The 144,179-nt window shown below is 42.7% G+C and overlaps 1 non-coding gene and 2 pseudogenes across 1 annotated transcript; all 3 read left to right on the forward strand.

Annotated features, from left to right (window-relative positions):
* Window positions 1-23,973: 23,973 nt before the first annotated feature.
* LOC115892780 lies at window positions 23,974-24,630 on the forward strand (annotated as a pseudogene).
* A 9,191-nt stretch (window positions 24,631-33,821) lies between these two features.
* On the forward strand, window positions 33,822-97,989 carry LOC104679849 (annotated as a pseudogene).
* Window positions 43,816-43,922, forward strand: LOC115893012. Its single transcript, XR_004052974.1, has one exon. It is a non-coding gene; the product is annotated as a U6 spliceosomal RNA (small nuclear RNA).
* Window positions 97,990-144,179: the final 46,190 nt, after the last annotated feature.

Consider the following 144,179-nt stretch of genomic DNA (forward strand, 5'->3'; position numbering starts at 1 on the left):
AAAAACTATACAAATATATGGAAATTCAAATACATGCTCATGAACAACTGATAAATGAAAAAATAAAAAGGAAATTAAATATTTATCGAAACAACAGAAACACAGCATAACAAATCCTGTGGGATTCAGCAAAGGCAGCTGTAAGAGGAAAAGTGCATACCTATAAACGCCTACACATCAGAAAAGTAGAAGGATCTCAAATAGCCAACCTGACTGTGCCGCTCCAGTAAAGAGCAAGCAAAATCAAATACTAGAATTAGTAGAAAAAATATCATACACATTAGAGAAGAAATTTTAAAAACTGAAACAAAAAAACCAAAAAGTCAACGAACAAATAGCTGGGGTGTTTTAGAAAACTCAAAATTGGCAAGCTTTAGCTATACTAAGGATAAGAAAAAAACAAAATCACAGATGAAAAAGAAGACATTACAAATGATAACAGAAATATGAAGGCTTACAAGAGATTACTAAAAACATCTATATACAAACAAATTAAAAAATCTAGAAGTGAATAAATTTCTAGACACATAATGAATTCCCAAGATAGAATAATAAAAAATACCTGAACAGACCAATAATGAGTAATGCAATTAAAGCAGTAATACAGAGTCTCCCAGCAAAGAAAAACGCAAGAATCATGGTGCAGGGACCATTGAAAACAATACACTAAGAATAGATAGGGCTCAAGGACAGTATCTTCAGTTGAACTTTTAATGAACTCCAGTAGGCGCCAAGAAGGCGGACAAATAAGGAGGAGCCTAGAGACAAGGAGCTAAGCAGAAGGTTACATCTGGGTAGAGAAAGTTTGTTTTGCATTGTGTTATTTCTGCTGATGTGAGGTTTATGGAGTATAAATAAAGTGAGGCGGAGGCTCTGGGCACGGCCGCCATGTTCTCTGTTTGTCTTTGTCTCTTGTGTCTGTTCATTCTCCACCACCCCCGGCGCGGACCCCAATAAGTGGCTCAGCGAGCAGGGTACGCACAGGTGAGTAGCAGGGAACAAGAAGGGAAACCCCCTAGGAGCGGGTAAAACCCGGAGATTGTTAAGGGGAAACTTCTTGAGCTTTCATTATGGGGAATTCCAGTTCCTTGGCCTCAGAATATTTGAGATTATTACAAGGGCTTTTACTTTTGATTGGGGTTGATACAAAAGAGAGAACTTTGCGGAAATTGTTTGCTCATGTGGAACATTTTTATTGGTTTCAATATCAAACTGAAGTGCAATTAAATAAATGAGAATGGCAACAGGTTGTTAAGACCCTTCGTCAAGTGCACCAGCGTGGTGATGTAATGTCGGCACCTTTGTGGGCCCTCTGTGCCTCTATTACTCAGGCCTTGGAGCTCTTAGAGACAGACTCTGAAAAAGGGGAAGCTGGGGATGAAGAGTTTTCAAAGTCTATAGCCATTTCCCCTCCTTTAGATAATCCTGTAACTGGTGGAGAAGGTCCTTTGTATAATGATGTGCCTCAGGAAAAGGAATCAAAAATTCAAAAGGAGCTTCAGCCGGTTGTTCAATTGCTACAACAAATTTTACAATTGCAGTTATCTCCCCCTCAACCTTCTCCTCCACCCACTCCTGTTTTTACTTTTCCCGTGGTTCATCCACCCCCATCAGCACCCAAGGCAGAAGAGGAGGATAGTTTTCCACCACCACCACCGCCGGTGGAAATGCTGCCTCGTTCAGGCACGGTTTTTGCTGTCCCCGCTTCTAAGGCTAAAGCTGTAATTGAGGTATTGGATTCTCAAGAGGATGAGGATCCTCTACAATTGTTCCCCATTACTAGGCAACCTTTTGGCCCTAATGATCAATTTCCTCAAGGAGGTATAAATGTGAAGTATAATGTCCTTCAATTTAAGTTCCTTAAAGAAATGAAGGCAGCTGTTGCTAATTATGGCCCTCAATCTTTTGTCATGGGGCTTCTAGATTCTTTTTCCTCTGAGAATTTGTTTTTGCCTCTTAATTGGGAGACTTTGGGGAAGGCTGTTTTGGACTGCTCTCAGTGGCTTCAGTTACGCAGTTGGTGGCTGGAAGATGCCAAAAAACAGGCCCACCGCAATGCCACTAGAAATCCTCCAGGACCAACAGAGGAGCAATTAACCGGTACTGGTCGGTTTGCTACCGTAGCGGCTCAATCTGGGCTCGATGACATGGCATTATCACAAGTTAAAGGACTTTTTTTAAAGGCTTGGTGTAAAGTAAAACCATGGGGAAAAACTGCCTTGTCTTTTGTTAAGGTTTTGCAGGGTGCCAATGAACCTTATCCTGATTTTGTTGCTCGGCTCCAAGATGCTGTAATAAAGACTGTGGGTAATGGGGCAACAGGCAAAATCCTGGTAACCACATTAGCTTTCAAGAATGCTAATCAGGAATGTCAGAGGTTGTTGCGTCCTCTAAAGGCTGCTGGAAACTTACAAATAGAAGATTTTATTAGAGCCTGTGCAGGAGTGGGAGGGGCTGCCTATAACACACAATTGTTTGCTGGAGCTCTATCTAAGGCCCTCATGGGAAAAAAGGGAGTTTGCTTTCAATGTGGAAAGACTGGTCATTTTAAAAAGGAGTGCCATAAGTTATCTAATAAGAATGACTCCTCCAAAGTAGGATCTAAAAGGCTTCCCACTGAGCCTTGTCGTCATTGCGGCAAAGGGCAACACTGGACTAATGAATGTCACTCTAAATTGGACAAAAACGGTAATCCTTTAACCTCTGGATCGGGAAACTTGCAGGGGGGCCCTTCAGCTTGGGGCCCCAGCAACAATACAAGCCCTCTTCATTTGCAATTTCCAGTCAGCTCAGGGGTCCACCATCAGCAGGCCAGTCAGTCAATGTTAACCCCCAATTTTCAGTAGCTCAACTTTTCTCTGCTACTTCTGGTAGCGCCGCTGCTGATGTGGCAATTTTGCAGGCCGTTGAACTCACCCCAAAAATGGGAGTTGTTAAATTGGCTACAGGTGTTTTTGGGCCATTACCTCCACATACTGTTGGATTGCTTATAGGATGCAGTAGCAGTATTTTACAGGGTTTACAAGTTCATTTGGGTGTTATAGATTCTGATTATAAAGGGGAAATTCAAATTATGGCACAGGCTCATAAACCCATATCCCTTAAAGAGGGGCAGCGGATTGCACAACTCCTTTTACTACCCTATTTTCAGTTTCCTTCACGGAAGCAAAAAAGAACTGGAGGTTTTGGAAGCACGGGTAAACATATTTTTTGGGAAACCTTAGTAACTCAACAAAAACCCTTATTTCCCCTTGAAGTAGAGGGACAAATTTTTCAGGGCTTGGTTGACACAGGAGCTGACGTTTCCATTATTGCCTCCAACCAATGGCCTTTACAGTGGCCTAAACAGCCTGTTGCTGTGTCTCTTACCAGATTAGGTTCCGCCTCTGAGGTGTATCAAAGTTCTCAATCCTTGAGTTGTCGAGGGCCAGACGGTCAAACGGCCCAAGTCCAGTTTTATATTGTTCCTATTGCCCTAAATTTATGGGGGCAAAATTTATTGCAACAATTTGAAGCTTTTGTTTCTATTCCTCATGTCTCTAATTCTGCCAAAAATATGATGTTCCGCATGGGCTACAATCCCCTTAAAAAGTCTTTAAACATGTAGCCACTGCTCAGCAGCCTCAAGCCCTTCCCTTGACATGGAAAACTAACATTCCTATATGGGTTGAACAGTGACCTTTAACACGTGAAAAGCTTGAGGCCTTGGAAAACTTAGTTCAGAAACAATTATCCTTAGGTCATATAGAACCTAGTACTTCTCCATGAAATTCCCCTGTTTTTGTGATAAAGAAAAGAAGCGGTAAATAGAGACTATTAACAGATCTTCATGCTATTAATGCATGTATTCAACCCATGGGATCCTTACAACCTGGCCTTCCTAATCCTTCTATGATTCCTCAAGATTGGTTGCTCGTGGTTATTGATTTAAAGGATTTCTTTTTTTCTATTCCTTTGGATCAAAAGGATTGTGAGCGTTTTGCCTTCTCTGTCCCTGTTTTTAATAATTCTCAGCCACTTTCTCGATATCAGTGGAAGGTTTTACCTCAAGATAAGTTAAAGCAGCCCTACCTTGTGTCAAGAATTTGTCCATCGGGCCCTGGATCCTGTTCGAAAGTGTCATCCTTCTATTCTTTTATATCATTATATGGATGACATTCTTCTTGCTGCACCCACCAAAGAAAAGCAGCAAGATGCTTTTGCATCGTTACAAACTCAGCTTTCTTTCTACTCACTTAATATTGCCCCAGACAAAATTCAAGTGAATTTTCCTATTCAATATTTAGGTTATACCTTGGGAGCACGAAATATTTGACCCCAAAAAATTCAAATTCGATGCGATCATTTAAAAGCATTAAATGACTTTCAAAAGCTTTTAAGAGACATTAATTGGATGCGTCCTGTTTTAGGAATACCAACATATCAATTACAACATCTTTTCTCTATTCTAGAAGGAGACAGTCACTTGGACAGCTCACGTCATTTAACTCCTTTGGCTTTACAAGAACTCCAGCTTGTAGAAGAACAACTTCAAAAGGCCCATTTACATTATATCCTTCCCGACGTTCCCCTTTCCTTTTGTTTATTTCATACTTTACATTCTCCCACAGGAATGATTCATCAAACCAATCGGCCATTAGAATGGATCTTTTTGTCCAATAAAACATCTAAACGCTTGACTACTTATATCGACCGTTTAGCTGAACTAATCATCAAAGGACGACATCACTGTCGACGACTCTGGGGAGGAAATCCTTCCTTAATTATCTCTCAATTCACTCATAATCAGATTACTTATCTTCTTACAACTTCTGATTCTTTGCAAGTTGCTTGCGCCTCGTTTGTTGGACAATTTTCTACCCAATATCCTAAGTCTCCAATCTTTTCATTTTTCAGACAGCATTCTGTGTTGCCTTTCTCACCAATATCTGTATTTCCTGTTCAAGGTCCTATCTTTTTTACTGATGCTAATAGCAATGGCAAAGCTAGATATTTGGAGTGTTCATCAATCTCGAGTTACAGTTTATCCTTATCCCTCAGACAACAGGAAAAATTGTTTGCTATTCTCATGGTCTTACTTGATTTCCCTACCACTAGCTGTAACATTGTTAGTGATTCTCAATACGCCATTTATGTTACTTCTTATATTTCTCAGGCCACTTTACCTCTTTGTGCTACTTCTTCTCTTCAAAAACTCTTTTCTTTGTTGTCCTCTACTTTGAGCCAATGTCGAGCTCCTTTATTCATCACTCATCTTTGTTCTCATTCTCAACTTCCTGGACCATTAGTTCATGATAATACTCAGATTGATTCACTTTTAATCGGCCTCCTACAGGCTGCAGAACAAGAACATGCTCTACATCACACTAATAGTTCTGGCCTTTAACGACGGTTTCATTTAACTGATAAACAAGCTCGTTCTCTTATTCGAGCTTGTCCTTCTTGTGCTCCTTTGAACATTCCATCTTTTCATCCTGGGGTTAATCCACGAGGTACTCAAGTTAATCAGATTTGACAAATGGATGTCACACATATCCCTTCTTTTGGATGATTAAAATATGTTCATCATACCATTGATACTTTTTCTCATTTTCAATGGGCAACTCCGTTGCCATCTGAAAAAGCTGATTCTGTTATCACTCATCTCTTAACTTGTTTCACCATCATGGGCATTCCTCTTATACTTAAAACTGATAATGCCCCTGCCTATGTCTCTTGTAAATTACAGGTTTTCTTACAACAATACAATATTCAACATATCACCGAGATCCCAGGCAACAGTAAAGGTCAAGCCATCATTGAGCGCGCAAATTTAACCTTAAAAACTCAGCTACAGAAACAAAAAGAGGAAAATGAGTCCCCCAGAAACCAGATTCTGAAGGTTCTTTTTACCTTAAATTTTTTGAATCAATGGAGACAATTGCAGGACTTCGCCGCCATAACCCATCTTTCCTCACCTCCCTCGGTGATAGTCCCCGCCGACAATTTAAGGGTTTGGTATCCTAATGAAGAAGGTAAGAATGCTCAAGGGCAAGTTCTAAAACAGGGACGGGGCTATGCTCTTGTCCTTACAGGGAGCGGACCTGAGTGGTTTCCTACAAGGCGATTGAAACCCTGTTGAAAAGAAAACTGGACTCAGCATGCATCGTTTCCTTTGTTGGATGTGCCTCGGCAGGGAACTTATTTCCCTTAGTGAGGCTTTGTATGAATATTGGACTTATATTCCCTTTCCACCCTTGTATCAGGGAGTCGCCTGGGGTGAGGCGTAAATTAAGGTTTTCACCAATGACACTACTTGGATGCCGTCCCCCTATATGGACAAGGACACCATAGAATGAGAAACGGGAATAATAAACAACACATACCAATTTGGAGTGGAAAGACTTTCAATTTGCATGCGAAATAGTCCTCATTGTCTCCGGAAATCGCATGAAGCTTGGGCTGTTCGCTATATTCATAGCCATGTGGCTGCTAATACTGTTATTATTGTAACTAGAAGCTTTCAGTATAATCATACTGTATATAGTAATGAGACTATTCCTAGTTCCTTACTTTTTTGTCCTATCCCAGAGGTTTCCCCTAATATTGAGGTGCTGGAGTGACAGCACTGTCAGGGAACTAAGCCCCGGATTTTATTAGAATACAATGGGATGCAAGTAACTGATTGGAGTGTGCACGGTGATTTTCGAACAAAATTTAGTCACATACCTTTAAAATGGCACTGGGTAAATAAAAGTATTGCCGCTGACGGTAATGAAACCTTAGTATGGCGTGAAGGAGGCCTGTCGCCACCTATGCCTCATCTTAGACACTCTTTACAAGTACAGAGTCATCTTTGGAAGTTATTAGCTGCAGGTGATGCCATTAATACTTTTGTGGGGAATATGTCCCTTAATCTTTCTAACCCGAATGATTCCTTTCATATTCAGTTACATCGGAATTCCTCCCGATATATTATTGCTTGTGTCCGTAAGCCTTACCTATTATTAGCAGGGAATTTGACATGGGATAATGATACAGGGATTGTTAATTGTACAGATACGTGTACATTTTTGTCTTGCCTCAATCATTCCTGGTGGCACTTTACTGGAGATATTTATATCCTCAGGGCTCATAAGGAAATTTGGCTACCTGTCAACCTTATGTGACCGTGGGGGGCATCACCTCTTGAGACTTATATTTGGACTTCCCTCCAGTGGACCCGCCATGCCCTTGGACTTGTCATTGCCTCACTGATGGGCCTTGTCGCCATCGCCTCCACTGCGGCCATAGCAGGGCTCGCTCTACATCAAAGCATACAAAATGATAAATTTGTACAGCAATGGCACGAGCAATCTCACTGGTTGTGGCTTCAACAACGAAACATTGACTCTCAACTTGCTGAAAGACTGGACAACATGGAATAAGCCTTAACGTGGCTTGGAGATCAGCTCACTGTCCTCAGTACTTGGATAACATTACAATGTGATGGGAACTCCACTCAATTTTGTGTAACGCCTGTGCCTTTTAATATCTCTCAGAAATGGACCAAAATCCGAAAATTATTAGTAGGCCATAAAAATATTAGTTTGGACATCCAAGAACTCACTCAAAACATTTCCAAAGCATTTTGACAACAATTACATGTATTGTCTGAAACCACTACCCTGCAAGAGCTGGGTCAACGCCTTGCTGCCCTTAAACCATGGACCCAGATGAAAACATGGATTTCTACAATCTCTGGAAGTATATTGCTTTGGGCACTCGGATTGGGTCTACTTCTCCTGGTGATCCAATGCTCCCTCTGTTGCCTTCAAAAACAAAGGAAAAAACAAGAACAAGTATGGGCTACCTTTCTAAGATTGAGGCAAAACAAAAAGGGGGAAATGCAGGGACCACTGAAAACAATATGCTAAGAATAGATAGGGCTCAAGGACAGTATCTTCAGTTGAACTTTTAATGAACTCCAGTAGGCACCAAGAAGGTGGACAAATAAGGAGAAGCCTAGAGACAAGGAGCTAAGCAGAAGGTTACATCTGGGTAGTAGAAAGTTTGTTTTGCATTGTGTTATTTCTGCTGACGTGAGGTTTATGGAGTACAAATAAAGTGAGGCGGAGGCTCTGGGCACGGCCGCCATGTTCTCTGTGTGTCTTTGTCTCTTGTGTCTGTTCATTCTCCACCACCCCCGGCGCGGTCCCCAATATCATGGTTTTACTTTTGAATTCTACCAAACATTTTTAAAAGAGCTAATACCAATTTTACTCAAAATATTCCCCATAAAATGAAGAGAAAAGAAGACTTTGAAACTTGTTCTATGTGGACAGCATGACCCTGGTACAAAACCCAGAGCAGGACACAACACAAAAAGAAAACCACTGACAAATTTCCCTATTGAACAATGATACAAAAAATCCTCAACAAAATACTTGAAAATTGCATTTGACAACACAATAAAAAGATGATCTGCCACAATCAAGTGGGATTCATCCCAGGAATATGAGGATGATTCCATAAACACAAATAAATAAATGTGTGACACCACATTCAGAAAATCAAGAACACAAACCATATAATCATTTAAGTAGATGCTGAAAAAAATCAACATGGCTTCATGATGAAAACTCAACAACATGGCCTGGAGCAATGGCTCACACCTGTAATCCTAGCACTTTGGGAGTCCAAGGCGGGCGGATCACGAGGTCAGGACATCAAGACAAACCTGGCTAACATGGTGAAACCCTGTCTCTACTAAAAATGAAAAAAAAAAAATTACCTGGGCGTGGTGGCGGGCGCCTGCAGTCCCAGCTACGTGGGAAGCTAGGGCAGGAGAATTGCGTGAAACCAGGAGGTGGAGGTTGCAGTGAGACAAGATCGAGCCACTGGACTCCAACCTGGGTGTCAGAGTGAGACTCTGTCTCAAAAAAACAAAACAAAACAAAAAACTCAACATGAGTACAAAAGTCATGTATCTCAGTGCAATAAAGGCCATATATGACAAACCCACAGCTAACATCATAATCAATGGGGAAAAGTTAAAAGCTCTTCTCCTAAGATCTGGAACAATTGTGGCTACTTTTACATCACTTTTATTCATCACAGTACTGGAAGTCCTAGCTAGAGCAATTGGACAGGAGAGTGCAATAAACGGCATCCAAATTGGAAAAAAGGAAGTCAAAATGTCTCTGTTTGCAGGTGACATGAACGTGCATATATATATAGAAAGAACGCTAAAGATTCCAGAAAACACCTACTAGAAACAATAGATTTAGTCAAATTGCAAGATACAATCATCAATACATAAAAATGAGTATCACACCCATGCACCAATAGTGAAATACCTAAGAAATCAATAAAGTTATTTCATTACAAAAAAAAAGATATCTAGAGATAAACTTAACCCAAAAGGGAAAAGATTCCACAATGAAAACTATAAAGCATAGATGAAAGATATTAAAGCAGACTCAAGTAAATGGTAAGGTATCCCATGTCTATGCACTAGAAGAATATTGTTAAAATAGCTATATCATCCAGATCTACAGAATGAATGCAATCCCTCTTAAACTACAAGAGACATTCTTCATAAAAATAGTAAGAACCATCTTAAAATTCACATGGAAATGCAAAATATCTCAGACAGCCAAAAGAATCTGGAATAAAAGGAAAAGCTGGAAACATCGCACTGCCTGATTTCAAAATATACTACAAATCTACAGTAAGTATGTTTCTATCAAAACAGCATGATACTGGCAATAAAAGGGGTGAGAGAGAGACAGAATAAAGACACAGACAAGTGAAACAAAACAGAAAAGTCACAAATAAATTTGTTAACAAATTTTTAACAAAGGCACCAAGAATACACATTTGGGAAGGACAATCTCTTCAATAAATTGTGCTAGGAAAACCCAAAACCCACTTGCACAGGAATCCATCTAGGCTGTTATCTTACCATACACAAACATCTACTGAAAATGAAGATTTAAATGCAGGACATGAAACTATGAAACTACTAGAAAGGAAAACATAGCATAAATGCTTCACGAAATTGGTTAGGACAAGGAATTTTCAAATAGACACCAAAAATACAAGCCACAAAAGCAAAGACGTAATTACATTAAACTTAAATGCTTCTGCAAAACAGAGGAAGCAATCAGAATAAAGAAACAGCCCACAGAATGGAAAAAAGTATCTGCAAACTACGCCATCAGGCAACGGGTTAATACACAAAATATATGAAGAATTCAAACCACTCAAAAGCAAAAATACAAATCCTTTTATCAAAAAAAAAAAAAAAAAACTAACCCAAACCTTTGCCCCCATCATTTCCCCACTTTCTTTTCCTGACCATCTTTTCCCCCCTCCCTCTCGCCACCCTTTTTCTTCCTCCGTCTACTCCTAAACTTTTTCACCACCATTTCCCCCCACCGTCGTTTCACAAAGCCTTCTCTACTCTCCCACTCATCACCCTTTTCCCCATGCAACTACCCACTTTCCCCACTGTCTTCTCCCACCATCTTTTCCCCTTCTCCCTGGCCACGCTTTTTCTCCTTCCCGCTCTCATCACCCTCCTTTCCCCCTTCATCTACCCAAAAACTGTTTTCCTCATCGTCTTTCCCCCCCGCTCCTCCTTGACATTCTCTTTCCCTTCTCCATCTACCCAAAAACATTTCCCCACCGTCTTTTCTCAAAGTCTTCTCCCCACTCCTGCTCACCTCCCTCTTTCCCTCTCCATCTACTCCCCAAAACTTTCCTCACCGTCCTTTCACAAAGTTTTCCCCACTTCCTAATCGTCCTTCTGTTATCCTGCTTGCCACCCTCCTTTTTGCCCTCCGTCTACCCCAAAACATTTTTCCTGTCTTTTTCCCAACCCTCTTTCCCTGCTCCCGCTCGCCGCCCTCTTTTCTCCTCCTCGTCACCCTCTTTCCCCCCTCCATCTACCCAAACACTTTTTACCTGCCATCTTTTCTTTCTTCACTGTCTTTCTTTTCTTCACTGTCTTTCTTTTCTGCCACTGTCTTTTCGCAAAACCTTGTCTTCCTCCTGCTGGCTACCCTATTTTTCCTTTGCCCACTTACTCTTTTGCTCCTCTACCCAAAAACTTTTCTCCCCACTGTATTTTCACAAAAGCTTCTCTCCCTACTGCTCATCCCTGTTTTCTCCCCCTCACCACCCTGTCTTTCCTCCTCCCACTTGCCACCCTCTTTTCCCCCTCCATCTACCCATAAACTTTTTACTCACCGTCTTTCTGCAAAATCTTCCCTCCCTCCTGCTCTCCACCCTGTTTTTCCACGTCTGTCTACCCACTTTTTTCCCCACCATCTTTCCCGCCGTTTTTGGCAGCGCCTTCTCCTTACTCGCTATCCTTTTCTCCTTTTGGCGCTAACAACCCTCCTTAATCCCCTCCATCTTTCCCAAAACTATTTTCCTCCTCCTACCGCTCCAGTTATGAAGCAATCTCCTTTGCCACCACCAACGGCAGCTAGGCGAGCGATGGTGCTGCGGTGCCGCGGCTCTAACCTTTAGCATACAGCCATTCCTGGTCCTCTAAGCCAGGCACCCAGCAGCTGAACACGAAGATACCAGAACTTGGAAAAGCATCATTTGCCTTCAGCATCTTCATACACTGAGTTTATGCAAATGAAGATTCCTGGACTACATGTTCTGATTGGATGAGAAAAAAGCCTCCAGGCTTACTCTGATTGGACTTTATTATCATGTTCTGATTGGATGAGAGCAAGTCTTAAAACAACCAATCACAGCATGAAAATAAAGTCCAATCAGAATAGGCCTAGAAGTTTTTCTCTTGTCCAATCAGAACATGTAGTCCAGAAACGGTATTTGCCTAACTTCAGTATATAAAGCATGCTGAGGGGGCTCAGCGTCATATTAGGCTCTTTTCTGTTCATTGGTGAGTTGTTCCCCTCCTGGTTTGGAGAACTAGAAGGGGCCGCCACTTGCTGCCCTCTGGAGGCTGCGGCCTGGCCCCCTGCTTGGTTGTGGTTGGTGGTGGTGACGGACAGGTAGGAGAGTGGCCAGCAGTGGGACCTTCTCCTGTCAGGCTTGAGGACGAGCAGAAGAGGCACCACCGCATTCTGGAGGCTGGATCCTGTGCCACCGCAGCTGGGCTCGCTGTGGTTGGTGGTGACATCGGAGACTGCAGCTCGGCCAGGGTGGTAGAAATGTGGTGGAGTAGGTGAGTTATTTGGGGCTGTACTGCCCACCTCTGGGGAAAGGGTTGGGTGTCCTGTTGGGGCTCACTGCCTGATGCTACACTGCCTGTGACAGTGGTGTGGTTTTGGGCACTCTCCAGGGTTGCATTGCTGGTGGTGGGATGGGTTGGTTGGCTATCAGGGGCTACATTGCCCATAGTGATGGGGGTGATGGGGGGGAAGGTAGGTTGTGTACATGAACGTGTACTGCTGGTGGTGGAGGGGACGGGTTAGGGGCACTATCTTCTGCTGCACTGCCTGCGGGAGGGGGCGTGTTGGGTGGAGTTTTCTGAGGCTACAATGCTGGCAGTTGGGGGTGACTTAGGGGTGTTGTCAGGTGCTTCACTGGACGTAACTGGGGGTGCGCTATCAGGAGCTGCACTGCCTGTGGTGGGTTTGGGGTGCTATCTAGTGCAGCAATACTTGTGGCTGGGTCAGGTTGTGGGCATTATCGGGTGCTACACTGCCCGCTGTGGGTGGAGGGGTGGCTTTGGGAGGGTTTTGGGGTTAGGGTTAGTACATTTCCTGCAGCTGCAGGGTGTGTTGGGACTGTACTGCCAGTGGCAGGGAGCAGGTTAGAGGTGTTATCGGTGGCTCCATTGCCAGTGGTGTTGGCAGGCTGCAGAGGTGGCAGTGGCAGGAACAACAGTGGCCCCCTTCCTTGCTGGTGGCTTCCAAGAAAGGGACTATTTTCTTCCAGGACTCTAGACTCTAGAGGGAGATTTCTTCTTCCTCGTGTGATCTTGAGCATGGCAGGGCCCCCACAACCACCGTGGTTTCCTGGTGCAAGCCCTCACACTGTGTTGCAGTAACCACCCGGGACTACCAGGCAGAGAGTAGTGGGCACCACGGTGGTGGAGGGGGGACAGGGCATTTTGTGGGTGGAGGCATCAGGAATAGGAACCAGCACTTGGGTTGGGAGGGCTGACTGGATCTGTGTTTTTCCTTCTTGGGCTCCCCAGGGAGTGCAGTCCCAGTGGGCCCAGGAATTCCTGGCCAGCTGGACTTGGCCAAGGGCCAGGTTTCAGTGAAGGCACTCACACCCACCCCAGGCCCCAGTTCCTGGCCAGCTTTTGCCAGAAGGAGAGGCTGGACTTCGGAGGGTGGGTGTGAGTGCCTTCAATGAAACTGGTCCTTGCCACCCAGTGGCCAGCATAACAAAGTGAGGCTCTAACGCTTCCACTCCCTGCATCCTGTTCTGGGCTTTTCTGGCTTGACTTGTCCAGCTGCTCCAAGCCAGGCTGGAAGAGGAGAAGGGTCACTTGTGATATACTGGAGCCTGCAGATGGCCTGGCTCTGCAGTGTGCCTCACGTGGTTGGTGGTGGCGGCAGAGACTGCAGCTCAACCAGAGTGGTAGGGTGCAGAGGGCACCCACAGGGGCCAGGTGATGATAGGAGCCTTGTAGAGTGGGTTGGTGCATTGAGGGCAACAGCGGTTGTATTAGCATCAACACTAGTGGTGATAGCAGCAGCAACTCTGGGGGCCAGGAAGGGGAAGTGAGGAGTAGGAGCGCTGCAGGGCCCATCCCATCCTGGGGTGGAGAGGAACCTGCAGGTGCTGTAACGTCGGCCTTGGTGGCAGTGGTGGAGGTGCACCTAGGGCAAGGCAGAGTCCTTCCTCTTCTCCTGCAATCTTTGGAGGGTGCCCTCCTGCTGGTGCCTGAGCCAGGTGTGAGTGGCATCATTGTTTCATTCTTAACAAAATTTAGGGGGTGACTATTTGTAAATCTTTTTGCTTGTTTTTTTTTTGTGATACTCTTGGACTTACTCAAATTTCATAAATTGAGGAAGGGTAAAAGGTATCCTAATAGGCCTTCTAATTCCCACACCATTCTTTTTCCTTTATTCCAGTCTGTATTTTCTTCTTCCCATCTTCTTGTTCCTCTTCATTTTCTTTTGCTGCTGCTTCTATTTCATGTTTCTATTCTTGTTTCTCTTCCTCTTTTTGTTTATGCCAAGCAATGGCCTTATCAAACAACAAACCAAAACTGAGTGAAAAATAAACTGCTTGTCACTGTGTTGTATTTGTAAAATAACTGGTCCCTTAACTATGTTTTAGAGATGAGGGAAAAAAATCAGTTGTATAATTAGTTACTTGAATAGTTATGCTTTAATTATTGTGTTAACCTACTTATGTCTGGTGTTCCATTATTGGAATACTAAGCATATAGGAGTTACTTATATCCTACTTCTCAAGGTCACAGACAAGGTAAACCCCATAAGGATAATAAAATTGATAACATTATGGATATTAGTCATGTTTGTTTCAGGTGCAGGTGCTTGAATTCAGGTTGAGTGCTAGGAATGCAGCGGTTGTTAGGATAAAATAAATAATTAGGTTAAAGATGGTAATGTCTGATAGTAGGATGATGGCTAGGGTAACTTCATATGAAACTGTTGGGTGACGGCTCGTAATGTGCCAATTAGTGCATAGTTTGGATTTGATGCTCACCCTGATCATAAAATAGAGTAGACGGCCAGGCTCTATGTGGCCAGAATACATAGGAGGACTAAATTTAAATTAATTAAGGGGTTTGGTATGTGGAGTGGAATTCATAAAAGAAGGGCAATACAAAGGGCTAGGGTTGGAGCAGTAATGTAAAGGGTAACAGTAGACATTGAGGGTTTTAGGGGCTCTTTGGTGAAAAGTTGTATTGCATCAGCAAATGGTTTCAATAGTCCATAGGGGCCTACAATATTGGGTCTTTTGTGTAGTTGTATGTAACCTAGAATTTTTCATTCAATAAGCATAAGGAATGCTATAACGACTAGAGTAGGTGTGATAAGTAGTAGCTTGATTATAGGCATGTTGTTAAGAAGAGGAATTGAACTTCTGATTATAAAGTTTTAAGTTTTATGCAATTACTGGGCTCTGCCACCTTAACAAACCCTATTCTTGGGTAAGATATGAGGTGATGGTCAGATTAAGATAGTGTTATATATAGGGTGAGGGCACTCTATGAAGTGGGCCCTGTTTCTCTTGTTCTTTCATAAGGGGAGAAAAAATAAAATAGAAACCGACCTGGATTACTCCAGTCTGAACTCAGATCTCGTAGGTCTTTAATTGTTGAACAAATGAACCCTTGATAGCGGATACATCATTAGGATGTCCTGATCCAACATCAAGTTCATAAACCCTGTTGTCGATATGGACTCTAGAATAGGATTGTGCTGTTATCTCTAGGGTAACTTATTCCGTTCATCAAATTATTGGGTAAATATATGTATAGTAATTCGCTTAAACTGGTTTAGTCTTAGCATAGATTGCTTGAAGGTTAGATTGTGCTCCAAGGTCACCGCAACCAAAATTTTTAATGCAGAGACAGTAGTCTAAGGCCTATGGGCTTATTTGAGTTCTGTTTGCATTAATAAATTAAAGCTCCATAGGGTCTTGCCTTATTTGTTCATGTTCGCCTCTTCACAGGTAGGTCTATTTCACTGGTTAGATGTAGGAGACAGCTGAACCCTCAGGGGGCCATTCATACAAGTCCATTCATAGAAGTTATTTAAGGAACAAGTGATTATGCTACCTTTGCACAGTCAGGTATTGAACATACTGTTGATATGATATTGAACATATCACGACCATTGAACATACGTCACTGGGGAGGTGGTGCCCCTAATGCTAATAATGCTAGAGGTGATGCTTTTGGTAAACAGGCCGGGTAAAATTTGCCAAGTTCCTTTTACTTTTTTAAACTTTCCTTAGAGCATGCCTGTGTTGGAATAACAGTATAAGTAGTAAATTTGTTGGGCTGTTCATTAACTGTCAGTGGGTTATTCCGGTCTGATGTAGGCTTATGCAAGCGGGAATGTTTTCATGTTACTTAAACTAACATTATTGCTTCTATAAAATAATAGATTAGTCCAATGTGATATTAGGAGTTTGGTGGTGTGATTAGAATTTGGGATGGCTGAATGTTGCAAAGGCAAAGTAAAAATACAGCACTACAATCTTGTGGGACCACCGTCATGTATGTGGTCTGACATTGATTGAAACACTGTTGTATGGTACATGACTATATTCTGGGCAATAAATTTACTAATTTTTTTATTATATAAATCTCAAAAAATGTTTTAAAGTTTGTGTGTATTTCTAGGTTTTATACAAAACAAGCAAAACAGGAGGTAACTTTACTCCAAGGCTCAGGAATGAGTGGGTTTGTGTCCCAGCAGAACTCACACCAGGAGACACACTGTGGTTTCATCATTAAGGCTAATCACATATTAAGTTCACTTTACTTCTGTCTGTAGCACATTGTTTGGAAATGCTTCATTGTCTTTAGTAGGTTCATGGAACTAAAACTAAGGAGGCTCTCCCAGCACAAGAAGTAACAGGTAGCAGAACTTCTTGTTTTCTGACAGATGCAATTGGATATATTATTTGATTTCTTTTGTAGACCTTGATTTCTTCACCTGTAAAAATGGAATAATAGTGTGATTCCTGTCTCATTATTGTCATGCTTAAATCATACCATTTTATGTAAGTGCCCAGTAATGTGTTTAGCAGATCAATAATACTTAAACAGTGAGTTCTTCACATATTTTGTGACTGTTATAGGTGGTTTTAAGCTCCCAAGTGTAAGTTTGTCTAAAAAGAGAGTCAAAATAAATAGCAGTGTCTCAGAGTATCATCTGAACAAGAAAGGAAGGTGTTCTCCATCCCTTGAAATGGTCTCAGTCCTCTTTTATTGTTTAGCTCTCACGTGAGTCCTCACAGATAACTTCAAGAATTGCTACAACACAAATTGAGAATTAATTCTCATTGAGTTTCAGCTCAGTAGATTCTGGGTCCTAAACTTTACTGATTTGCTTGCTTTTAAAAATTTTCCCATTTAGAAATATTCAATTTAAATCTTCCTTCAGTAAGTAGTTAACTATTAACCATAATACTATAATAAAGTCATAAATAACATTTATTACTTTGATTTTCCACTCATATTGCTTGTGGTCCCCAAGCATACAGCATTTTGGTCTTTCCAAATATCTGAAGGTAAGATAATAAAAATCAAACAAAGAATCCTACTCTGAAGCCATATCTCCCTAAATAGATTGTATATTTATTGAGGGTAATGAGTATATTTTCCTCTCCAGAAGAACAAAACAAATGCAAGGTTGGGCCAAATTGAATTCAGTGGGGGATGGAGAGGGGAAGGAGTCAAGGTTCTTCATCCTTTTCCGTGCTTTGATAACTTTATCTGTGGGATTCTAGTTAAAAGAAAATAACTAGCTAAAGTAAGTGCGTGAAAGGTCCACTGTATTAGGAGACTAGGAATCGTTAGCTTGAAAAGACATAAATGGAAAGAAAACATAATACAAAGAGACAAAATACATGAAATTTGTATTATGGTACACATGTGCTTTGTGATCATGTTTCTCTGTCTTAAAAAAAAAAATTCTGTAAAGCTTTACCATCCCTCATGAAGGGGGAGCTGCCTAATGCCTGAACTGTGTGCCCAACACCAGGGGAGCTGCCCAGTGCCCAAGCTGGGTGCCCAGGGGAGCTGCCCAATGTGCTCTCTGACCTCCATCCTTGCTTTGAACAAGGGTCTGGCCTTCTTCCATAGGCCATAGCACCTGCTCCCCGGCTCCATTCTTCATGGCTGTCAGAGAAACCAAGGCTCTCAATTCCAACCCAGACTGGGCCTGCCCCCCAGGTGCCGGGCAGCGCCTCAGCTCTCTGAGTCTAGGTGTGTGCAGGGGTTGCTGATCCCAACACTGTCCCTGGGACCCTGCATGAAGACCCTGGGCAGCAAGAGGGTTTGGGGAAATGGAGGATGTCAGGTGTTGGGATGTAAGGGGAGGAAATCATGGTGTGGAAAGAAGGAAGCCGGGTGATGACACAGGGAAGGTAAACAGCTTCTCAGTCTCCACATGTCTTGAGCGACACTGCCCTCCTGCCTCCCAACACTCCCCCGTGCCATCCAGACCCTGCACTTACCTTTCTGAGTGCTTAGGGAGTCATTGGCGTGGTACCCTGCATTGACGAGGCCATGGTTGGCACCCACGGCCATCATAGCCCAGTGCACAGTCACACAGGACACCTTTGGAATGTGCAGCTCCCAGCCCAGCTCCCCAACGAAGGACAGCTACATGGTCCAGATCTGGGGGACAAAGTCATGGCTTAGATGTGGCCAGGTAGGATGGCTGAGGTCCAGGCCCAGTCCACCACTTCCTGGTGGACAACTCCTACTGTCATCATGACTACCAGCTGGCCCTGGGTCCCAGCCAGACTGCCACCAAGAAATGGGGTCTTCCAAGGAGAACTCCCTCCAGCTGCTCTGGAAATCTTTGGGGAGAAGTAGGGGGTCACCTTTGGGAGGGGGAGATGACAGGTTTGCCATTTGCAGACCTCAGGTCTTCTACAGGACTGGGTTAGTTTCCTGTCTGTCATAACAAATGACCACAACTGGTGTCTTAAAACAATAGCAGCAAACTCTCTCAGTTCCGGAGGCTCAAAATCCAAAATCACTGTGCGGGCAAGCCATGCTCCCTCTGCAGGTTCTGGAGAGGACCCTTCCACTCTCCAGGGAGAATCCTGAGCACCTCCAGACACCCCTTGGCTTGTGGCTGAATCACTGCAATCTCTGCCTCAGCCCTCACAGCCTCCCTTCTGTGTCTCTGTCTTCCAAGGACACTTGTCACTGGATTTAGGACTTTCCCTAGCCCTAGATAATATCATCTGGAGACGCTGATGTTAATTACACCTGCAAAGATCCTATTTCCAAGTGAAGGCACATTCACAGGTTCTGGCAAGTTAGGATGTGTAGACATATGCTTTCGGGGTCATCGTCCACAGCAGTGATCTGGGGCAAGCTTCTCACCCTTCCTTGTCTGTAATATGGGGTTGTGAGCCGGCTTTATCTGTTTCAGAAGCTCTGAGACATGTCTGCAAAGGGCAGGGGGAAGGTGGAAGCATGGCTCAGGGGACACCACCCTGGCTGTGCTTGGTGGGGACAGAGGCATCAGGGAAGAGGACAGCCAGGTGCCAAGCCTGTTGTACGAGGAGCCCATCACCTACCATTCTGGTCAGCCTCAGCCCAGCACAGGGCTCTGAAGACAGCCATAGCCTCTGCCCTTCAGGGCTTGGTTCGGCCGTAAGCACAACCATGTTCTGGGTAGGGAAGGGGCTGGAAAGCAAGGCCCCTGCCTGGGGTGCCAGACCAGGCTGGCAGGCAGAGCAGAAGATTGCCATCGCAGAGGGGCTATACAGGTGAGGGTGCAAAGGCCCAGCACTGGGCAGTGGATGTGGTGGGAGGCAAGAGAGAAAGGCCTGTGGGGCTGTGGATACCTGACTGTGAAAGACACAATGGCCCCAAGCCCAGCGTAAATGACAGTGCTGATTATCATGTGCTCATGGTATAAGCTTCATCTCATCCCCCCATGGCCCATGCAATGGTGGGAACACTGTCAATAATGTCCCTGGGCTGAGGCAGACACAGGCTGGGCAGACCCAGCTCTGGGAGGATAGCAGGTGTCTTTGGGAGGGTGTGTCCCACACACCTGCACACCAGGCTAGTACTCAGCGCATGGAGGCCACAGGCAGCCTGGGGGGCTACTTGCGCTGGAGGCATGATTTTCCTTGCACACTTGGTTCAGGTGCGTGCTGTGTCCACACCCAGAAACTGGAGTCTGTGTCCTCACCTTCAGGCAAGCCCTTGAACCCACTGACTCCCATAGGAAGGCCTGAGTGCTCAGCCCTGGGACCACAGAGCTCACTAAAAGAATGCAGAGAGCTGGGTGGATTGCAGGATCCCAGACAGCAGAGGAGCTGATTCCACCGCTGCTCTGAGTGGAAAGGCCTGCCCAGTACAGCTCCCGCTGGGATATGCCTGTGGGAAGAAGGGCGGAGCCCGCTCTCCCGTCCACAGGAGCAGCTCCTTACAAACCTGACAGTTTAATCATATGACCACTGAGGGGCTGGATTCTAAAAGCTTTGGAAACAGTGCAAATTTGCTGTAAGTTGCCATTTGCCCACGCCTCTTAAAAAACGCAGAACTGACACAGAAAGTGTACTGTTGACATTTCCCTGCTTTAGGTCCCTGACAAAGATGGCCTTGTCAACGGGATTCTAATTTTAGACAGCCTATGGAGGAGCTTGGGGCTCAAAACCAATCTCATTTTGAAACAGGAAAAATAATTTTTAAAGTGCACCTGTTCATGGTCTTCCAATTGTGGATCTCTTATTCAGACAAAGACCCATCACCCAGCTCAGTGAGAGGGTAAGGGTTCACGGGTGGAAGGGAGGGAGTGGTCCCATCCTTCCTGGCTCCAGCAGCTCAACGAAGATGGGGTCAACTGGGTCTGGGTCTCCATTGTACTCCATGCACAGCCTGGCCCAAGAAAGAGTCCCTGAATGAAGGAGGAAAATGGGCCACACCTGCTTTCCGGCAAAGTGAGGGAGTCTGGGGAAATCCAGGGGCCTCTCTAAGTTCAGAATCACTGGTTGTTGAGGTATCTTGCATTTTTTTCCACCAAAGTAGTGAAGTGGGATCAGTCCCCAGTTCTTCCAAGTGGGGACCCACAAGTAGAGGGACAGGCCGATCAAGGACATCTGGAACATGGTCTCCCTTTCAGCCAGGCTTGGGTGGGAACAGCATCTCCCAGCACCCATGGGGGTCAGCCCACTCAGCCTCAGTGCCCTCCTCTGACCTGTCAACCAGGGATGGTGTGTGTGTACCAAGCACGTGGTCCTGGCATGTGGTCCTTGGCCACCCTGGTTCAGGTGGGCTCTGAAAGCCCCAAATTGCAAGATGGAACTCCTGGCCATGGATGGAGTCACAGAATTGTGGAAGATCAGCAGGAAGGGCCTAAAGGTTTTGTTTAAATCCTTTCCACATCCTGAAAACTCCACGCAAAAACACTGCTTGAAACTATTAAACAAAGTCAGCAAAGTTGCAGAAAGCAAAGTAAAATGAACTCTCACATATGTGGTCACGTGATCTCGACAAGGACGCTGAAGCCACTCATGGGGAAAGAGTCTCCAACGAGTGGTGCTGGGAGGATCCGATAGCCACGTGCAGAAGTGAGAAGCTGGTCACTTAACTTACATCATGTCCAAAAATTAACTAGACATGGAACAAAGACATAAAGGTAAGATCTGTAGCTGTACAACCTCTGGGAAGAAAGTATGGGGAGTTGGAAATGGCAAGAGTTTCCTGGAGAGGACACCAAAAGCGCAAGTCACAAAAGCAAAGGTCAGATGAAAGGACATTCATCACAAGCGCATTTGTGCATCAAAGGACAGTAATAGTGAAAAGGCAACCCACGGGATGGGAGAGAGTATTTGCAAATCTTATGTATGATAAGGGCCTTCTACCCGGACAGAAAAAAGAACTTTTAATGACTTAATAAAAAGTCAAATACTTCCATTAAAAATGGGCAAAGGGTGTGGTGGCTCACACCTGTAATCCCAACACTTTGGGAGACCAAGGCAGGCAGACCATCTGAGGTCAAGAGTTTGAGACCATCCTGGTCAACATAAGGAAACCCTGTTTCCACTAAAAATACAAAAAAAAAAAAAGTTGGGCATTGTGGTGCGTGCCTGTAGTCCCAGCTATTCAGGAGGCTGAGATGAGAAAATCACTTGAATCCAGGAGGCGGAGGCTGCAGTGAGCTGAGATTGCACCACTTCACTCCAGCCTGAGTGACAGGGCAAGACTATCTCAAAAAAAAAAAAAAAAAAAAAAAGGAATGAAGTGCGGACACACGCTACAACATGGATGTGCCTTGAGAATATCACACTTAGCAGAAGAAGTTGATCACAAAAAGAACACATATTTTATGATTCTACTTATGTGAAACGTCTGAACTAGATACATCTACAGAGAGAGAAAGTAGAGTAGGGTTGCCCTGGGCTGGGGATAGGGCAGGGTATGGGGTATCTTTTGCTGGGAGATGAAAATGTTCTAAAACTAGATCATGGTGATGGTTGCACAACCCTGTGAACTCACTAAAAATATTGATTTTTGCCCTTTAAATGAATAAATCATATAGTATGTGAATTAGATCTCAATACAGTAGTTTAAAACACACACACACACACACACACACACACACACACACACAACTCCCTATTTCCTTCCCCAGGTTTACAGATGCCTGGGTGAGGTTTTCAGAGTCTTCTCTTCTTCACTGGATGTTCTACTTGGTCTTTCCTTCAGGGCTCAACATGCCTCCCGCTGCTGAGCAGATGTGCCCACCTCATTGTTACTATGGGAAAAAAAATAATCATGACAGCAACAACCACAGCTTCCTGAACAACTACCGTGTGTCAAGAAGCTCTTTCATCTCCTTCCAAACTGCCTTTGAGTTTCCACGAGGGAACTCATATTACCCGTCATGTACTCAGGGAGGCCAGGGATGGTGGCACAGCTGGGCAGTGGCAGAGCTACGGTCCAGCCAGGCTGTGCAGGGGTGCACTGACCCTGAGAACTGGTCATGCAGATCCCTACCTCGCTCCATATTCAGTGATGCCTCATTGGCAGACTGGATTGAAATCAGCCATGGAGAAAGTATTTACATCAGGGAAAAATTGGCCAATGCTGCAGAGCCAGCTTCCTGCCCTCCATCCCATAGAGCTGGTTGTTAAGCTGTTACCAGCACACCACTGGGACTATCCGCTTCCTGAGTCCTCCGTGGCTTCTACAGCCCTGCCACGCATCATTGTCCTTCACACAGGGCTCCCCTTTGTCAGTTTCCACTGTACCTTTGTTGATGCTACCAGGGCTGCTGACCAAAACCCTCAGCAGCCTCTGGCACTGGGCTCCTCTAGAGGCTGGAGAAGCTGCCAGCGCTGAGAACAAGCACATGTTTCCTGCTTTACGATGGCTTCAGGCATGTTTGCGGAGGTCAGAAGAAGCCACAAAGCCAAGTTGGCATCTCCCATGAGCTCCCACATCCTTGATGGACAGAGTCCCACAGGCTTTAGAGGCTGTGGGTGTGGAGGTGCCAGAGGGAGCCCCGAGCACTCACCGGGAGGCAGTGACGAGGGACTCAGGCACTGAGCCGGCCCTGCTGCTCAGGTGCTTCATGACACACACACCTCCTTCCTGCAGGAGCTCCCTCTTCCAACACCTTGAACAGATGTTCTGTCACTAGAGCAAGCTTTGGGGGAGATGGTGGGAATGAATGCTTTCTTCCCTTCAGGACTGGCTACAGAACCCAGTGCGGGACCCAGCGGGGCACTTGTCCAAAGACCATGAAGAGTTTCAAGGCACTGACAGCAGAGCATGAACCCAAGCTGGGCCCTTCAGGGCATGGGGTCCCGGGCAACCGCAGGGTCAGACCCCAGTGAAGCTGGGCTTGCACCTGTCCCAGAGGCCCCAGGAAGAAATCCCCTCATGGATGCCTCCTAAGCTGTCCCTGGGTTCTGAGACTCTGGGCTCAGGCCTTGGCTTTGCTCCTATATCAGATTAGCAGTGAGACATCATGCGTCTCCCTGGGATGGAGCTGAACAACAGGTGTGCTCTACCTGTGAGTGCTTTACAACACGGCTGGGCAGGCCAGGGCAGAGGCTGGCCTTGCTCCTTCTGGGACAGCTGTTGGGGAGAATGCCCCTGTGTGGTGCAGGCTGCTGCAGGGGAGGAGGCCCCTCAAGACTCCTCACCTTCACCCCCACATGTGGGAGCCAGGTCCCTGGGCAGGGGTGATGGGCTGCCAGGTGCCCCATGTGACCAGCCTTGCCTGCCCACTTTGGAGCAAGAGGAACAGCAAGCAGGCTTCAGGCCATGGCCCTCCCAGCTCTGGTTCCCTCTGCTTGTCCCTTGAAGGGGCCCATAGGGGCCTGATGCTCAAGAGCCTCTGGGTACCTTGTCTTGGATCTGCTTTGTGCTGGCTTCCAGGAAGGAGGAGCCCCTTCCCCCACCACATCTCATGCCAGCCTTGGAGCAGCTCCAGATTGCTGAGCTGGAGGGGGAGGCTCAGAACAGTGCGGCCCCACCAGGCCCCAGCCCATCACCTTAGCCCCCACCTCACCCCGTCCCCAGCAGCACCACTTCAGCTCAGGCCTGTCTGCTGGCAAAATCTCCATACAGAGGGAGGAGGGGGAGAGGAAAATTCATGATTCCTCCTCAAAATGGAGTCCGCCAGAAACAGCATGAATGCAGAGCCTGAAGAGACTCCTGGGGGAGGGGAGCCTCTGCGGGGCCAGCCAAGGGCTGGCCCAATGGGGAGGCTCATCTGAGGGATGAGCAGAGGGATGGACCACCGCGGTGGACCCCAGCTATGCACCGCATTGTGGTGGGGTGGGAAGTGAAAAGTGTACTCATCCCCCAGCAGCCTAAGGTAGGCGTAGTTCTAGTCCTAGTAGTCCTAGTGCACTGGCTCCCATAAGCCTGGTAGTAGTCATACTCCAGGACCTGGGAAGAAAACACGTGGTCCTCGGCCTCCCTTCCTTGTCCCTTCCCACTTCCCTCCCCAGAGCAGGGTCTCACTGAGGCTATGATGGAGTCAGGCCTGGCCCTGCCCTCGAGGAGCCCCTGCAGTGAGTGCAAGTGTGTTGTGGACACGGGCAGGGGGCTCCCATGAGGTCCAGGCAAAACAGCAGTATAAAGGAGGCAGAAGCCTCACCTCGTGGGTCTGAGAGCCCAGCCGGGGCCCAGGAGGCTGGAGAAGCTGGATGCTTCCCCAAGGTGGGAAACGACAGGGAAAGACAGTTACACAGGACCTCAGCCAGGGCTACTCCCCAGAGCCACGGCAATTCCAGGCCTAGCTCCTGCTCTGGGCCAGGACCTGCCGAAAGTGCCTTACGCTCCTACCAGGCATGCCCCTTTCTACAGATGAAGAAACTGAGGTGCAGAGAAGTGACATCTCACCCAAGGGCACAGACAAGTCCAGGACTGGGCAGTGGTACGAAGCCAGGCAGGTGCGTGGGCTCCAGAGTCCAGCTTCTCTGCCACTGCCTTGGCATCAGTGGTATCTATCCCCCTCTCAGACATCCCACGGCCCCATGGCCCTCCTCGGCCTCTGCTCCTGCAGACAACCCCCCACCTGCCCTCCTAACTACTGGCATGGCACAGCTGTGAATGCAGGTGCAGGCAATTCTTTGCCTCTGAGGGCTGCCAGTCCTGTCTGCCGGCCCCAGCCTCACCTCCTCTTCACACACAGGTGGGAGCCAATGTGAGGTTGTAATGGAGTCAGGCTTTGCTGGCATCTCTGCGTGGAGTCCCCTCCTTCCCCAGCAGGGACATCCCACCTGCTGTATCCCTGCCAAGGTATCCTGGACATGCAGTTTGGCTCCTGGGTGGGGGTGCAAAATCTGCCCATCTTGGGACCTGGGGTGTGTTCCTGACTCTTGCTTTCCTCTCCTCTCTTCTCCTATCCTCACCCAGGGACAGGAAAGAGGGGCTTCCAAGGCCAGATCTGACTGGAAGACAGTGGGCTGGGCTTCAAGGCAGGGTCTGCCCAGACCCCCTCCTCCCCGCAGGGTTTGTGAGGACTGCATGTCCCTAGGGGCAGCAGGAGAAAAGACAATGATCAGCGAGGCTCTGAGGACACTGATCCCAGAGCTGAGGCCCTGTTAGCCAGCTCTGGTTCCCATCTCCCCTCCCGATACCCTGGAGCTCTGGAGCCTGTCCTGGGCTGCAGGTTGCCATGGGGATGGAAGATGGGTGCACCAGAAGGGACTGGTGAGACACAGGCCCGGGAAGGGGATTTTGATTTCCCTAAATCTGGATCAAATGCTACCCCTCAGCTGGCCGTAAGGTCTTGCGTTGGCTGCTCCCGAGGGCCTAGGTCCCAGGTTTCACTGCAGGACTGCCTTTGTTCCTCTTTCTGAGGATCCAGGTCCCTGGGAGGCCCCAGAGAATGCCCAGAGTCCAGGCCACTGTGAAACCGAGCACCCTGGGTGCATCAACTCTCCCACTGGCTGCTCTCCTGACATAAACCAACAGTGGCCAAAAGCAGATGCACAGAATTAGGAGAAGTTGCTCCATTCCTCCTGCAACCTGGGGGAGTCTTCTTGCTATCTCCCCACTGCGGGACATAACCTTCCGCTGTGCCCACAGCCCTTCCCACTTGGGCCATGGAAGGCCTGGCCGGGGCGGACAGGGAGTGGTGACTGTGTGAATGGCACAAAGAATGCACTGAGCCTTGGGGGCAGGTCAGTGGGGCTCGGCTTCCTGTGTGCAGAATAACTGATCACGACAGTGGAGCCACCTGGGGAAGTGGGGTACACAGAGAGGCAAGGGGGTTGACAGGGCAGGGCCTCCCAGTGGCACAACCCAGCAGACGCTACTCACCAGAGCTGGGCCTCGGGGATGAAACCATCCCAGTCGTTCCCAGCCGTACTGCTCCTGGAACACGCAGCCTTGTCCAAGGAGTTTCTGAGCAGGAGTGGGGAACAGGCACTCATCACACACGGCCTGATACCCCTGCACAGGGCAAAGTGCCACATTTGCCACATTTGCCACTTTACAGCCAAGGGTGCAGAGAGCAAGGAGGCCGTGACTCTTGGAATCAGACCCCCAGCCCAGTGTGTGCAGTCACCCTCACTGCCTCACCCTGAGAACCCCATGCATAGAATTACCATCTGCCTAGTCTGCCCTCGCCCCAAGAACCCCATCTACAGAATTACCACCTGCTTCATCTGCCCTCATCCTGAGAACCCTATCCTATAGAATTACCACCTGCCCTGATCTACCTTTGCCCAAAAACCCCATCTATAGAATTACCACCTGCCCTGAGCTCCCCTTGCCTCAGGAATCCCATCTATAGAATTACCACCTGCCCTGAGCTGCCCTTGCCCCTAGAACTCCCATCTATAGAATTACCATCTGCCCTGAGCTGCCCTTGCCCCAGGAATCCCATCTGTAGACTTAACCACCTGCCCCATCTGCCCTCACCCTGAGAACCCCCATCTGTAGAATTAATCACCTTCTCTTATCTGTCCTCCTCCTGAGAATCCCCATCTATAGAATTACACCTGCGCCATCTGCCCTGACCCTCATAACCCTCATCTGTAGAATTACCACTTGCCCTGATCTGCCCTTGCCCTGAGAACCCCTATTTCTGGAATTAACATCTGCTATGGACTGAATCACATCCCCTGCTAAATTCATATGTCAAAGCCCTAACACCAATGTGACTGTATTTGGAGATGGGCTCTTTAGGTTAAGTGATGTCATCAAGGTGGGTCCTAATCCCATACAGCTGAAGCTCTTATAGGAGGAGGAATCAATGCCAGGGCGCTCTCTCCGCTGCATGAGGACAGTGAGAAGGTGGCTACCAGCCAAGAGAGCCCTCTCCAGGAACCCATGGGCCGACACCTTGATCTTGGACCTCCAAGTCTCCAGAAATGTAAGAGAAAAAAGTCTGTTGATGCCTCCCCACCTGCGGCATTTTGCTGTGGCTACCTTAGCAGAAAGAGGCACCATATGACTCGGCAATTCCACTCCCAAGTATGCATAAGAGAACCGAGAGTAGGGTTGCAAACAAATTCTGTTCACACATATTCATTGAGCTCTGTGCACAACCACCAAACAGGGGAGAGGACTCACGTGGTCCTCAGCTGATGAGTGAATCAAGAAAGCATGGTCTGCATACACCATGGAATATTATTCAGCCATAAAAAACCATGAAATTTGGACACATTTTATGACATGGATGAACCTTGAAAAGATGTTACAGGAATGAAGCCAGACACAAAAGGTCATGTGAGAATGTTGTGGAACTGGGTATTGGGAATGGTTGCACAGCATTGCTAATGCACTTAATGTCACTGAATTGTACATTTTTGAGCAGTTAAAATCACTCATTTTAAGATCTGCCTACTTAATCACAACAACAAATGTAATGAACACACTAGAGAAACAGAGTGGGAGATTTCTTTAAAAATACATTTGGTTTAGGAAAAAAAGAATCCCTACTCTCGGGTCTGGAAGGGCCTGGGCCCTACCCAGGGGCCACCCCATCTGACTGGAATAAGGCCCCGAGACCAGGCCTGAGAGAGCCTCAGGGGCTGCATCTGGTTCTGGATGGGTATGTTTTTCTTATTTAAAAAAATACATATGCTCTCAAAAAGCATTTTTTACTATAGCTGTTTCAAAAGCACAGAATTGGGTGAGCTTATTATAAAGAATAGTGATGAGAGTTTATTCTCCTAAAATAGTAGTCTCACATTTATTCTAGTATCTCCTCTTTTTGGCATTTTGTACGTATGGTTAGAATTCTTGAATCCACCATTCGATTTGCCTGTTAGGATATAGATTGTTAGGAATGATAGTCTTGTGTGACCCTTTAGTTTATAATTCTATCAAAGAGAACAAAGAAAACTCATATTGAGCTAACTTCAAAATGCTTAGCTCAATGGGAATCAGCTCTCACAGACACATCCACTGTCCATAGGTTTGTTATGCATGCTGATAATATCATACTAGACTTATGTGCATTAGTGGACATAAAGATTCACCCTGGTGAATCATTTCCAGTCATCACTGGTAGAGGTTAATAGAACTAAAATCAAAGTACCCAATAAAATAATTATGGTTTTAGATAACCTACATTTTGTATGTCCAATATTTTCTATCAATTTCTCAGTACCTGTCTTAAAAATGGCAGTTACTTTTTTTTTCTTTTCTTTCTTTCTTTTTTTTTTTTTTTTTTTTTTTGAGATGGAGTCTTGCCTTGTTGTCAGTCTAGGTTCACTACAATCTAGGTTGTGCAATCTAGGTTCACAACAAGCTCCACCTCCTGGTTCAAGTGATTCTTCTACCTCAGCCTCCCGAGTGTAGCTGGCATTATAGGTGCCTGCCATCATGCCTGGTTAATTTTTGTATTTTTAGCAGGGACAGGGTTTCACCATGTTGGCCAGTCTGGTCTTGAACTCCTGACCTCTGGTGATCTGCCTGCCTGGGCCTCCCAAAGTTCTGGGATTACAGGCATGAGCCACTGTACCTGGCTCTACTTACTTCTGCTGTCTGCAAGAATGAGAAAAACAAATTACTCATTTGTTTCTAATAGTTTCCACAGTGACTAAGGTAGCCCTGATGCTAGAATGTCCTTCACATTCACAGTGTTCAAGAGCATATACTGTATACTCTGTTCCATTTTGAGTGAGAATGTATATGCCCTGCCTTAGGTGAAATGCAGTTCTGTAGTATGTAAAAAGTGTCATGTAATAAATAAGTGATTTGGAGAATGTTACATATATTAGAGTACAGTAGAATCATATGGTATTAATTCTTATTCAAATTTTTCTTATTATATTTGCTATGAGAAAAAGGGAGAATTCCATGTAAATTAAGTAGGCCATGCTGCCATTTAACTCAATGAGCGTATTGTATGGTTATGAGATGGGAATATTCATGTAGACGTTTTATTCAATAATCAACTTCCTCTGTAGAAGACAGATTTCCAAACTAAATATAAACCTGAAAATGAAAACATACTGTAGGTTTCCTTGGCAAAACACAGCCAATGTACTTCTGCTATTTGGCAAAATAAATAGTCTTCCATTTCTTATTCTATGTTGGTTTACTAGTACTGTTGGGCAGGAGGGAAATGGCTTTTGGAAATGAAGTTCTGACTTTGATATGACCTCAGTGCATTCTCTTCTTGGTATTTCAAAATGTGCATTAAAGTATTAAAGACTGAAAAATTCTGCATTGCGGAGATCTGGGAAAGGAAATATCTTAGCTGACATGGAGCTGGTTTGTATTACATCTGACTTTCTCAGGAATCTTATTTCATTGATTATTTGTGCTTTCTCAGTCTTAAGTTTCTTAGTTCTTACCACTTTTAATGTGCCCCATATTGTAAAGCAAACAAGCATGAAGCACACACACGCATAAAAGTGCACGTGCGAGTTAATGAAATATCACACTCCAGCTGCTTTTATGTCTCATTTAAAAATAAGTCTCTTTATTCACTCACATTACATCATTTCCCATTCATATCTGTACATCAAGAACTGAAATTTAACTCAGCACTCCAGTAAACCTTTCCATGGCAAGGTTTCAAGAGTCACTAAATAAAATAGAACATTTTTAATCCTTACCTTGCATATATTTTAAGAATAATTTAACACTGTTAACTTCTCTCTTATTTTAGAACACACACTTTGCTTAGGTTTTATGTTTCCATGGTCTACTTATTTTAAAATTCCATCTCTCAATTAACTGTGCAGATTCTTCTTGCTATATCTGATCCCTAAGTTTTCACAGTTGTTTGTTCTGTTTTTCCCAAATTTTTATCATTCAACACACTTTCCCTCAGTAAACTCAGGCACTCCAATGGTTTCAAGTTAAATTTCTAACTCTGTCCTTTTTTTCCTACTCTAGAACTATCTTTAAAACAATCAAACATATAGTTAGTTATATATATTTACACATAAGACATTCCAACTTTTATCATTACAGCAGCAGTAGGGCTAGTTGGGGGTGCTATTGGGTGCTACACTGCCTGCCGCAGGGGGTGGGTTGGGGCTGCTATTGTGGTTGCACTGCCGGCGGCGTGGGGGTGGGGGGACTAATCAGGGCGCTGACTGGTCCAGCTTCATTGCCGACAGTGGGGTGAGGGTGCTATCCGGGGCTGCACTGCCCACCGCAGGGGATAGGTTAGGGGCAGTATCTGGTGCTACACTGCCGGTTGGGGGGGTGGGAAAGGGGGGGTGTGCAGGGAGGTTCTTCGAGGGGGTGGTTTCGGGCGCTATCGGGTGCCAGACTGCCCATGATAGAGGGCGAGTTGGGTGCGCCATTGGGGGTTACACTGCCCGCGCAAGGGGCAGTTTGGTGGCGATACCGCCCACCAGTGGCAGGCAGGGTGGTGGGGTGGGTTGTGGGCACAGTTCGGGGGCTGCACTGCGGTCAGTGGAGGGTGAGTTAGGGGCTCTATCAGCTGCTGCACTGTTTGTGGTAGGGACCCGGTTTGGTGCGCTATCGGGACCCTATCTCGGAAGCAGCATACGGGTTAGGGGTGCTGTGGGGGGACACACTGCCCACCGCGCGGGGGGGGGTGCAGGTGGAGTACGCTATTCAGGTCATCATTCCCTGTGGCTGGGGGATAGCTGGGGGTGCCATCTGCTATGTGGGGCTGCATAGCCCCTTGTGGGGAGCAGGTTGGGGGCCTTAAGGATCTGTGACTGCACTATTCAACGCGGGGAGCAGGTTGCAGCGCTTTCTGGGACGTCACTGCCCAGCGCGGGGGAGGGGGGTTGGGGTCCCATCAGTGACTGCTTGGCCCACTGTAGGGGGCAGTTTGGGGGAGTTATCTGGTGCTGCAACGTCCGACGCGGGTACGGGTTGGGGGGCTACTGGGTTCTACACTGCAGCCATGAGGGGAGGGTGTTAGGGGCGCTGTCCTGGGACCAACAGCAGGCGGCGGGTTAGGGGCACTATCAGGGGGGTGCCCTGCCGGTGGTGGCAGAGGTTGCAGCAACAGCAGTGGTCTCCAGGGAAGGAGCCTTCCTCCTCTCCCTGGACCTCCAGAGTCTAGAGTGTGACCTGACCTCCTCCTGCTCCTGTTCCTGGAGCGCAGCGAGTGCACAACGTTTCCGCAGGAATCCTGGCCATGGCAAGGCCCTCATATACCCGCGTTGGATTCCCGGGCCCGTGCTCTCTCGCTCTGTGCTGCGGAGACCGCCTGGGACCCCTAGGCATGCCGGACATGGATTAGCAGACACCACGGTGGGCGCGGCTCTGTGGTGTGGGTGGAGGCATCAGGATCCGGAACCGGCACTTGGGTGGAAGGGCTAACTGGGTCTGAGTTTCTGCCCAGGTGCCGCCGCCATCTGAATATATTTCAAAGACAGTGCTGGTCTGGCAACCGGTGATGCCCCACGCCCACCCCGACCCTCACTTCTACCCAAGTAGAGGCAACCCCAGAGACAGATGCCTGGGCGGCAGCGGCGAAGTCTGGCAGTTGGCCGGGCGGCCAAAGCACGGGAACTGGCCGCTCACCCCATCCCAGTTTCCACGAAGAAACAGCCACCATTGCCCCTGTGCTGTTGGCTCAGGCTGAAGAGGAACAGACCCTCAGTTGGGCAGGCGGTGCACTTGGCGACCCTGAGATCATCAAGTGCCAGCCCTGCCAATCCCCATAGGTGCCCAAGCTGCAGCTGCCACCTGCACGTGGGCAGCAACTGTCTGGCCACCCCCAGCTCACGACCTCAGCATGTGGATCCTTGGGCCAGATGCCTCAGTGGTAAAGCCAGATGGCCCACTCTGCAACCAATCAGTCAGCCCTATCCGCACCCAGGCAGAGTGCTCAGCATTTGGGTCAGGCTTCAGACCACGTGGAAAAGGAGCGGACCCTCAGGCCTGCTGGGCTGTGCTCTGTGTCCCAATCTTGACGCCATCCAGGGGAGTTCTGCTTTCCCGCGCCAGTGCCTCAGCTGTTGCAGAAAACTGCAGAACTGCAAATTGCACACAAGCAGAGATGACAGAGCAACCCCTGACGTTCCGCACCACCCACCCTACCCGCACACCTGCCACGCGGACCCTGGGCCAGTGCCTGGGCGCCCAAGTCAGGCAGTCTGCACAGCAGCGGCACCAGGTGGGAATCTGTTGGTTAATATCATCCCAGTTACCACGAAGAGACTGCCTTGGCAGCCCCTGCGTTCTTGGAGGAGGCCAAGTCAGAGCACACCAGCGATGAACATGACCCTGAGGACATCAGGTACCAGGCCTGCCAGCCCCCACTGGCATCCAAGCCGCAGCTGTAGCCTAGACGTGGTGCACTAGCAGCAAGTGACTGGACACTCCAGGCCAGGCCTGCCCCCCAGTAGCGTGAATCCTGAGGCCAGACACTCAGGCGGCAAAGTCAGGCCATTGGCCCCACCAGCTGTCGCTGTTTCATTGGTGTGGATACAAGAGTGCCCAGAGCCAGGGCCCAGGATCCGGAGAGATGTCCAAGAGGAGCTCAACTCGAGGCCAGGTAGGCTGTGCACTGGGCGACCCTGACGCCATCTAGTGGAAGCTCTGCCATCTCGTGCCAGTGCCAGATCTACAGCTGCAAACCATTCCTGGGGCACTGGCAGCGGTGAGGGCGGGTGGGGGAAGGAGCAGTTCCTGACTCTCCATGCCTTTCCCGCTACCTGACACTAGCCACACAGACTCCAGGACCAGAGCCTCAACGTGAAGCCAGTCAATCCACGAAGCCACTCAGGTGGCCGGGAGTACCCTTGCCAGCACCCTATCTCCCTTCCGAGGAGAAGCCGGGTGGGCTGCAAGGCCAGACAGGTCCTCCTCCTCAGGCGGGGCTGCCCGGCTGCACGCGTGCGATCCTGGGGCCGCGCAGGAGAGCCCAGGAGAATCCTCGAGCCTAGTGGCGCCTGTGGAGAGCTGCAGCCCCACCTGCTCGCGCGCACCACCTGTGAGCGGCTTCCAGGAGCTGGCGGCCACCGCGGTACAGGCGCACGCCCAATGGCTTTGCCAAGCTCACTCCGTCTGAGAGGTCGGAGGCTGGGAGTGTCCCTGCTGAAGGCTGTGGTGGACCGGGCTGGATCGCGGATTTTGGAGTTCATCATAGATTTGTGATCGCAGACTGGGGGTTGGATCCCGGATTTGGAGTTGGATCCGTACTTGGGGTTGGATAGGGGATTTGGGGCTGGGTCGGCGGGGTCGGGGGGCATGGTGAAAAGGTGACAGGAAGCTGCCACCGCTCAAGAGCCGGTGGTTGGGGGTCTGAGAAGTCACCACCATGAAGCTGTTCGGCTTCGGGAGCCACAGGCACCAGACAGTCCTGGGCTCCATAGACCACACCACTACATGGGTTCAGGGTCCGAATCCGGGAGGCTGAACTGCAGAAGATCCACAGGGTGGCTGTCAAGGCCGACGCAGGGGAGGTGGAGCGCTGCCTGGAGAGCAGGAGCGGAGACCTGGACGCCCTGGACAAGCAGCACAGGTAGCAGGGGCTCAGCCCTGGGTGGGAGGGGGGCCCCAGGCCCAGCTTCCTCGCAGGCCCTGGGACTGGGCCTTGGAGGGCGCGGGGCACTCTACCAGTGGCGGAGCCAAACAGGCTCTCAGCTGTTTTCCATCCCTCATAATTCCCTGGCTGGAGTAGGTGGAGAATTTGAGTGATTTAACTCACAAAGTTAAGCATATACGGTGTTGTTATTTTTAACGAACACCTTTAAAACATGGTTTATGTACATTATAGGAGGCGCCTAATGAGAAAACTCATTCCCCTATCAAAAATACCGTGAGTTATTTTCAGTAGGTGAAAAGTTTTCAGATAAAACTGACCGTTTTACATCCGTATCCACCTGTGTAGGTAGGTTCCTTATTGTAGGTTCTTAGAGAGAAACTTGGAAGTAAGAGGTGGGTTCTGTGTTCTTGAATGGGAAGGCACGTTTTTCTCAAAATGTGAGCCCTTTCTGTGTTTATCAATTTTACATAGACCCAATGAAAATATCAAGTTTTTAACATTTTTGTATGACACCTGCTGTCTTTCACTATTGTGATGACATTTTTTAAAAATCTCATAATGGAGTGAAAAAACACTTCTCCTCTAGATAGCAAAATGTGCTATAATTTCGACAATAAATTGTTTACTGACAGCTGAAAAGACAAACGCATGGAACAGAGTAGGAAACCCAGAAACACTGAAATTATGTAAGATAGAAGTAAGGATTGATGAGTAGGAAAGGATGAATAATTAATGAAAAAATGCCTGCTGTTTGAAGAAAACTAATGAAATTTTATGTCACAAACATGAGTTCCTGATGGAATACAGATTGAATTTTTTACATATGCAAATTAGTAAAGTACCAGAAAACACAAATGCTTATTTTACAGGAACATTTTATGTTGACAAAGGCCTTCCTGAGAATGACCTCTTAAGCAGACATTCTGAAGGTTGATTTAGCAAAGTAAAAATTAAAGCTGCCTCTGTTTCAGAAGACAAATTAACAAAATGAAAGAGAGCTTATGTGGAAAAATATTGACTTTATTATATATATATTCAGATGAAAAGTATGTTTTCATTTTATAGGGAATTCATTATATTCCCTTTTTTTTTTTTTTTTTTTTTTTTGAGTCAGAATCTCTCTTCTTTGCCCAGGCTGGTGTCCAATGGCACAGTCTTGGTTCACTGCAACCTCTGTCTCCTGGGTTCAAGCAATTCTTCTCCCTCAGCCTCCCAAGTAGCTGGCATTACAGGCAGGTGCCAGTATGCCCGGCTAATTTTTGCATTTTCAGTAGAGAGGGGGTTTCACCATGTTGACCAGGCTGGTCTCGAACTCCTGACCTCAAGTGATCTGCCCACCTTGGCCTCCCAAAGTGCTGCAATTACAGGCATGAGCCACTGTGCACGGCCTGTATTATTATATATTATATGATATATATTACTGATAATTACATCATATGTATTATAGATGTTATATATGTCAGTTATATATACACATTAGATGAAAAGTTATATGTATATATATAGATGAAAAGTACATTTTCATTTTACAGGAAATTCTTTCAAATCCAATCATCAAAAACTCTAAAATTGGGCAAAGTACATTTCTCCAGATCTACAAGTTGCATTTCTGGTTTAAGAATTTAAATAAAAAAGGAATGAAACAGTTTTCTATCCACAATATTTGTGAGGATGTTTTATACTCCTGCGTAAAGTTTAAGTTGCTGATTACTTTTCAAATAGATAATTTGGTGGTAAGTACATTTAAAAAATGTGTATGCCTTTTACTCATCAATTCCATTACACTAAAATACTCTTAGGAAATAAAGATACATGCACTTTATTTTTTAACAGCACTTACTTTAAAAAGAACCCAGAGAATAGATCCTATAAATAAATTTCAGTTGCATCCATTGGATGAAATATGTGACCATTGAAGGTGGCAATAGATACAGAAGTATGTTGATGTGTGAAGATGTATTTTTTTATAGCTAGTGAGGAGAAAAATCAGTTAAATTATACATCTGCACAAACATACTATGGTCTTGTTTTAGCAAAAAAATATGTGCAAAATAAAAATTTGTAATTTCTTACATTTGTATTTTAAGTAAAGTATTTTGAGCATTTGTATTTTAAGTAAAGTTTTTTTCCTTTTTCTTATCTGTGATTGCTGCAGTGAGCATGTACAAAACTTGTAGTAAAAGTTTATTATTAATGGAATAATCCTTGGGAAGAGAGGAATATGAATCTTGCATTGATAAAAATAATTTCTCACTTTCTATTTTTTATCATTATTGTGTGTATTGTTCTTTGAACTTTTAGCCTTTTCAGAAGTAAAATGGGAATGTTTTTATCTGTTTCCAGATTTTATCTATATATTTTATTATGTACATTTTTCTTATACATTCATTCCATTTATGCAAACAATGATAGATTAATCATTTCATTTTAATTGTATTCTTTAAAAATAAAAATACATATAAATAATTACTGTTGCAAAATTATTGCTTTATAGGAGTTTATTTAAAAATATTGAACTCCCCAACTGTATTTATCCATTCTTTCATTTGATATATTCATGAAACATAACCTGAGTACCTGTTATGTAGCAGACATATTCTACTATCTTTCAGGACCCTTCTATCCTTAAAAACTTCGTGTTTACCTGCCCTGCCTGCACAAGCTGAGAGATTTAAAATAGGACTATTGGGACTGAATCTCCTTGAAACTTTATCTCCCACCTTTCAAACAAAAGCATTTCTGAAGTTAGAAAATAGTAGAAGATAACCTTTAACTGCCCTTTCAAAAGTTTGTCAGTCTTAAATACTAATATTAATCCTCGGAAAGCCTTATTTGCACATATTCTGTAAGTGTAAGTATTGAATAAAATGAGCCATACATGTATTCATTTGAATCATGAGTTTCCTTTGGCTTCAAGTTGTTTGAAAATCAAATAATTAATTTGTTTAAAAAAATGCATGATTATTTCAGTGCTCTTTTCCCATAGTCCCTTTAAGAACTAAAATGTATTTAAGTTTCAGTTGCATGCCTGGAACTGCCCTAGACCTGAGTTACCATATTCTACTTAATGTAAGCTCTCATGGATTGTGTGATGCCCCATTATTTTACGTATCAATAAGATAATTTTTAAAATGCTACCAATTATATTTATAATAAATCATGGATTATAAGTGGCATTCCAATGTCAGAGGTGTTAAAATGTGACCTACTCTTTAAACCATCCTGCAAAGTAGGTATAATTGTATCATTTTACCTAATTAAAATGTTTTTGTTAAGTAGTAGTAGTAGTAATAATATCTGGCTGGGTGCAGAGGCTAACGCCTGTAATCCCAGAACTTTGGGAGGCTGAGGTGAGAGGATTGTTTGATGCCAGGAGTTTGAGACCAACCTGGGCAACAAAGTGAGATTCTTACTCTACAAAATTTTTCAAATAGCTGGGCATGCTGGTGTACATCTGTAGTCCCAGCTACTCAGGAGGCTGGGGATGGAGGATCACTTGAGCCCGGAGGTTCCAGGTTATGGTCAGGTATAGTTACATCATTGCACTCCAGCCTGGGAAAAAGAGTGAGACTTTGTCTCAATAAACATAAATGTTTCAATTATTAAGCTATTGTAGGAACTATTCTAAATACTTTACATAGATTCTCATTTAAGCTTCAAGATGGTGTCCTATGAGATAGCTACTATTGTTATCTTTATTAATGAGGAAGTTGAGGCACAGAAAGGCTAAGCAATAGTTGGTAAGTGACAAAGTTTAAAGTAGGACTCAAGCCCTAGTTGAACTGAATCCAAAGCCTGAGCTCTTTCTACTCAAATAGGCTGCTGTTTTCATTAAGGCAGTGAGCAATAAGAGCTAGTAAGTATTGTACTTTCTTCAAAAAATATCATTTGTTTTGAAGGCAGAGGAAAAACATGCTATTCAATTTCTACAATGACATGGATGATGGTAGGTTTTGAGATGTTGCACTACAGTTTCCTAAAAACTCCTCTTACTCTTGTGGAACTGCTCTACATTTGGCCTGTGCCAGTGGCCATGTGAAAGTGGTCACTCTCCTGGTTAACAGAAAATGCCAGATTGATATCTGTGACAAAGAAAACAGAACACCTTTGATACAGATATATTAGAGCCAACTCTTTCAACATGACATGGATTTGATTTACACAGGTAGAATTAAAATAATAAATTGATCTCATTTAAATATACCTAGTTGGTGAAACCTGTGAAATGTGTATTTTGAATTCTTAGAATTTACAATCTATTTCTTGGTCTAATATGGACAGGCAGTCCATTGCCAGGAAGAGGCTTGTGCCGTTACTCTGCTGGAACATGGCGCCAATCCAAACCTTAAGGATATCTAAGGCAACACTGCTCTCCATTATGCTGTGTGTAGTGAGAGCACCTCACTGGCAGAAAAACTGCTTTCCCATGGTGCATATATTGAAGCACTGGACAACGTATAGTTCAATAAACTTTCTTTCCAAAATATTTGTTTTAACATTGACATAGGTAAGGGTCAATTTCTTATATTTGGAAGCTCAACCATTCCCTGAAAGCAAATGCAAATTAAGTTATTTTGAAATAACTTAATTGTCTAAGATTTTATTTTAAATATTGATCCTTTTAAAGAAACATTAAAGGGCACAGCTTTATAAAATGCACTTTGGAAAACATTTGTGAATTTGTTAAAGGTAAAACCTTTTCAACTTTTTTCTACACAGGGTTATTCTTTTCTTTCTTTTTTTTTTTTCCTAATTAGTGTAAAACAACACAGGAAAGAAAATATGCCCTGGCAGGTGATTATGTGCCAACAAATGTTCATCACAAGTTGGGCTTTCTCAGTTAGAATAGTAGCAAATCCTAAACTATTTCTTTTTGAAGTTGTATTATGAACTATCTCAGTATGTTTGTTAAGTGTACAGAGCTTTAGTATAACCAAAATGTCAGTTTTAAACACTTAAATCCATGAAGTTAATGAGAATACAGATAGGAATTCTTACAATAATTTAGTTTTAGCAGTCCTGTGAACCAATGATCTATTTGGCTAACAATCTGGGAAAATTATATACCAATATATTTTAAATGAAAAAATGTTGGAAAAATTCTTGAAGCAAGTATTATGAGTCTTTTTAACCATTTTTATTATATATGAGAGCCTGAATTTTTGGTAAAACATATGACACCAGAGAAAGAAAATATTTTACATGCAAATACCTGGATTATACACAACCATTTAGTAACACATTTATAGCAAATATAAAAACAGTAGGGCTATGTTCTAATGTGGTACACAGATTTGGTTGCCTCTATAAGTTGAATCAACATATAAAATTTAGAAGACTTGTGTAGAAATCTGGACTTCAGGCTTATCCTAAAAAGTCAAATCTGGTGTCCCCTGAGTTTTTAATCACTGTTTGGTCTGCTGTGCAGAGGTTGCCCCTTTGTAGAAGGCATGTATTCTCCAGTTTGCTACTGTGCCCACCTCAGTACTTCCCTTACTCAGGTGACCTTCCTTTGTCATTGCAAGTATTTGAGTTTACAACTCTTATGTTGTAGTATATTTTGATAAAGACTTCAAGGTTTTTAGGTCAGCATGTGCTTGTTTATAACATGTAGTCTATAGAGTTTATAAATCCCTCAGTTATGGAGTTGAATTTTAGAAGTTAGAGGTTTTTAAAACTCTTTTCTTTATATATACCACAAATAGTCACTTCCCATAAGAATGCCTAGAAGCCTTGTTAGGTTATTCCTGGTTATAGTTGGATAATTTATGAATGTTGCAGACATTACATCTTTCTCCTCAGCACTCTTCCTTAAAAATGCAAGTGACTTATTGGCTTTTATTATGCTAGAAATAATCCATATGGATCAGTATGGGAACTTTTATTGACAAGCACTTATGTTTTTATTTCTGATTTATATTTTCCCTAAAATAAAAAATAATTTTAAATAGCCATTTAAGTGGAAGCCAATAAGAATGGATTTAAAAAGTAGAGCTGCATTAGGGTCCCGGGATTACCATTGTAATTGAGAATAGTATTTCTTACTGAGCTTTGGTCTTTTAAGTATTTGTTTTTAAGTTTTCTAAACCTATCTCTCTTACACAGAACATACTGAACTTTCTAACAGTAAAGATAAAAATCTATTGCATTAGGAAAAAAATCTACAGACTATTTAATAATAAGGAAAATAAGTGCATTTGAAGCCAGTCCCTCTTAATTCAGAGCTCTATTTCAATAGTGACCATTTGGAGCAGGAGTGCCTGACATTGGCATCTGGGATCCTGACACCACCGACAGAAATGAATCAAGCAAGTTTGTACCACCCAGAGGAAACTTCCACGCATAATGGGAAGCTCTGGCAGCTGTTTCTCTGAAACTCTTAATTTCTCGAATGTTAATGTTTGCCACAAATAGTTTTATCAAATGGGGATTAGGTAAAATTCAAGAGATTTCTTGGTTATTGGACATAAAATACAGTTTCATAATATTTCTCAAATGCAGATGGTCATGGAGTCTTTCTCTTGGGGTATACTTCTCGGAAAGCAAATATTCTTTGGAATATAGTTTAAGAAACACTGCTTTAGAGAGAATAATTTAGATCATTAATTTATGTAAAAAAGCCAAAATATTTGCTACTATGTCTTAGGGTTTTGGGGCTATAGAGACAAAAGATACAGCCCTCCCCCTCAAGAAGCTCTTGGTTTTAGTGGGAAACAATGAAATGATTACAATGTACCATGCTAAGTGCTGTGATCAAAGCAAGGGTTCTTGGGACTGGTAAATGTTTAAAGTGAGTTTTGGTAATGACCACAGTTAATCCCGGGAGACAGGGGAGGGTTGTTTGCAAGGCAAAGAGCAGCGCATCAGAAAGTCCAGAGGAATGAGAAGGAAGGGACTGCTTTTCATTTACTTCCTTCCTATACTGTATGTTGAAGTTCAAAGCACCTTAGATAAGATTTTCAGTTCTGTTGAGAAATATGTAATTTTGTGAATTATTATCTTTTTCTGCTGTTTTATAGGACAATAATACTCCACTTTTATTCACTGTAATTTGCAAGAAAGAGAAAATGGTGGAATTTTTATTGAAAAACAAAGCAAATGTACATGTCATTGATAAGCTGAGATGGTACAGTAGTTCTTTTTTTTTTTTTTTTTAAATAAAAACCTGTGTATTCTAGAGTGGTAACAGTCAAGTCAGAAATATTAATAAGATTAATGTAATTATTGTCATATAGTGAAAAATATCACCATGAAGAATCAGGTAGACCAGCAAATATTTGAACTGAGTAACATAAAGAACAGTATATAGTAGAATTCATCTTTTCTTATAATATAGAGTGTTTGTTATTTATAATCTGATGTTTTTGCTACTGTAATCTTGTGTTAACTAAAGGGTTTTGTATTGGTTTTATTATTATTTTTTTTCTTTTTTTTGAGACGGAGTCTCACTCTGTTGCCAGGCTGGAGTGCAGTGGTGTGATCTTGGCTCACTGTAACCTCCACCTCCCAGGTTCGAGTGATTCTCCTGCCTCAGCCTCCCAAGTAGCTGAGACTACAGGTGCACACCACCATGCCCAGCTAATTTTTATATTTTTAGTAGAAATGGGATTTCACGATGTTGGCCAAGATGGTCTCAATCTCTTCACTTCATGATCTGCTCTCCTTGGCTTCCCAAGGTGCTGGGATTACAGGCGTAAACCACTGCACTTGGCCAGTTTTATTAATTTTTATTTTTTTGTTTTTTGTTTTTTTTTTTCTTTTTAGTTTTATTAATTTTTAAAGTGTAGACTTTTGGTTTATGACTACTAGCATTGTCATTATTATTGTTCTTTTTGTTGTTGTTGTTGTTTTCTGCCTGCAGATAACTCTTATCTGACCCCTAGCTGATTTGAATTATAATATGTCAGACTAGGAAAGCAATGGGGAAATCTTCATCTAAATCTTTGCCTACTTTAGATAAGTGATCCCAGCACAGTTTATTGGCCACCAGAGGACTATAAGTTAGCAAGTTGTATTATGTCATACCCCTGTGGGACAAGAGGATTCCTTGTTGTCCCTTCCTTTTAGCCTTGGTGATAACTTACAAAGATGAACGCTTGCGCACCCTAGCTGCTTATGGACCCAAGCTAGTACATGCAAACGGTTATTATGTCTACACTGACAGGCAGATATTAAAATAGTAAAGTGTATCAAACTAGCTGTTTAAAAAAGTCTTTATTAAAGTTCTTGAGTGGAGTTATTTCTTTGTTATTTTAGAACAACCCTCATGCTTGCTGTGCGCTATGACTCACCAGGTATTGTCAACATCCTTCTTAAGCAAAATATTAACGTCTTCACTCAAGACATGTGTGGACAAGAGGCAGAAGGTTATGCTCTTTCTCGTGGGTTGACAAAGTAAGTGCTTATGTTAAAAGACCAGTTAATACTAAATGGAAGTTTAAAATAATTGCAGTTATTCCATCTTATACATTAGGTGAGAGTTCATAGTTTGGTTCTGGTAGTTTGAAATAGCAGTGAGTTTTACCTTTTAGCCAGAAATCAAGCAGAAGTCTAGATTAGTTAGAAGTAGAGGGCAAGATTTTTTTCAGGATTTGTAAGACCTTTGTCCTTAGGGATCTCAATATTGTTCATTTTATTCTAAGTATAATCCCCATGCATGGGATAAAAGGAGCCACATCTTTGACCTCTTTTCTTTTGCTTTTCTTTTTATAGACACAAGGTCTCGCTCTGTTGCCCTGGCTGCTCTTGAACTCCTGAGCTCAAGTAATCCTCCTGCCTTGGCCTCTCAAAGTGCTAGCCACCATACCTGGCCTGACTTTTCTAATTAGTTGTTGGATCTTGAAATATCCAGTTGAGCAGAAAATCTTGTATTGTCCCCCGGGGCCATCCCCTGTGTCTTCCTTCTTTAAAATTTCCAAGAAGCTAAGGGCTTTCTTAAGTCTGAGGAAGGCAATCTTTCTTCACAAGTCAGAAGAAGGGGGGAAAGGCCATTCTAATCATTCTGTTGTCTCCAGAATGATTGGACTCACTTGCTGTATTGTTGCCGTTGTAACCGGTCCTACAATCTGATAATGATTGACCTTTGCCACCAGGATGCCATCACTGATTCAGACCCCTCAGTTTTCATGGTGATTCATACATAAGCTTCAAAGCTACAGTGTTTATTAGTTTATGTATTTATGCTCAATCATTGTCCCCAGCACCCTGCTCTGGCAGCTAGGCCTCCTAGCTTTACCCACACAAACATTGAGCAAGCTGATGCTTGCCCTACACTAAAAACCTTATTTGGAGCCCACCTCTTAACTAGACTTAGCCTAGGCCTTCATGGTATGTTATCCTTTGAGAGCCATGTTTGTCTTTTCTTTAACCAATATTAGTTGGACTTGTTCTCAATACTCAGGGATGTTCAAATAATGTTGCAGGAAAAGATCAGAGCTCCCTTTCCCTTTTGCTATCAGATCAGTACCTTGAGGCTTTTTTACATCCTGTGCAGCAGCTTAGGCTAGATAGCAGAAGGTTCCATGTTACCTTTCCAGCGAGTAGTGGGAACCAACTTGCAGTTGGCCCCTCAAGCAATGTGTCTTTATAATAATGAAAATCTCCTAGGCTAATCGCAACTCTTTCTCAAGTTTTAAATATATTTTAAAATTCTACCTCACAGGAAGCCATTCAATAAAATTCTCTGAATCTAAAGTGAGTGAGTTGGAGTTAATAGAGCTGAGCCTCATCCATGACTCATAAGTATCCATGTATCAAACAGGACCTTATACTTGTTTCCACAGTACATATTTTAAAATTAGATCAATACAGAGCAGATAAGCATGGCTGCTGCCTAGGGATGGCATACAAATTCAGAAAGCATTCCATATTTTGCATAGCCCCAGGAAGGTCATTTGACTGTTGAGTAGCTCCAAGGAAGTAGTGTGAGTGAAATCAAAACAGGAGACACCCAGTATTGAAATTGTGATTATCAGTATGAAACTATTGATGTACAGTGATCTCTGAAATGAGAACAGAGCTGAGTAGTAAGGGAATGTTACATGTTTTTAGTACATGGCTTGGGAATGAGAAAATGTCAACTTGCGTTTCCTTCATGGATCTGAAAAACAATCAAAGCAGGGTTTTGTCTTGTCTGTTAGTTGGAGAGGACCATGGAGATCCAGCATCCTAGCACAGATCTGCTGGCTCAGAGTTTGAGGAGGTAGAGAGGGAGTGGTAGTTGTCCAAGCCAGGTTTTGATACCTGTTAGTTTTCTGCCCTTGGTGTGATTGATGAATTCAGTGATAGGAGACAATTAATCTATTTTAATGAGATATTTTATATATATATATATATATATATATATATATATATATGTAATGTTATTAATTAGGTAAAATGCCCTGAATTGCAAGCCACAATAAATCCAACTAATAACCAAAATGAGCACTTAATAACATTTTCTGGAAACTGCAACATTTGAATATTAGGACTTATAGAAAAACACACACCGAGCTTTAGTTGGGATTCCAAAATGGTTTCAGCAATAACGTTCAAGAATAAATTATTCCATTGCTTTACTATTTCTCTGAACATTTAAACATGTAATCTCATTACATCTTCCTAACAACCCAGTAAGGTAAGGTAGCAAAATCCTTGCTTTTTAGAAGAAACCGTGGAGCCTAAGAGAAGCAACTTGTCTGTAAACAAAATACCTATTGGTTACAGAGCGAGGACTTATTCTGAGTGCAGGACACTTTGCATGAGGTCCTGCTAACTAGAGTTAATTTACTGAGCTGTGCTTCCTCCATTTATGAGTACTTCACTTTTTTTTTCTTTAATTATAAGCTTAATCAGCTTATAAGGTTAAAAAATTTAAATGTATGGGACATTAAAATTCTGATAATAGGTCTGATATTGCCTGAAATTGTTTTAGAATTTAATATGTTTGATAAATATTTTTTATTTCAGTATTAAAATAGCAATTTTATTTATTACTTTTGTATACATAGAATTAAACAACAAATTTCAGAACATAAAAAGAAGATACTTAAAAATGGCAATCCAGGTAAGACTTCTGATAGTGAATTTCTTATTTCTCTTGGTGATCCTACTCTTGATAAGAAAATGAAAAGTAAGATACTAGATTAAGGTAGTTAGTGTTAATTTAAAAAGGCCAGTTTAAAAATATGTATGAATTGCATGTGTATATGTATATTTACATAAGTAAATTAATTTTTTAAATTTAACTTATTTAGTTTGAAATTCAGATTTATTTAAGAAGGTAGTTGTAGCTAATTTATAATCTCAAACATTATTGTCTGAAAAAATTCATTTATTTAATCATCCCTACAATTATATATAATATTTTTGCATAAATAAGAAAAAAGATTTTTAAGTTAATATGTTGTAGGTTTCCTCTATACTCACATTATAACAAATTGAACTTGTTATACAAATGGATCTTTTATTTTATTTTTATAATAATTTTTTATATTTAGTAAATAAAGAATTACAGTTGACCCATGAATAATGTGGGGGTGAGGGACTCTGATCCCTGTGCAGTTGAAGATCTGAGTATAACTTTTGATTCCTTCACCTTAGCTACTAATATCCCACCATTGGCTGGAAGGCTTCCTGATAACATAAACAGTTGATGAACACCTGTTTTGTTTGTGCTGCATTATTATACACTGTGTTCATACAATAAAGTAAGCTGGAGAAATGAAGCTGTTAGAAAGAAAATCATCAGGAAAAGCATACTGACCTTTCATAAAGCATAAGTAGATCCTGACAAAGGTCTTCATCATCATCAGGTTGATTAGGCTGAGGAGGAGGAGGAGAGGTGGATCTTGCTGTCTCTGGGTTGCAGAGGCAGAAGAAAATCTGCATATAAGTGAATTCCTGCAGTTGAAACCCTTGCTGTTGAAGGGTGAACTATATTACATATTGATTTGTGTCACTAAGAAAGTAATTATCTTAGGAATGGGAACTCAGCAATCCCTTTCTGGTACCATAAATAAATGGCAATAAGAAATGTAAAACTGAACAGCAATGCATCCATACAAATAGGAGATTATTTTTTGAAGATAGCTACTGAGCACAGAAGACAGAAAAGCAATTCCTTATTGAGAAGCACAAGTTATATTACATATTCTTAAACAAGCAAAGTGGTTTTATCTGTCATACTTTACACATATACACATACACACATGCACATATACGCACACACAAAATTAAAAGTCCTGCTGATTCTTAGTGACCAAATCCAGCTGTTTGCAGGGAGCAGTGGATAACACATCCTATAGTTTGGATGCAATTCTTTGGACTTTTTGACTTGTTTTTTGATGAACTGCCTTTAATGGGTGAATCATGTTTTTAGTTGTATAAGAAACAAAGAGAAAGATTAGAAGCAGTAAACAGGAACTCTATTATCAGTAGTAGACTATTACAGTATATTCAATAGTCACATGTTTTTCTCCAGTTATGCAATTTACTTGAATGATGCACAATGAATCAATTATTATTATAAGAGATGGGGTCTCTCTATGTTGCCTAGGCTAGAATTACAGTGTCTATTCAGCAGTACAATCATAGCTCACTATAGCTTTGAACTCCTGGGCTCAAGCAGTCCTCCTACCTCATCCTCCTGAGTACCTAGGACCTACAGTCTTGTGCAGTTACATCTGGCCTGATACACAATTATTTATTTATTTATTTATTTATTTATTTATTTATTTTTGATACAGGGTCTCCTTCTGTTGCTGGTACTGGAGTGCAGTGGTGCCATCTTGACTCACTGCAACTTCTGCTTCCTGGCCTTAAATGAGCCTTTCATGTTTAACCTTAGCCTCCCACATAGCTGGGACTAAACAGGCATGCACCACCACACTTGGCTAATTTTCTTTTTAAGGGTTTTTTGTTTGTTTGTTTGTTTAATAGATGAGGTCTCACTATATTGCCCAGGCTGGTCTGGAACTTCTGGGTTCGAGTGAACCTCCTGCCTCAGCTTCCCAAAATGCTGAAATTTACAAGCATGAACCATTGCACATGGCCTGCACAATTATTATGTAAAGGAATGAAGCCCAGTTGAGTTGCAGAAAATTGACCACCTTTTCATTTTTTTTCTAGAAACATTCGTATTATAGGACATATTGTCAATCACCCAGATCCTTTATTTTTTATTTGGTTAAAATAGGATTGCTGCTTATTTCACATTACTTTGTGACATTATTGTTTCATTTATTCCTTTTATGGCTTTATTCAATTGGATAGATATGGAAATACAAGAATCTCCAAGTCAAATATCAAGGCAAAAAAAGAAAAACAGATTAGGGAAAGTTATTCTGTGAAATAGCCAGCCATCTGATTATAGTTACATGTATCATATCAACTTAATAAAAATCTTATACAATGCATATGTGTCAGGGTTTCCCAAGACCACCCCCAGGTTTGGTGGTTCACTAGAAGGACTCACAGGACTCAGCAAATAGTCATACTCAGATCTTTAACTGATTACAAGAAAGGGGACAAGTAAAATTAGTAGAGTAAAAAGGTGTGCATGTGGTCAAGTCTGGAGGAAACCAGGCACAAGCCTCCAGGACTTCTCTCCTGTGGAGTTCCCAGGTTCTGCTTAATTCTCCCAGGCTCACATTTTGACAACATATGTGCAGTGATGTCTGTCAGTACCAGAGTCTCATTAGAGACTTAAGTACCCGAGTTTTTATATGGAGGTTACTCTTCCTCAGGTGTATCCAAATTCCAGACTTCTAGAAGGAAAGTAGCTGTTCAGAGTAACCACACTGTTTCTATAAACACTTTAAACACAGTGAGCCACTCCTCTCAGGGAATGGTGGAAACCCTCCCGATTCCAATTTCCTAAACACCAGCCAAGGGCCAGCCTTGCATGCACGCCTTTCTAAGGATGGCAGTCTTTTGCCTGCTGTATGAAATCTTTTCTCCACAACACTTATAACCTCAAATTAAACTTTGGTGCTGTTTTAAAATTTCATTTTAGTAACACTCAGTATTATAAGATAAGGTAGTACCAGGTAACTTGGTTCTAGTTTCTGTTGTATGATCCATCTGAAGTTTTAAAGCTAGTTGCTTTGTTGACTTTTGGTGACTAACAGGTATTTGTATGCAAGTTACCATAGCAATGTTAGATAATTATAATCTGTCCTTTTTAACTCATTAATCTTTCAGTAAAATGTTAAATAAGCATAATTTCTGAGTTAAAATTAGAATAAAAATGGTCTCTTATTTTGATTACATGAATAATCTAGTTTTCATATTGTGCTAAATCCCTGTTTAGAATTATGAAATAAGATAAAATATTCAATCATTGTATCAATATTTTCTTGCCTACACATGCAATTAAATTTATTTATTGATCATATATACTTCAATTTGTGAAATAATGACCACATGCTGTTACTTTCATCTTCAATGATCTCTAATTTTTAGGGTCACCGTGTCTTGCTTAAATATATTATAACAACAGATTCAGTGAATATCCTTTATTTTTTGTTTTTATTTTTGAGACAGAGTTTAGCTCTCATTGCCCAGGCTGCAGTGCAATGACACAATCTCAGCTCATTGTAACCTCCATCTCCTGGGTTCAAGAGATTCTCCTGCTTCAGCCTCCCAAGTACCTGGGACTACAGGCATGCACCACCATGCTCGACTAATTTTTGTATTTAGTAGAGACAAGGTTTCACTATGTTGGTCAGTCTTGTCTCAAACTCTTGACCTCAGGTGATCCGCCCGCCTTGGCCTCCCAAAGTGCTGGGATTACAGGCATGAGCCACTGCACCTGTCCATCTTTTTTTTTTTTTAAGTTTTGTTCTGGAGATCCTGGGATGCATAGACAATGAATATCCTTTTTTGTTTGTTTGTGAGCTTGTTTGTTTGTTTGTTTTGAGATGGAGTCTCACTCTGTCACCCAGGCTGGAGTGCAGTAGCATAATGTTGGCTAACTGCAGCCTCCACTTCTTGAGTTCAAGTGATTCTCCTGCCTCAGCCTCCTGAGTAGCTTAAATTACAGGAGTCTGCCACCATGCCTGGCTAATTTTTGTATTTTTAGTAGAGACGAGGTTTCACCATGTTGGCCAGGCTGGTCTTGAACTCCTGACTTCAGGTGATCCACCCACCTCTGCCTCCCAAAGTGTCGAGATTACAGGCATGAGCCACCATGCCCAGCTGTTAATATCTTTTTTAAGCCAGTAACTTTATTTCTTAGAGCAGTTTTAGGTTCACAGAAAAATTGAGAGGAAGGTATAGAGATTTCTCATATGCTCCATGCCTCCCACACATGCGTAGCCTCACCTATTATTACTATTTTCCACCAGAGTGGTACATTTGTTACAACTGATGAACCTACATTGACACATTCTAATCACTCAAAGTTCATAGTTTACTTCAGGCTTCACTCTTGATGGTGTATATTCTATGAATTTGGACAAATGTATAATGATATGTATCTATTATTGTAATATTATTGACAGAACAGTTTCACTGCCCTAAAAATTCTCTATAATATGCCTATTCATCTCTCACTTTCTCCCTGGCAACTCCTGGCAACCATTGATCTTTACTCTGTCATCATGATTTTACTTTTTTCAGGAAAATCATATAGTTGGAATAATACATTGGGTATCTTTTTGAATAGTTAAAAAAGCTCCATCGTAATTGAAAGTAGTCATTTAAGATGTACTTTGTCCTTTTGTTTTTCCTCTGCTGCTTTATCATTGTAAAGAATGATATATGCTGATGACATATGCTTTACATACTTAGAAAACATGATTTGTATAGGTATTTGACACATAATGGAAAGGGTTGAGGAAAAGGACACCATGCAGTACCACACAGCACAAACTGGGGCCTCTTGCTCTGTGAGGTGGGTCCAGATAGACTCTCTAGCAGTGAAAGGGGAGAAGTTCCAGGGGTTGTACTTTATAAAACTGGAATCACAAAGTTTTTCTTATTTACCTTCGGTTAGAAATAACAGCAGGCAGTGAATGCTATAGATAAATACATAGGTTCCTCACTGATCCTCTTCCTTTGAGGGATGAGTTTGACAACAGGCTATTATAATGACATGACTCACCTACAACTAGATTCTGTCATGAGAGATGGCAAGAGAGTTTTGCTTTATGTAAGGTGAAAAAGAATTTTTTTCCCTTACTAGGGAGAAGGGCAAGCGTTGGAACATTCTGATAGTAAAAGGGCATTGATATGGTTTTCTTTCTATATATTTTAACATCATATATACTGCCTGGCAGCCTGCCACACCTCCCCAGTGTTTCTTAAGCTTCTCTCTGAATGTGAAGTGTGGTTTGCAGTGGATAAGCTCTTAAAGGAGTAATATTTCCAGTGGTTTTTCTGAGGGAGGTAAAATGGCAGGTGAATTTGGGCCTTGTTATACATAGGGCAGAGCAAATAGCCATAACTAAATAAACCACCCAGCACCTTCCCCAAAGAGTAGTAGCCAGAGTAACACATTGATCTCTTTTCCACTACCAGCTGGAAAGTCTTTGCAAGGATTCCTGTTTCTGATCTGATTCCTATGTTTTGCTGGCTTCTGGTGATAGGGTGTTTTATCCTAAACTGAACAGTTTGAACTGAAGAGCTAGAGAGGCTGTGTTGCGTTATAACAAAATAAGTACAGTAGTTCCCCCTTAACTATAGGAGATACATTCCAATGCCTCCAGTGGATGCATGGAACTATGAATAGTACTGAATCACAAACTGTTTTTTCCTATGCATACATATATAGGGTAAAGTTTCATTTATAAATTAAAATAAATCTGATGTTATCTGCAGATAGAGTGTGAAAATTGAATTGTGTCATCTGCAGAAATGATTGCTTGCTTGTTGGTGGGGAAAAACTCTCCACACATTTGGTCACAGAAGCCTTCTTTGTTGATGATTGCTGCTGTGGTGTGACAGCAGAAAAAACCATGTCAAGTATGTCTTTCTGCACATATAGTGGATAAGGGGTACTACTGTACACTCTGTTTTAACTGCCCCTCATGTTTTGGTCCAGAAATCATGCTCTTTGGCACTGTTGATTCATCACACCTGTTCTGCTAACAATAACATTTTTACTCAATCTCACACGGTTTGACTAGGATGACTTGTATACTGCAGTTTACTTGTAGATACCAAATTTTAATAAATTTATTCTTCTTTGCTTTTAATAAGTACAAAGGGAAGTAACAGTTCTTAATTCATTAATTACCTACCAATAGGTATAATTAATGTTAATTCTAATAAGGTCTCAGGCATGCTCCCAAAGGAATTCTTTGTAACAAAGCATCAGTCCTATGCTTTACAAAAACAAACCAAAACAAAACAAAACAACAACAGGATCTAAAGCATACACACAAGTGTGCACAATTTTTTTAATGAAGGTAGAGTCTTGCTATGTTTCCCAAGCTGGTCTCAAACTTCTGGCTTCCTCAGGTGATCCTCCTGCCTCAGCCTCTCAAGTAGTTTTGATTACAGGCATGCATCACTGTGCATTCTTTTGCTTTTAATATTCTATATATTTATTATTGATTTAAAATGCATTTTGCCTTTTTCTTTAATAGATGTTGGAAGTTCTGATGAATCTGCAGTCAGGTAGGATTTTATAGATTTAAAAATTATGTTAACTAAGGAAATATAGATGGAAGAAACTAGTATCTGTTGAGTGTCGTAGTCTGGGCTGGACATCCTATTATGGTCTATGCATTTATCATCTCATAAAGCCATCACAACATCTGTGTTTCTATAAGCTACTGTTTATTAAATAAACAACTATGGATTAGAGCAGTTGATTAATTGGCTCATGATCCCATAGTTAACAAAGTCGCTGGCCCACTTTGATCATCAGCCTACCTGCCTTCCAAATCCCTTCTCTTGCTCCTCAGCATAGATCAATAGACATCTGTGTAGCACTTGGATCAAGGTATAGGTCTGAATCAGATTAATCCAATTCATTAATTTAATGTCTAAATTAATGAGAGTTTAAATACCTTCAACTCTCATTTAAGGTTATCATTAGAATGTGGTTAGTCCAAGAGTTTGTTCTGATAAATTTGAAAATTTCAGTGGCAACCAGTATCTTACTTTTACCATCAAAGGCTTTAGGTCAGATCGTACTTAGCTATGGCCATAGGAGTATAAGTTTTACAAAATCAAATTTAGGCAAGCCTTAGAAATTATTTGATTTCCCAGTTTTGTTTTCCATTTAGGCTAGTATTTTTGCTTACTTCCATAATACATTTTTTAGTCTTGTTTCTTTTTCCATGAATTTTCTATAATCTTGTATTGACTTTTTAGAACTTTTTTCTCTGCTTTTTTTGGTGTTTCTTTTATTCTATTTTTTTTTCAAATTCTGCTATGTATTCCCAGTTTTCCTATAGACAGAATCAAAAGCACATAGAATTACAGAATTTTAAGGAATCTTAGAATGAATTAAAATACCTTGTAGTATTTTCACGTGTGTTGAATATTCTGGTGAAGTGATTCTTTAGATAGAGAACTTGAGACTCAAAAAGATTAGGATTTTTTTTTTAAACATAGGAATTGGCAGAAATGAGATTTGTACTCATTTTAAAGCCCAGTACTCTTCCTTCCTTTTATATCCTATTGGTGTGTATTTAATAATACAAACGGGAGTGAGTCTCTTGCACCCAGTGGATAGAATGAAGGTGGAATTAGCTAGTGAACCCAATGAAAGTGGGTAAGAATGGAATGAGCAGAGGAAGGCCAAGTTTGAAGAGAAACACTTATCAATAAATTATAAAGATGACGGACACACAAGATGTTGGGAATTATCTACAAAGGCACATTAAAATAGAAGATTCAAAGGAGCTCTAAAAAATTTGCTGCTTTTTTTTTTATTTATCAAGGACTGACAAACTTGGAAGATTTTTACTGAAAGATGCTAAAACATTTTGAGACACTGGGAGCAGTGTCTACAGCAGATAGAAATGTGGTATCATCTACTTCCATCCTGACTTACAAAGCTCCTTAGAGCCCCTGGAATACTAAGGGACTGGAGACTGCTGAACTGCACAGATCTGTGGCCCAGGACAGGTGGTCTCCTCACCTCTGCCTCTTTTCCCACTTCATTGATGTCCTTCCCTTATTCATGTAGGCTGGGTCAGAGGCATGATTGGCAGGCAAATCATTCATGGAGTTCAGTTGGGACTTCGGTAGTGTGTCTGTGCTGGGGGCAGATGATGGAGATTCCAGTTAGCTTGTTTTTCAGGAGCAGGGATATAGAGGGCTCCTACACTTGGTCATTTGAGACCATCCTTTCAGGAATCTGTGCTTTCATAGACTGAATATTTAAAGATTGGAGACTTCTGTGGAGCCTTGCAGAAGTGGAATCTGGAAGTGGGAGCCCATAGGAAGACAGACATTTAGCTAGTACTTAGGGAAATAGAGACACAACTAGCAGGACTCTGTTTTTCCAGCAGGCTCTCTCCTTGGGTGTCTGAGCACCTATGAAAATCTTTAAGGGCTTGCTAGTTTATGTGGATCTGAATGAGGCAGGACCTATAGAGTGGAAATAATGGAATTTTATTATTGTTAATGTTTTAGTCTTTCTGGGCAAAGTATTCTCAGTAAGAACATACACCTTTATTATTTGATTTTTGTACGTTTAGCTTTCATACATTTCAAATATTGCAGGGGATTCCCTGTACTGATTTAGGGCAAAGGAAAGCAATAGGACCTTTCTAAGTGGTTACCTTGCTGAGGACTCAAGACTACCATTTAGAAGTGATGCAGATTAGTCTTTTAACCAGAGGTAGATCATGGACAAGAGACAGTGGATCTCTCTACCTTGTTTTAGGTCCTCGGTTTTCGGTTTTCTTTCAGATTAGGTAACAAAATGTATGTCATCCATTAATTGAATTTTAAGTTCAGCTTCAGGAGAGATAATTTGTGAGGGTAAATTATTGTCAGGCTCTGCCAACGTATTGACTGTCACTCTTTGTTATAGAGCTCAAGGTCAGTTTTCATTGAATATTTTATAGATTTAGACAGGTGGAGGCAGAAATAGGTAACTAAAATCTTTTACTACAGAGGACATATTTTAATTATATCAAAAATCATTATTTAATATGTAGATCGCTGACCTTTCCCCGGGTTATCTTTTCCTTTTTTGAAGGGGAAGCTGGATATAAACTGGCAGTTAAAAAAATTGTAAAGAAATCAACTTGCTCATTTTCATTGTACATTTTTGCTCTCAAGCATTTTCCGTGATCTGTGTGTGGATTCATTGCCTGCATCGGATGACGAAGACTTGAGTGTTGCTACTAAGGTAAAGTGGTCTCTTGTAAAATTAATTTTCTCACTCTGAATCTAGTTTTGCATAGTGTTTACTTTTAAAACTTAGCAGTGGTATACCTATCATAGTTTTATGGTGGTAATGGTCAGAGAAAAATATACATGTGGCTAGTTGATTCAAAGCATTTGTTTAACTTTGGTAACTAACAAAGATTGGTAAGTCCTGTGACAGTGTGTGAGCTGAAAAAAATGAACTGGAAAGTAAGTAGTGACAGGAAAATCGCATTAGGAAATGCTTTCTGCAATAGAGGAAACATGAAATTTGGTTAAGGTTTACTTGGATAAATACTAACACTTTGACTTTTAAATCACATGAGAGTGACTTTCATAATGTTTATGCCTGTATAAATCTTCAGTGGATCAAATTATTTGCAGTAATCATGAACTCCCCCAGGACATTTTAGTTGCAAAATTGTTGAGCACATAGCATAGAGCTTTTTTTTCTTGGAAACTGACAATTTTGGTATCATATAATTTTTAGGAGAGATTGTTTCTCTACTTATATTACTGGTTCTGTAATGAGACTAAAATAGTATTAAAAATTGCAGAAAAAATCACTGAGGGTGGTGGTATACACTTGTGGTCCCTGCTACTTGGAAGTTTGAGGCAGGACGATTGCTTGAGCCCAGGAGTTTGAGAAAAGCCTGGGCAACATAAAAGACTATCTGTCTCAAAAATATAAATTGTGGAAATGTAAAAATTTAAATTTATGCTCTCAAAATTTGTATCGCAAAGGGATTTTTCTGTGTTTTGTAAGTTGTCCATGAAGAGTTTATATAAAACACTTCATCTAATCGAATAATATGTATTTTGCTGCAAATAAACAGTTCTAGAAGCAGAGACTTGTAATACCAATATGGAAGACTTTTAACATCATAATTTTGTCATTGTAGTTTATTTAAAATATTTACTTGGCCAGGAGCAGTGGCACACACCTGTAATCCCAGCACTTTGGGAGACCAAGGTGGGGGATCACCTGATGTCAGGAGTTCGAGATCAGTCTGGCCAACATGGTGAAAGCTTGTCTCAAAAAAAAAAAAAAAAAAAAAACCCACAAAACTTAGCTGGGCATGATGGTGAATGCCTGTATTCTCAGCTGCTCAGGAGGCCGAGGAGGGAGAATCGCTTGAACCCGGGAGGCAGAGGTTGTAGCAAGCCAAGATTACACCATTGCACTCCATCCAGGGTGACATAGCAAGACTACATCTTAAAAAATGAAATAAAATAACCACTCAAAGTCCTTATATCACATTCTGAAATTTTGAGTTTCAGAAGTTTTTATATTTAGTTGTTTAAGTAATCATTGGAAACTCCTGAATACCATGAGCTACTGGAGGTCAGTAAACATATTTGCGTGTATTCTGGAGTATGTAGAATACGGTCTTCCATGTAAGAAGCATTTTAATTGTTGTTTTTTAAGATGGGGATTCACTCTGTAACCCAGGCTGGAGTGTGGTGGTAAGATCTTGGCTCACTCCAATCTCCATTTCCTGGGCTTAGGTGATCCTCACACCTCAGCCATCCAAGTAGTTAGGACTATAGACCTGTGTCACTATGCTCGGCTGATTTTTGTAGTTTTTGTAGGGACAGGGTTTTGCCTTGTTGCCCAGGCTGATCTTTAACTGTTGGGCTCAAGTGTTCTGTCTTCCTCAGTCTCTCAAAGTGCTGGGGTTACTGGCATGAGACATTCAGCCCTAATAGTTGCTTAATCTGAATAGACAAATGAATTTTTATATAATGGAAGGTTATAAGTAATATAATATACCTCATGTATCTAAAGATTAAACTTTTAAAATATTGCTTACATTTCCATTATTTTTTAATATTTAAAGATGTGTAAGTTTTGATGTGTTATGTTGAGAAATTATGCCATACATAAAAAGGAAATAAATTAGAAATAGGTCATCAGTAGCAATGAGGATTACAATGTATTTTCAAGTATCATTGAACTGGAATCTTAACATTGTGATTTTAGATTAATATTTCTTGTGCTTTTTATTAGCCCCAACTCATGTTCTATGAAATTTACCTTTTCAAGCCATACATGACTCTTTAGAACTCTGGTGACCAATTATTTTTCTAGGTGGAAAGTTGAAAGTTCCAGTTTTCTCTCTTTGTTATAATAATGTTCTTTCAGGTAGTGGTAGATGACCATATTTAAGTAACTGAATGTCTTAGAGTAATAAACTCTATCACAGAAGTACTTACAAAAAACTAATTGTAGCATAAATATTAATTAGTATTATTAGGGATATGAAAGACCAAAAGGCTCTGTTATAGGTCTGTTTCTCCATTTACTTTATTGTACTTCATGTTGTTTATTTTCTTTCTTGGCTTAAGCTCATATTTCATTGACCAATTAGGCTTGTTTTTTGTTTCTATCTCCCTTCATTCTCACATTTTAAGTCAAAATTTTTGTGGAGTCAGGGTCTTGTTCTCTTTCCCAGAACAGAACAAGTGTAGTGGCATGATCTTGGCTCACTACAGTCTCTGCCTCTAAAGTTCAAGTGATCCTCCCACATCAACCTCCCATGCAACTGGGATACAAGCACACACCATAAAGCCTGACTCCTTTTTGTATATTTATGTAGAGATGTGTTCTCATTATGTTCCCCAGGCTGGTCTCAAACTCGTGTACTCAAGCAATCTACCCACCTTGGCCTGGCAAAGGTCTGGGATTACAGGTGTGGGCCACCATGCCTGGGCAATATTGAGGTTTATTTAAAGGAATTGATTAGGGCTGGGTGTGGTGGTGCACACTGGTTATCTCAACACTTTGGGAGGCAGAAGTAGAAGGTTTCCTTGAGCCTAGGAGTTTGAGACCAGCCTGGGCAATATAATGAGGCTTTGTCTCTACAAAAATAACAATAAAAACGTTAGCCTGACATGATGGTATGCACCTGTAGTTCTAGCTGTTCGGGAAGTTGAGGTGGGAACATTGCTTGAAGTCAGGAAGTTGAAACTGTAGTGAGCCATAATCATGCCACTTCATTCTAGCCCTGGTTTGACAGAGTGAGACCCAGTTTCATAAAAAGAGATTGATAGGAAAATCTTGATGCAACGTATTATAATTTTTAAAATGGAAACTTTTTCTTGATATTACCTTAGCATTGTGTCCTCGAGAAAGTGTCAGAGCCTTTACCCGGACTTTCCCATGAAAAAGGAAACAGAATAGTCAATGGAAAAGGAGAAGGTGAGATTCGTATTTTATTTAAAAAGTCATTTGATGGAATGTTTCTTTTAAAATATAAGCACTAGGGGTGGAGCAAGATGGACGAATAGGAACAGCTCCAGTCTCCAACTCCCAGCGCGAGCGACACAGAAGACTGGTGATTTCTGCATTTTTAACTGAGATACTGGGGTCATCTCACTAGGGAGTGCCAGACAATCGGTGCTGGTCAGCTGCTGCAGCCTGACCAGCGAGAGCTGAAGCGGGACGAGGCATTGCCTCACCTGGGAAGTGCAAGGGGGAAGGGAATCCCTTTTCCTAGCCAGGGGAACTGAGACACACAACACCTGGAAAATCAGGTAACTCCACCCCAATACCGCACTTTAAGCAAACGGGCACACCAGAAGAATATATCCCTCACGTGGCCGGGAGGGTCCCACGCCCACGGAGCCTCCCTCATTGTTAACACAGCAGTCTGCGGTGATCTAACCGCAAGGCAGCAGCGAGGCTGGGGGAGGGGCGCCCGCCATTGCTGAGGCTTAAGTAGGTAAACAAAGCCACCTGGAAGCTCGAATTGGGTGGAGCTCACAGCAGCTCAAGGAAACCTGCCTGTCTCTATAGACTCCACCTCTGGGGGCAGGGCTCAGCTACAAAAACAACAGGGGAAGCAGCAGAGGCCTGAGCAGACGCGAACAACTCTGCCTGACAGCTTTGAAGAGAGCAGTGGATCTCCCAACACGAGGTTGAGATCTGAGAACGGACAGACTGCCTGCTCAAGTGGGTCACTGACCCCTGAGTAGCCTAACTGGGAGACATCCCCCACTAGGGGCAGTCTGACACCCCACACCTCACAAGGTGGAGTAAACCCCTGAGAGGAAGCTTCCAAAGTAAGAATCAGACAGGTACACTCGCTGTTCAGCAATATTCTATCTTCTGCAACCTCTGCTGCTGATACCCAGGAAAACAGGGTCTGGAGTGGACCTCAAGCAATCTCCAACAGACCTATAGCTGAGGGTCCTGACTGTCAGAAGGAAAACTATCAAACAGGAAGGACACCTATACCAAAACCCCATCAGTACGTCACCATCATCAAAGACCAGAGACAGATAAAACCACAAAGATGGGGAAAAAGCAGGGCAGAAAAGCTGGAAATTCAAAAAATAAGAGCACATCTCCCCCTGCAAAGGAGCACAGCCCATCACCAGCAACGGATCGAAGCTGGTCAGAGAATGACTTTGACGAGATGAGAGAAGAAGGCTTCAGTCCATAAAACTTCTCAGAGCTAAAGGAGGAATTATGTACCCAGTGCAAAGAAACCGAAAATCTTGAAAAAAGAGTGGAAGAATTGACAGCTAGAATAATTAATGCAGAGAAGGTCATAAACGAAATGACAGAGATGAAAACCATGACACGAGAAATACGTGACAAATGCACAAGCTTCAGTAACTGACTCGATCAACTGGAAGAAAGAGTATCAGCGATTGAGGATCAAATGAATGAAATGAAGTGAGAAGAGAAACCAAAAGAAAAAAGAAGAAAAAGAAATGAACAAAGCCTGCAAGAAGTATGGGATTATGTAAAAAGACCAAATCTACAGTCTGATTGGGGTGCCTGAAAGTGAGGGAGAAAATGGAACCAAGTTGGAAAACACTCTTCAGGATATCATCCAGGAGAACTTCCAAAACCTAGTAGGGCAGGCCAACATTCAAATTCCGGAAATACAGAAAACACCACAAAGATACTGATTTGCTTTAATGCGAACCCCAGAGCAAATGCCAGAGAAAAGGCAAGTAGGCAAGGCAAAAAAAAAAAAAAAAAACTTTATTTACAAGCCAATGTGAGGGAGGGGCGAGGTTCACCGGTCTCCAGCGGTGGAGGCCAACGAAGTCGCTCCGGCATTCTCGGACGAGGTTCCTGGGTCCCGCCTACGAGGAGGGGCCAAGGAAGTTCACACCGGCGTTCTTGGACGAGGTTCCCGGGTCCCGCGTACGAGGAGGGGCCGAGGAAGTTCGCTCCGGCATTCTCGGAGGAGGTTCCTGGGTCCCGCATACAAGGAGGGGCCGAGGAAGTTTGCACCGTGCACCTGCCAGGAGCGGCTTTTATGTCCTGGGCCCTGGGCACCTGAACCTGGGTGACAGAGTGATACCTGTCTTAAAAAAAAAAAAAGGGGTCTTCAAAGACCAGAAGATCTGTGCTGTCACGTTGGGTCACAGGGGCTGCAAAGTTTGCAATGAATGTTTCCCTTTTCTTGTTAGTTTATGGACTTACCATAAATTCAGACAGTTTGGTGGGATGGAGAAGGATATGGTGATGGCGGGAGTTACAATACGTTACTTATAGGGGAAGAGAGGTTTTTGAAAGGTTAACGCTTAAAAGTGAGAATGGAAAAGGGATGAATGAATGAACAAGATGAGGTGAGAGGGAAGAGGTAAAGGGAAAAGGAGAACAAGAAGCTCTTCTCTGCGTGGCACCCGGGATGAATGGTTTGTGGGGACATCCATGATGGCAGTTTTGTGGAGAGGCGCAAAGATTTAAGTGGTAAGAAATGAGCTGTAGGCCCAGTGCAGTGTCTGACAGCTGTAATCCCAGCACTTTGGGAGGCCAAGGAGGGCGGATCACCTGAGATCAGGAGTTCAAGACCAGCATGGCCAGCATGGAGAAACCTTGTCTCTTCTAAAAATATAAAAACTAGCCAAGCCTGGTGGCAAGTGCCTGTAATCCCAGCTACTCGGGGGGCTAAGGCATGAGAATCGCTTGAACCTGGGAGGTGGATGTTGCAGTGAGGGAAGATCATGCCATTGCACTCCAGCCTTGGCAACAAGAGTGAAACTCCATTTCAAGGGAAAAACAACAACAAAAATCAGAGGGTCTGGGTGCAGTGGCTCATGCCTCTAATCCCAGCACTATGGGAGGCGGAGGTGGACAGATCAGGAGGTCAGGAGTTTGAGACCAGCCTAGCCAACATGGTGAAACCCCGCCTCTACTAAAAGTACAAAAATTGACTGGGCATGGTGGTGGATGCTGGTAATCCCAGATACTTGGGAGGCTTGAACCCAGGAGGTGGAGGTTGCAGTGAGCCGAGATCACACCACTGCACTCCAGCCTGGGCAACAGAGGGAGACTCCACATCAAAAAAAAAAAAAAAAAAAAAAAAAGATTAGGTGAAGAAGGAGTAGGAGGAAGTGGTAGAAAAAGAAGAAATAGCTAGGTGTGTTGGCTCAGGCATGTAATCCCAGCAATTTGGGAGGGGGAGGAGGAGCAAGAGGAGGAAAGGAGGAAAAGGAAACAGCCAGGCCAGTCGTGGTGGCTGGTGACTGTGAGGAGGAGGAGGAGGAAGAGGAGGAGGAGGAGGAAAAAGAAATGGAGGAGGAGGAGAAAGAAACAAACAGCCAGGCCTTGTGTAGTGGCTCATGCCTGTGAGGAGGAGGAGGAAAAAGAAATGGAGGAGAAGGAGGAAAAAGAAATGGAGGAAGAGAAAGAAAAGGAGGAGGAAAAAGAAATGGAGGAGGAAAAAGAAATGGAGGAGGGGGAGGAGGAGGATAAAGAAACAGAGGAGGAGGAGGAGTTGGAGGAGGAGGAGGAGTTGGAGGAGGAGGAGTTGGAGGAGAAGGAGGAGTTGGGGGAGGAGGAGGAGTTGGAGGAGGAGGAGGTGGAGGAGGAGGAGTTGGAGGAGGAGGAGGAGGAGTTGGAGGAGGAGGAATTGGAGGAGGAGGAGGAGGTGGTGGGATTACAGGTGTGAGCCACTGCACCTGGCTGGAAATCACATCTCATCATGAGATCTGGAGGGTACATATCCAAACCACATTAGCCTTCAAGGGAAATTCCAGGCACCTGGCTATTCCTGAGAAGTAAATTAGCAACTTGATAAGAAGAAGGTAGTAATTGGCTGGGTGCAGTGCCTCACACCTGTAATCCCAGCGCTTTGGGAGGTCAAGACAGATAGATCAACTGAGGTCAGGAGTTCAAGATCAGCCTGGCTAACATGGTGAACTCCCATGTGTACTGAAAATACAAAAATTAGCTGGATGTGATAATGGATGCCTGTTATCCCAGCTACTGAGGAGGCTGAGACAGGAGGATTGCTTGACCCCGGGAGGTGGACAGTGCAGTGGGCTTGGATTGGGCCACTGCTCTCCAGCCTGGGAGACAGAGCGAGACCCCATCTCAAAAAAAAAAAAAAAAAAGAAAAAAAAGAAAAAGGTAGTAATGGCTCAAAACAATAGCCACCCAAGTCGGTTAGAGCCACAAGATATTTGATCCCCTATAGAAAGTAAAGATAACATCTTGGCAAATGTCCCTAAGTTGTTTTTCAGAAGCACAGATCTCCACTGGATGAAAAATGGTGACAGCTTTCCCTTCGACCTCAGATAAGGGTGAACCGAGGACTGAACTCTCACTGGCGTTCTTTGTTCCAAATTTCTTCCTGAGGGGCCTGGAGGAAATCACACTCACAGGCAAAAACTTAACACCCCTTCTGCTGACCCCAAGGTTTTAGATACAGCTTTGCTTTCTTACCAACTATAAACGGAAGAAATGTTGGAATTGGCCAGGCATGGTGGCTCACGTCTGTAATCCCAGGACTTCGGGAGGCCGAGGTCAGCGAATCACCTGAGGTGAGGAGTTCAAGGCCAGCCTGGTTAACATAGTGAAACCCTGTCTTTGATAAAAATACAAAAATTAGCTGGGTGTGGTGGTGAGCACCTGTAATCCCAGCTACTCAGGAGGCTGAGGCAGGGGAATCACTTGAACCAGGTAGGTGGAGGGTGTAGTGAGCTGAGATCAGACCATTGCACTCCAGCCTGGGTGACAGGGTGAGATTCAAAAAAAAAAAAAGAGAGAGAGAGAAAGGAAGGCATCTTCTCTGGCACCCTATAGTCTTATTTTTTTCTCTTCTTTTCCTTTTTTTTTTTTTTTTTTTTGAGATGGGGTCTCACTCTGTCACCTGGGCTGGAGTACAGTGGCACAATCTTGGCTCACTGCAACCTCTGCTTCCCAGGCTTCATCAGTGCTCCTGCCTCAGCCTCTAATGTACCTGGGATTATAGGTGTGTGCCACCCCGCCTGGCTAATTTTTTTTGGGTATTTTGTAATTTTTGTAGAGACAGTGGTCTCATTATGTTGTCCAGGCTGGTCACAAACTCCTGGGCTCAAGTCATCCTCCGGCCTCCACCTCCCAACGTGCTGGGATTCCAGGTGTGAGCCACTAAGCCCGTCCTGAATTACTGATTTTTACATACTGTATAAACTTTTGCATCCTACTTTTTACTTTTGTTAAATGTGGCCTAAAGCTGCCTCATAAACAGTGAACTATATCCTAATTTAAGCATGTAAGCATTTCACTAAAGGAATATACAAGTAAAATTTTAAAGAAAGAAAATAAAAAAAAGCATGAACATTTGGGAAAAAGACTGTAGGCCTTGTCAGTTTCTAGAATGTATTGATTTTCACTATGCTGGGGACTCCATTTCCAGTATTAAGGTCCATTCTCAGAAGGTGGATTGGGCGAGCATGAGGAAAGGGGTGGGAGAGTAATCGTACAAAAAATTGTGTCCAGTCCAGGTTCCTAGGACCAGAGGGACCCCTCTGTATGGCAGAGGCACCCGACAGCTGTAACTGATGTGTACCCTCAGAATGACTTTATGGTCAAAGAAGAAATCTGATTTGCTTCAATGCGACCCCCAGAGCAAATGCCAGAGAAAAGGCAAGTAGGCAAGGCAAAAGAAAAAAAAACTTTATTTACAAGCCAATGTGAGGGATAGGTGAGGTTCACCGGTCTCCGGCGGTGGAGGCCGACGAAGTCACTCCGGCGTTCTCGGGTGAAGTTCCTGGGTCCTGCGCACAAGGAGGGGCCGAGGAAGTTCACTCCGGCGTTCTCGGAAGAGATTCCCAGGTCCCATGTACGAGGAGGGGCCAAGGAAGTTCGCTCCGGCATTCTCCGGCGAGGTTCCTGAGTCCCACGCACGAGGAGGGGCCGAGGAAGTTCGCTCAGGTGTTCTCGGATGAGGTTCCTGGGTCCCGCATACGAGGAAGGGTCAAGGAAGTTCGCTCCGACGTTCTCGGATGAGGTTCCTGGGTCACGCGTATGAGTAGGCGCCGAGGAAGTTCGCTCCGGCGCTCTCAGGCAAGGTTCCCGGGTCCCGCGCAGGAGGAGGGGCTGAGGAAGTTCGCTCCGGCGCTCTTGCCGGGAGCGGCTTTTATGTCCTGGGCCCGGGAGTGGGAGGGCAGTGGGCGGGACATAGGCGGGTCGGGGGCGGTTTGGTAGGCGTGGCTAGGCGGGTTCCGGTTTCTCTCCATCGGAGGTCGGGTTGCACCTGCGCAGTCGACCCGTGTCTTTCCCGGGCGCAGGAAAGTTTACAGTGAAGAACCCGGAACTGTGCCATCTTGCCTACGTTTGTCCAAACAGTCCAACCTTTTATTGATAATAGTGATAAGGGGCGGCGTGGTCTGTCTGGCTACTTCCTGCTGTTAAGGGACGTCGTTAAGATTGGGGTCTATGGTTGGTATTTGGATGTACGGATGAAGAAGCATCTGGTTGAAGGTGACGCGCGTGATCTCTTGAACTTTGGCTCGGAGAAATTTGATTAAAACAGGAGCGAGACATAAGACAAAACAAAGGATTAGTATGGGAATTAGGAACGGGAGCATCTGCTGTATTACGGGCAGCAGCCATACCGGTGGTCCGGGGGTGAAGGGGGTATTGTAGGTTTTTAGTTCTGCTTTAATCCTCTTTAGGGTTTGGATGTTAGTGTCCACTAGGCCTGACTCGTTTACGTAATAGCAGCATTTTTCTCCTAAGAAGAGACATGTTCCTCCTTTTTTGGCAGTAAGTAAATCTAATGCTCGCCTATTTTGTGCTGCTACCTGGGCCACTGAGGTAATTTGACGCTGCAGAGAGGCCAGGCTTTCAGCTGAAGCCTCTATGGCCTCTCGGATTTGAGCTGCTAGAGATTGGGTAGACTGTACCTAGTGGGCAAGTTCCCCAGTTCCAAGCCCTGACGCCACTAAAGAGGTGGCCAGGGAGACTCCGATGACTAGGCGAAGGAAGACAGCCCATTTTTGGAGATCATTAGGAGGAGGGTTAAATTGTACGACGAGTTCAGCTACTTCTGCTTTACTATATAAGGTTAAACTAGGTACTAGGGACACTGGGACACAAAGGGATTGACCAATGGATGTGTGATTAAGGACCTTGAAGAGAGTTTTGTTGCACCAGAAATAACCTCCGATGGGAGCCGTGTGGGTCTTAGCGGGTGGCTGGGTATAGTTACACCAGGAGGTGTTTGGGGTAGAGTAGCAGAAAGGAAGGATTGGACTTTCTGGGCTTTGGTATAGTGGGACTTGGAGTAAGAATGGTTTTTGGGAGGTGCCTATGGAGTTAGTTGTAGCCTTGAAAGCAGTAGGTAAAGGGACTGCCACTAAAGGGGCTCTTTCAAGGGCTGCACATAGGAAACAGTGGGAGAGATTTGTTAGGTTGGCTGCCCGTGTTAGGTTTAACCCTTGACGGACTAGTTTTAACCATGAGAAGGGGTCCTTATTGGAGGAGTGTAATTGATCTTGTAAGGCCTGTTCTTCTGCTTGTATGGCTAAGGTTAAATTCTGTAGGGCTTGTATGTTTTGAGGAAGGGATTTTTGCTGGACAAGTGTTCTTTTTATCAGGAGAGTAGCCATAGGATATGAACTAAGGATTGTGTAGCCTGTGTAGAGTCCACCTTTGACTCCGTCTGCCCATCGGGGGTCCCATGGGTCTTTGATATTTAATTGGTATTGAAGGGGGGTTTGTTGATTCGCAATGGTGAAGAGAGCAGTGGGTTTCGTCTGACTCAAGGTTGAATAATGGATCTTACAATAAATATAAGGGCATCCTAGGTTCTTTTGTTTCCAGTAAGTCTTACAATTGTAATGTGTCTGTCATGCAGGAAGCAGAGAGCCTTAGCTCCGGCCGCACTGCAACGTGATAGGGTGAAATTTATAGTAAGATGGGGTTGGCAGCCTGAAGGGGGGCAGTCAGCAGTGCCTTGTAGCTGTGAGTGCTGTTTATTTTTGTGTGACCAAGTTTCAACTATAGAGAATCTCCATATGAAAGTTGGGTTAGTAGTAGAGATTGAAATGCAAGAAAAAGATAGTAATATAAGTATGAAATAGTACTTCATCTTCAGTGTAATCACAGGGTACACCTTGTCACTGAAGATGTTCTATAAAGGTAAGCAGGAGAGCCACTGTGATGGGCTATTATCTGGAGGCAAGTAGGGATCTGGGGTAAGATATTGGAATTCTGTTATGTTTATATAGAGTATGGCGAGAAATCGGGATAAGCGCAAGGGGTCAGGGAACGTGTGGTGGTTGAGAGAGTTTGGTGAATTTGAGACGGGTAGGGGTAAGTCTAGTAGATGTCCACTGATTGTCTTGTGTGGGGGCCTTTTTTAATTGTGATATATGGACCCAGTGCGTGTGTCCTAGAAGTTTGGCTGCTGTGTATGTGGATAGGAGGACGGTATAGGGGCCTTTCCACCTAGGCTGAAGATCTTTGGCTTGGATATCTTTTAAGTATACTTGGTCTCCTGAGCTGAGAGAGAGATGTGGGCTATAGGTGTCTGTTGGAGAGGAGTGTGCTAGTTCTGCATGTTGTCTCAGGAGTTGTCTCAAGAGGGTGAGGAATGGGAGATAAGTTGCCAGCGGGGAAGAAAGGGTGGGTAACTGCTGGAGGGTGAGCGGCCGGCCATAAACTAATTCAAATGGACTGAGACCTGTTGGACTCCGTGAGGCTGCTCACAGCCGGGTTAGGGCCAGGGGAAGGAGAGTTACCCACGATTGTCGAGTCTCGAGGGAGACTTTGGTGAGTTGCTGCTTAATGAGCCCGTTGGCCTTCTCTACTTTACCAGAAGACTGAGGTCTATAAGGGATGTGGAGTTTCCAGGTGATGTGTAGGAGGGCTGCCACCTGTTGGACTACCTTGGAGATGAATGCTGGGCCGTTGTCAGACTGAAGAGTGAGCGGGAGGCCAAACCTAGGAATAATGTGTTCAGTGAGTATGGAGGCAACTATATTGGCAGTTTCTCCTGTAGTAGGATAGGCTTCTATCCATCCTGAAAAAGTATCAATGAGGGTTAAGAGATATTTGAATTATTTATGTCTTGGCATGTGGGTAAAGTCAATTTGCCAATCTTTGCCTTGTTGGTGCCCTCTGAGTTGATGGCTCGGATGGGGGTTGCGCAATGCGCCTTGAGGGTTTGACTTGAGACATGTGGAACACTGTCGGTTGATTATAATTAGGTGTTTCATGAGTGTGGGGCAGTGAAGGAGGGGGCTTAGGAGGTTATATAAAGCTTTGGGTCCTATGTGTAGGGAATTATGTATGTCTTTTAGAATGGTGTGTAGTTGAGTTTCAGGAATAACTAATTTATTATTGAGGTAAATCCAATTGTCTGCAGCTAGTTTGGCTGTTGAATCTTGTAATAGTTTGGTCTTTTCCTATAAGTAGGGGTATATTGAGGAGAGAGAAAACAAATAGAGGGAAGCGTGGGAGTGGAGAATCCGGCTACCGACTTGGCAGTGGTGTCGGCAAAGTTATTGCCAGCCACCACTGAGTTAGATGGAGTTTGATGACCTTTACAGTGTATGATGCCTGCTCTGGAAGGCACTGATAAAGCGTCTAGCAGTTTGAGTATCTGTTTTTTGTTGACTATAGGGGTACCACTGGTGGTTAGGAACCCTCTCTCTTTCCAGATGACAGAGTGGGTGTGTGCAATCAAGAAGGCATACTTGGAGTCTGTGTATATGTTTACCGTTTTTCCTCTGGATAGGAGGAGAGTCCTAGTTAGTGCGATAAGTTCTGCCTGCTGTGATGTTGTTCCTTGTGGTAAAGGCTTAGCTTCTAGGACAGCAGAAGATGTAACTACCGCATATCCTGCCTGTCTGTTTCCTAGAGAATTTATAAAAGAACTGCCATCTACAAATAGGGTTAACTGTGAGCCTTCCAATAGCTGGTAATGGAAATGTAAGTGACTAGGTGGTTGGGCCTCTAAAAGTTCTGCACAGGAGTGTTCAGTACTAGGTTGCTTGAGAGGGTCAGGAAGTAGGGTTGCTGGATTCAGAGAGGAACAGACTCCTAGGGCAATGGTGGAGTCCTCTATGAATAGGAGGTGAAAGAGTTGGAGTCTGGACGGGGTTAGATGGCTAATACTTCTGTGGGCAATAAGATCTTGAAGGCGGTGAGTAGAGAAGACTGTTAGGTTACCACCCCTAATGAGTTTCTTTGTTTCTTGGGTTAGAGAGGCTGCTGCTGCTAGGGCCCGAAGACAGGGCTGCCACCCTTGTACGGTGGGGTCTAATTGTTTAGATAGATATGCCACGGGGCGGTAGGTGGCGCCTATAGATTGGGCTAAAAGACCCACTGCAACTTTTTGTCTTTCATCTGTGAAAGCTGGAAGGGGCGTTGGAAGTCTGGGAGTGAGAGAGTAGGATGTGAGAGAAGGCAGTTTTTCGGGTGAGTGAAATGTTTATAGATTGACTTTGGGTTAGACAAAGGTTCTTGGGGAGTCTCCTTGACAGCTCCATATAGAGGCTTAGCCAAGATTCCGAAATTAGGAATCCAGTGTCTGAAAAATCCTACTAGACCTAGGAAGGATTGAATTTCCTTTGCGTCTTGAGGAGGAAAAAGATTTTGTATTAGAGTTAAGCTGTCTATAGTAAGTGAGCGCGTCGTAGGAGTGATCTCAATACCTAAATATATGACACATTGTTGTGTGAGTTGAGTTTTGTGTTAGGATATTTGGTAACCTTTGGATCCTAGATGATTAAGGAGGATCACAGTGTCTAAAAGAGAGTCCTGTCCCGTGGGACTACAGAGTAAAAGGTCATCTACATATTGGAGAATTTTAGTATTGGTAAGAGGACAGGAGGCTAAGTCTTTTGCTAGGGCCTGCCCAAAGAAATGGGGGCTGTCTCAGAACCCTTGGGGAAGCACTGTCCATGTCAGTTGGGTGGATGTATGGGTGTCTGGGTCTTTCCATGTAAAAGCAAAAAGAAACTGACTATCTGGGTGCAGGGGAATAGTGAAAAACGCATCCTTTAGATCCAGTACAGTAAAGTGTGTTGTATTAGGTGGAATGAGAGAAAGAAGAGTATAGGGGTTGGGAACTACCGGATGGGTGGAACGAACAGCTTCGTTGATAAGACGAAGATCCTGCACTAATCGAAAAGTTCCATCTGCCTTCTTTACAGGTAGGATTGGGGTGTTACAGGGAGAATGAATGGGGATGAAGGTGTGTTGGCTGAGTAACCTAGTAATGATTGGTTTTAGTCCTCGTAAGTGCTGTGGAGAGAGAGAGAACTGTGGGCGGGTTGGAAACTGAGATGGTTTCTTAAGTTTTATAAGTATTGGTGGATGATGGTCCACCACGACAGGAGTGGAGGTTTCCCACACTTGGGGGATGATAGGAATGGGGAAATTGGGGAAAGGGTTAGTAGGATTATTGGAGTCATTTGAGTTAGTCAATACTAGAAGCAGATGGCGGGTAGGGTGGGGGGCGCTAGTAGGGATGGAGATACAGGCTTTCAGTTGACTTAAAACATCTCGGCCCAGTAGGGGAGTGGGGCATGAGGGGATAATGAGGAACGAGTGTGGAAAATAGTTGTTGACCAGGCAGCAATTAAGGGGTGGGGTTTTTCGAGGGCTGGACAGGGAGCCATTGACTCCTACAACAGAAATATTGGAGGGAAGGCTAGGCCTTTCAAAAGACGGCAAAACAGAGTAGGTAGCCCCGCTGTCGATTTAAAAATTAATTGTCTTACCCGCTACCAGGAGAGTTACCCACGGCTCAGCAAGGGTGATGGGGGTCCCCAAGTCCTGGCACCTTCAGTCATCATCCAGATGTAAGAGCTGGAAGGAGTTCCCAGGGTCCTGAGAAGGGACATCACGTTGAGGTGCCATGCCCGTTCTCAGGTTGGGGCAGTCAGACTTCCAGTGCCCTTCTTCATGGCATGCTGGACAAGGAGTTGTTGGCAGACGAGGGTTAGGACACTTTTTAGCCCAGTGTCCAGCTACTCCGCACTTGTAGCACGGCCGCACTGGCTCACACGGTTGTTGACTCTGGGGACATCTATTAGTCCAATGCCCTGGGTTACCGCATTTATAGCAAGCCCCTTTTATTGTCTTTGAGCCTCCGGGGGTTTTGCTCTCCAGTTTTGGGTTATGGCTAGGCTGCAAAGCAGCAACTAAGGCTTGAGTCTGGAGCTGTACCTTCTGCTTTAGGCGGGCCTGTCGTTGGGTCTCAGCCGTTTCCTCCCTTGAATTATAGACCTTGAAGGCGACTTGACTAGGTCTTGAATAGAAGTTTGAGGTCCATCCTCTGCCTTTTGGAGTTTTTTCCGAATATCCGAGGCCGATTGTGAAATAAAATATGATGCTAGAATAGTGGCCCTGGCTGGGGAAGCTGGGTCTAACCGAGTGTATTGAATTAAAGCCTCAGTTAGCCTGTTTAAAAATGTGGCCAGGTTCTCATCTGGACCTTGAATAATTTCTTTTAGTTTATTAAAATTGACTACCTTATTTGAGGCCGCCTCTATCCCAGCCAGAAGACATTGACTCATCCTATCTCATCTTCGGCGGCCTGGCTGGCCTACTTGATAGTTCCAGTCTGGGTCTATAGAGGGGACTGCTTGTTCCCCTAGTGGGAACGCAGGGTCTGTTAAGTGTAATTGGTTGGCATGCTGCCTGGCGGCCACTAGGATGCACTCCCGCTCCTCAGGGTTTAGAGTAGAGGTAAGAATAACCTGGAGATCATTCCAGGTTAAATCGTAGGCCTGGCAAAGGCATCCAAATTCTTTGGTATAAATTGTAGGGTTGGCAGAAAATCTCCTAAGCATTTTTCAATCTTTGAAAGATCTGCTAGTGAGAAGGGAACATGAACTCTAACTACGACCTCTGCTCCGGCCACCTCACGCAAGGGTGCTAAGACGGCAGGGGGGTTGGATAGGGTGGGAGCAGGAGCGGGAGCAGCCAGGCAATCTTTAGAGTGGGTATGGGCAGAGATAGGTGAACTAAGATGACCAGGTGGACGTGCCAAGGGGTCGGAGGGAAGTGTAGCCTCAACCATGGTGGGAGGGGCTGAGAAGGGAGGCGGAACAACCGCCAGAGTGGGAGGGGGAGGTGGAGCCGAAAGAGGAGGTGGGGTCGAAGCGGGAGGGGGAGATGGGGTATACGGCGGGAGTGGAAGGGAGGGAGGGGAAGTAAGGTCTTTGGGTAACTCAGACAGGAAAGATGACCACTCTTTTTCGGACTTTGTTAAGCCTGCGTCCCCAGCCAACATGACTTGAGCCAAGGAACACTGGCCACACAGGTCCGGACGAGAACGCAAGGCCCAAAATCCTTGTATATAATTTCTGACCACTTGCCTAAGCGTTGACAAAAACTACTGAGGTCGGTTAAAATATTACGGTCTAGAGTGCCCGCAGGCGGCCATTCAGACTGATTGTCTAAATTATATTGTGGCCACACCACAGTGGAGAGGAACACCAGTCGCTTTTGCCTGAGATCTTGTTCTAATTGCAAAGTTTTGAGGTTTTTCAGAAGACACCCTAAAGGGGAGTCTCTAGGTATTTTGGATTGGGGGTTTCCCATTGCCTTCCTCTCGCCAATAGGCAGAAACGGAAACCGAACTCTACCTGGCTACAAAGCGTCCTTTGGAGCCACTAGAGACCGGTGAGAGGCCCCTGGAGCTGGAATGGAGATTACCTCCAGGCAGACGTCTCCGTCCTGGACGGGTCTCCCACGGAACGGAATGGAGATTACCTCCAGGCGGACGTCTCCATCCTGGATGGGTCTCCCATGGAACGGAATGGAGTTCCTTTGGGCAGACGTCTCTGCCTTTGGGAACTTCCCTGGGTCACCTGGTGACTGGAAAAAAAAGCCTTGGGCCTGTGCAGGACTTCTGGCCAAGGAATATGAGAGAGAGGCAAAAGGTACTCACCCCTAGGAGACTTGGAGGTGGGGAAAGCGATGTCCAGGTCCTGGTCCGTCTGGGGCATGAAAGGAGGAGGCTCCTCGGACCTTGGGGGGCCCTGAGGAGGGGTCTCCTCCCGGGTTTCGGCACGAGCTGATTTGCTATAATGTGACCCCCAGAGCAAATGCCAGAGAAAAGGCAAGTAGGCAAGGCAAAAAAAAAACTTTATTTATAAGCCAACGTGAGGGAGGGGCGAGGTTCACCGGTCTCCAGCGGTGGAGGCTGACGAAGTCGCTCCGGCGTTCTCAGGCGAGGTTCCTAGGATCCGCACAGGAGCAGGGGCCAAGGAAGTTCGCTCCGGCGTTTGCGGACGAGGCTCCTGGGTCCCGTGTACAAGGAGGGGCCGAGGAAGTTTGCTCCGGCATTCTCCGAGGAGGTTCCTGGGTCCCGTGTACGAGGAGGGGCCAAGGAAGTTCGCTCCGGCGTTCTCGGACGAGGTTCCTGGGTCCCGCGTATGAGGAGGGGCCGAGGACGTTCGCTCCAGCGTTCTCGGACGAGGTTCCTGGGTCCCACATACGAGGAGGGGCCAAGGAAGTTCGCTCCAGCGTTCTCGGACGAGGTTCCTGGGTCCCGCCTACGAGGAGGGGCCAAGGAAGTTCACACCGCGTCCCCTGCCGGGATCGGCTTTTATGTCCTGGGCCCGGGAGTGGGAGGGCAGTGGGCGGGACATAGGTGGGTCGGGGGCGGGGCGGTAGGCGTGGCTAGGCGGATTCCGGTTTCTCTCCATCGGAAGTCGGGTTGCGCCTGCGCAGTCAACATGTGTCTTTCCCGGGCGCGGGAAAGTTGACGGTGAAGAACCCAGAACTGCACCATCTTGCCGCCGCTTGTCCAAACAGATACTCCTCGAGAAGAGCAACTCCAAGACACATAATTGTCAGATTCCCCAAAGTTGAAATAAAGGAAAACATCTTAAGGGCAGCCAGAGAGAAAGGTCGGGTTACCCGCAAAGGGAAGCCCATCAGACTAACAGCAGATCTCTCGGCAGAAACTCTACAAGCCAGAAGAGAGTGGGGGCCAATATTCAACGTTCTTAAAGAAAAGAATTTTAAACCCAGAATTTCATATCCAGCCAAACTAAGTTTCATCAGTGAAGGAGAAATAAAATCCTTTACAGAGAAGCAAATGCTTAGAGATTTTGTCACCACCAGGCCTGCCTTACAAGAGACCCTGAAGGAAGCCCTAAACATGGAAAGGAACAACCGGTACCAGCCATTGCAAAAACATGCCAAAATGTAAAGACCATCGAGGTTAGGAAGAAACTGCATCAACTAACGAGCAAAATAACCAGTTAATATCATAATGACAGGATCAAGTTCACACATAACAATATTAACCTTAAATGTTAATGGACTAAATGCTCCAATTAAAAGACACAGACTGGCAAACTGGATAAAGAGTCAAGACCCATCAGTCTGCTGTATTCAGGAGACCCATCTCACATGCAGAGACATACATAGGCTCAAAATAAAGGGATGGAGGAAGATCTACCAAGCAAATGGAGAACAAAAAAAAAGCAGGGGTTGCAATCCTAGTCTCTGATAAAACAGACTTTAAACCATCAAAGATCAAAAGAGACAAAGAAGGCCATTACATAATGGTAAAGGGATCAATTCAACAGGAAGAGCTAACTCTCCTAAACATATATGCACCCAATACAGGAGCACCCAGATTCATAAAGCAAGTCCTTAGAGACTTACAAAGAGACTTAGACTCCCATACAATAATAATGGGAGACTTCAACACTCCACTGTCAACATTAGACAGATCAACGAGACAGAAAGTTAACAAGGATATCCAGGAATTGAACTCATCTCTGCACCAAGCGGACCTAATAGACATCTATAGAACTCTCCACCACAAATCAACAGAATATACATTCTTCTCAGCACCACATCGCACTTATTCCAAAATTGACCACATAATTGGAAGTAAAGCACTCCTCAGCAAATGTACAAGAACAGAAATTATAACAAACTGTCTCTCAGACCACAGTGCAATCAAACTAGAACTCAGGACTAAGAAACTCAATCAAAACTGCTCAACTACATGGAAACTGAACAACTTGCTCCTGAATGACTACTGGGAACATAATGAAATGAAGGCAGAAATAAAGATGTTCTTTGAAACCAATGAGAACAAAGATACAACATACCAGAATCTCTGGGACACATTTAAAGCAGTGTGTAGAGGGAAATTTATAGCACTAAATGCCCACAAGAGAAAGCAGGAAAGATCTAAAATTGACACTCTAACATCACAATTAAAAGAACTAGAGAGGCCAGAGCAAACACATTCAAAAGCTAGCAGAAGGCAAGAAATAACTAAGATCAGAGCCAAACTGAAGGAGATAGAGACACAAAAAACCCTCCAAAAAATCAATGAATACAGGAGTTGGTTTTTTGAACAGATCACAAAATTGACAGACCGGTAGCAAGACTAACAAAGAAGAAAAGAGAGAGGAATCAACAGATGCAATAAAAATGATAAAGGGGATATCACCACCGACCCCACAAAAATACAAACTACCATCAGAGAATACTATAAACACCTCTATGCAAATCAACTAGAAAATCTAGAAGAAATGGATAATTTCCTGGACACTTACACTCTCCCAAGGCTAAACCAGGAAGAAGTTGAATCCCTGAATAGACCAATAGCAGGCTCTGAAATTGAGGCAACAATTAATAGCCTACCCAGCAAAAAAAGTCCAGGACCAGATGGATTCACAGCTGAATTCTACCAGAGGTACAAGAAGGAGCTGGTACCATTCCTTCTGAAACCATTCCAATCAATAGAAAAAGAGGGAATCCTCCCTAACTCATTTGATGAGGCCAACATCATCCTGATACCAAAGCCTGGCAGAGACACAACAAAAAAAGAGACTTTTAGACCAATATCCCTGATGAACATCGATGCAAAAATCCTCAATAAAATACTGGCCAACCGCATTCAGCAGCACATCAAAAAGCTTATCCACCATGATCAAGTGGGCTTCATCCCTGGGATGCAAGGCTGGTTCAACATTCGCAAATCAATAAACAAAATCCAGCATGTAAACAGAACCAAAGACAAGAACCACATGATGATCTCAATAGATGCAGAAAAGGCTTTTGACAAAATTCAACAGCCCTTCATGCTAAAAACGCTCAATAAATTCGGTATTGATGGAACGTGCCTCAAAATAATAAGAGCTATTTATGACAAACCCACAGCTAATATCATACTGAATGGGCAAAAACTGGAAAAATTCCCTTTCAAAACTGGCACAAGACAGGGATGCCCTCTCTCACCACTCCTATTCAACATAGTGTTGGAAGTTCTGGCTAGGGCAATCAGGCAAGAGAAAGAAATCAAGGGTATGCAGTTAGGAAAAGAAGAAGTCAAATTGTCCCTGTTTGCAGATGACATGATTGTATATTTAGAAAACCCCATCGTCTCAGCCCAAAATCTCCTTAAGCTGATAAGCAACTTCAGCAAAGTCTCAGGATACAAAATTAATGTGCAAAAATCACAAGCATTCTTATACACCAGTAACAGACAAGCAGAGAGCCAAATCAGGAATGAACTTCCATTCACAATTGCTTCAAAGAGAATCAAATACCTAGGAATGCAACTTACAAGGGATGTAAAGGACATCTTCAAGGAGAACTACACACCACTGCTCAGTGAAATAAAAGAGGACACTAACAAATGGAAGAACATACCATGCTCATGGATAGGAAGAATCAATATCGTGAAAATGGCCATACTCCCCAAGGTTATTTATAGATTCAATGCCATCCCCATCAAGCTACCAATGAGTTTCTTCACAGAATTGGAAAAAACTGCTTTAAAGTTCATATGGAACCAAAAAAGAGCCCGCATTGCCAAGACAATCCTAAGTCAAAAGGACAAAGCTGGAGGCGTCATGCTACCTGACTTCAAACTATACTACAAGGCTACAGTCACCAAAACAGCATGGTACTGGTACCAAAACAGAGCTATAGACCAATGGAACAGAACAGAGTCCTCAGAAATAATACCACACATCTACAGCCATCTGATCTTTGACAAACCTGAGAGAAACAAGAAATGGGGAAAGGATTCCCTATTTAATAAATGGTGCTGGGAAAATTGGCTAGCCATAAGTAGAAAGCTGAAACTGGATCCTTTCCTTACTCCTCATATGAAGATTAATTCAAGATGGATTAGAGACTTAAATGTTAGACCTAATACCATAAAAACCCTAGAAGAAAATCTAGGTAGTACCATTCAGGACATAGGCATGGGCAAGGACTTCATGTCTCAAACACCAAAAGCAACGGCAGCAAAAGCTAAAATTGACAAATGGGATCTAATTAAACTAAGGAGCTTCTGCACAGCAAAAGAAACTACCATCAGAGTGAACAGGCAACCTACAGAATGGGAGAAAATTTTTGCAATTTTCTCATCTGACAAAGGGCTAATATCCAAAATCTACAAAGAACTCAAACAAATATACAAGAAAAAAACAAACAACCCCATCAAAAAGTGGGCAAAGGATATGAACAGACATTTCTCAAAAGAAGACATTCATACAGCCAACAGACACATGAGAAAATGCTCATCATCACTGGCCATCAGAGAAATGCAAATCAAAACCACAATGAGATACCATCTCACACTAGTTAGAATGGCAATCATTAAAAAATCAGGAAACAACAGTTGTTGGAGAGAATGTGGAGAAATAGGAACACTTTTACACTGTTGGTGGGATTGTAAACTAGTTCAACCATTATGGAAAACAGTATGGCAATTCCTCAAGGATCTAGAACTAGATGTACCATATGACCCAGCCATCCCACTACTGGGTATATACCCAAGGGATTATAAATTATTCTACTACAAAGACACATGCACACGTATGTTTATTGCGGCACTATTCACAATAGCAAAGACTTGGAATCAACCCAAATGTCCGTCTGTGACAGACTGGATTAAGAAAATGTGGCACATATACACCATGGAATACTATGCAGCCATAAAAAAGGATGAGTTTGCGTCCTTTGTAGGGACATGGATGCAGCTGGAAACCATCATTCTTAGCAAACTATCACAAGAAGAGAAAACCAAACACCGCATGTTCTCACTCATAGGTGGGAACTGAACAATGAGATCACTTGGACTCGGGAAGGGGAACATCACACACTGGGGCCTATCACGTGGAGGGGGGAGGGGGGAGGGATTGCATTGGGGAGTTATACATGATATAAATGATGAATTGATGGGTGCTGACGAGTTGATGGGTGCAGCACACCAACATGGCACAAGTATACATATGTAACAAACCTGCACGTTATGCACATGTACCCTAGAACTTAAAGTATAATAAAAAATAAATAAATAAAAAATAAAAAAATAAAAAAAGAAAATAAAATATAAGCACTAATATAGTCAAATAGCTAAAAAAATGTTCCATTAACTGTATAATAAGTAAGCAGAAATAAAATGGTGATAAGTTGTGTCTCTAACCAAGGGTCAGCAGTTGATTCTACTGGGAGTATCACTAAAGGAGCTGAGTTATGAGTTCCATTTTAAGACACTCTAAGACCTGAGGCAAGTCAAGAAAGAGGGAATGGACATGAATAAAAGAGAAAGAATGAGGAGATCAGAGTGTGCATGGAATAATTAAAAAAAAAATGCGGGTGTATGTCATGGAGGGTAGTAAACTCAAATCATTCTGTAGAAGAAGGAAGAACAAGGTGTTAGAAATAGGAAAGAAGATAAAGTGAGCTTCCAGTACCAAAATGTGTCAGAGAATTAGAGTAACAGTTTCCTACTCTTACTGTCATCGTCACTACTGGGAAGGCATTAAGGATTGAGGTACTTTACTACACAGACCTGTGTTTAATCAGAAATATTTATTTATATTTCTGTCATGGTGCTGTCCTAGGCAATGAAAAGAAGATGTCAAGAAGAACCTCAAAACCTTAAGTAATTATTTTTATAGCCAGGCATGAGAACTCAGCTTGATAGTAATACTGCATGAATGTTTGGTTGGCCTTGTCATACTTACATGTAATTGATGACATATCCCCTTTGCTTTGTAGGGCCTCCTGCAAAACATCCTTCCTTGAAGGTAAGTAATTATGTATATTTTTTGAATCACTAACTCCATATTGTATAAAATATATATGATTTATGAATCATTTTCTTTTAAAAGCCTTTCAGCCTAGCACTGAAATGGAAGATCCTGCTGTGAAAGGAGCAGTACAAAGAGAATGTTCAGACATTGAGAGCAGGTATGTTTTCAATACAAATGGAATGCTGGAAATAAGTATATCAAATGATTGAAAGTACTCACATTATTCTTAACCCCTAATTCATTGACATAAATGTTATTGTTGTATCTATATTTGAATAAAAATAAATTTAGAAGCATAAAAAAGATTTGTAAAATGTAAGCTGTAACTCAGATGTTTCTGTTTTAATGTTCTGAATAGCATAACGTTTTCAATATAAAATTTTTAGACTTGTCAGGGATTCAAAGCAGTGAATTTTGAGACTCTAGGATATTTCCAGTGAGTTATATGCTAGTTGGAGTTCTAATCTTTACCTAGAGGAAAGCTTTACTTATTAACATGTCAGTTTCTGTTTTAACTTTAGAGACTTGCTGCTAGTGTTATTACACTGATAATCTGAAGCCAATCAGATGCTCCAATGAGCAGACTGTGTGTGTATGTGTATGTATAGGTGTGTGTATGTGTGTGGTTATGGCATCTTTGATTATTAAAAATTAGGGAAGTATTTATTCATTTATAACTGGTAGTCTTTTAAAAGGGTTATTTTGAGAGTTTTTGGTGTTAAGGTTTTTGAAACATGATTGCATAGAGGCTACCGACATCATAAATCGATTGTTTTTCATTTCAATGCCCTTTTGAAATCTTTAACTATATTGTGATGCTCAGAAATAATACGCAGAATTTCTTATTTGTGTCCTAAAATGGTATGTGAGTGGTTATACACTTTACATACCTTTCTACCACTTTCCTTGGTGTATTTTGTATTGTATTTTCCAGATGCATCCACATTGATATGATTATCTCTGGTTTAATTCATTTTACACTTTTCTTTGTATTCCCTTAAACCACTTTACCACATTTAGTTAGACTCTCCTGTTGCTGATAAATGATGAAAGAAAGAAAAATAAAAATAATGTCAGATTAAAAAGGCTTTTGTTTAATCAGTTTGTATCTATTAATGTTTACTATACGGGAGTTTAAAGCTGAAAAGTTCAGAATGCAAGCATGCACCACCATAGTTTATAAATGCTCTTAGAACTATGATTCATGAGCCTTTAGCCTCTGAAGTTAGGACAATTCATTTCTCTGAAGAAGTTTGCTGTGCTGTTCTCAGAAAAGAAAACTGAAAAGAGCAAATGGCATTGTCTTATTTGACCTCTTGGACATCCTTGAATGAAACTGAAACTCCAGTGATACTCAGATCAAAATTCAGAACTAATGTTTTGAAAAATATATATAGTTTGTGAGTGTCTAGTGATCATGAGCCCTTGATGGTGAAATGAACTTTCAAGTTTTGCTTTTACATTTTTTTACTCTTTTCCTTGACTTGTCTTAAAAGCTTAAATTCAACAGTTTTATTTATACAGAAACCGGGAATAGAACTTGTTAAATACATTTCTGTCGTGTCTCACGGCATTGTGTATGCTTCAGATCTAGTGTGAACTAGACTTATTTTTATATGGGAACAATTAGGTTTCTGTGTGTTTGTTTGTTTGTGTTTTTGAGACAGTCTTGCTCTGTCACCCAGGCTGGAGTGCAGTGGCTCAGTCTTGCCTCATTACAACCTCTACCTCTCAAGTTCAAGCAATTCTCCTGCCTCAGCCCCCTGAGTAGCTGATACTACATGTACATGCTACCACACTCTGCTAATTTTTCTATTTTTATTAGAGGATTTCACCATGTTGGCCAGGGTGCTCTCCAACTCCTGACCTCAGGTGATCTGCCCACCTCAGCTTTCCAATGTGCTGGGATTACAGGTGGGAGCCACTGTGCCGGCTACAGATAAGATTTTTTAAGGCTATTACATTTTATGCAAATCTTTGGTCTATATTTAAGGCTTCATATATGAATTCTGAAGGTATTCATGCATTGAGGGAAGATGAAAGCAGTTTTTAATTTAATGTATATTCATTGAAATGTTTTTTGAAGTTTTTGTCTCCAGTACACAGAAACACAAAATAATGTCATGGGTATTTAATCTTAATGTGTTTTTGCACAAAGTTAGTTATTCAATATTTTCTTATCTCTGAAGAATCTTAATTGTTAAAAAATTTCTCGTGGAAAACATAATATATAATAGACATTGTTGAGTGAGTCAAAGTAAATTGTAGTAAGTAACAAAAGCTCAGAACAAAGTGAGAGATTCTAGTTAAGTAAACTTGTCTGAGTTAATAGCAATTAAGACTTGTAAAATACATTAGACCATGAAGGAGTAGTGTGTTTGTGGGGTAGAGGACAATATGGTACTATTTCAGTGAAGAAAGCATTTTTATACTTTATTACAATTTGTATTACTATTTACATTCTAATAAATGAAAACTTTATTTCCAGATATTTTAGATTATATTTCTACTACTTGAACCGTCAATAGTAAGACTTTTCAAAAATTTGGGAAGTTGTGAGTTGATGATAAATATCTATCACCTGATCAAAAATCAGACAGCGACTAAAAACTTTGGACACACGAACTTCGTAGTTAACGAAAGGATTAATCTTGAAGCTGTGTTTCTATCAGGGAATTATACTCTTCATTACCTGTGTGAATCACAGCTATTACAGTAGAAAGAGAGCAAGGAAGGGAAAGAAGCATGGAAAATTTTATTCTAGATTCTCTCGGTTGGCTTCATGCTACCGTAGTTCTGACTTGTAAAGTCATTTTGTGGTCAAATGTACTTTGTGTTTACTCCCCTTATGCAGCCTACAGCCAAACATAATGCTTCTTAGCAAGGCATTTGTATTCTTCCTTTAAGGAAAGCAACATATAAATAACAAAGAGTATGAGGAGAAAGAGTAATTTCATTAAAGTTAATATTTAACATAAATTTGAGTGTGGGTACCATGATTATATTTAGAATTTTGGGGCTGGATTGGAAAATGAAGTAGATGTCTACAGATTTCCCACTCAAACACAATGTGACTTTGATTCATTTTTATATCCCTAATTTTGCAATTATTAGGTGTAATTATATGCAATGTCACTAAAAATACCTTCCCAAACCAAATATTAAATGATGTCTATGGCTTTCTGTATTATAGTGTTGATTTTTCCAATATTAATGGGAACCATTGAGCATTTGCCTTGTAGTGTCTCCTCTGCTGTACTCACACATTCCATCACCTTGTCTTAATGGGTAATCATGCACTAGGAATACGGGTTTTCATCAGAGCTGTATCATTTCAAGATAACACATGAGCACCAAATTTAATTCTGCCAGAACACTCAGTCTATTGATTAACTGCAGAACTATGGGGTCTACTTTACATACAAGTTACATTCAGTGCCCTTAGTCATATGATCAGGTGAACAGTAATAAATTATGCATTATTTTTTCACTCCTATAGTTGTAATTTCTTTTTCCCTTTATGTATAGAATTAACATTTTGTTTTATAAAACATGATGATAATCTTGTAGTGATGACAAGCTATAAATCCAAAGTTTCTTATCTATGCAAATGACTTGTTTGCTTCTGTTTTCTCATGAGCTTGGTAGATCCAGGAAGCAGAACTTTTAAAACAAAATCCCCAAATGTGGCGGGCATGGCATGGTGGCTTGTGCCTGTAATCCCAGCACTTTGGGAGGCCGAGGTGGGTGGATAACCTGAGTTTGGGAGTTTGAGACCATCCTGACCAACATGGAGTAACCCATTTCTACTAAAAATACAAAAGTAGCTGGGCATGATGGCACACGCCTGTAATCCCAGTTACTTGGGAGGCTGAGGCAGGATAATAGCTTGAACCCAAGAGGCAGAGGTTGTGGTGAGCTGAGATCGCACCATTGCACTTCAGCCTGGGCAACAAGAGCGAAACTCCATCTCTAACAACAACAACCACTACCACCACCACCACAAAACCCAAATGCATTTTCTTGGCACAGTAAAACTGAAACAGAAAAAGTATAAAGTAAATACAAGAAACCGAAACAGTTTATGTGTATTATTTTACTTTTCATTTGATAACTTTTGTAAAGTAATGAGCAGAATGTATTTCTTTGGGGACCTAGATATATGTACTTACTCATTCAATAAAAATTCATTCTTATAATGGCCACTGATACTTATATTCTAAATATTTCCAAAAACATCTCCTCAGACCTGCATCATCTTTGCAACATTGCCTTATATTTTATCTTTGTTCATTTATTTATATGCCTCAGAATTTTATGCTCCTCACAGTATTTAGAGTTAATTATCTCTAATGTAAATAGATCTGTGAACCACTCCTGAATACCTAATGTCCAAGCATATTAAAGGTTTATATAAGGCTTTCAGAAACTGACTTCTGGGTTGGGCACGGTGGCTCATGTGTGTAATCCCAGCACTTTGGGAGGCTGAAGCGGGTGGATGATTTGATGTCAGGAGTTCGAGACCACCCTGGCCAACATGGTGAAACCCCATCTCTACTAAAAATACAAAAATTAGCAGGTGGTACTCACACCTGCCAGTAATCTCAGCTCTTTGGGAGACTGAGGCAGGAGAATTGCTTGAACCTGGGAGGCCGGGTTGCAGTGAGCCAAGATCACGCCACTGCACTGCAGTCTGGGAGACAGAATAAGACCTTGTCTCAAAAAAAGAAAAGAAAAAGAAACTGACTTCTGCCCAAATCTCCATCTGTAGCTCTTTCCCCATCTGCCTTTTTCTCTGGAATTACTGAGCTGCTGGTAATGCCCTCTCACCATTCCTCTTTTGCAGAGAAATACATATGCTCTTGGAGGTTTCTCTCTCTCTCTTGGTGCTGCCTGGCATGTGCTCACCCTTTCCTGCCCTCTGCCTCACTTAATCTGGCTAACCTTACTCTCTAAGACTCACTCATGCATGATCTTTAGGAAAGCCATCCCTGACAGCTTTTATTTTCTTTCCTTATACCCCAGTCCCTAACACTTAACAGGAACTCAATAACTAATTATTTGGCAAAGTTAAGACTGTTTATACAAAGATGATTCAGAAGATTGTCTTCTACAGTCTAGCAGCAAAGGAGTTCGACATGTAAAGACATGATGTGCAGTTGAGGTGGTAAAGTGACACTAGAAAAATTGACAAAGTACTAAGGGAGCCCCAAGAAGCAGAAACCTGTGTATATAGAGAAAGATAGCTAGAATCAAGGAAGACTTCACATAGCATTCTGAGCCTTTCTTTTTTTTCTTTCCTTTTTCTGTTGCTGGAGACAAGTTCTTACTCTATGGCCCAGGGTGGAGTGCAACGACATGATTGAGACTCACTGCAACCTCAAACTCCTGGGCTCAAGGGCTCTTCTCACCTAAACTTCTTGAGTAGCTGGGACTACAGGCATATATCAACATGCCTGTCTAATTTTTTGTAGAGTCAAGGTTAGCTATGGTTCCCAGGCTGGTCTTAAACTCTTGGCCTTGAGTAGTTCTCCCATTTTGGCTTTCCAAAGTGCTGAGATTACAGATGTGAGCTACTATGCCCAGCCTACATTCTGAGTCTTAAAAAATGAAAATACATTTTTCAGAATTGTAGAACATTTGCAATGTAAAAAATGGGGTGCACACTAATTACAGTATAAACAACAATAATTTTACAAATTATTAGTAACTGCCAACTCAATTAGTGTGTTGTTAAAAAGATACTGTTATGAAGTACAGTAAAGTGTTACATTGTATATTTTGAGTGTATTTTAAAATTTTCTTTTGTTTCCAACAGTTTTGTTAATTTATGTTGGGTGGAACAATTTGTGAGTGATCCTGAGATTGTGAATGGCTTGAACCTGGTGGTATCTAGTGTCTCCCCAAGTAGTTTGTTAAAGTTTTGGATAATTAGAAGTGTTTCTTAAATAAGTAAATATTTCAGTAAACATTAAGCTTCATTTAAACTCTCAAAATATAAAATACAAAGAAATTTTATTCTCTATTTATATAAAGATTATAGTATTTATATAACTGTTCTCAGTTCATTTGAACTAAACCTATGAATTTTTCAACAGAAGAAGATTTACTAGTGGCTTCAGGGCAAGAGCGAGAAAGGCTTGAAAGAAGTGAAAAGAAGCAACCACAGGTGTATAAAAATTTAAGTTTCTTGTTTAATATTGGGTTTTTTTTTTTTTTTTTTTGCTTTAGTAACAAAGCATAGTCCAAATGACATGACCTTGTAGACTATACCTTTAGAATCCAATAGATCATAATTTTATATTTAATTTTTAAAACATTTAACCACATATGAAACTTAAGATATTCCTACCATCTGTGGTAACTCATAGCTGTCTTTACCTTTGGAATCAAGGCAAGAAATTTCCAGTATTATCTTACTCTTTTATTTTTTATAACCTTACTCATAATACAGAAGGTAACATGAAATATTGATTCATGTTACTAAGGAATATAAATTATGAACAACTTAACAATGATGGCCACTGAGTTAAACTAATGTTAAAGGAGTCATCATTGCTAGTGGTTCAAATTTTGCAGTTTCATATTGCTGGTCACCAGTGCCAAGTTAAAACATTTATTCTGTTTTGTGGTTGCCAGTTGACTTCAGTGTTTGTGTTCAGGGAGTGAATGGGGTCATAAAATTCAACCCAGTTGTCTGTTAAGAGAATTATACCTTGCAGAGTGGGACCGTTGGTGTCAGGGTACAAACAATAATTTAATTTCAGCATAAATAAATAGTAAATATTACTAAAATTTTAAAAATCCATCTGCTATCACTAGGAGAACTTAAAATATATTAGAAGTGGATATAAGCAGAAAATCTATCTAGATACATAACACTATCATAGTTTATCATTTGAATTAGAACTTAAAATTTTGCTTCTCTTTCTGATTGGTGTTCAGTTTGACTCTTAATAATTTTTTGTTTGCCTAGTCTCTAATCTTCTAATCTTCAGAAATATAAATGCACTTTAGGGGCTCACTGGTATGCTGAGGTAACATCTTTTTAAGATAGGAAGCTTTTATAATACCACATATCATCTTTGAATTCATTTCTGGTAGATTTAACACATAATAAGTTTAGTCCAAACAAACACTGACAGTTCAGCTTGCGAGTTCATGTTTTTCTCCTATGTTAAGCCAAGGCAAATTATTTTTCACTTTTTAGTTACAATCCCATAATTTAAGAGTAGCAACACATAGATTAAGTTTCACAGTTAAATTTAAATTATTTTCTGATATTTCTTTGTTTACACTTGATTAAAGCTAATTTTAAAACATGCACTCTGACAGAAAAGACATCTGAGAAACAAAACAAGCAAATTAGTTTTCCACTTGTGCACCTGTGGAAAAAAAAATTTCTCAGGAACCAGAACTGGGTAGGAATTGTGATAAAGGGAATATATCTGTATATTCAGGACTTCCTTTAAAATTCATTACAAACAAGTTTAAGCTGAATATTGGTGAAAGTTTTGAAAACTCCCAAATTACTGCTTGCCCTGAGGAAGAGCTCCTCCATAGTAACTGTAAAGAGGGATGAACTTAAAGGGAGTGCCCTCTAATCTGATGAATCATGTCCCTGATTTTGAGGAGGAAGATTCATCTGGAGGGTCTAACTCTGGCATTCCAGGCAGTGCCTGACAGAGGAAGTTCATGTCAAGTATCTTCTCATTCCATTCACACTCCAGGTCCCTGAAATACAGTTACCAGTTATCTTCTAAGCTTCATTCAAATGAAAATAGATCAGACTAAGAAATGATAACAAACCAGAAGCATAGCTTGTTTCTAACACAGATGAAGAAAATTTTTGTAATGATAAAGAAACCGAAAAATTAAGGAACCCAGTAATTATGATTGAAAGAAAGAGATTAAGAGTTTAACATGCAAATGGCAAAAAGTATAAAGCCAAATGCCACTAATTGGAAATTAGACATTAGGCATTGGCCTCAGTCTAGAGATCCTGAAAGTCTTTTTGATTTGTGGTTTACCCACTCCAAAGAAATGAAGCATAAGATTCAGATAGAAAGCCACTGTAAATCTGCTGTTACAGATACATATAAAAATAGAAAACCAATACAGTGTTTGTTCCAGAAGCCACTATATGACAATCCCAGTGCTAATAACTACAAAATCGTGAATCTTGAATTATAAAATGTGAGTTATTGTCTACCACATACTGAGAGAACATAAAAAGTAAAGCTAGAAGACTTACAGCAAGATATTCCAAGGTTTAAGAATGAGGTAGGCATGTTACAAGTTGAGTTCCTGACTTTGGAGAAAGAGACAGTTCAACTTCAGAAATACAGAGGTTCACTTGCCGCTTCTCTTTTTTCTCTTTATCAATTATTTGATTCAGTCTATTTTTCTATTCAAGAAAATCTCATGTGTACAGTTACAGGGGGTTACCTAATGTGTAATTATGTGTCAAAGTAGATTAGTTCTGCTATTTAAATAATGATTCTGGAGAATGTTCTCATAATGTTTGTTCATTAATCAACCTAAGTCTCATTATCAGTCTCCCAAGTGGCATATGGGCTGGGAAACTAATTCAGCCATGTACCATGTGACCTTTTGAACCAGATAAATAAATTGCTGAAGAAACAAGGTCTAGATTCTAGATTATTTTTTTCTGTATTCATTTAGAGATGAATTACATTATTTAATGATACAATGAGAATACAATGGGAGGGAAGCAATGACTGAGAAGAACCACAAAAACACATCTTACCTTGAGAGTTGCAATGAATATCCCCAGCCAAAGGAGTCTGTTTAATGTGTTTTCATGCATGCAAGTTTATCTGCTTAGCTCAAACTGTTTGAACTTAAAGTCCCATCATGGTTATTTCAAATATTTTTGAAAACAAATATATATTTCCATATATTTTAAAACATTACCACTCTCCAATATTTCTGTTGAATCAGACCTTTATATTATGTTGTTTAATAAAATATGGTAAGTTTTGACATGTGTGATTTTTATCATATAAGAAGCATAACTTCTCAACCAAAAATTTAACATTTGACTCATTAGTAGAAAGTTGAGTTCTGTAGATTGTGTTCTAAAGATAGACAACAATCTGGAGATTTACTTCTTTCAAAGTAAAGCAGATGAGGCCTTTTTCCATCCTCTGAGTCATTAAATTGCTTTGCTTCATTTAGACTTTTAATATATCTAATTTGATAAATTTATCTGGTAATTTATGTAATTCAGGAATATGGCATTGTATCATATTATTTGGTGCCATGAAATGCTAGGGAATGCCACCTTAGGAGCTTTGGATGAAACATTGAATATGTCTTGATTGTTTTGACTCCCATTAGCAGTAGATAATGGGGCTAAGGTAGGTAACTGTACCATATGTTTTCCACCTATAAACTTTTGTGGTGATTGAACGTGAAATCTGGGAAGCATCTTGTTTTCCAGAATTCTGCACTAGAAGCTCGTCAATTTCACTCTGCTTTTTGTGTTGTGGCAAACTTTTGTTCCCATAGTTCAGAGAGCACCTTTACTTTTTTGATATCCCAGGATTCAAATGAAAAAACAAAAGAGAGATGAAAGACATTGGGGAAAAGAATAGCTTAGTGCAGAAAAGGGAAAGCTTCTTTAAGCTTCTTTACTGTTCCCGAAGCCCTACAATGTCACATCCTCTTAATCTAGCTATTTCATGTAAAATCCAGGTGGTAAAGACAGAAGACATAAGTTATGTCTGTGTCTTTTTATTTCTCTGTTTCTGCCAGTCAGATAGCACAAAAATTTATATCAGGTAGCGAAGAGTGGATGGGAATAAAAGCACAAAGTGGAGAAGAGCCCTTGTTGAAATTTTGGAAAATTCTTCTATTCACTCAAACAGAAATGAGCAGACTTTACAAAAATTTCAATGATGAAATTACAATTATAAGTAGTAATGTATAATGATAAAATTAAATTAAGCACAAAATATTTTTATGATTAAAATGGTGACAACCTGAATCAAGTGAAAAAATCAGGGAAAAAGTTATTTTTACTGAAAAAAATAATTATTATTTATTATTTTATTAAAGGTCAAAGAAGGAAATAATACAAACAAAAGTGAAAAAATACAACTATCAGAAAGGCTATGTGATTGCACATCTGCTGCTGCTGCTGGCAGATTAACCCAACAAAGGAAGATTGGGAAAACATATTCTCAGCAGTTTCCCAAGGAGGTGAAGGAAGAGCATGATAAGTAAGCCTGTAGGGGTGGTTTTTGTTTTTTTGTTTGTTTGTTTTTTTGAGATGGAGTTTCTCTCTTGTTGCCCAAGCTGGAGTGGAATGGTGTGATCTTGGCTCACTGCAACCTCTGCCTCCTGGTTTCAAGCAATTCTCCTGCCTCAGCCTCCATAGTAGCTGGGATTACAGGCAAGTGCCACCATTCCCTGGCTAATTTTTTGTATTTTAGTAGACATGGGGTTTCAGCAGGTTAGCCAGCCTGGTCTCGAACTCCTGACCTCAGGTGTTCTTCCCCCCTCGGCCTCCCAAAATACTGGGTTTACAGGAGTGAGCCACCGTGCCTGGACACCTATTGCAGTATTTAACAGCAGATAATTGTCATTGTGCTATAAACTAATTCAAAATTAGACTAATATTCTTTATGATTAACAAGTTTTATACTTTTACCAGGGATATTTAGCCCTGTCTGGTAATCAGAAGAATGCAAATTAACATAAAATAAGATACTTTTTAAAAGTCATGCTGATATTTAAAAAGTAATTACTAGTGTTGGCAAATGAGAGGACAAAGGCATTCTCACACACTGTTGGTATATGAAATAGGTAAATTATTTCTGAAGGGTAACTTAGTGCTATGTATCAAAATTTCAAATAACCTGACATCCCTTTAACTTGACAACTTCACTTTTGGAACTAAATTTCACAGGAAAACATAACTTGTGTAAACATATACACATTTATTAAGGGCATTAATTATATATTACACATAATGAACAATAGGCCAATAAATATATAAAATATATGTAATAGCAAGGTGAATTTAAAGTATTAAGAAAGAAATATAAAAAGTATGGATATATTAGACTCTTTAGCCTAGTTTTGGATTACAGTAATCTGCAGATAGTTTGTGTGAAAGATATCTGAAGGTGCCATCTTACACCATCAATCATGTGGAGAGATACCTGCAATATTTCATAAAGATTAAAATTTATTTCTGGTGAACTTATATGCTTTTCAATAAATAGTAACTTTAAAACATTGGTTAATTGTAAATGATCTTTTAAAATTATGGAGTAATTATGACTGCGTGATTTAAAAAGGTAATTTTGAACTTGTAAGTTTACTGAGTAATCTCCAGTATCCTTTTTTATAATATATACTACAGGGACTAGGAACACAAACTTTAGCAGAATATTCTTTCCTTACTACTTTTCAACTATATGCATTCTTTTGAAGATGTTGAAGTGAGAAATTAAATATCTGAGAACTAGAAAGGAAAAATAATCCAGAACATAGAAATTTTGTTAGGATAGTAACATATGAAGAGGTAGATCAGAAGATGAAATTGTTACTTTTTAACAAAATGAATTTTATGATAAATGAATTTTAAGATAAATGTCTTTATCTGCAGATGCACCTTAAAACAAGAAAATGAAGAAAAAGCAAATGTTAATATGCTTTACAAAAAAAAAATAGAGAAGAATTAGAAAGGAAAGAAGTTGGGCCGGGCGCGGTGGCTCAAGCCTGTAATCCCAGCACTTTGGGAGGCCGAGACGGGCGGATCACGAGGTCAGGAGATCAAGACCATCCTGGCTAACACGGTGAAACCCCGTCTCTGCTAAAAATACAAAAAACTAGCCGGGCGAGGTGGTGGGCACCTGTAGTCCCAGCTACTCGGGAGGCTGAGGCAGGAGAATGGCGTAAACCCGGCAGGCGGAGCTTGCAGTGAGCTGAGATCTGGCCACTGCACTCCAGCCTGGGCGACAGAGCGAGACTCCGTCTCAACAAGAAAAAAAAAAAAAAAAAAAAAAAAAAAAAGAAAGGAAAGAAGTTGAAGAAAGAAGTTGTAAGAAAGAAGAAGTAAGAAAGAAGTTGAAGCAAACAACTTGAACCGACTGTTCAATCACTAGAGATGAAACCAAAGACAGTAAGAAATGCTCCAAATCAGGTAAATCACTCTTTGGTAAAAACTCTGTATTTTAAACTTTATTTTAGCAATGTTACTTATAATATCCCCTTGATTTCATATATATTATTTAGGTCTAAAACAAACCAGAAATGTTATCTCATTTTTAAAAATGAATGATGACACTTACAGGTACAATTATTAATATTTATTATAAATCTTGACATCCACATAGAATATAATTTTATTACAAAGAGCTTTCGAAAACAATTATATACCATAATATGCACTTAGTGATAACGTATTGATAAAAATTTGTTCCCAGTAAAATTGTTCCTTTTTCTTTCCCCTATTTCATACTGGTTACTATACCTAATATTATAAAGAAGTAACAGAAAATATTGCAATCACAAATAATCTCATAATATTCTAAGAAGAGCTCTATAAATTTTATCTTATTTACTATTGGTGTTTTGAAATAAAAGTTTTGTATTGATATATTTACATCACAGAAGTAACTGTTATCTGTTGGAGAACTAGAAGTAGAGTCAGAAGTCCTGGGGAAAATCCTGTAGCTTGCTTATATTTTTAACTTTCTTTTTCAAAATTGTGGTAACTAGATGAGTTCATCAATGAATGTATATAGGAGTGACTAGTATAATGTCTAGATTTATGATTTAGTAAATGTAATTCTTTTTTTTTTTTTTGACTTACATTTCCACTTTTTTTTTCCTTTTTTTTTTTTTATTGTACTTTAAGTTCTAGGGTACATGTGCATAACGTGCAGGTTTGTTACACATGTATACTTATGCCATGTTGGTGTGCTGCACCCATCAACTCGTCAGCACCCATCAATTCATCATTTATATCATGTATAACTCCCCAATGCAATCTCTCCCCCCTCCCCCCTCCCCATGATAGGCCCCAGTGTGTGATGTTCCCCTTCCCGAGTCCAAGTGATCTCATTGTTCAGTTCCCACCTATGAGTGAGAGCATGCGGTGTTTGGTTTTCTCTTCTTGTGATAGTTTGCTAAGAATGATGGTTTCCAGCTGCATCCATGTCCCTACAAAGGACGCAAACTCATCCTTTTTTATGGCTGCATAGTATTCCATGGTGTATATGTGCCACATTTTCTTAATCCAGTCTGTCACAGATGGACATTTGGGTTGATTCCAAGTCTTTGCTATTGTGAATAGTGCCACAATAAACATACGTGTGCATGTGTCTTTGTAGTAGAATAATTTATAATCCTTTGGGTATATACCCAGTAGTGGGATGGCTGGGTCATATGGTACATCTAGTTCTAGATCCTTGAGGAATTGCCATACTGTTTTCCATAATGGTTGAACTAGTTTACAATCCCACCAACAGTGTAAAAGTGTTCCTATTTCTCCACATCCTCTCCAACACCTGTTGTTTCCTGACTTCTTAATGATTGCCATTCTAACTGGTGTGAGATGGTATCTCATTGTGGTTTTGATTTGCATTTCTCTGATGGCCGAGTGATGATGAGCATTTTTTCATGTGTCTGTTGGCTGTATGAATGTCTTCTTTTGAGAAATGTCTGTTCATATCCTTTGCCCCACTTTTTGAATGGCGTTGTTTGTTTTTTTCTCGTATATTTGTTTGAGTTCTTTGTAGATTCTGGATATTAGCCCTTTGTCAGATGAGTAGATTGCAAAAATTTTCTCCCATTCTGTAGGTTGCCTGTTCACTCTGATGGTAGTTTCTTTTGCTGTGCAGAAGCTCTTTAGTTTAATTAGATCCCATTTTTCAATTTTGGCTTTTGCTGCCATTGCTTTTGGTGTTTAAGACATGAAGTCCTTGCCCATGCCTATGTCCTGAATGGTACTACCTAGATTTTCTTCTAGGGTTTTTATGGTATTAGGTCTAACATTTAAATCTCTAATCCATCTTGAATTAATCTTTGTATAAGGAGTAAGGAAAGGATCCAGTTTCAGCTTTCTACTTATGGCTAGCCAATTTTCCCAGCACCATTTATTAAATAGGGAATCCTTTCCCCATTTCTTGTTTCTCTCAGGTTTGTCAAAGATCAGATGGCTGTAGATGTGTGGTATTATTTCTGAGGACTCTGTTCTGTTCCATTGGTCTATATCTCTGTTTTGGTACCAGTACCATGCTGTTTTGGTTACTTTAGCCTTGTAGTATAGTTTGAAGTCATGTAGCGTGATGCATCCAGCTTTGTCCTTTTGACTTAGGATTGTCTTGGCAATGCGGGCTCTTTTTTGGTTCCATATGAACTTTAAAGCAGTTTTTTCCAATTCTGTGAAGAAACTCATTGGTAGCTTGATGGGGATGGCATTGAATCTATAAATAACCTGGGGCAGTATGGCCATTTTCACGATATTGATTCTTCCTATCCATGAGCATGGTATGTTCTTCAATTTGTTTGTGTCCTCTTTGATTTCACTGAGCAGTGGTTTGTAGTTCTCCTTGAAGAGGTCCTTTACATCCCTTGTAAGCTGGATTCCTAGGTATTTGATTCTCTTTGAAGCAATTGTGAATGGAAGTTCATTCCTGATTTGGCTCTCTGTTTGTCTGTTACTGGTGTATAAGAATGCTTGTGATTTTTGCACATTAATTTTGTATCCTGAGACTTTGCTGAAGTTGCTTATCAGCTTAAGGAGATTTTGGGCTGAGACGATGGGGTTTTCTAAATATACAATCATGTCATCTGCAAACAGGGACAATTTGACTTCTTCTTTTCCTAACTGAATACCCTTGATTTCTTTCTCTTGCCTGATTGCCCTAGCCAGAACTTCCAACACTATGTTGAATATGAGTGGTGAGAGAGGGCATCCCTGTCTTGTGCCAGTTTTGAAAGGGAATTTTTCCAGTTTTTGCCCATTCAGTATGATATTAGCTGTGGGTTTGTCATAATAGCTCTTATTATTTTGAGGTACGTTCCATCAATACTGAATTTATTGAGCGTTTTTAGCATGAAGGGCTGTTGAATTTTGTCAAAAGCCTTTTCTGCATCTATTGAGACAATCATGTGTTTCTTGTCTTTGGTTCTGTTTATATGCTGGATTATGTTTATTGATTTGTGAATGTTGAACCAGCCTTGCATCCCAGGGATGAAGCCCACTTGATCATGGTGGATAAGTTTTTTGATGTGCTGCTGAATGCGGTTGGCCAGTATTTTATTGAGGATTTTTGCATCGATGTTCATCAGGGATATTGGTCTAAAATTCTCTTTTTTTGTTGTGTCTCTGCCAGGCTTTGGTATCAGGATGATGTTGGCCTCATCAAATGAGTTAGGGAGGATTCCCTCTTTTTCTATTGATTGGAATGGTTTCAGACGGAATGGTACCAGCTCCTCCTTGTACCTCTGGTAGAATTCAGTTGTGAATCCATCTGGTCCTGGACTTTTTTTGCTTGGTAGGCTATTAATTGTTGCCTCAATTTCAGAACCTGCTATTGGTCTATTCAGGGATTCAACTTCTTCCTGGTTTAGCCTTGGGAGAGTGTAAGTGTTCAGGAAATTATCCATTTCTTCTAGATTTTCTAGTTGATTTGCGTAGAGGCGTTTATAGTATTCTCAGATGGTAGTTTGTATTTCTGTGGGGTCAGTGGTGATATCCCCTTTATCATTTTTTATTACATCTATTTGATTCCTCTCTCTTTTCTTCTTTATTAGCCTTGCTACCGGTCTGTCAATTTTGTTGATCTTTTCAAAAAACCAACTCCTGGATTCACTGATTTTTTTGGAGGATTTTTTGTGTCTCTATCTCCTTCAGTTTGGCTCTGATCTTAGTTATTTCTTGCCTTCTGCTAGCTTTTGAATGTGTTTGCTCTGGCCTCTCTAGTTCTTTTAATTGTGATGTTAGAGTGTCAATTTTAGATCTTTCCTGCTTTCTCTTGTGGGCATTTAGTGCTATAAATTTCCCTCTACACACTGCTTTAAATGTGTCCCAGAGATTCTGGTATGTTGTATCTTTGTTCTCATTGGTTTCAAAGAACATCTTTATTTCCGCTTTCATTTCGTTATGTACCCAGTAGTCATTCAGGAGCAGGTTGTTCAGTTTCCATGTAGTTGAGCGGTTTTGATTGAGTTTCTTAGTCCTGAGTTCTAGTTTGATTGCACTGTGGTCTGAGAGACAGTTTGTTATAATTTCTGTTCTTGTACATTTGCTGAGGAGTGCTTTACTTCCAATTATGTGGTCAATTTTGGAATAAGTGCGATGTGGTGCTGAGAAGAATGTATATTCTGTTGATTTGGGGTGGAGAGTTCTATAGATGTCTATTAGGTCCGCTTGGTGCAGAGATGAGTTCAATTCCTGGATATCCTTGTTAACTTTCTGTCTCGTTGATCTGTCTAATGTTGACAGTGGAGTGTTGAAGTCTCCCATTATTATTGTATGGGAGTCTAAGTCTCTTTGTAAGTCTCTAAGGACTTGCTTTATGAATCTGGGTGCTCCTGTATTGGGTGCATATATATTCAGGAGAGTTAGCTCTTCCTGTTGAATTGATCCCTTTACCATTATGTAATGGCCTTCTTTGTCTCTTTTGATCTTTGATGGTTTAAAGTCTGTTTTATCAGAGACTAGGATTGCAACCCCTGCTTTTTTTTGTTCTCCATTTGCTTGGTAGATCTTCCTCCATCCCTTTATTTTGAGCCTATGTATGTCTCTGCATGTGAGATGGGTCTCCTGAATACAGCAGACTGATGGGTCTTGACTCTTTATCCAGTTTGCCAGTCTGTGTCTTTTAATTGGAGCATTTAGTCCATTAACATTTAAGGTTAATATTGTTATGTGTGAACTTGATCCTGTCATTATGATATTAACTGGTGATTTTGCTCGTTAGTTGATGCAGTTTCTTCCTAGCCTCGATGGTCTTTACATTTTGGCATGTTTTTGCAATGGCTGGTACCAGTTGTTCCTTTCCATGTTTAGGGCTTCCTTCAGGGTCTCTTGTAAGGCAGGCCTGGTGGTGACAAAATCTCTAAGCATTTGCTTCTCTGTAAAGGATTTTATTTCTCCTTCACTGATGAAACTTAGTTTGGCTGGATATGAAATTCTGGATTAAAATTCTTTTCTTTAAGAACATTGAATATTAGCCCCCACTCTCTTCTGGCTTGTAGAGTTTCTGCCGAGAGATCTGCTGTTAGTCTGATGGGCTTCCCTTTGTGGGTAACCCGACCTTTCTCTCTGGCTGCCCTTAAGATTTTTTCCTTCATTTCAACTTTGGTGAATCTGGCAATTATGTGTCTTGGAGTTGCTCTTCTGGAGGAGTATCTTTGTGGCGTTCTCTGTATTTCCTGAATTTGAATGTTGGCCTGCCCTACTAGGTTGGGGAAGTTCTCCTGGATGATATCCTGAAGAGTGTTTTCCAACTTGGTTCCATTTTCCCCCTCACTTTTAGGCACCCCAATCAGACGTAGATTTGGTCTTTTTACGTAATCCCATACTTCTTGCAGGCTTTGTTCATTTCTTTTTCTTCTTTTTTCTTTTGGTTTCTCTTCTCGCTTCATTTCATTCATTTGATCTTCAATCACTGATACTCTTTCTTCCAGTTGATCGAGTCGGTTACTGAAGCTTGTGCATTTGTCACGTATTTCTCTTGTCATGGTTTTCATCTCTGTCATTTCATTTATGATCTTCTCTGCATTAATTAGTCTAGCTGTCAATTCTTCCACTCTTTTTTCAAGATTTTTAGTTTCTTTGCGCTGGGTACGTAATTCCTCCTTTAGCTCTGAGAAGTTTGATGGACTGAAGCCTTCTTCTCTCCTCTCGTCAAAGTCATTCTCTGACCAGCTTTGATCCGTTGCTGGCGATGGGCTGCACTCCTTTGCAGGGGAAGATGTGCTCTTATTTTTTGAATTTCCAGCTTTTCTGCCCTGCTTCTTCCCCATCTTTGTGGTTTTATCTGTCTCTGGTCTTTGATGATGGTGATGTACTGATGGGGTTTTGGTATAGATGTCCTTCCTGTTTGATAGTTTTCCTTCTGACAGTCAGAAGGACTGTCTGTTGGTCTGTTGGAGATTGCTTGAGGTCCACTCCAGACCCTGTTTGCCTGGGTATCAGCAGCAGAGGTTGCCGAAGATAGAATATTGCTGAACAGCGAGTGTACCTGTCTGATTCTTCCTTTGGAAGTTTCCTCTCAGGGGTGTACTCCACCCTGTGAGGTGTGGGGTGTCAGACTGCCCCTAGTGGGGGATTTCTCCCAGCTAGGCTTCTCAGGGGTCAGGGACCCACCTGAGCAGGCAGTCTGTCCGTTCTCAGATCTCAACCTCCGAGTTGGGAGATCCACAGCTCTCCCCAAAGCTGTCAGACAGAGTCGTTCACGTCTGCACCGGCCCCCGCTGCTTCCCCTGTTGGTCTTCAGCTGTGCGCTGTCCCCAGAGGTGGAGTCTACAGAGACAGGCAGGCTTCCTTGAGCTGCTGTGAGCTCCACCCAATTCGAGCTTCCCAGCAGCTTTGTTTACCTACTTAAGCCTCAGCAATGGCGGGCGCCCCTCCCCCAGCCTCGCTGCTGCCTTGCCGATAGATCACCGCAGACTGCTGTGTTAGCAGTGAGGGAGGCTCCGTGGGCGTGGCACCCTCCCGGCCAGGTGTGGGATATATTCTCCTGGTGTGCCTGTTTGCTTAAAGCGCTGTATTGGGGTGGGAGTTACCCGATTTTCTAGGTGTTGTGTGTCTCAGTTCCCCTGGCTAGGAAAACGGATTCCCTTCCCCCTTGCACTTCCAGGTGAGGCGATGCCTCGCCCTGCTTCAGCTCTCGCTGGTCAGGCTGCAGCAGCTGACCAGCACCGATTGTCCGGCACTCCCTCGTGAGATGACCCCAGTACCTCAGTTGAAAATGCAGAAATCACCGGCCTTCTGTGTCGCTCGTGCTGCGAGTTGGAGACTGGAGCTGTTCCTATTCGGCCATCTTCGGGAGGATCTCATAAATGTAATTCTTACAACTGACTATAAAAGTGTTACAAGAGTCAAATTGCAATAGAATATTATCAGTGAAACAAAACTGTAATAACTTTGGGAAATTGTATCTGTCCAAATACATGTGAACTAAGGTTCTTACTATAGGGTGGTGAATGGGTTAGCTATCAAAGTGTAAATGCAATTTTTTTGATATATTTTAATTTAGTCAAATTTGTTAATGTATTAATTTTGCTTTTGGGTTCGTGGTAATTCAAGGAAAGGCTCTTCCAATTCTGATAGTCTTAAAAATTATCTGGGGTGTGTGTGTGTGTGTGTGTGTGTGTTTACTTTTATAAATTCATTGACTTTAAATACATTTTTGAACTTTTTGGAATTTATGCTCTATAAGGTTCAAAGTTTTGCTTCAACTTTTTCTCCAGCTGGACATCCAATTACAATAACTTTGTTAGTGTACGATGTGCAGGTTATTCATTCACTTGAGAGGTAATCATGCTAACCTTGAAAAGAGTATAAAACTCAATGAGGAAACAATAACAAAAACAGCATTCAAGTATCAACAAGAGCTTCATGATCTCAAGGCTGAGAATACAGGGCTCAATTCCAAACTGTTGAAGGCAAAAGAAAACAAGGCAAGACTGGAAGCTGAAATTGAATCATATCAGGCTAGACTGGCTGCTGCTATAAGTAAACACAGTGAAAGTGTGAAAACAGAAAGAAACCTAAGACTTGCTTTAGAGAGAACACAAGACATTTCTCTACAAGTAAAAATGACTTCTGATATTTCTGAAGTAGAAGATAAGAATGAGTTTCTTACTGAACAACTTTCTAAAATGCAAATTAAATTAATTACCTTAAAAGATAAGTTCCGTAAGACAAGAAATACTCTCAGAAAAAAGTCATTAGCTTTAGAAACTGTACAAAATGACATAAGCCAAACACAGCAGCAAATAAAGGAAATGAAAGAGATGTATCAAAATGCAGAAGCTAAAGTGAGTAAATCCACTGGAATGTGGAACTGTGTAGAAGAGAGGATATGTCAACTCCAATGTGAAAATCCGTGGCTTGAACAGCAACTAGATGATGTTCATCAGAAAGAGGATCATCAAGAGATAGTAATTAATATCCAAAGAGGCTCTATTGAGAGTGGAAAGAAAGACCTCCTGCTAGAAGAGAAAAATAAGCAAATGAATGAATGTAATCATTTAAAAGAAAATATCTTTCAATATGAGAAACAGAAAACAAAGAGTAGTAAGTGTCAAGGAAGATAAATATTTTCAAACTTATAGAAAGATAATGTAAACATTTGGTTCTGGATACATGTCGAACCCAGTTGAATATAAAAATCAATAGATAAAAAGTGTGTTTACCATACTGTATAATTCCATTTACATGAAACATCAGAAAAGATAAATGTATAGGGACAAAAAGTAGATTAATGTTTACAAAGGGTGGGGTTGAAACCTGGTAGTGACTGCTGATGGGTATGAAGGATCGTGCAGTGATGGAAATGCTCTAAAGTTGGGTTGTAGAGATGGCTGCGCAAGTCAGTAAATTTACTAAAAATCTTTTAACTTTATGTGAAAAATTCTATAGTTTGTAAATTATATTTCAACAAAGCTTTTTAATAAAAAAAAAGGAAAAATGTGTTTATTATATTAGCTTGGAAACATACCTTGCTTCCAGGAAATAAAAGGTAGAGCTGAGAGATGATTTACTTTGAGAAAAGACATTGTGTCACCTATGAAATTTTATTAGGCACAGAGTCATATTTTAAGGTAGATAGGCCTGTGCTGCTGAAGCAGTAATTTTAATGTCTTTATGTTGCCGCGTTAAGACCATGATGAAGGTATAAATGGAAATGTTTACATCTGAAATAAGTATTTTCAAATTAAAATTTAATTAAGTGATTTGCTTCGTCACTTAATTCTAGATTCCCCAGATGAACTGAAGTGTATTGCTGTGTCTTGTAATACCTTCCTTTAAGTAGCTTTTTATGTATTTTAGTTGGTATAGCTTTGTTATTATTCATATTAATTTTACTTAAATCTGAAAATGTCAGTCTCAAATTACGTATTTTTATGACCACATAATGTTTTAAAGGCACCTACTTGTTATAAAATTATAATTTAGGATAAATGTGGTAGATTTTAGCAAAACCATATTTGATTTGGTCTTCCCACTGGTATTTATAATTTACTTTGAATATTTATATTAATAATTAGCTCATAATTTTTATTTCAAGAGTCAATGACTATCATTTGAATATAACTTTGTCCAGTACAAAGATATTGCAGCTGCCTGTGATTTATGAGTTAGGCATTACATCCCTATTTTCAGACTAAAGAGGGGTGGCAGGCTTATGTACAGTGGGAATGGAGTGAGCACAGGAGGGAGTTGTAGGAACTTGAAGTCAGAGAGGGAGGTAGAGGCCTGTTTACCTAGGGCCTCAAAGGCCATTGGAATTTTACTTTTATTCTGAGATAGGAATCTGTTGGAAGGATTTGAACAGATGATTGAATATGTTAGGAACTTTGAGGTTGAGTTGAGCTTCTAAGATGATTGAATGGTGGGATGAATCTGTTGGGATTTGGCAGGAAGTAACACATTCTGTCTCCCTCACTGAATTCAGTAATAAATAAAAGTGTGTACATGTGATGAAAAGAAAGTGAATTGATGTGTGTGGTGATAATTTTCAAAGTAGGTATATTAGAGTAAAATATTATTAACATAATAAGAAGGCAATTTATAAAATCAGTAGCAAAAATATTTTATCAGGTGGTTATGAGGCAACTTCAATGAGAAGTGGCTGATCCCCTTAAAAAATTAAATGCAAATCAAAACCACAATGAGATACCATCTCACACCAGTTAGAATGGCAATCATTAAGAAGTCAGGAAACAACAGGTGTTGGAGAGGATGTGGAGAAATAGGAACACTTTTACACTGTTGGTGGGATTGTAAACTAGTTCAACCATTATGGAAAACAGTATGGCAATTCCTCAAGGATCTAGAACTAGATGTACCATATGACCCAGCCATCCCACTACTGGGTATATACCCAAAGGATTATAAATTATTCTACTACAAAGACACATGCACACGTATGTTTATTGCAGCACTATTCACAATAGCAAAGACTTGGAATCAACCCAAATGTCCATCTGTGACAGACTGGATTAAGAAAATGTGGCACATATACACCATGGAATACTATGCAGCCATAAAAAAGGATGAGTTTGCGTCCTTTGTAGGGACATGGATGCAGCTGGAAACCATCATTCTTAGCAAACTATCACAAGAAGAGAAAACCAAACACCGCATGTTCTCACTCATAGATGGGAACTGAACAATGAGATCACTTGGACTCGGGAAGGGGAACATCACGCACTGGGGCCTATCATGGGGAGGGGGGAGGGGGGAGGAGGGAGGGATTGCATTGGGGAGTTATACATGATATAAATGATGAATTGATGGGTGCTGACGAGTTGATGGGTGCAGCACACCAACATGGCATAAGTATACATATGTAACAAACCTGCACGTTATGCACATGTACCCTAGAACTTAAAGTATAATAAAAAAAAAAAAAAATTAACTACGTTAGAGTCTCCACTGGAAGGTACATCACATTGTCACATTAATTTGGATAAGACACAGGCCTCAAAGAAGAAATTATTTCAAGTGGAAAGTCAAGTATGTATGGAATTTAACATGTCAACAGTTATTCTGTAGCTGGTTGAATTATATAACATGTTTTAGGATACTAATTTTGGCAGAAGCTTGATTTTGTATTTTCATTTTAATTATTTCCATTTTACTAGCTTTATAATGTACTTGTTTTTTTATATTGTGGCTTTTATTCTACCATTTTGAAAGACCATTGCATAGCTTTTCTCTTACAGTATGTACCCTTGGAAAAATTAAGAATTATACATCCTTCCTCACAGAAAATTGACTTTTTTCCTGTTAAACATATTTTCAAGTAATTTTTGTATTGCTCTGATGAGGCAGGCTAGATTAAATCACAGGGGAATGTTTAATGGAATGTTCCAAAAAATTGTCTTATTTCTTCATTTTTGTGAATGGACACAGAATCTGTGTCTATTTATTTCAGAAATTCTAGGTTAACTTGTAGAGAAAGACCATTATACTATTCTTTGAAATGTTCATGTTTTATGTTAATTTACAAACTATTTGAAAAGTTAGGCATTCTCTTTATTTATCTTTTATTTAAAATATACTATAAAAGTGTGGAAATATTTAGATCTGATATAGTATGTACATCAAAAACTGAGAGCTGAGAAAATTATCTTGATCCTGCCATTGGATTTTAAAAACAGTTTCACTGAGATATAATTCACATATCAGACAGTTCAACCATTTAAAATGTGCAACTCAGTATCTATTAGTATATTCACAGCATTTTTGTCACCCTGAAAAGCAACCCCACATCTCCTAGGCATGACTGCAACCTTCCTCCATGTCCCTTCACCTACCCCTGTTGTAGGCAACCACCATCTACTTTTGTCTCCATAGGTTTGCCTGTTTTGCATATTTCACATACGTAGAGCTCTACAGTATGTCATCCTTTGTGACTGGCTTTTTCACTTAGCATAATGTTTCCAGAATTCATGCATGTTTTAGCACACATTGATAGTTTATTTCTTCTTATAGTTAAATGATATTCTATTGCATGGCTATATTTGTTTTCCATTCATTCATCAGTTGATGGACCTTTAGATTAGTTTCCACTTTTTAGCTATTATGAAAAATGATGCTGCGAACATTCACTTACAGGTTACTATGTGGACATGTGTTTTTATTTCCCTGCTAATTGGACTTTATCCTCAGAGTTAATTGGGCAGATATCAGCACTTGTCTTGCTCATGCTAGCCTTTCTGCCTTCTTAGTTTCTGTTTATCTAGCCTCATTCATTCAGACCTGGCAGACAATTTTTTTGTTTTCCTGAAGATTTCTCTGATTGTTCTGACTCTCATTGACCTTATGTGTTAGCAATTGTTGGCTAGTCTGTGCAGAAGAACTTAGTCCTTAATTTACATGGCTTTTTTTTTATGGAAGATAATTTTCTCTCATTATAAATTTGCTTAACAGGGGAATAATATATAACATGTATGCCACCTATCCTTGCATAAATTGAAAAATTAAGCTTAGAAGTTTTTAGCATACAATTAAATACTTTATACCATACCAATTATTTCTTTTTTGACACCTCGACACAGTAAGGTTTATATTCTAAATGTATTTTTAGCAATTAACTATCAAATCTAAACCAATTAGTCTAATAGAGGAGAATCGGTCAATCACATGTTTATGTTTTTCTGACTATGAGAAAGAATCTAAATTGGCCTTTTTTCACTATGCAGTCAGAACTATCTTTCTGGACTGCCACCAGTTTGTCAGCTGAAGAGTTCTGGCTGCAGCTTGTCTGATGAATGATAGCACAGCCCCTCAATCTGAGTGCTCAGCAGAGTGCTTGTGAAGGCAGCACCACAGCAACAGTTGCTCAGAGGGAACTGATTCAGGAGCTTCAATTTAGCAGTAGTGTCCAGGGTTTTCAGCTCAGTGTCTTTAGCCTGTCTCTGCTGGTTATGTCAGTTATGTACTATTCAGTCCAGGAGGTGCTACTTACATTGTAGTACATGCATAGTCATTGCCTACTGAGTCACACAGAGAGAAAAGTAAGTTATAAATTATATGTCCCCATTTGCTGCAACTCTCAGTGGTGAGAAAAGTGATTGCGTGCAGTTATAGGAGACCACTTCCATTGGCATGCCACCTGCCTAGCATACACAATTTTGTTAAGAGATACACTTAAATAATTGTGCTAGTAGCAAATATTTTTGTAGCTCACTATGTTCCACGTACTCTTCTAAGTGCTTTGTGTTAGTCCCCAGTTAAACACCTGATTGGGGGAGGTGACTCATGCCAGTAATCCTAGCATTTTGGAAGGCTGAAGCAGGAGGATCGCTTGAGCCCAGGAGTTTGAGACTAGCCAAAGCAATATAGTGAGACCCTGTCTCTAAAAAAAAATTTAAACACTTAGCTGAGGCATGGTGGTGCATGCCTGTAGTCCCAGCTACATTGGGAGGCTGTGGTAGGAGGGTCACTTGAGCTTGGAATATTGAGGTTGCAGTGAGCGATGATGAAACCAGTGCACTCCAGCCTGGGTAACAGAGCGAGACTCTGTCTCACAAATAAAAGGTTTTGTATAGATTCCCATAGAAGTGAGTTCGACATCAGGCTCAGAGTTATTAGCCACTTTGTTGTCTGCCTTGGGAGTAAAACATATAATAAGGGGCAATATTAAAACATCTCAATCAATAGCCTCTAACTTCTTGAGAAGGTTCTTATTTCATGAGTTTCTAAGCAAGAGACTACCTGGATTAAGACATTTGGTGGACACCATTTTGAGCTGAAGTATCTCGATTAGGAGGAAGGGAGACCTCTACTTGACTGGAGCTTCCCAATGATACAGTTGAGTGTCCCCCGAAAGAAACTTTAGAACAACACTTTCATCATGCTATATCTCTATGGAAAAAAGAAACTCTTTAAAAGAAAACAAAGGCAAACAAGTGATAATCTGATAGAAAAAAAGGGCTGGGTGCTGTAATCCCAATATTTTGGGAGGCTGAGGTGGGTGGATTACCTGAGGTCAGAAGTTCAAAAACAGCCTGGCCAACATGGTGAAACCCTGTCTCTCCTGAAAATATAAAAATTAGCCAGGCTTGGTGGTGTGCACCTGTAGTCCCAGCTACTTGGGATACCAAGGCAGGAGAATCACTTGAACCCAGGAGGTGGAAGTTGCAGTGAACTGAGATGGCACCACTGCACTCCAGCCTGGATGACACAGTGTGACTCCATCTCAAAAAAGGGAAAAAAAGGGACAAAGTATACTGGTCCAAAAAAGAAGAAAGAAAGAAAAAAAGGACAAAGTATACTGGTCAGTATCATAACGGTGAGACTGTCCTCCTTTGAGATTAGAAAATAACAGTATACTCAAAGTAATATCAATAAGAACCAACAGAATAGACAAGAATAGAATATACAAGATTCACTATCTGCAAAAGTAATCTGCACAAAGTAGCAGTGTATGAGTGTGTGGTTGAGAATATTGTCTATAATACGTGTACTGGAAGGAAGAGGCCTCAAGATAAAAGGTCAGAGCTGGAAATGTAGATTAGAAACTCTAGGTCAAACTTTTGAGATTTTAGGAGTCCTGAGAGAATTTAAAAAGTGGAATAGCAGCTGGGCATGGTAGCTCAGTCCTGTAACCTCAGCACTTTGGGAGGCTAAGGCAGGCAGATCATGAGGTTAGGTGTTCAAGATCAATCTGGACAACATAGTGAAACCCTGTCTCTACTAAAGATATGAAAAATTTGCCAGGCATGGTAGCACACACCTGTAATCCTATCTTTTTGGGAGGGTGAGGCAGGAGAATTGATTGAACCCAGGAGGCAGAGGTTGTGTTGAGCCGAGGTGGTGCCACTGCACTTCAGCCTGGGTGACAGTGGGAGACTCCATCTTAAAAACAGCAACAACAACAATAAAAACAGAAAGGCATAGGGCTGAACAACAGAGGTTGCTGCATTTAGAAATGAAGTGGGGTCAGAGGAGCAGAGGGAGCATTTGGTCACTGCTCACAGTTGCTGCTGAGTAAAGCAGGATAAAGTCCTTCATGACCCTTGGACTTTTTTATTGGAATTATTAAAAATTTGATTTCAGTGTTAAAAACAATTAGTGATGAAAAATAGATTTCTGGATGAGACCATGTGTCATAGAATCCAATGGAAGGGGAGAAACAGGATAATAGAAAAGCTACAAAAAGTAGACAAAAGTTGTGTTTTTGTTTATTATAGAAAAAACAACTTTAAAGAGAAATGGCTAAGAGAAAGGGAAAAACTGAAACCTATGGGTGAATACTTACAGAGAATGACAGTATTTAGCGCAACCTGAAGACAGATGAGGATCAAAAATGTAATGGGAACTAGATAAGAGTTTTCTAAAAATTGTCTTAGTAAGTCGTAATTTAAGAAAAGTTGGAATATCTTAAACTATTAATGAAAGTGTTTCTAGAGCATCTTTAAAAACTAAAATGTAAATATAAGTACTCTTTTTTTTTTCTTTAACTAACTCTTAGTATTTTGTGTGTAAAACCCCTCATTTGTAACAAACATTTTTGGCAGTTTAAATTTCAGAAAAGATAATGATGAAAGTATGAATCATTTTTAGCATTTTAAGAAAAGTGACTAGTTTTGAAATCTGTCCTTATTGGCATCAGGTTTATAAAATGCACTTTATAGCCCTGCCTAAATACATATTACTCATCAACTTATGAGAAATAATATTTTTAAGATAAAAGAGGGTCTCTGGATTTTACAAAAATAATTTTAAACACTTTTCTTAAGCCTGAAGAAAACAATGAAGACTTAAGAAAACTTTTTGAGTTAGTATCATCACTGGACTATAATGTGAATCAAATAAGAAAGAAAAATCGTGAATTAAAAGAAGAGGCAACTGGGTTTGATTTTAATATTGTAGAACATGTTAATCCTTTATTAATTGATTTAACTATAATTTTACTTGACTATAATTGAAATACAAATTCATTTTATGTCTGCATTTTCATAATTAAACGAATTCTATTTTAAAAAGTATTTCAGAAACTCACAACACAACTTTATAGGCATGTGCCTTATGGGGGTGGGAGTCAGCTGAGCTGCTGGGGCAAGGTTGGGATGAAAAATTTTATATTAAAAATATGTACATAAGAGAAACAACATAATCTGAAATTTTTTTAGAATGCCAAAATATTATACTTATTTTATTTTTATTTTTATTTTTATTTGAGACACAGTCTGGCTCTGTCTCCCAGGCTAGACTGTAGTGGTGCCATCTCGGCTCACTGCAACCTACGCCTCCAAGCAATTCTCCTGCCTCAGCCTCCTGAGTAGCTGGGATTACAGGCATGTGCCACCATGCCTGGCTAATTTTTGTATTTTTAGTAGAGACGGGGTTTTGCTAAGCTGGTCAGGCTGGTCTTGAACTCCTGACCTCATGATCTGCCTCAGCCTCCCAAAGTGGCATGAGCCACCTTGCCTAACCACTTATTATTTAATGATTTTGAAAACAATGACAAAGCCTTGGACAACATCAAGTGCACTCTTCATTATCTAGTTTGAATTTTTATTTCTGAAGGTACTTTTGCTGTCTGTGGTCATCTTTTCTTCCTCTTGTAGTATCCTCTGCTGCATTCAAATTCTTTAAAGAAGACCTATTGGTGTCATTTAACTTCAAAATTTATCTTGATATGTAGCTTATATTTTGTTCTGCTTCTTTTTCTTTTCGATATAAAACAATGGAAATTTACTCATTTTACACAGATACCTCCATTCTATACATGAAGTATATGTGTTATTAAACTTCTGTTTTACAGAAAAAATTTCATATGTATATAAATATATGTATAACTTAAAAGTAAAATGAGCGTTCATGTTTTGATCACAGATGTTTTTAAAATGGAATGTGTCTTTGAATCCCTGAACACAGCTACTTTTCTGTGTATTTACTGAGAACTTAAGTTGATTTTCTGATTCTAATCTACATTTTTCTGTCATTGCCTTTCTCTATATGGTTTTGTATCTCTTTCATTTTGTTGACACTATGTCAGCAAAGATCTCTAGATCTCTTCTTCAAAGTCTTTAAATCATCACACATCTCTCTGCCCCTTTCCTTTTTTCTAAAACTACCTGTTTCCTTTTTCTCCTTAACTCAGATATTAAAGATGCTTGCTTTCTTCTCTTTTTCTACATTGAATAATGTCCTTGACGCTTTTAGTGTGTACTTTTTTTTCTTCTTATGGAATGTGGTCAGTGGGTATCAAAATATATTTTTGTGTCTTTTTCAAACGTTATGTGTTTTACTTTATTATCTTGGTTACTGATCTCTGGGTTATGGCTTATAATTAGTATAATAGGTCATTTTATCTTAGCATATCAACATGGATATGAACAATTTATTTACAAAAAGTGGATGGTTAGGCCAGGTGTGGTGGCTCACACTTGTAATTCCAGTACTTTAGGAGGCCAAGGTGGGTGGATCATTTGAGGTCAGGTGGTCAAGACTAATCTGACCAACATGGTGAAACCCCATTTCTACTAAAAATACAAAATGAGCCAGGCGTGGTGGTACACACCTGGAATCCCAGCTACCTGTGAGGCTGAGGCAGGAGAATCACTTGAATCCAGTAGGCAGAGGCTGCAGTGAGCTGAGATCACACCATTGCATTTCAGCCTGGGCAACAAGAGTGAAATTCCATCTCAAAAAAAAAAAAAAAAAAAAAAAAAAAAAAAAAAAAAAAAAAAAAAAAACAACTATATGGTTATAATACCACTTTACCTGCCATATATGCCATAAAATTATTCTTCATATTATGTATCTAAGGTTATAATTTCATATAGAATGCTTCCAAACTGTGCTCAGTTGAAACTGAAAGGATTATAGTTTATAGATTTGTTTCTTTGATATGCCATAACGTAATATCTGTTTAAACAATTATTAAATATTTACTCTTAGGCCGGGCGCGGTGGCTCAAGCCTGTAATCCCAGCACTTTGGGAGGCCAAGACGGGCGGATCACGAGGTCAGGAGATCGAGACCATCCTGGCGAACACGGTGAAACCCCGTCTCTACTAAAAAATACAAAAAAAGTAGCCGGGCGAGGTGGCGGGCGCCTGTAGTCCCAGCTACATGGGAGGCTGAGGCAGGAGAATGGCGTAAACCCGGGAGGTGGAGCTTGCAGTGAGCTGAGATCATGCCACTGCACTCCAGCCTGGGCGACAGAGCAAGACTCCGTCTCAAAAAAAAAAAAAAAAAAAAAAAAATATTTACTCTTAAAAGTACTTGACTTACTAATTCTCTGCATTTTTGCAGATATAAGAAACTCCTGGAAATGGCAATAAATATGTTAAGTGCATTTGGAAATGAAGACTTTGGTTGCCATTGAGACTTAAAAACAGATCAACTGAAAATGGATATTCTGATTAAAAAGCTAAAACATAAGGTGATTTTTTTAAAAAATTATTTTATCTTAAGGTCTAGAGATGTGTGAGATGTGCAGGTTTGTTACATAAGTAAATGTGTGCCATGATGGTTTGCTGCACCTATCAATCCATCACCTAGATATTAAGCCCTGCAGGCATTAGCTATTGATCTCGATGCTCTCCCTCCTGACCCCAACAGCCCCCAGTGTTTGTCATTCCCCTCCTCAAGTCTACGTGTTCTCATCATTCAGCTCCCACTTATAAGTGAGAAAATTTAGTGTTTGGTTTTTCGTTCCTGCGTTAGTTTGCTGAGGATAACAGCTTTGAATTCATCCGCTTCCCTGCAAAGAGCATGATCTCATTCATGTTTATGACTCCATGGTGTATATATATCACATTTTCTTTATCCCATGTATCACTGATAGTCATCTGGGTTGATTCCATGTCTTTACTACTGAGAATAGTGCTGCAGTGAACATACAAACACATGCATCTATGTAATAGAAAAATTTATATTCCAACATACGGTAATTTTAAGTCAGTTTTGGGCTTAAAAGTCACGTAATTTGGGAAAAAATTAATAATGGAAAAACCCAAATTCTGCCAAAATATGTTGAGAAAATAGAGGGTAAATATATCTTTTCAGACTTTAAATGCATCAGGCTCTTAATCTTACCCATATCTGGGAAGACCTAGAAGGGGAGAGATTGGGTTACATTAATGAGGGTCATTTCAATCTCTTGGCCCTGCAGCAGCCATTTCAAAATATGTAAAAAAAATATTTGGAGTTAAATATTTTTATTTCCTTCAACAGCTTTTCTCTGTGATGCTGTACCAGAATCAGGTTAGAAAGTAAGCCACATTATAAGAGTTAATAAAACCCATCTGATGAGATTTTATAGTTTGAAGCATGTGATTCCTAGACCCTTTAGATAGAAATGGGGGCCAAAGGAAACAAGGTCTTATTCCTCAATATAAATCTCTCAGTGCTTTAAGCAGTGAAAGATTTTTCATTTAACTTTACAGACTTGATACTAATTAAAAGGATAGTTTTTAAAATACAAATTTTTTTTCTATAAAAAGGACAGCTGTTGATTCTCTTATGTCTTGAATTCTGACAAGTGATTTGAAACGAAGCAGTACCTGTCTCCAGATCACTAGTACCAAATTAATTTGTGTGGGAGGGGGGTGGTGTATAACAGGTTTATTGAGAAATATTGAACACACCATGCAATTTACTTATTTAAAATATGCAAGTCATTGACTTTAGTATTTTCAGACAGTTATGCAGTCATCATTACAATCAATTTTAGAACATTTTCATCACCCTAAAAATAAACCTCATGTCCTTTAACCATCTTCACTAGTTTTCCCTTCCTCCCTCAGCCCTAGGGAACCACCCACCTTCTTTGTATAGATTTGCCTATAAGCCTCTGAAATAAGAAGCAAGTGGTCTACTGTGACTGGCTTATTTCACTTAACCTAATTTTTCATGCTGCATCTGTGTTGTAGCAGGTATTGATGTAGGGTTTTTCTCCTTAGTTCAGCTAAATCTGGGTTCTTCTCTCATGATCAGGAAAAATTAAGCACACAGACACACTGAAGGGTGAGGAGGACAGAATTTATTATGTGAAAGGAAAGCTCTCAGCAAAGAGAGGGGTCCTGCCAACAGATTTCGACCTCACAGTTGAATACCAGGAGCACATGAGCTGAAGTGGCCAGGATCCTCCCCTGCATAAGACGTGAATTCCTGGTGGCTACACCCCATCTCCCCAATGCATGTGGGCCTCCAGTCCACTGCCGGCATGTATAGGCAAGACAAGTCCAGGTTCTTTTATCTGCACATAACATCTGGTGTAAACACTTAAGGGTTGGTTGGAGATTCTCTGGCGACCCTTCTGTATCTGCCTAGACATTTTGCTGTCTCCTCCTCATATCAATATCAGTATTTAATTTCTTCTTATTGCTGAGTAATATTCCACTGTATGGATACATCAAACATTTTATTTATCCATTCACCAGATAATGGACCTTTGAGTTCTTTCCCACCCAAAGGTGATGGACATTTTGGTTCTTTCCACTTTTTGACTCCTATGAATAATGCTGCTGTAAACATTTACATATGAATTTTTGTGCTTGCATATGTTTTTATTTTCCTGGAGCATATACTTATGACTGGAATTTCTGGGTCATATGGTGACTTCATGCTAAAGTTTTTGAGGAGCTACCAGTTTGTTTTCCAAAGTGGCCGTGCCACTTTACATTCCCAGCAGCATGGATAAAGGTTTTAATTTCTTTACATTTTTTCTAACAATTTCTCTTTTTTATTGAACAAAGATTTTTATCCTGTGGTGTGAAGTGTTGCCACATGTGGTTTTGATTTACATTTTCCTAAAGACTAATTACATCAAGCATCTATTAATGTGCTCATTATCCATCTTTGTATCTTCTTTGCAGATGTATCTATTCAGAGTCTTTGCCCATTTTTTCAATTGACTTATCTTGTTACTTGTGAATTGCAAATGTTCTTTACATGTCCTATATATGTAAGTCACTTATCAGATACACGCTTTTCAAATACTTTCTTCTACTTAGTGTCTTGCCTTTTCACTGCTTGATACTGTCTTCTCAGTCACCGCAGTTTTCAATTTTGAAGTCCATTGAATCAATTTTTCCTTTGGAGTCATAGCTGAGAAAACACTGCCAAATGCAGTCACAAAGATTTATGCCAGTGTTTTCTTCTGAGGGTTTTATAGTTTTCACTGTTACAGTTAACTGTTTTATTTTGAGTTACTTTTTAAAGAAGATATTTGGTCCAAATTTATTTATTTTTTTGCATATGGATACCCAGTTGTTCCAGCACCATTTGTTGGAAAGGCTGTTCTTTCCCCATTTTGTTACTTTGTTAACCTTATATAAAATCAATTGACTGTAAATGTGCAGGTTTATTTTTTGATCATCAACTCTTAGTTTACGTCTATTCTTATTCCAAGGTCAAATTGAATTTACTGAGAAGTTTGTTTAATCGTGTTGCATATTACCAGTTGTCTTATGTCATAATAAAAATTAAATTTAGTGGAATATCTTTAATTTCACTTTTTGTGTCTCAGAGGAGTCTCTGGCCAGCTTATAGCTTACTTACTCTAAGATGTGATGGGAAGCCAGGCCTACAAGACATACTTTATTTCTTTTTTCCTCCATTCAAACCTGTAGTATCTTTTCCATTGCCTCCTGCTGTCATTTTATTTTCATTAAGTTTTGGTCACAGGATCTGTTGACATATTCTAATATTTAGTGCATTATGTTTTGCTAACTCATTATAATTCATAGAATCTTCCATAGATGTTTACCATCCAGGAAGCAGAAGTTTAAGTCTGAGCCGCCAGCTTTCCTCAGTGGAAATCAAGTGAAGTCATCATCTTTCAGCTCACAGATCCTCTTTTCACCTAGTAGCTGGTTCTCTTGTGTAGTACTGTGTGGCTAATCCTTTTTTTGGTGCAGATCTTGCATTCTCAGAAACCACAGTTCCCTGTGTTGACCTCCTTTCACTGAAACAGAGATGCACAGCTCTGCTTTCTAGCTCAGTAGAGGATTCTTGGAATATGAAGTTTAACTCATTCCAAGAAAAAGTCTTAGGAGTGCAGCACTTAAAAATCAGGTAATATTCAGGTAATTTATCAGAGACATATAGTAGATTAGTATTTTGGCTTTCAAAATTTCAGAGCCAGGTTCTGTGCTATAAAGAAGCCTTGTGGTATAACACAGAGATGGGATGATCTTAACGTCTCCATACAAACAAGCTTGGTGTAAGGTACAGGAGAAATTGCGTTTGATTTCTTAACACTCAAAGCACATTGTTTATTTTACTTCTGTGAGGACAGAAAATCATTCCATAATGTTCTCCTTATTTCCTTATTGAGAAAAGGAAAATAAAAATTAAATACTAGATTGATTAATAGACACTCAAAGCTTACCTTTTAGAATTTTAGTTAATTGAAATTAGGTCAATGTCTGATTTTGATTTTGTAACCAAGTATTTCTAGTTGTTTTTCAAATCATGTGTCTTCTTGCTTCCCAGTCTTATTTCCTAACTTGAGGGGAACCCTTGCCTTGTTATTAGAGTACATAATTGAAGGGGTTTTAGGAAAAGTTTCTCATCAGCAGCTTATGTCTCTCTCCTGGTTATCTGCTGCTTCTCAGTAAGGTTTGCCATCAATAAATTAACCTCAACATTTATTAGATCCTACTTTAAAGGAGACCCTTTTCTGCTGCATGTTGTGTTTCCTGTTGTCTCTTTTTGAAACTTATTTTTCTAACAATTACCCAGAGTTTTGTGGCTTAAAAGAAAAACTTTTTTTTTGTTAATGAACCTGTGGTTTGGAAAAAGTTTGGCCAGGACAGCTTGTCTCTGCTCCTCTCAGCTTCCCTAGGAACAGCTGATCAGTTGGGGAAATGGAATATCTGAAGTCTTTGTTCACCCATGTGTTCGATGGTTGATACTGGCCATTGGCTGGAACCTTCGTTTGGGCAGGCAGCATGAACACTGACACTGGCACTGCCAGGTTCTCTTTGTGGCCTGTGTGTGCTCACAATCTGGGGACTGGGTTCTAAGGGAAAGCAGTCTGGGATGGAGAAGCCACATGGTATCCCTTTTACTGCATTCTATTCATTAGGAGGAAGTCAGTAAGGTCATCCTATATTCGGTTTTTTTAAATGGGATGAATATAGCTTCTCTTTTGTTTTGACACATATATCCATAATTATGGGTTAGTGATATTTTGATACACGTATTTAGGGTGTAATGATCAAGCTGACTAGCACATTTACTACATCAACCATTCTTCATTTCTTTGAATTGTGAACATTCAAAATCTTCTGCTGTATACCTGTCAAGGTATCTATGACTCTATGTGGACATTGCCTGCCTTCTGTTTTTTTAGGTTATAGTGTATGACTGTTGAGAGGTGGACCATACCATCTTCATCTTATAATTCCTGTGCTGGTTCTAGTACCTTAGCACGTGGCTGTTGATTACATGAATGAAGAATGAAAAAGCTCTGATATTTAAACACAATTAGAATTAATGCCATATGTAAATTATTTAATAGTAATTTTGTATTGTAAATGTACATACGTATCTCTCGTTTTTATTAACTCTGATAAAGTTCTCAACTCTTTAGTTTTCAAACTCACACTTAGTTAACTGAAGTGTTTTAGGTAAAGAACAAAATTCTTTTCTTTTTCTTTCCAGCTGTTGCTGTGTTGGACACTTGCTCCCATCTACTTTCTTCTCCAGAATCCACTGGTAAGCCACATCTAGTGAAGAGAATATTTAACCATAAAGTCTTAAGGAAAAATTGTATGATTTAAAAGATTATAAAACTTTATTACTGGGCTATTTACAGAGCATTTTAATTGTTTCTCATAAAATATTTAACATTACAATATTTACTGAAGTGTAGGATATTTTTGTATCATATGTATGATGATAATTTATAGGGTATTTTAAATGATTTTTTTAGCCTCCTTAAGTTTTAAGTGGATCTTGCAAATGAAAACCATTTTTATTGAGTTTGACATACTCAAATTGCCCAAATGTCAGCTGTTTAAACAGCCAAACAACCAATTCATCATTAATACTTTAGTAAAGGTCATAGAAGGCTTATTTGCATTTTACTGGTTTTATTACTTAGGATAGTTAAGGAGTACCTGCCAGGTTTGTCCATGCTAATGTTACAATTTTCTTTTTGTAGTTCAACCATATTTTGTATGGAGATACTTTGAGGCTCTGTAAATATCTGGTTACTCTTCAGAACCCACTAGATTTAGCCTTTCATGGATGACTTGTGTTTGAACAATTATTACTACGATGGTTGCCAGATGATTATTTTCTTGTTCTCTTCTTTGTTCTACATGGAGAAATGAAAGCAATAAATAAGAGAGGAGGGAAAGCTCATGATTCTGGTGCTCCAGTTCCCCAAGATTAGATTTCAAGCTGACTTTATGTCTTTTTGATTTGTCCCTGTTACTCCGTCAGCACTTTTTTACTTTCTGGCACAAGATGTTCTAAGCTAATCTTGTATATTTTCTGCCCTAGCCCTGGAATGAGTGATTTTTCTTAGAAGCAGAGGTGGAGCCACTGAGGAAGCACAGGCGAGCCCTCCCCAGCATGTGCTTACTGGTCCCCAACAGAAAAACTGCTGCTGCATCCACTGAGGTACCAAGAAACAAGCAAAGAGCCTTGTGACTGTCTGGGGACAGTCCTCATGTGGTCCCTGACTCAGCCTCAAAGGTTGTGGATTAGTCTTCATGTAGCCTCTGTGCTGTGTCTTTAGATTGGGGCTCTGTGGGAAGGGCCCTGGGAGACCCAGCAGCACAGGGTGTCTCGTCTGCCAAATGTCCCCCTCCCTTCCTCACACTCTGACACTCAGGAATAGGGTAGATGGCATCTCCAGGCAGTGCCAGGCTGCCTCACTGTCTCTTTTGAGATGGGCCCAGAGGGCCTTTGGGGTGAGTGTGGAGCTGGGCACCTGGAGCCTGAGGCTGACTATCTCTCCCTGTGTCTTGGAGGAAAGGCAGTGTCCCAACAAAGACCCCAGGGCCTGACCCTTGGACACACATGCAGGGAGGCAGGGTCTGTGAGCTGAGGGGGACATTGTAATGAGACTTTGAGCACTGCTGCTCAGGGGCCTTGTCAGTGGACCATGGTCAGAGATGACCTGGTCATCAGGACCTAGTTGGCTGGGACCTGATCAGCACGGGCCTGGTTAGTGGTGGCCTCCTCAGTAAAGGCCTCATCAGTGGGGACCTGACAACCTAGTCACTGGAGGCCTGGTCAGTGGGGGGACCTGGTCAGTGGTGGCCTTATTAGTGTGGCCTGATTGGTTGGAACATAAACAATGAAAATCTGGTTGGTGGGGCCTATACACTATACTAGGGGCCTGGTTGGTGTGGGGCCTTAGTGGCTTGGAGTCTGGTCAGTGAGGGCCTGGTCAGAAGGGACTTGGTCAGCTGGGGACTGATGCATGGAGAATTGTTCAGTGGAGGTCGGGTGAGCAGCTACCTGGTAAATTGTGGTCTTGTCAGTGGGAACCTGAGCAGTGGGGACCGGGTCAGGGGGAAATTGGTCAGTGGGGTCTGGCCCATGAGGTGTATTAAGTGCGGGCCTGGTTAGGAAGACATGGCCAGTAGGGACTTGGTCAGTGGGACCTGGTCACTGGAGGAGTGGTGATTAGGGGCCTCATCAGTGGGAACCTGGTCAGGGGTGGCTGGTCAGTAGGAACCTGGCCAACTGGCCACTATGTGACCTCAGGCAGGGAGTTTGTCTGTGGAGCCTCCTTGTCTCCATCTGCAGGGAAGGTGAGTCAGGGTACCCTGGAGGGTGGCTGTAAAGAGAAAATGAGATGATGTGTTGAATCCAGTACTGCTTGGCATACCTACAACTTTACATACAACCTGTGTTCCACCTAGAGAGGGTGCCAGCCCTCTCTGCTCTACCCGGTGCCTCTCCTCTGTCTGCATCCCCAGGACCACCATAGATGGGGAGGGCAGAGATTGGGGAGCACCTGTAGAGGCTCTAATGCTCTGAGGTGACAGTGATGAGGACCTGGGTGCACCCGCAAGTGGAGAAGCTAGGCCTGTCCAGAGAAGCAAGACAAACACACACATACACGCTCACACACACACAGGTGTGCACAAACACCTTGCATACACACATGTCAGTTCAGGGGATAGAGGACACTGACTCTAGGCTCTGTTGACTCAAGCAGGCTCCCATTGTGGTGGCTTGTGTCACCCCACAATGTCACTGTTGCTGAGCCCCCATCGCCTCTGTGTTGTGGAGCAGTTAGAGACACACAGCAGTGTCTGTGAGTGGCTCTGCATGAAGGACCGTTTCCTAGGTGAGAGGTACATCTCAGCACAGCTGACTGATCAGACTCAGGTGAGTGGGACCTGCTCTCTTCTCTTCCTCCTGGCCTGGGGACAGTCACTATCAGGTGGGTGGGTTTGGCCTCTGGGCAGCTACTGAGGGTAATCCCTGAACACTCACCGGTGCCTCTTCTGTGCTGACAGACATTTCATTCATCCTCACAGCAATTCCATTCTGCATCTTTTCTGATCATCCCCATGACCACCCAGGACAAACCCATCAGGGCCCTGCCACCAGGCCCAGTCCGGATCCATGATAACCAAGATGCAGGTCCAGAGACAACCGCCCTGCATGGTGCCTGCATCTGACGTCCCTTGGTGGGTAGTGACCAGCACAACATGGAAGAAGCCAGGACAGCATGCGGCCAGTTGCCCTGCAGCCCCAGATGGCTCCTGGACCTTGGGAAGTCATTCTGAAAGGGGAAGCTGGTCACTTTGAGGTCCCTGGAGGGAAGGGTGAACATGCATCCCGACAACCCTTTCAGCCAGCAGCATGCCATACATCTTCTCACCCAACCTGTGTGACTGAAGCCCCTCCTGGGGCATAAGTCCCATACCTAAAGGGTCCTGTCCCAGTCGGACCTCATCCTGAGCCCTGGGAGGTGAGGAGCACCATAGGCCTCCCTGCAGCAGCCAGGATTACCAACCAGGGGACTTGACCTTCTGTGACCCTGGCCAGATTTAGGATTTGGCCCAAGACAGGATAAGCTCACTCAGAGCAGCTTGTCAGTACCCGGAGCCTGTGCATGCCAGGCAAGGCCAAGCTGGCTCAAAGAGCAACCAGCCACCTCTGCAAGAGTGTGCCAGGAGCAGATGGACCAGCCACAAACTTCACCCAGTCAAGGAAACAGGGATAGCCGTGTTCCCACAGCTTGAGTGAACACCACCTGACAGCTGATGGTGTCGAGGCCTGAGGAAAAGCAGATGGCACTGGGGCCCTACCTCCAGGGTAGAATAACAGATTTATCCTGATTGGCAGCGAGTGAGGTTGGTGGCTGGTCCACCTGCTCCTGGCACACCCTTGCACAGGTGTCTCGTTGCTCTTTGAGCCAGCTTGGCCTTGTCTGGCATGCACAGGCCTCAGTGCAACAAGTGTGCTGCAAATGGAGCCACATAGAGGAAAGGAGCAGCAGGCTTAGGAGCAGGATGTGCACTTCCTTTGGGGTTCCAGTCCATGCCTCAGGGCTTCTACAGCACAGTGGGCTTCTTGGGTGCCAAGAGGCAGACCACAGGCCATCTTGAGGGAGGACTCTGGTAAGAGCTTCCTTGAGTATGTGGATGGTGTCCAGGATGTTGGCCTGGTGTCCCTGAGACAGCACTAACAGGTCCATGACTGGGTCCAGGTCCTGCCTGGGCTTGTTGGCGAAGAGCTCCCTGGCAGTGTGGAAGCATCTATGGTGAGGTGGCATCTATGTTCAAGTGCAGAAAGGGCCCAGTCTGGTGGATGAACCACATGGCCAGCTTCTGGGTGGGGGCACAATGCCACATCTTTTGTCACTTCCTGATGTGCCCCACCAGCACTGAAGAGACAGCCCGGAGACAGGGCAAGAGGGAAGGCTGAGATGATGAGTGCCAGATCATGAGTCATCCCAGGGTGACACTCAACCTTTAGGAGTGGGAGAGCAAGACTGACAGCTTCAAGTCATTCACCAAGAAGGTGGACAACAGGGCACTCAGCTCAATTTCACAGCTGGTGAGTTGACATGCAACCAGATGATGGTGACAGGCTTTAAGAAAGAGCATCAGAAGGTGGCCAGTTCTTCTTCAGCTTCAGCCAGGCCTTGGAGCTGGACCAGGCCATCCATTTCACCACAGATGCCTTCCACACTATCAGTGAGCTCTTTGCCAGTCAGCCCAGGCAGGACCTGGACCCAGTCATGGACCTGTTAGTGCTGTCTCAGGTACACCAGGCCAACATCCTGGACATCATCCACGTACACAAGGAAGCTCTTACCAAAGTCACGGAGAGCACACAACATGTGGCAGAAGGAAAGACAGAGGTGCAGAGGCTGATGATGTCAGAATCACAGGAATAGGATTTCTTTCAGCACTTCAGTGGAAATTCAGCACTTCCATCCAATTTGAATGAATGACATGAAATCACAGATGCAGCATTTCTTGCACAAGAGATACTATTTTTTCAAAAAATCACCCAGGAATTGATAGTATTGAATGACTAGATATTTGATTGTGGACTGTTTCCAGTTCAAGGATACTTTCTACAGCAGAATAACAACTCTAGCAAAAGAGTTAATGCCAGCTATCGGTGGTAGTACAAGGATGGTTTTGTGCTGAACTGAAATCCAGCTAATGCAGAATTGTGTAGGAAACAGTTAATATGGTGATAGAATAGAAACAGTAGCAAACGTGAACTAAATCATACTATGAATGCCTACACTGCCATTGTAACTTTTGGAAAAATGATAATACCACTTTATTCCTTTTTGAAGTATGAATATTTTAGTGTATATGCTGTAGACCTCAAACCCTATAAAAAGTCTCAAAGAAGTTGGCTGGATAAAGCCTGCTGTGGATGTCTTTATACTCAAAGATTGATGATGCAATTCCAATACGTGTTCCCAGCAAATCTCATATTTAATTATATGTCCTAATGTGGAAGGTGGATCCTGGGATAAGGTGATTGAATTATGAAGGCAAATTTCTCATGAAGGGCTCAGCACCATCCCCTTGTACCATCCTCACAATCATGAATGACTTCTCCTGAGATCTGATCACTGAAAACTCTATGTCACCTCCCTACTCTGTGTGTTTTCCTCTTGTCATGTGAGATAGCTCACTCTTTGCCTTGCACAAAGATTGAACGATTTCTGAGGCCTCCCAGAAGCAGAAGCTACTGTGCTTCCTGTCCACCCTGCAGAACCACAAGCCAATTAAATGTCTTTTTGAAAACGAATCATACAGAAAATGCCAAATGAGGATTGGAGCACTGCTATAAAGATACCTGAGAATGTGGAAGCAGCTTTGGAACCAGGTAATGGGAAGAGGTGGAAGAGTTTGGAAGGCTCAAAAGAAGACAGATAAATCAGAAAATTTTTGGACTATCTTAGAGACTGGTTAAATGGTTGTGACAAAAATCCTGACAGAAACATGAACAGTGAAGTCCAGGCTGAGGAACCCTCAGATAGAAATAAGCTTTTTGGAAAATGTCTTCCTTTTGGATATGGAAAGCTTACACAATGCCTGTACCATCATTATACCTTAGAAGTGGTGAATTTGCTTTTTATTTCAGAGGCTCATAGGCAAAAGAGGCTGTAGCCTCAGCTCAGATGAGACTTTGGACTTTGTAACTTTGAGTTAATGCTGAAATGAGTTAAGACTCATGCTGGCAAGGCATGATTGTATTTTGCAATGTGAGAAGGACTTGACATTCGTGGGGTTAGAGACAGAATAATATGGTTTGTGTCTGTCCCTATCAAATCCCATGTGGAATAACCCTCCACATGGGGAGGCCTAGGTGGAAAAAGATTTAGTTATAAAAGGGTGGGGGTGAATCCTTCATGAATGATAAAGCACCTTGATACTGTCCTCCTGATAGTGAGTGAGTTCTTGTGAGATCTGGTGGTTTAGAAGGCTGTGGAACCTCTTTCCTCCCTCTGTCTTGCTCCTACTCCTGCCTTAGTAGACATCTCATTGTCCCTTGGCTTTCTGATATAATTAGGAGGCTTCCTGATTCCTCCCAGAAATAGAAGACACTATCCTTCCTTCACAGCTTGCAGAACCATGAGTCAATTAAATCTCTTTTATTTACAATAATAAAGAAAATTAGAACTGCAGAGAGGAGCTTTGAAATGTCTTCAAGGCCTTTTTCCCTTTGTCTTGGCTATTAGCGCAGGGCTTCTTTATATGGAAATTTCTGAAGTCTTCTTGAATTTTTCCCCTTAAATGGGATTTTGTGTTATTGCTACATAGCCAACCTGCTATACAGATACCTGAAAAAGTAGAAGCAGGCTCAGTAGTGGCTAGCAAAGATTGGGAGGGTTTGCAGGGATTTGAGCATGACAGAAAGATGAGGGAGTGGGAGGGAGGAATTTAATCATGGATAGCAGGGTGGGTATGGTGGGAAGGATTAGACTGGCTGTAGGGTGGTGGGAGGATGGTGGGTAGTAGGAAGTGGGAGTAGCCTGCTGCAGAAGCAGAGCCTCATGGAAAACCCCAACTAGGGCAGTGCGCCTGTGGCTTTGCAGGTTTAAGCTGCCATTGCTGCTCTCATGGACTGGACTAGTGTTGAGTGCCTGCAGCTTTTCCACACTGAGGGTGCAAGCTGTTGGTGGGTCTATGAACCTGGGGTCTGAAGGGTGGTAGTCCCCTGCATGGGGGATCCAAGTCCATATTTTCTTTCTGCACTGCCCTAGTAGAGGTTTCCCAGGAACTCTGACTCTGCAGCAGGCTTCTGCCTAGAAACAGTGGGAGGTGGGGGTGGGAGGCATATCCTTCACCAGTGGTTAAGCACTGTCTTCTTGATGCTGTCCTCATGATAGTGCATTCTCACGAGATCTGGTTATGTAACAGTGTGGCACCTTTTTCCTCTCTCAGTCTTGCTTCTGCTCTTCCCATGTGAAACATCTCCTTGCCCCTTGGCCTTCTGGTATGGTTGTGAGGCTTCCCGAGTCCTCGCAGAAGCAGAAGGTACTATACTTCCTTTACAGCCTGCAGAACTGTGAGCCAATTAAACCTCTTTTCTTTATGATCATACAGAAAATTAGTACTATGAAGTGGAGCTCTGAAATGCCTTCAAGGCCCTTTCCCTTTTGTCTTGGCAACCAGCACACAGCTTCTTTTCCTGCAAATATCTGAATCCTTCATGAATTTTCCCCCTGAAAATGGACTTTTCTTATTTTACCACATTGCCAGGTTGTGATAAAGATAGCTGACAATGTAGAAGCAAGTTCAGAAGTGGGTAAAACACAGAGGTCAGGAGAGTTGGGAAAGCTTAGAAGACAGCAAGATGGGGAAAAGTTTGAGCACTGTAGAGAATTGTTAAATGCTTGTGATGAGAAGGCTGACAGAAGGATAGACAGTGAAGGCCAGACTTAAAAGGTCTCAGATGAAAATGAGGAATTTCCTGTGAACAGGAGCCAAGGTTCCATTTCATTGGCCTTAGCAAAGAATGTGGCTGCACAGTGACCCTGCCCTGGAGATCTGTGAAACTATGAACTTGGGGGTGATGATTTAGGATGTATCTTGTGGAATGTACATCTACACAGCATAGTGCAAGAGGTGTCCTGTCTGCATTGAACATCCTGTGTTCTTAGGCATGACCTAAGAAATGACTTCAAGTTAGAACTTCTATTTAAATGCGAAGTGGAGATCTAAAGTTTGGAAATTCTGCAGCCTGGCCAAGTGGTCAAAAAGAAAAGCTGATTTTCAGGAGGAAAATTCAAGAAGGCTTAGAGTATCTGCATAGAAAGGAGCCCAGTGCAAATAGCCAAGACAATGGGAAAAAGGCCTTGAAGGTATTTCAGAAGACCCTGTGGCAGCCCTTGCTGTCACAGGCCCTGGGGCCTGGCAGAGGAGAATGGTTTCCTGGGCAAGCTCCATGGCCCCACTGCTGTGTGCATCCTCAGGACACTGCTGGTTGCATCCCTGCAACTCCAGCTCCAGCCATGGCTCAAAGATGCACAGGTACAGCTTGGGTTACTGCTTCAGAGGTGGCTCCACGTCTTAATGATTTCCATATAGTGTTTAAGCCAGCAGGTGTACAGAGCAAGAGTACAGAGGCTCTAGAGGCTTGGGAGCTTCTGTCTAGACCCCAGAAGATGCACAGAAAAGCCTGGATGTCTGGGAAAGAAGCTTTTCCAAGTGGCAGGGCCTCATATGAAACCTCTACTAGGGGAGCAAAGAAGGGACATATAGGGTTGGAGCCCCCACACAGGGAGGCATCATTCTCCAAACCCCAGATTCATAGATCCAAAACAGCTTGCACCCTCAGTGTGCAAAAGCTACAGGCACTCAACACAAGCCATGTCCATGAGAGCAGCCACGGGGGCTGAACACTGCAAAGCCACAGATGCAGATCTGCCCAAGGACCTGGGAGCCCAGCCTTCACACCCCTGTGCCATGGATGTGGGACAGGGATTCAAAAAGGATGATTTTGGAGCTGTAGGGTTGAGTGACTAGCCTGCTGGGTTTTGGATGTTCATGTATCCTATGAGTCCCATCTGTGTTTTGTGCTTCCTTCTAGCATTTTTTTTCTTCTGTTGGCTGGGAATGCTTACCCATTGCCTGTACAATCATTGTACCTTGGAAGTAGTTAACTTGCTTTATGATTCAGTGGCTCATGGGCAGAAGGGACTGTAGACTGTCTCAGATAAGACTTTGGGCTGCGGACATTTGAGTAAATGCTGGAATGAGTTAAGATTTGGGGGACTGTAGGGAAGGCATCATTGTATTTTCCAATGTGAGAAAAACATGAGATTTGGGGGACCAGGGACAGAATAATATGATTTGGCTCTGTGTCCCTACCGAAACTCATGTGGAATTGTAATGGGAAATGTTAAAGGTGGGGGCTGGTGGAAGGTGATTTAATCATGGTGGAGAGTGGAGGTTGGAAGGTGGGGGGGTGGGGAGGATTGGGAGGGATTATGGTGGGATTGGGGGTGGAAGGCAGGGGTGGAGGTGGAACCTTCACAAGTGGTTAAACAACATCTCCTTAATGCTGTCCTTCTGATACTGAGTTCTGTTCATGATTTTGGAGCTGTGAGATTGAATGAATCCTGGCCTGCTAGGTTATGGATGTCCATTGTGCCTGTTGTTACATTTGTGTTATTTTTCTTGGAAATTTCTTTCCTTTGGATTGAGAAAACTTACCCAATACCTGTACCATCATTGTACCTTGAAAGAAACAAATGTCCTTTTAACTTCAGGGACTCACAGGCAGAAGAGACTATAGCCTTGTCTCAGATGAGACTTTGAACTTTTTACAATTGAGTTAATGCAGGAATGAGTTAAAGCTTTTGGAAACTTTTGAAAAGGCATAATTGTATTTTTACTCTATGAGAAGGACATGAGATTCGAGGGGGACAAGGTCAGCATAATATGGTTTGGCTGTGTGCCCCTAGAAATAGTCATGTGGAATTGTATTCCCAAATGTTGGAGGTGGGGCCGGGTGGGAGATTATTTAATCATGGACAGGAGGGGTGGGGATGGAAGGAAGAAGGGGGTGGGTAGTTAAGAGTAGGCTCGCTGTAGGGTGCTGTGAGAGTGGCGGGCAGTAGGAAAGGGGAGTAGCCTGCTGCAGAGGAAGAGGCTCATGGAAAACATCTACCATGGCACAGTACCTGTGGCTTTGCAGGCTTTAGTCCCCATGGCTGCTCTCATGGGCTGGGCTGGTGTTGCGTGCCTGTAGCTTTTCCATACTGAGTCTGGGAGCTGTTGGTGGGTCTATGACTCTGGGGTCTGAGGATGGTGGTATCCCGGGTGGGGACTCCAAGCCCACATTTTCCTTCTGTGCTGCCCTAGTAGAGGTTTTCCAAGAGGCTCTGCCTCTGCATCAGGCTTCTGTCTGGAAACAGGAAGGGGTAGAGGTGGGTAGGGGTGGTGGATCCCTCACCAGTGGCTAATCTTCTTGATGCTGACCTCATGATAGTGAGTTCTTGTGAGATCTGGTCGTGTAACAGGATGTGGTACATCCTCTCTCAGTCTTGCTCTTACTCCTGCCATATTCATTGCTGTTTTCCTTCTGGTATGATTGGGAGACTTCCTGAGTCCTCCCAGAAGCAGAAGCCACTATGCTTTCTTTACAGCCTGCAGAACCATGAGCCAATTGAACGCCTTTTTGTTATGATCATACAGAACGTAAGTACTGCAAAGTGGAGCAATGAAATATCTTCAATGACTTTTCCCCATCGTCTTGGCTGTTAGCACTGGGCTTCTTTTTAATGCAAATATCTGAAGCCTCCTAGAAGTTTCCCCCTGAATTTGGACTTCTTTTTCTTCTACACTGCCAGGCTGCAACAAAGATAGCTGAAAATGTAAAGCAGGTTCAGAAGTGGGTAACAGCCAGAGATTGGAGAGTTTGGGGAGCTTGAAAGAAGGCAGGAATATGAGGGAAAGTTTGGGCTATTGTAGAGACTTGTTAAATAGTTGTGGTTAAAAGGCTGACAGAAGGATGGACAGTGAAGGTCAGGCTTATGAGGTCTCAGATGAAAATGAGGAACTTACTCCAGTCCATCACTGATGGACATTTGGGTTGGTTCCAAGTCTTTGCTATCGTGAATAGTGCCACAATAAACATGTGTGCCACCAACATGGCACATGTATACATATGTAACAAACCTACACATTGTGCACATGTACCCTAGAACAGAAAGAATAATAAAAAAATTGAGGAACTTACTGGGAACAGGAGCCAAGGTTACTTTTGTTTTACTGTAGCAAAGAACATGGCTGCAGGGTGACCTTGCACTCGAGATCTGTGAAACTTCAAACGTGAGGGTGATGATTTAGTGTGTTTCTGGTGGAATGAACCTCTAGGCAGCATACCACCAAAGGGGTCCTATCTGCATCAAACAGCCTGTGCTCTTATGTGTGACCAAGGAAAGGACCTCAAGTTGGAACTTATATGTAAATGACAAGCAGAGCTCAAAAGTTTGAAACATTTCTAGCCTGGCCACGTGGTCCAAAAGAAAAGCTGGCTTTCAGGGGTGAAATTCACGAAGGCTCCAGAAATCTGCGTAAAATGGAGCCCAGTGCTAACGGCCAAGACGATGGGGGGAAAGCCTTGGAGGTATTTCACAGATGTTTGCAGCAACCCTTGCTGTCACAGGACCTGGGACCTAGGAGAGAAGAATGGTTTCCTGGGCCAGCCCCATAGCCTGGCTGCTGTGTGCAGCCTCAGGACACTGCTGCATGCATCCCTGCAGCCCCAGCTCTTGCTCCAGCCTTGGCTGAAAACTGCACAGGTACAGATTGGTTCACTGCTTCAGAGGGTGCAAGCAATAAGCCTTCATGACTTCTACATAGTGTTAAGCCAGCGGGTTCGCAGAGCACTAGTCCAGAGGCTTGGGAGCCTCCGTATAGATTTCAGAAAATGTATGAAAATGCCTGGGTGTCCAGACAGAAGGCTGCCAAAAGGGCAGAGCCTCATGGGCCACCTCTACTAGAGCGGTGCAGATTGAGAATGCGGGGTTGGAGCCTCCACACTGGAGGCCACCATCATGCAGATCCCAGACTCCTAGACCCACCAAGAGTTTGGTAGCCTCTGTGGGTAAAAACTACAGGCACTCAACACCAGCACCGCCTATGAGGGCACCTCGGGGGGCCGAACGCTGCAAAGCCACAGGTGCAGAGCTGCCCCAGGCCTTGGGAGCCCAGCCCTCACACCGGGGACAGGCACTGATAAAGGATGACTTTGGAGCTGTGTGTTTGAGTAAGTGGCCTGCTGGGTTTTGGCCTTTCACGGGACCTGTAAGTCCCGTTTGTGTTTTGTTCTCTCTGGCAAAAGTCTTTCTTTTGGGTGGGAATTCTTCTTCAATGCCTGGACAATGATTGTACCTTGGAGGTAGTTAACTTGCTTTTATTTCAGAGGCCCAGAGGCAGAAGGGACTGCAGCCTTGTCTCAGAGGAGACTTTGGGCTTGAGACATTTGAGTAAATGTTGGAATGAGTTAAGATCTTGAGCGTCTTAGCCAAGACGACGGGGAAGAGTCATTGAAGGCATTTCATAGCTTCACTTCACAGTACTAATTTTCCCTGTGATCATAACAAAAAGGGGTTGAACTGGCTGACGGTTCTGCAGGCTGTAGGAAAGGACAGTGGCATGGGGAAATGGGAGGTCAGGCATCATTGTATTTTGCAAAGTGAGAAGAACATGAGATTTTGGGGGGCAGGGACAGAATAATAAGATTTGGGTGTGTTGGGTGTGTGTCCCTAGAGAAACTCATGTGGAATTGTCATCAGAAATATGAAAACTGGGGCCGGGTGGAAGGTAATTTAATGATGGAAGGCAGTGGGTGTTGGAAGGTGGGGATTGGGGAGAATGGGGGATTATGGTGGGGATGAGGGGTAAAAAGTGGGCCTTGGGGGAGGATCCCTCACAAATGGTTAAACACCGTCTCCTTAATGTTCCCTCATGATGGTGAGTTGTGGTGATGGTTTCGGAGCTGTGAGATTGAATGGATACCGGCCTCCTGGGTTTTGGACTTGCACCGGGCCCGTGATCCCATTTGTGTTATTTTCCTGGCAAACCTCTACAGTTTGGATGGAGAAAACTTCCCCGACGCCTGTACTGTCGTTGTAGCTTGAAAGAAAAGAACTCCCTTTTAAGTTGAGCGACTCCCAGGCAAAAGGGACTGTAGCGTTTTCTCAGGTGAGATGGTGAACTTTTTAGACTTGAGTTAATGCTGAAGTGACTTAAGACTTGGTAACTTTTGAGAAGGCATAATTGTATTTTACTCTGTGAGCAGGATACGCTATTCGGGGTTCAGGGTCAGAATAACATGGTTGAGCTGTGTGTCCGTAGCTAAAGTCGTGCGTGATTGTGATCCTGAAGGTTGCAGGTGGGGCCTGGTGGGAGGTGATTGATTCATGGATGGGAGAGGGGCGGGGTTGGAAGTAAAAAGAGGTGGGTTAGGTGGGGAGGTGTTGGCTGGCTGTAGGGTGGTGGGTGGTAGGAAGGGAGTAGCCTGCTGCAGAGGCAGAGGCTCATGGAAAACCTCGACCAGGGCAGCGTACCTGTGGCTTTGCAGGCTTTAGCCCGCATGGCTGCTCTCATGGGCTGGGCTGGTGTTGAGTGCCTGTAGCTTTTCCATACTGTTGGTAGGTCTATGACTCTGGGGTATGAAGGATGGTGGTATCCTGAGTGGGGGCTCCAAGCCCATATTTTCCTTCTGTGCTGCCCTAGTAGAGGTTTTCCAAGAGGCTCTGCCTGTGCCTCAGTCTTCTGCTTGGAAAGGGTGGGTGGTGGATATGGGGTGGTGGAAGGATCCTTCACCAATAGTTAAGCACCATGTTCTTGATGCTGATCTCCTGATAGTGAGCTTTCATGAGATCTAGCTGTATAACAGGATATGGCACCTCTTTCCTCTCTCGTCTTGCCTCTACTCCTGCCATATGAAATATCTCATTGCCGTTGGCCTTCTGGTATGATTGGGAGGGTTCCTGAGTCCTCCTAGAAGCAGAAACCACTGTGCTTTTTTTTACAGCCTGAAGAACTGTTAGTCAATTAAGCCTCTTTTCTCTATGTACATATGGAAAATTAATGTTGTGCAGTGAAGTTATGAAATGCCTTCTAGGCCTTTCCCCCAATCTCTTGGCTACCAGCACTGGACTTTTTAACTGCAAATATTGGAGGCCTTCTTGATGTTTCCCCCTGATAATGGACTTTTCTTCTTTTACCACATCGCCAGGCTGTGACAAAGATAGCTGACAATGTAGAAGCAGGTTCCAAATTGGGTAATGGCCAGAGATTAGAGTTTGGAGAGCTTGGAAGAAGACAGGAACATGAGGGATGGTTTGGACCATTGCAGAGAATTGTTAAACAGTTGTGATCCAAAGCCTGACAGAAGGATGGACAGTGAAGGCCAGGCTTAGAAGGTCTCAGATGAAAATGAGCAACTTACTGGGAACAGGGGCCAAGATTTTTTCATTTTTGTTTTTGTTTTTGTTTTTTGTTTTTTGCCTTAGCAAAGTAATCAGCTTCACAGTGACCCTGCCCGGGAGATCTGTGAAACTTTGAACTTGAGGGTGTTGTATCTGGTGGAATGAAATTCTAAGCAGCAAAGCTCAAGAGTTGTTTTGCCTATGTCGAACACCCTGTGTTCTTATGTGTGATCAAAGAAATGACCATAGTTGGAACTTATATTTAAATGAGAAGCAGTGCTTAAACCTTTGGAAAATTTGCAACTTGGACAAGTGGTCATAAAGAAAAGATGATTTTCAGGGGGAAAATCTAGAAGGTTTTGCGTATTTGCATAAAAAGGAGCCTAGTACTAATAATTCAAGACAATGGGGAAAAGGCCTTGAAGGCATTTCACAGACCTTTGTAGCAGCTGTTACTGCCACTGGCCCTGGGGCTTAGGAGAAAAGAATGGTTTCCTGGGCTAGCCCCATGGCCCCACTGCTGTGTGCAGCCTCAGGACACTGCTGCCTTTATCCCTGCAGGTCCAGCCCCAGCCACGGCTGAAAGATGCACAGGTACAGCTTGTGTCACTGCTTCAGGGGTGCAAGCTCCAAGCCTTGGTGGCTTCCACATAATGTTAAGCCAGCAGGTGCACACAGAACAAGAGTAGAGGCTTCAGAGCCTTCGTCTAGGCTCCAGAGGATGTAACAGAAAGCCTGGGTGTCCAGCCAGAAGCTTTTCCAAGAGGCAGAGCCTCATGGTAAACCTCTACTCGGGCAGTACAGAAGGAGAGTATAGGGTTGGAGTCCCCATACAGTGAGGCACCATTTTCCAGACCCCAGTTTTATAGACCCACCAACTGCATGCACCCTTAGTGTTGAAAAGCTACAGGTACTCAACACCAGCCCAACCCATGAGTGTAGCTATAGGGGAAAGATGCTGCAATGGCACAGGTGCAGAGCTGCCCAAGGCCTTGGGATCCCAACTATCACACCACCCTGTGCTCTGGATGTGGACATAGATTTCAAAAAGATGACTTGGAGCTGTAGGATGGAATGAGTGGCCTGCTGGATTTTTGACTTGCATGGGGTCTGTAAGTCCCATCTGTGTTTTTTGCTTCTTTCTGACAGATTTATTTGTGGCTTGGAATGCTTTCCTGATACCTGTACAATCGTTGTACATTAGAATTAATTAACTTGCATTGTATTTCAGAGACTCGAGGGCAGCAGGGACGGCAGCCTTATCTCAGAAGAGACTTTGGTCTTTCGATATTTGAGTAAATGCTGGAATGAGTTAAGACATTGGGGGACTGTAGGGAATGCATTATTGTATTTTGCAGTATGAGAAGGACATAAGACTGGGGGGTCAAGGAGAGAATAATATGATTCGGCTCTGTCTTCCGACCAAAACTCATGTGGAATTGTCATGGGGAATGTTACATGTGGGGCTTGGTAGGTGATTTAACCATGGTGGACAATGGGGGTTGGAAGTGGGGGTGTGGGAGAATGGGGGTTCATGGTGCAGATGGGGTGAAACATGGGGATGGGCGACAGATCCTTCACAAATGTTTAAATGGTATCTCCTTAATGCAGTCTATGTGATAGTGAGTTCTCATGATAAATGAATGCTGTCCTGTTGGGTTTTGGACTCGCATTGGGCCTGTGTCCCAGTTGTGTTATTTTTCTGGGAAAATCTTCCCTTTGGATTGAGAATGCTTACCCAGTGCCTGTACCATCACTGTAACTTGAAAGAAAAAAACTCCCTTTTACATTCAGGGACTCATAGGCAGAAGGGATTGCAGCCTTGTCTTGGGTGAGACTTGAAATTATTACATTTGACTTACTGCTGGAATGAGCTAAAACTTTTGGAATCTTTTTAAAAGGCATGTTTGTATTTTTCTCTGAGAAGGATGTGAGATTTGCGGGTGTCGGGATCAGAATAATATGGTTTGGCTGTGTTTCACTACAGAAAGTCATGGGGAATTGTGTTCCTGTATGTTGGAGGTGGGGCCTGGTGGGAGGTGATTGAATCACAAACGGGAGGTTAGTAGGGGTGGAAGGAAAAACAAGTGGGTAGGGTCAGAGGAGTGGGCTGGCAGTAGGGTGGTGAGAGGGTGGTGGGCAGTAGAAAGGGGCAGTAGTATGCTGCAGAGGCAGAGCCTCATGGAAAACCTCTACTAGGGCAGGGCACCTGTGGCTTTGCAGGCTTTAGCCCCCATGGCTGCTTTCATGGGCTGGGCTGGTGTTGAGTGCCTGTAGCTTTTCTCATATGGAGAGTGCAAGCTGTTGGTGGGTCTATGAATTTTGTGTCTGGAGGAAGGTAACCTTCTGCGTGGGGCCTCGAAGCCATATGTTTTCTGCACTGCCCTAGTAGAGGTTTTTCAAGAGGCTCTGCCTCTGCCTGAGGCTTCTGCTTGGAAACAGTGGGGGGTTGGGGGGGGTGGGGCACAGATCTTTTGCCAGTGGTTAAGCAGCATCTTCTTGATGCTGACGTTGTGATAAAGAGTTCTCAGGAAATCTGGTTGTATAGCAGGGTGTGGCATCTTTTTCCTCTGTCTTGTTTCTACTTCTGCCATATAGAACATACCATTGCTACTTGGTCTTCTGGTATGATTGAGAGGCTTCCTGAGTCCCCCCTAAGCAGAAGACTCCATGATTTATTTAAAGATTACAGAACCATCAGCAAGTTCAACCTCTTTTCTTTCTGATTATACAGAAAATTAGTGCTGTGAAGCAGAGCTATGAAATGCCTTCAAGGTCTTTTCCCTGTTGTCTTGGCAATCAGCACTCATCTTGTTTTCAGACAAATATCTGAAGCCTGCAGGAATTTTTCTCCTGAAATGGACTTTTCTTCTTTTACCACATTGCCAGCTTGCAATAAACGTAGCTGAAAATGTGGAAGCAGGTTGAGAAGTGTGTAACCACCAGAGATTGGAGAGTTTGGAGGTCTTGGAAGAAGACAGGAAGATGAGGGAAAGTTTGGACCAGAGTAGAGACTTGTTAAATAGTTGTAATTAAAGGGGTGAAAGAAGGATGGACAGTGATGGCCAGGCTTAGAAGGTTTCACATGAAAATGAGGAGCTTACTGGGATCAGGAGCCAAGGTCACTTTTCTTTTTCCTTAGCAGAGAACATCGCTGCATGATGCCCCTAACATGGATACCTGTGAAACTTTCAATGTGAGGGTGATGATTTAGAGTGTATCTGGTGGAATGAACTTTTAGAGAGCAAAGCTCAAGAGGTGTCCTGTCTGTGTTGAACAGCCTGTGGTCTTATATGTGACCAAAGAAATGACCTCAAGGTGAAACTTACATTTACATGAGGAGAGCTTAAAAGTTTGGAAAATTTGCAGCCTGGCCAAGTGGTCAGAAAGAAAAGCTGATTATCAGTGGGAAAATTCAAGAAGGCTTCAGAAATGTGCATAAAATGGAGTTCAGTGCTACTAGCCAATACAATGTTAAAAAGGCCTTGAAGGCATTTCAGAGACTTTTGCAGCCTGCTGTCACAGGCCCTGAGGCCTCGGAGAAAAGCATGGTTTCCCTCTCCTGTCCCATGGCCCTGCTGCTGTGTCCATCCTCAGGACACTGCTGGCTGCATCCCTGCGGCTTCAGCTCCAGCTCCAGCCATAGCTGAAAGATGCACAGGTACAGCTTGGGTCACTGCTTCAGAGGGTGCAAGCTCAAAGCCTTGATGGCTTTCACATAGTGTTAAGCCAGCAGGTGCACACAGCACAAAACTAGAGGCTGGGGATTCTTTGTCTAGACTCCAGAGTATGTATGGAAGAATCTGGGTGTCCAGGTCAAAACCTTTCCAAGAGGCAGAGCCTCATGGGAATCATTTACTAGGGCAGCACAGAAGGAACATATAGGGTTGGAATCCCCCCCACACACACACACAGGGAGGCACCATTCTGCAAATGCCAGATTCATAGACTCACTAACAGCTTGCACCTTCCTTGTGGAAAAGCTACAGGTACTCAACACCAATCCAGCCCATGACGGCAATTGTGGGGGTTAGACCCTGCAAAGCAAGAGGTGCAGAGCTGCCCAAGGCCTCACACCCTTGTGCTTGGGATGTGGTATCTGGATTAAAAAAAAACAAAAAAACAAAAAAACAAAAAAACAAAAACAAAAACAAAAACAAAATTAAGACTTGAAGCTGTAGGATGAAATGAATGGCCTACTGGGTTTTTGACTTGCATGGGTTCTGTAAGTCCCATCTGTGTTTTTTGCTTCTTTCTGGCAAATTTCTTCCTTTTGGCTGTGAATGCTTACCCAATGCCTGTACAATCACTGTACCTTGGAAATAGTTAACTAGCTTTGTATTTCAGAGGCTCAGGGCAGAAGGGATGGCAGCCTTGTCTCAGAAGAGACTTTGGGCTTTGGGCATTTGAGTAAATGCTGGAATGAGTTAAGGCATTGGGAAGCTGTGGAGAAGGCATCATTGTATTTTGCAGTGTGAGAACAACATAAGATATTGGGGGCCAGGGTTAGAATAGTATGATTTGGCTCTGCCTCCCTACCAAACTCATGGGGAAATGTAATGGGGAACGTTAAAGATGTGGCCTGGTGGAAGGTGATTTAATCATGGAAAAGAAGATTGGGTGTTGGAGGTAGGGGTGTGGGGGAGAATAGGAAAGGTTATTTTGTAGGTGGGGGTGAAAGATGAGGGTGGGGGTACAGATTCTTCACAAATGGTTAAACACTATTTCCTTAATGCTGTCCGCATGATAGTGAGTTCTCTTGATGATTTTGGAGCTGTGAGATGGAGTGAATTCTGTCCTGCTGGGTTTTAGACTTGCCTTGGGCCTGCGGGCCCATTTGTGTTATTTTTCTTGAAAATTTCTTCCCGTTGGATTGAGAAAGCTTACCCAATGGCCATACCATCATTGTACCTTGAAAGAAAAGAGCTCTGTTTTAAATTCAGGGACTCATAGGCAGAAGGGACTGTAGCATTGTCTCAGATGAGACTGAATTTTTACATTTGGAATGAGTTAAGACTTTGGCAAACTTTTGAAAAGTCATGATTGTATTTTGCTCTGTGATAAGGACATGACATTCTGGAGTATCAGGGTCAGAATAATGTGGTTTGCCTGTGTGTCCCTATGAAACTCATGTGGAATTATAATCCCTAATGTTGAAGCGGGTGACTTAATTATGAACAGGAGGTTAGTGGTGGTGGAAGGTAAAAGGGATGGGTAGGATTGGGAGGAGTGGGTTGGCAGTAGGGTGGTGGGAGGGTGGGGGATAGTAGGAAGGGGGAGTAGCCTGCTGCAGAGGCAAAGCCTCATGGAACTTCTCTACTAGGACAGTGCACCTGTGGCTTTGGAGGGTTTAGCCCATCAGGTGTTCTTATGGGCTGGGCTGGTATTGAGTGTCTGTAGCTTTTCCACACTGAGGGAGTGAGCTGCTGGTGGGTCTATGAATCTGGGGTCTGGAGGTTGGTGGCCACCTGCGTGGGGGCTCCAAGCCCATATTTTCTTTCTGCATTTCCGTAATAGAGGTTTTCCAAGAGGCTCTGCATCTACAGGAGGCTTCTGCCTGGAAACTGGGAATTGGGAGTGTGGGGCAGCTCTTTCCTCAATGTTTAAGCACCATCTTCATGATAGTGAGTTTTCAAGAGATCTGGTTGTATATTGGGGCATGCCACCTTTTTTCTCTCTCTGTCTTGCTCCTAGTGGCATATGAGACATTTCATTGCCCCTTGACATTCTGTAATGATTGGGAGGCTTTGTGATTCTTCTCAGATGCAGAAGCTACTTGCTTACAGCCTGCAGAATCGTTAACCAATTAAACCCCTTTTCTTTCTGATCATAGAGAAAATTAGTACTGGGAGGTGGATGTATGAAACGTCTTCAGGGCCTTTTCCCTATTGTCTTGGGAGTCAACACTTAGCCTGTTTTCATTCAAGTGTCTGAAGTCTTTTTGTATTTTGCCCCTGAAAATGGACTTGTCTTCCTTTACCACATTGCCAGGCTGTGACAAAGATAGATGATAATGTAGAAGCAGGTTCAGAAGGGGGCAGCAGACAGAGGTTGGGAGACTTAGGAGGGCTTTGATAATGGGAAGATGAGGAAAAGTTTGGATCTTTGTAAAATATTGTTTAATACTTGTGATCAGAAGGCTGATAGGAAAATAGATAGTAAAGATCAGACTTAGAGGGTCTCAGATGAAAATGAGGACCTTACTTGGAACAGGAGCCAAGGTTACTTTTGTTTTGCTGTAGCAAAGAACGTGGCTGCACGGTGACCCTGCCCTGGAGATCTGTGAAACTTTGAACTTGAGGGTGATGACTTAGTGCATATCTGGTGGAAGGAACTTCTGGGCAGCAAAGCCCAAGAGGTATCATGTCTGTATCAGACAGCCTGTGCCCTTATGTGTGACCGAGGAAGTGGCCTCTGGATGGGTCTTATATTACATGAATCCCAGCTCTTATATTAAATGAGAAATAGAACTCAAAAGTTTGGAAATTTTGCAGCCTGGCCAAGTAGTCAAAAAGAAAAGCTGATTTTCTGGGGAAAAGTGAGGAAGGCTTCAGAAACTTGCATGTAAAGGAGCCCAGTGCTAATAGCCAAGACAATAGGAAAAATGCCTTGAAGGCATTTCAGAGACCTTTGCAGCAGCCCTTGCTGTCACAGGCCCTGGGGTTTAGGAAAGAAGAATGGTTTCCTGGGCCATTTCCATGATCCCCCCTCTATGTGCAGCCTCAGGACCCTGCTGCTTGCATCCCTGCAGCTCCATCTCCAGCTCTAGCCATGGCTGAAAAATGCACAGATACAGTTTGGGTCACTGCTTCAGATGTGACTTCAAGCCTTGGGGGCTTCCACATAGTGTTAAGCCAGGAGGTACAGAGAGCACAAAACTAGAGGCTTGGGAGCCTGCATCTAGACTCCAGAGTATATACGGGAGCACCTGTATGTTCAGGCAGAAGCTTTTCCAATAGGCAGAGCCTCATGGGAAACCTCTACTAGGGCAGTAGGAATGTATAGGGTTGGAGCCCCTAAACATGGAGGCACCATTCTCCAGACCTCAGATTCATAGATCCACCAACTGCTTGCACCCTCAGTGAGGAAAAGCCATAGGCAGTAAACATCAGCCCAGCCCATGAGGGCAGTTGTGGGTGATAGACCCTGCAAAGCCTCACAGGTGCAGAGCTGCCCAAGGCCTTGGGAACCCAGCCATCATATACCTGTGCTCTAGTTGTGAGATGTAGGTTCAGAAAAAGTAGTTGGAGCTGGAGGATTCCATAACTGGCCTGCTGGGTCTTTGACTTCATGGGGTCTGTAAGTCCTTGGACATTTCAGTAAATGTTGGAATGAGTTAAGTCATTGGGGGACAGTAGAGAGGTCATCATTGTATTTTTCAGTGTGACACGGATATGAGATTTGGGGAACCAAGGCCAGAATAATATGATTTGGTTCTGTGTCCCTACCAATACTCATGTGTAATTGTAATGGGGAATGTTAAAGGTGGGACCTGATGGAAGGTGATTTAATCACAGAGAAGAATGGGTGTTGGAGGTAGGGGTGTGGGGAGAATGGGGGAGATTATTTTGTGGGTGGGGGTGAAAGAGGTGGGGGTGCAGATTCTTCACAAATGTTTAAACACTATCTCCTTAATGCTGTCCACATGATAGTTCTCTTGATGATTTTGGAGCTTAAAGATTGAGTGAATACTGTCCTGCTGGGTTTTGGATGTACATTGGGCCAGTAGGCCCATTTGTGTTATTTTTCTTGGAAATTTCTTCTGTTTGGATTGATAAAGCTTATACAATGTCTGTACCATCATTGTACCTTGAAAGAAAAGAAAGTCCTTTTAAATTCAGGGACTTGTAGGCAGAAGGGACTGTAGCCTTGTCTGAGATGAGACTTTGAACTTTTTACATTTGGAATGAGTTAAGATTGTTGGAAACTTTTGAAAACGCATGATTGTATTTTACTGTGTGATAAAGACATGATATTCTGTGAGTATCAGGATCAGAATAAAATGGTTTGACTGTGTGTCCCTATAAAAATCCATGTGGAATTGTAATTCCAAATGTTGAAGGTGGGGACGTGGGGAGGTGATTTAATAATGGATTGGAGGGGGATTGGGGATGGATGGAAAAGAGTTGGTTAGGGTGGGGAAGAGTAGGCTGGCAGCAGAATGGTGGGAGGGTGGGGGATAGTAGGAAGTAGCCTACTGCAGAATGAGAGGCTCATGGAAAACCTCTACTAGGGCAGTGCACCTGTGGCTTTGCAGAGTTTAGCCCATGCAGCTGCTCTCATGGGGTGGTCTGGCGTTGAGGGCCTGTAGCTTTTCCACACTGAGGATGTGAGCTGTTGGTGTGTCTATGAATCTGGGGTCTGGAGGTCGGTGGCCATCTGTGTGGAGGCTCCAAACCCATATCTTCCTTCCTCACTTCCCTAGTAGAGGTTTTCCAAGAGGCTCTGCCTCTGCAGGAGGCTTCTGTCTGGAAAGACTGGGAGTTGGGGGTGGGTCGTGGATCCTTCAGCAGTGTTTAAGCACCATCTTTATGATGCTGCCCTAATGATAGTGAGTTCTGAGAACTAGTTGTATAATAGGGTGTGGCATTTCTTTCCTCTCTCTTTCTTGATCCTACTCCTGCCACACGAATCATGTCATTGCCCCTTGACATTCTGTTATGATTGGGAGGCTTTCTGAGTCCTCTCAGATGCAGAAGCCACTATGCTTCCTTACAGCCTGCAGAATCATGAGCCAATTAAACCTCTTTTCTTTCTGATCACAGAGAAAGTTAGTACTGCAAAGTGGATCTACTAAATGTCTTCAATGCCTTTTCCCTGTTGTCTTGGCAATCAGCACTTAGCTTCTTTTCATTCAAGTATCTGAAGCCTTCTTGAATTTTCCCCCTGAAAATGGGCTTGTCTTCCTTTACCACATTGCCAGGTTGTGACAAAGATAGCTGGTTCAGAAAGGGGCAGCAGACAGAGGTCGGGAGAGTTTGGAGGGCTTCGACGACAGGAAGATGAGGGAAAGTTTGGATCTTTGTAAAGAATTGTTCAATACTTGTGATCAGAAGGCTGATAGGAAAATAGATAGTAAAGATCAGACTTAGAGGGTCTCAGATGAAAATGAGGAGCTTACTGGGAACAGGAGCCAAGGTTACTTTTGTTTTGCTGTAGCAAAGAACGTGGCTGCACGGTGACCCTGCCCTGGAGATCTGTGAAACTTTGAACTTGAGGGTGATGACTTAGTGCATATCTGGTGGAAGGAACTTCTGGGCAGCAAAGCCCAAGAGGTGTCCTGTCTGTATCAGACAGCCTGTGCCCTTATGTGTGACTGAGGAAATGGCCTCTGGATGGGTCTTATATTACATGAATCCCAGCTCTTATATTAAATGAGAAATAGAACTCAAAAGTTTGGAAAATTTGCAGCCTGGCCAAGTGGTCAAAAAGAAAAGCTGATTTTCTGGGGGGAAATTGAGGAAGGCTTCAGAAATTTGCATGAAAAGGAGCCCAGTGCTAATAGCCAAGACAATAGGGAAAAAGCCTTGAAGACCTTTCAGAGATCTTTGCAGCAGCCCTTGCTGTCACAGGCCCTGGGGCCTAGGAGAGAAGAATGGTTTCCTGGGCCAGTTCCCTGTCACTCCTCTATGCACAGCCTCCGGACCCTGCTGCCTGCATCCCTGCAGCTCCAGCCCCAGCCATGGCTGAAAGATGCAGAGGTACAGCTTGGAACACTGCTTCAGAGGGTGCGAGCTAGAAGCCTTGGTGGCTTCCTCATAGTGTTAAGCCACTGGTGGATGGAGCATAAGACTAGAGGCTTGGGAGCCTCTCTAGATTTTGAAAGATGGATGGAAATGCCTGGGTGTCCAAGCAAAAGCATCCCAAAAAGGCAGAGCCTTATGTGAAACCTCTACTAAGGCAGTGCAGAAGGAAAATAGGAGGTTGGAGCCCCCTCACTAGAGGCCACCATCATGCAGACCCCAGATTCATGGACCCCCCCCCAACAACTTGTATCATCAGTGGGGATATGTCACAAGCACTCAACACTGGCCCAGCCCATGAGGACAGCTGTGGGGCATGAACCCAGCAAAGCCACAGGTGCCAAGCTGCCCAAGGCCTTGGGAAATGAGCCCTCACATCCCTGTGCCCTGGATGTGGGGCAAGGTTTCGAAAAGGGTGATTTTGGAGCTGTAGGATTGAATGACTGGCCTTCTGGGTTTGTAGTTTTTCATGGGTTTGGTAAGTCCTATCTGTGTTTGGTTTTCTTCTGGCAAAATTCTTCCTTTTGGCTGAGAATGCTTAACCCAATGCCTGTACAAGCATTGTACCTTGGAAGTAGTTAACTTGCTTTATATTTCAGAGGCTCATGGGCCTAAGGGACTGTAGCCTTGTGTCAGATGAGATTTTAAGCTTTGAATATTTGTACAAATGTTGGAATGATAAAAGATTTTAGGGGACTTTAGGAAAGGTATCCTTGTAGTTTGCAATGTGGGAAGGACATGAGATTTGGGGAGCCATGGACAGAATAATAAAATTTAGCTCCGTGTCCCTATCAAAACTCATGTGGAATTGTAATCAGAATGTTAAAGGTGGGACCTGGTGGAAGGTGATTTAATCATGGTGGAGAGTTGGGGTTGGAAGGTTGGGGGGTAGGGAGAATGGGGGAATTATGGTGGGGATGAGGGGTGAAAATTGGTGGTGGGGGGCGGATCCTTCATAAATGATTACACACTGTCTCCTTATTGCTGTCCTTTTGACAGTGAGTTCTCTTCATGATTTTGGAGCTGCGAGATTGAATGGATACTGGCCTTCTGGGTTTTGGACTTGCGTTGGGCCTGTGGTCCCATTTGTATTTCCTAGGGAATTTCTTCCCTTTGGATTGAAAAACCTTACCCAATGCCTGAACCATTATTGTACCTTGAAAGAAAAGAACATCCTTTTAAATTCAGGGACTCATAGGCAAAATGTTCTGTAGACTTGTCTCAGATGAGATGTTGAATATTTTACATTTGAGGTAATGTTGGAATGAGTTAAGACTTTTGGAAACTTTTGCAAAAGCATGATTTATTTTGCTCTATGAGGACATGAGACTGCAGGTGATCAGGGTCAGAAAAATCTGATTTGGCTGTGTTTCTTTATCAAAACTTATGTGAATTGTAATTCTTAATGGTGGTGGTGGAGCCTGGCTGGAGGTGATTTAATTATGGATGGGAGTGGGGTGGGGATGGAAGGAAATGGGGTGGGTAGGGTGAGGAGTAGGTTTTTAGTAGGGTGGTGAGAGGGTGGTGGGTAGTAGGCAGTGAGAGTAGTCTGCTACAGAGGCAGTCACTCATGGAAAGTCTCTACTAGGGCAGTGCACCCGTGGCTTTGCAGGCTTTAGCCCCTATGGCTGCTCTCGTGGGCTAGGCTGCTGTTGAGTGCCTGTAGCTTTTCCACACTCAGAGTGCAAGCTGTTGGTGGGTCTATGAATTTGGGATCTGGAGGATGGTGGCCTCCTGTGTGGAGATGCCAAGCCTGTATATTCCCTCTGTACTGCCCTAGTAGAGGTTCTCCAAGAGGTTCTGCCTCTGCAGGAGGCTTCTGCCTGGAAACAGTGTGCGATGGTGTGTGTGGATCCCTTACCAATGGTTAATCTTCATGATGCTGACCTCGTGATAGTGAGTTCTCATGAGATCTGGTTGTATAACAGGGTGTGGGACCTCTTTCCTCTCTCTGTCTTCCTCCTACTCCTGCCATATGGAACATCTCATTGTCACTTGGCCTTCTGGTATGGTTAGGAGGATTCATAAGTCCTCTCAGAAGCAGAAGCCACTATGCACCCTTTACAGCCTGCAGAACCATGTGCCAGTTAAACCTCTTTTTAAAATAATATTACAGAAAATTTGTACTATAAGAGTGGAGCTATGAAATGCCCTGAAGATTTTTTTCCTCTTTTTTTTCTTTCTTTTTTTTTTTTTTTTTTTTACTATTAGCATTTGGCTTCTTTTATATGTAAATATATGAAGCCTTCTTGAATTTTCCCCCTGAAAATGGACTTTTCTTCTTTTACCACATTGCCAGGCTGCCACAATGATAGCTGAAAATGTAGAAGCAGGTTCAGATGCTGCACAGTTTGGAGGGCTTGGAAGAAGGCAGAAAGATGAGGGAAAGTTTGGACAATTGTAGAGAAATGTTAAATAGTTATAATTAAAAGGGTGACCATAGAGACTTGTTAAATAGTTATAATTAATAGAGTGACTGAAGGATGGACAGTGAAGGCCAAGCTTAGAAGGTCTCAGATGAAAATGAGCAACTTACTGGGAACAGAAGCCAAGGTTACTTTTGTTTTGCCTTAGCAAAGAACTTGGCAGGATGGTCCCTGTGCCCTGGAGATCTGTGAAACTCTGAACTTAATGGTGATGATTTAGGGTGTATTTGGTGGAATGAACTTCTAGGCAGCAAACTCAAGAGGTGTCTTTTCTGTAACAAACAGCCTGTGGTCTTCTGTGTGACCAAATAAATTACCTCAATTTGAAACTTATATTTAAATGAGAAGCAGAGCTTAAAGTTTGGAACATTTGCAGCCTGGCCAAGTGGTCAAAAAGAAAAGCTGATTGATTATCAGTGGGAAAATTCAAGAAGGCTTCAGAAATTTGCTTAAAATGGAGCCCAGTGCTAATAGCTAAAACAATGTTAAAAAAGGCCTTGAAGGCATTTCAGAGACCTTTGCAGCAGAGCTTGTTGTCACAGGCCCTGTGTCCTAGGGCCAAAGAATGGTTTCCTGGGTCAGTCCCATGATCACACGGCTGTGTCCATCCTCAGGACCCTGCTGCCTGCATCTCTGCAGCTCCAGCTCCAGCCATGGCTGAAAGATGCACAGATACAGCTTGGGTCATTGCTTTAGGGATGCAAGCTTCAAGCCTTACTGGCTTCCACACAGTGTTAAGCCAGCAGGTGCACAGAGCACAAAACTAGAGGCTTGGGAGCCTTTGTCTAGACTCCAGAGTATGTACAGAAAATCCTGGGTGTCCAGGCAGAAGCTTTTCCAAGAGGCAGAGCCTCATGGGAAACCTTTACTAGGGCAGTACAGAAGGAACATATGGGGTTGGAACCCCCACATAGGGATGCACCATTTTCCAGGCCCCAGATTCATAGGACTCACCAACTGCTAGCACCCTCAGTGTGGAAAAGCCACAGGCAGTCAACACCTGCCCAGCCCATGAAGGCAGCTGTCGGGGAAAGACCCTGCACAGCCACAGACACTGAGCTGCCCAAGGCCTTGGGAGCCCAGACATCCACCACTGTGCTCTAGATGTGGGATGCAGATTCAGAAAAGATGACTTAAGATCTGTAGGATTCAATGACTGGCCTGCTGGGTTTTGACTTGCATGGGGTCTGTAAGTTCCATCTGTGTGTTTTGCTTCTTTCTGGCAATTTTTTTCCTTTTGGCTGGGAATGCTTACCCAAAGCCTGTACAATCATCATACCTTGGAAGTGGTTAATTTGCTTTGTATTTCAGAGGCTCGGGGCAGAAGGGGTGGCAGCCTTGTCTCAGACGAGACTTTGGGCTTTAGACATTTGAGTAAATGCTGGAATGAGTTAAGACTTAGGGGGACTGTAGAGAAGGCATCATTGTATTTTACAATGTGACCAGGATATTAGATTTAGGGGGACCTGGGTCACAATAATATGATTTGACCATGTCCCTGCCAATACTCTCATGGAATTGTAATGGGGAATGTTAAAGTTGGGGCCTGGTGGGAGGTGATTTAATCATGGAGAAAAGTGGGTGTTGGAGGTAGGGGTGTGGGGATAATGGGGGAGATTGTTAGTGGGGGTGAAAGATGAGGATGGGGGGATGGATTCTTCACAAATGGTTAAACACTAGTGTCCTTAATGCTGTTCATGTGATAGTTCTCTTGATGATTATGGAGCTTAAAGGTTGAGTGAATACTGTCCTGCTGGGTTTTGTACTTGCGGTTGTGTTATTTTTCTGGGGGAATTTCTTTCCTTTGGATTGAGAAAACTTACCCAATGCCTGTACCATCATTGTACCTTGAAAGAAAAGAAATCCCTTTTAAATTTAGGGACTCATTGGTAGAAGGGCCTGTAGCCTTGTCCTAGATGAGACTTTGAAACTTTTACATTTGGAATGAGTTAAGATTTTTGGAAAATTTTGAAAAGGCATGATTGTTTTGCTCTGTGAGAAGGACATGAGGTTCTGGGGTATCAGGGTCAGAATAATATGGGTTGACTGTGTGTCCCCATAAAACTCAAGTGGAATTGTAGTCCTTAATGTTGGGGCCAGGTAGGAGGTGATGCAATCTTGGACGGGAGGGGATTCAGGGTGGAAGGAAAAGGAGGGGTTGGGTTGGGAGGAGTGGGTTGGCAGTAGGGAGGTGGGAAGGTGGGGGGTAGTAGGAAGGGGGAGTAACCTGTTCAGAGGCAGAGGCTCATGGAAAACCTCTACTAGGGCAGTGCACCTGTGGCTTTGCAGGCTTTAGGCCCCATGGCTGCTCTCATGGGCTGGGCTGGTGTTGAGTGCCTGTAGCTTTTCCATATTGAGAGTGTGAGCTGTTGGTGGGCTATGAATCTGGGGTCTGGAGGATGGTGGCCTCCGTGTGGGGGCTCAAAGCCTGTGTTTTCCTTCTGCACTGCCACAGTGGAAGTTTCCTAAGAGGTTCTGCCTCTGCAGGAGGCTTCTGCCTGGAAACAGTGGGCCTTGGTGTGGGTGGAGAATCCTTCACCAATGGTTAATCTTCTTGATGCTGATCTCCTGATAGTGAGTTCTCATGCGATCTGGTTATAACGGGCTGTGACACCTCTTTCCTCTCTGTCTTGCTCCTACTTCTGCCATATGAAATGTTTAATTGCCGCTTGGCCTTCTGGTGTGGTTAGGAGGGGCCTGATCAGTGTTGGCCTGGTCAGTGGACCTAGTCAGTTGGGACTTGGTCAGTGAGCCCTTTTTAGTGGCGGTGTGGTCAGCAGGGGTCTGCATAGAGAGGGTCTTATTAGGGGGATCTAGTAGTGGGGGTTTTGGCGAGTGGGGACCTAGTAGTAGACAAATGTTTGGTGTCTTGTCAGTGCAAAACTGGGCTGTGGGGCTTGGTCAGCTGGGCTTAGTGGTGGCCTGGTCAGCATGGGCTGGGTCACTGGTGACCAGGTCAAGGGATGCTATTCAGTGGAGGCCTGGTCACATCGGACCTAGTCCGCAAGGCCTGGTGGGCGTGTCCTCATCAATGAGGCCCTTGTCAATGGGGCCCTGGTCAGGGAAACCTGGTCAGTGGAACCTAATCAGTGGGGGCCTTGTCAGAGAGGATTTGGTCAGTGGTGGCTCTTGTTGCATTGGTCTACAGGGTGACCTGGTCAGCGGGGATCTGAGCAGTGCATGCCTGTTCAGTGGAGCCTACTCACTAGGGTCACAGTCAGGGACATCTGGTCACCTCAAGACTGGTTAGTAGGGGCTTGTTCATTGGCAGTCTATTTCCTGGAGGCCTGGTCAGTGGGGCTTCATCTCTAGGGCCAGGCAATGGGGTCATGATCAGTGGAACCTGATCAGTGAGGCCTTGTCAGTAATGACCTAGCCAGTGAGGACTTGTCAGTGAGGTCCTGGTCAGTGAGCTCTTGTCAGTGAGGCCTTGTCAGTAAGGCCCTGGTCAGTGAGGCCTTGTCAGTGAGGCTTTGTCAGGGAGGTCCTGGTCAGTGGAGTCCTGGTCACTGTGGGCCTAGCAGCGTGAATCTGGTTAGTGGAGCCTGGTGATGGGTGTCTAATCAGTGAGAATGTGGTCAGGGAGGACCTGATGTGTGGGATCTAGTCAGCAGGGACCTGGTCAGTGGGTGCTGCTGAGCACTGCTGGGAGATGTCAGGGGAAATGCATGTTATCGAAGGCCCTGTGCACAGCTGGGATGGCCCAGTACTGTCCAACAGCCTAGTCAAAAGTGGACAAAGTCAGTGTTTGGATGGACCTGGGAGATCTTGCTCAGAGATTCTGACAGGACAAAGGTAAAAGGAAGGGCCAGCGTGGCCGGAGAGATGGTCCCAGTCTGTGGGCTGCACAGGATGGAGGAAGCCAGGGAACAGGCAGTGTGGGCAGCTGAGTGCAGGGAGACAGGTGCATGCTGGGAGGTCAGACCCTGTGAGGGCTGTGGGGGCATCAGGTGGGATGGGCTCTAGGTGCACCCTCAGTGCACTGGGCAGGTCTCGGCCCAGGCTCCCTGGATCCTGGCTGGATGATGTGGTCACTCCCTGGGGGAGTGCTGTCAGGCCCTGGCCACCCACCCTGGACAGCACTGTCCCATCTCAGGACTGGACTTTCTCAGATCCTGCAGAGGGCACAGCCTGCAGCCCAGGAGGGGCAGCTCCTTGGTGCAGACTGAGCTCTCCATGATCCTTGAGCCAACCTGCACTCCTCTTCTCCCAGGTCCTGCTTTTCCAGTGTCAGCAAGCAGGGAGGCCCCATCCTCCCTTCCCTATGTGTCTCCTGGGCTGAAAATTGTGGAGCACTGGGACAGGGGTGGTACTTCCCTCAGGCCCATTTAGGGAGGGGACTGGCTCCCAGCCTGGTGTAGGTCCTCAGCTCTGCCTTGGTTGCCTTAGAGTGAGATGGGTCAGTCAGTGCTTTGAAGGTAAAGGTAAGAGACTATCCCTGCTGTATGTGAAGCTGGTCTAGGAAAGGAGGACTTAACAGGTCCTCGCAGTCTGTCAGGCCTGGGCAGCACTGTCCTGTCTCAGGACTCAGAAAGTCCAGTCCTGAGATGAGATGGTGCTGCCTAGGATGGGTGGCTGGGACCCGACAGCAGTCCCCCAGGGAGTGACCACATCACCCAGCCGGTGTCCAGGGAGCCTGGCCTGACACCTGTCCAGTGCACTGAGGGTGAACCTGGAGCTCACTCTCTCTGATGCCCCCACAGCCCTCACAGAGTCTGACCTCCCAGCATGCACCTGCCTCTCCCTGCACCCCAGCTGCCCCACCCTGCCTGTT

This window comes from Rhinopithecus roxellana, chromosome 13, assembly GCF_007565055.1.
Source record: "Rhinopithecus roxellana isolate Shanxi Qingling chromosome 13, ASM756505v1, whole genome shotgun sequence".
In the NCBI taxonomy this organism is placed as follows: domain Eukaryota; kingdom Metazoa; phylum Chordata; class Mammalia; order Primates; family Cercopithecidae; genus Rhinopithecus; species Rhinopithecus roxellana.